This window comes from Sinohyriopsis cumingii, chromosome 8 (assembly GCF_028554795.1).
Source record: "Sinohyriopsis cumingii isolate HCF-2022 chromosome 8, ASM2855479v2, whole genome shotgun sequence".
NCBI lineage: Eukaryota > Metazoa > Mollusca > Bivalvia > Unionida > Unionidae > Sinohyriopsis > Sinohyriopsis cumingii.
The window spans coordinates 29,707,932-29,852,110 of NC_142968.1; the positions used below are offsets into that span (position 1 = coordinate 29,707,932).

Genomic DNA, 144,179 nt, shown 5'->3' on the forward strand with positions numbered 1-144,179 from the left:
AGTACCTTCTCCCAAAATCAAAGTGCAACAGAGATCGGGCATGTTAGAGTTTACTAGATTTGTCCAAGCAAGAACTGGGTCGATTTAGTCCGTTACGTACCCCTGCACGACGTGTTATGCCTGTCCTCAAGTTGATACGACGTAAAGACAATCGGTGGCGACGCGCTCCAGTATAAAAAAGGTCTGTGAAAAAATAGGGGTATCAGAGTTTTGGTGCTCCTGAAGACTCAAAGATGTCACCCTCCAAAAAATATCCCTCTTCTAAACCCCAAGGAAAGAAAAGGAAAGGACTGCCTCCTCGTTTAGTCAAACATAGGGACATGTCTGTCTTGTCCAAAGCTTCTTCACCCCTACGAAAAACTCATTCAAACGACCTCCAAAGAGGTCATCGATACCGTGTGCGAATGTTGTTTGAACCTTTTGAAAGGCACGATCCCTTTGTCCACGTACCATAAACAATGCTTAGGCAAACGCCGTCAATTTCTTCGTCAAATGATTCAAAAGAAAATCCCCATTCGTCAAAAGAATATGTTGGTCCAACGTGGAGGAATTTTACCCCTCTTGTTTAGTCCATTACTGAAAGGAGTTTTGGGAGCCATGTTTATTAGGACTGGTGGGAGCAGGTTAAAAAGGACCTCTGAAGTTCCAAGATCTCATAAGTAACCCTTGACATCCAATGGAAGGACAAAAACTAGATTTAGTGCCTTATAAACGATGGATGGAATACCATCGTTGGCAAGAACAGGGGACCCCGCATTTGCCTCCCAATCCCAATCTGAGCGAGATGTCCCAGGTACAAAACGAACTGCAGCCCTTGACGGATTGCCACGTTTTGTCCGAAACAGAAAAATCGCAAAAGTACGGTCAACTCTTGCAACGACTGCAACTCATTCACCAAAAAGCTTTAGACGAAACAGCTCTACCCACTCTGAAAGATTTCAAGACCTTGATGAAAAGTTCATCCCCAACGCCACCACCACCACTACCACTACCATTCCCAGGGGTCACCAGAGACGCTACTCCACGAAAGTCTGAGGAAGAAGAGATACGAGAAGTTTTTCAAACACCGTCAGCAGCTCCCATTTCTAGTAAGAATGCAGCATCCTTTTTGACCCCTTCCCCCACACCCCAACGGGAAAAAATGAAAGCTTGGGTTAAAAAGATGGTGTCCACTCCTCCTTCGACAGAAGTGAAAAAGAAAGAAGGGAAACCATAAGTGAAAAAAGAAAAGAAGACCACATTATTCCATTACCGCCTCCGTCATTAGTTTCGACTTCTACTCTCGTAGCCCATCGGACACGTAAATCCGTTTCCAAACCACCCTTTCGCCCTATTCTGAGTAGTATCAGCGAAGAGTGGGTGACTTATTTAAAAACAAAATGGAAAAAGTGTTAGCCAGCATTTACTACGATCCATCCCATCCTGCAGGTTACGGAGGAGTTCAAAAATTGTATCGTGCTGCCAAAACTCGACTGAAAAGTCTCCGTTAACTTCATGTACAACGATGGTCACAAGAACAAGCTAGCTACACTTTACACAAAACCCATTCGATGTAAGTTTTACAGAAGTCGCACCCAAGTGGAAGGTATCGATCATCAATGGCAAGCCGATTTAGCCGATGTCTCTCATTTGGCCAGCTACAATCGCGGCTACAAATATTTTATTTTGTGTCATCGACGTCTTTTCCAAATTTGCCTGGGTCGTGCCATTGACTTCCAAATCGAGCCACAAGTTAGTGCGAGCCCTGCAACGGGTGTTCAAACAATGGCAAACGGACAAAGGTACCGAATTTCTGGACCAAGCTTTCCAAAAAGAATTAAAGAAACATGACATTCATTTATTTACCACCGAGAATCCTGAAACCAAAGCCAGCATCGTGGAACGTTTTCAGCGCGCTTTAAAAGAACGCATGTGGAAATATTTTACGCATCACCTCACTATGAAGTACATCGACATCTTACCGCACCTGGTGCAAGCGTGCAACCAATCTTACCATCGAAGCATTGGACGTGCCCCGCAAGAGGTGACTCCCCACAACGAAGTACTGGTGTCTGATCGCCTGTTTGGTACGTCCCCGACGAGGGCTGTCCCCAGGAAAAGTGGAGTGTTGACCGTAGGAGATTGGGTACGCACTGGCAAAACCAAACGCACTTTCGATAAAGGTTACTTACCTAACTGGACGACCGAATTGTTTCGTGTCACTGGACGGGTGCATGGCCGTCATCCTGCCGTATATAAATTGGAAGACATGAACGGAGAAGTGTTAAAAGGAACGTTTTATTTGCCCGAGTTACAACGTGTCATTAAAAAAACAAGACGACGAGTACGACATCGAAAGCATTCTCGAACGCAGAACCCGTAAAGTGGGCAAACGACGTGTCAAAGAAGTCAAAGTACGTTGGAAATGATATCCACCCAGTTTTCATTTTTGGATCGACGCTTCGCAAGTCGTCAACTATAAAAGAAATGACCATCATGCCCTTTCACACAGTCGCAGCTACTGCGACCACTCCTTCACCCAGTTCTTCTCTGCAAGATTTATAGAAACAACCCTTGTGGGTGTGGTGTGGAGAACGTGTGCCTAAAATGCAAATCGTCTTTTTCTGCCAAATCTTTGTGGTGTATTGTGTCATCGGTGCAGCCATCGCCAATTTGAGTTTGAAACAAGGAGACATAAAATTGTGGAGAAATTTATTGAGCAGTTGCATCGGTTACCTTCTTCCCAAAACCCTCTCTGAAATTCTCCTCGAACGGGAACAACGGGAACCTTGTGTCCAGTGCCAGTGCCAGTCACCACTAAAACAACAACAACAATCCTTTTTTGGTTGGAGACACTCCTCTGACTTCCAGTAACCCCTCGGGCAGTCACATAACTCTGAAATTATGAGTCACCATAACCAATTTTACTTAACCTTACATAGTGACAGTTCCGTGGAGGTTTTTCCCAATAACACTTTGTGCTGTTACACGGCCAAATCGCCTCAGGCCATCCAATTAGATGACGAAGCCCATTGGGAAGTGGCTTTGGCAGAAATCATTCACCTGACCCAAGTCCTCAATGTCCTTCCCAATCAAATGTTTTTTTCAGTGGAAGTTCATGACGAACAATTGCAACAGTACTTGGATACCAATGTAAAATATGATAACACAATACATAACTCAGTAACTCAAAAGTCGACCTATCGCTTGATCATTCCCTCAGGCTATTAATTTAGTGGTCAATATTTGGTGAGCATCATTGCCTCCAGGTTTAATGTCGTGTTTCTTAAAGCTTTGGAGAGTGTCATAAAAAGTGTCACCATGGAGTACCATAAAGTAGCTCGTCGCCTCCTGATGAAATTTCCTGAGGGGAACAAAATGTTGTCTTTTTTATTTTGTCCTGAATTGTTTGACATGTTGGGTGGAGACATGGAGATGAGGATGACCATGATCAAGAAAAACGATTTGCCAGTCATTTCCGACAACGATTCTTTTGCGAAGTTCTTTCGTGCCCCGGTAGAATTGAACCAAGGACTGAATTTGATCTTTGTGTACTCCGATGTGGTGGAGTATAACGTGGTGGGACACACCTCCGTACCGTTACTGCTTGTTAGTCCTTTCAAAGTGGATTCTGCCACGGTCGCTGACGAGGAAGGTGGAAACACTTATCACGTTCACCGCGAATGTTACATCCTCACTATTTGCCCGTCAGTCTTTTATTTGGATACTGTCAACATTGCTATAAAAGGAGATCTGGGACAAAATATTTCATTCACCAAAGGGAAAGTCACGGTGAAACTCCATTTTCGAAAAAGGTTCTCTAACGATTCGTAAGTCATGTATCCAATGTACCGAGGTGTTGCTCGACAGCAAGGACACGGTTTAGGAGATGTTAAAATCAGCCTTTCGTTCGGTGGCTCCGGTGTTGAAACCGATGGTGACACGCGGATTGCACGCCTTGAAAGATGCGGCATTGACACACGGTAAAGAATTTCTCCAAAATGTCATCATTGACAAAGAAAACCCTAAAGAAGCCTTCCTGAGAGCAGGCAAAAATGTCTTGTTGCAAACGGGCAAAGACCTTTTGGGTCGACGAGAAACTCCTATAAATGCCCTGAGCGCAAGCGAGTCAGGCATTCCTACTTACCTGACGCCACAGCAAGGACAAGGCAGAAAGAGACGACGAAGAAAACACCCTTTCAACAGACTTCACACTTCTAAAGCTAGAAAGACAAAGAAAAGAAGAACCGTTCGAGACTTAGACGTTTTCGGTTATTAAATTATTGACAGACAGAAAAAAATGATGCACCGAGAGTCTTGCGCCTGTTCCAAGTCGGAACTGGATCTGTTTGCCATGCCACCCCCTATGATGACCATGGAAGAATCCCAATGGGTCGAATTTCATCCCGTCTCCTCTTTGATGGATTCAGCTCCCATCGAGTTTGAAATCAAAGGACAGCCAGAAGATTACATAGATCTGAATAGCAGTTACTTGTACTTGAAAGTGAAAGTGATCGACACGACTACAGATGGTCCCGATATCAAGGACGATGATGCAGTAGCCCCCGTCAATAACTTCATGCATTCCTTGTTCAGTGGAGTGGACTTGTATTTGAATAACAAACTAGTCAGTAGCAGCATGGATACTTACCCTTACCGTGCCTACCTGGAAAATCTCTTGACGTACGGAATATACGCTAAGGACACTCATCTGGATGCCTGCGTGCTATGGAAACCAGACGATGCGAAAGAGTTCGACAGAATAGGGGATGAAAATGATGGTTTTGAATATCGACGAAACAAAATAAAAGGTCCAAACAAACATTTAGAACTGATGGATCGTTTGCATTTGGACATGTGGTTGCAAGAGAAGTATTTGCTGAACGGGGTGGATGTCCGCCTGAGACTGAATCGTAGCAGTGTCGCTTTCCATTTGATGGCTGCAAAAGATGCCACTTACAAAACCAAAACCGAACAAGCCAGACTCTACGTACGACGCGTGGAAGTGTTACCTAAAGTGGGAAACGAAAACAGTCACACGTTGAGCAGAACGACCGCTAGGTATCCAATACGTCGTGTGGAAGTGAAAACCTTCACCATTCCCAAGGTCAGCGATCCATGGTCGAAGATCATCTGTTCCAAGGACAGTTACCCAAACGTTTAGTCCTTGGTATCGTCGAGAATGTAGCCTTCAACGGAGCATTGGAAAAAAATCCTTTCAACTTTCATCACTTTGGCGTATCCAAACTCGAAGTCAGTCGCGATGGCAAGACCTTGTGTACTCGGCCTTCCGAACCTGACTTTGACAAGAAGAATTACTTGAGATCGTACTTGTCCCTGTACGAAGCCACGGGACAGTTAGGAACCAACATCAGTCATGGCATGACGTACGAAGAATATGATGGAGGCTACGCTTTGTGGGCTTTTGATTTCACTCGAGACCAAGGCAGCGACGAGGGTCATTTCCACCTTATAGAATCAGGCCAGATTCGAGTGGAACTTCAGTTTAAAAGCGGGTTGGAGGAGACAATGAACGTCCTCCTGTATGCAGAATTTGACAATACGATAGAAGTCAACAGTTTGAGAGAAGTCATTCTAGACTATTAGAAACCATGGAAGATTGTTATCCCTCTTTACCTAGTGGAGAAACTTTGGACATGGAATGTGAGGGGACCATGAAAGAAGAATCCCAAGACAAAGACGACGAAGTTATCATGATGAAGTCTCGATGCCCAGAACAAGAAGCCCATTTAGTATCCTGTTTTGCTACAGTGCTGGGAGATAAAATGAAGGAATTGATCAAGAAAAATTGCTATGGATTTCAAAACGATCATCCCAGTCAAATTCAGCACGATAAATGTCTGATGCTGAATCAAGAAGAAAAATTGGACGAGTATATGGACTAAGCTTGGGGTCTCATCGAGATAGAATTCGTGTTTGATCAGTGGTATAAAGGCTTGCGTGAATATTCTTCTCCTCATTAACGCCTCTGGAGATCCGTCGCATCGAAACTCTCGTGGATCCGGGTAAGAAGTCGGAGCTAAACGCCTTTTACTTGTCAGACATTTTCCAAGAGAATATCAGGATCGAATTGATCACTTATTATCACCTGTGAAGAAAACAACAACACAAACATGGATACTGGGAACTTTATTATCTTTTGAACCAAAGTTCGTACACTGCTTCTTGGAATCCTGTCGTATGTGCTAAAGATGAACTCCGTCAGCGCAAACCTCAAGACCATCAAGCTTATGTGATCAACACGGACGACAGTCATCTCCCAGGAACCTACTGGGTAGCCGTCTACTTTCCTCAAGAAGGATGTGTGTAATATTTTAATCCCTATGGATTGCCTCCTTTGGAAGACGATATCAATGACTTTATGAGAAGAAATGCTCACACCACACGATTCAATAATGTGAAATTGCAAGGCAAAGATTCCTTGGTGTGTGGACGGTACTGTGTGTATTTTCTGCATCATCGCAGCCTAGGTTATTCTTTAGAACATTTAGTGAATAATTTTGATCGTCATTCTTCTTCTAGAAACGATGTGAAAGTAGATCGATGGTTTTGTGACCATTATACTTATCTTTTGTCTCAAGCTAGGAAACGTAGTGTCCATCAATGGCCTAATGACTTCCAACAGTGGAAATCACAATTTCATTCACAACGTTGTCAGCCCTGTTTAAAATAGAGTGTGAGTTGAACAAATGTTTGTTATTTAAATTGGATAGTTATTGTTAAAAAAAATATTTGTTAGTGTTAAGTGATTCGAATACAAATGTTATGTTTTGAAAAAAATGCCTTTGTGGTTTGTTTTGCTATAGGTATCATGATTCATGCTCTTTGACTTCTTACTATCACTCATATCACACTATTTGAACGTTCCGACTCGAAAACCGTGTAGGGATGTTTTCCTTCACATATCCAGTCTGAACATCCATTGTCGAAGAAGGCAGAATGAAAGAGGAGAAGGAACAGAGAAGGAAGAAAGAAGAGAAAGAAAAAAAGAGAGAGATCATGTGTCACCCTATGATGAACCCTGTGTGCAAGGTGTCACCTGCGGCAAGGACGCCTCCACAGGCAATAGCAGCACCACAGCCTGTAGCTGCACCACAGTCACAACCACAGCAGGAGGTAAGGATGCCAATTCATCCTAGAGTTATAAATAGGAGAAGAGAAAGGGAAGTCTTCACTATCCCAGAAGACAGAAGATTGGAATAGTGAAGCCACTCAACCCGCCTCTGCGCTCCAAGTGACAAGGGTGAATTGGCAAGGAGACTGGAGTAGGAGATGCCAGACCAGGAAGGTGCCAGCATTAGATCGGGGCATCTGGAGTTAAATAAAAACAGCCATTTTCATGGCTAACCAAAACTCTAGAAAAGAGATAGCATTCATTTTGCCATTATTAGAATGTGGAGTAGTGTGAATATAAACACTTACTCCATTCCTGATATGAGTGTGTGTGTGTGTGGTGTGTGTGTGTGTGTGTGTGTGTGTGTGTGTGTGTGTGTGTGTGTGTGTGTGTGTGTTTGTGTGTGTGATTGTAAGCGCTGAAATAGGTTTGAGTGAAGAGTAGATTATTGGATTTTGTAAGTGCTATCGTACGTTTGTGTGAATAGTAGATTTGGGTTTTGTTTTTGCTGTTTAGCGTGTGTGGATAGTAGAGTATGGTTTGGCTTTGCTGTTTAGCGTGTGTGGATATTATATTTTGGTTATGTTTTTGGCTGCTTCACGTGTGTTGATAGTAGATTTTGGTTTTGTTTTTAGCTGCTTCACGTGTGTGGATAGTAGATAATATGAGAAGAGAAAAGTAGGGGATGTTTTCCTTCACGTCCGCGCTTTTTATATAAGGACCCTTAGCGTTTGTCGTTGGCGCCATTCTACGGAATAACCGATACAAAATGGCTCAAGTGTCTTTTTAATTTAATCTATTGAGAGACATCTATTTCTGGATAATGGATGTAGAATATGTTGTAGAAAGAATAGAAAAGGAATGGAGGCATGGAGATACGAAAAACTTGGTAACCAGTCAAGTCAAAGGTCTAAAGGCAGTCAGAGATCTCATAGCAGGGATGATAGAAGAAGAAGTCAATAAGTCGAGAGGATTCATTGACCCACGTTATGTCAGAGTGGGAAAGTTTGAAGGAATCACTGGATCATGTCATCCAAGTCCGGTGATTCCTAGAAAACATATTGTACTGGACGGAGAGGAGGAACGTTAAATGGGGGTTGGACAAGATGAAGAAAGCGGAAGATCTTATGAGAAAAGTGATGGAGGAAGAAGCAATGAAGATCAAAGAGAAATGGAGTAAAGAAAGAAAAGATAAGGAAAACACAAAGTAAAAGGAAGAGTTTGAGAGGTTAAATAATAATTGGATGAAGATACAGGCCAAGTTCATAGCATTGGGCCATCATGACTGTTTACCAGAGTCAGAAATAAAGAAGAAGAAAGGATTATTAGGAAAGATAAGGGGATGGATGAAGAAGTGGAGGAAACAGAAGAAGAAGAAGGAGAAACACAAAGGCCCTTTTCAGGGCCAATCCTATGCCTCGAAAAGCAATTAACTTTCATGCCTCAATTTTTTTATTTTTTTAAAATATATATTATATGTGTTCTATCCATCTTCCATGTTCCATTTCCATTGTCCCTCTATAGTCCCATCCATGTTAAAATTCCTCATGTTAAATTCCCATTGTCCCTAGACAGGCCCAATCCATTGTCCCCATGTTAAATTCCCATTGTCCCTAGGGTACAAACTCTGTGCTCCCATGTTAAATTTACATAGTCCCCAAGGTACAACCCACCTATTAACACTGAAATTCCCCTTGTCCCTAGGGTGCCCCTATTCACTACTAACATAGTATATTTTAAAAACAATTCAGAAAAGTACTTAACATAGATGTCGAACTAAGTCCGTTTGTGCTCAAAAAATGAATACAATAAATATCAGCACCGTAGCTGTCAAAAACAATGTCGGCACTGAAAACAAAGGTGGCTACTAAACTACTGTGAGAGCAAACAATGATGGTTCTGAATTAACTTTTGGTTCCGTCTTATACTGGTCTTGTCAAAGCCACATACAAAAATCTTGCTGCCAAGTATATTGCACTCGTCCCCTAGTATTACTCTGGATGTTTCCAACTCTATTGCAATCTATACATCAGCATCAAAAGTACAAAGAAGTTCATTGACATCTGTTAAATTATTTTGTGAGTTTCTTTGTATGCACTATTGTACATTCTTTTTTATTGTGTCATACAGCTGACATTTTCTGCATTCCAACCAAAGGGAAATTGCAATTAATATTGCATGAACGCTCAAAGCCAGCCTTTATTCTGCATGAGTACAGTGGCCTTTATTTCAGGTACAATCTGTCAAGATTTTGATATGGCGCGTTTGATTGTTTGTTATAACACAATACAATTGTATGTAATCTTAAACATTTTCAAGACAGATAGCAAGTAGTTCTCCCCTGTATACTTCTTAGTGACGTCATCGATTGCAATAGCAACACAGTCTGGTTGATATGGAATGACTGTGATAACAGACTCATATTCGCAGATCGATCATTGGATCTAATTTTATTCCTGCTTTAGAAAGATCACCCAAGTCAGAAGAAGATATTGACCATCGCGATCGGGTCTTTCTCATGTCGGCCATAGTCTTAGTTTTAGTCGTATTCTGGATATATTCTACGTTGGCTTGGCGAGTACATGCAACAAATTGTGTCGGAAAGCAAGTAGTATGATCATATCACTGAGATCTCTAAGCCAGATAATACTTGTGGCACATAGTAAGCAAGCAGTTTGCTGACGTTTCTGATAAAGTTATACTTTAATTTCAGGAACAACATTGTATTGTCTTCACTATTCCCAAGTGTGGATTTCCTTCTGATCAGCCATGAAATTTATGCTTGCTTCTGACCGTAGTTGTAGTAAACAAGTGCATGAACTTATGCTTTTGCATTTGGTACATAATGGATATTTCATCCTTATAAGTTTTGTGAGGAAACAAATTTACTTCAAATGTAGTCAAATATATTGTTTGTGCAAACATTACTTTTTGTCACATTTACATATGTTCCTTTTTTGCTCAGCCCAGCGAAATTGGTGGGAAGTATAAACATGGATTCAGTTTATAACGTTCCCCAAAGGCAAGGCAATGCTAATATGTATGTGTCAAGCTTTTTTATAGCTACATCTTCTGCAGATACAAATGGGCCAGTTCAGAGCAGGCTATTGTGGTTGGCATGATAGAGTAACATTCCGCTGATTTATATTTCATCTCTTTTCATTTCACGAATTTCTCGAAGCTACCGTTCAGATCCAATTTTTTATACAATACGATCTCTTCAGTTAGACGACAATGAGAGAGTTCTCATTATGCTTGAAATCAATATTATCACAACAACCATACTCCTATGGCTTTGCCATCCGTTTATGTGCAATCAATATAAACTACCAAGTCAAGCCTTCAGTTTTATGTGTGAGTTTTATATAACACTGGTCAACAGTGAAATCATTACTGACTTGAAAAGGCCCTAATCTGTAGTATTTTGGTGTGCCGAACACGAATATAACCGTGAAAAATTTGTATTGGCTCTCGTTTTGAAGATATTCATATACCTCATTTTCTATGTTTCACTGTGTAAATTTCTCCAGTAGGACTGCAGCAACATCCGGAATAATGATGTAACATTGCATAATACCATCATGCTCACATCATCCACAGTTGATTGCATCATTTTCTGATGCAATGCAATACTAATGCCATGCGGCTGCTGAAGTAAGTTGACGTCAGCAGTGTACTATACATGTGTAGGCCTATTATACTAATGCCAGGCGGCTGCTGAAGCTGACGTAAGCAGTGTACTATATAAAGCCCAATCAGATAGGTTCAGCATTTAAAATATTTTAGACGTTGTGCGAGACAGTTCAAGCTACTGTTACATAAAACTTATTATTTTATCCATTTACGTACAATAAAGAACAGTAATGCCTCGAAAGTGTGTTAATACCGCGGACAATTTTTGCTATATTTGTGGGGAAGTGACATTTGCCAACCAGAAGAAAAGTATCAATTCTCAAGTGAAGAAGGCATATCATCTTTACTTCGGATGCAAGGTTGGTGACCAAGACAAGCCTTGGGCTCCGCATATATGCTGTGCTACATGTACAACACAGCTTTCACAGTGGTTGAATTGCAAAAGGTCATCAATGCCGTTTGCAGTCCCAATGGTGTGGAGAGAGCCAAGCAACCACCTAAATGACTGTTACTTCTGCTTGGTTCCTCCTCTTTCCGGCGGAATAACGAAGCGAAAGAAGTCGAGAATAGTCTACCCAAACATTCCGTCTGCATTGAGACCAGTTCCACATGGTGAGGGACTTCCTATTCCAGAACCTCCAGCAGAATATTCTCTTGATTCATCTGACGAAGACAAAGGTGAGTCGACCTGTTCTTCTCCTGGTCCATCAGCATGCAGTGATCCAGATTTTCACTGTGGTGCATCATCAACCCCACACAGAATAACACAGGAAGAACTAAATGACCTGATTCGTGATTTGGACTTATCAAAGAACAAGGCAGAATTGCTAGGATCAAGACTCCAACAATGGAATCTTCTAGAAGAAGATGTCACAATTACTGCATATCGAAAGCGCCACCAGCAATTGGAGCCTTTCTTCAGAAAGGAAAGTAATCTGATATTCTGTTCCGATATTGAGGGCCTCATGAATGCTTTAAAAATCACTCATGACCCACAAGAATGGAGACTATTTGTGGACTCTTCGAAACTGAGTCTCAAGGCTGTGCTTTTGCACAATGGAAACATTCTTCCATCTATTCCAGTAGCGTATGCTGTCCACATGAAAGAGACATACGATAACTTAAGGCAGCTACTGAATTCCATTGAGTATAACAAGTACAGCTGGCACCTCTGTGGTGATTTGAAGGTAGTTGCCCTTTTAATGGGACTGCAGCAAGGATATACAAAATACATGTGTTTCTTATGCGAGTGGGATAGCCGAGCAAGGGAAATGCACTACATGAGGAAGGAATGGACTCACAGGCAGAATGTAGCCATTGGAGAGAAGAATATCCAACACCCAGCTCTGGTTGAGGCTCAGAAAATCTTGCTACCACCCCTTCACATCAAACTAGGTTTGATGAAGAACTTCGTGAAAGCCATTGACCGGACTTTGCCAGCATTCCGATACCTGCATGAAAAATTCCCTCGACTCAGCGAAGCAAAGATTAAAGAGGGAGTTTTTGTGGGTCCTCAGATTCCAGAGCTTTTCAAAGATGACCGGTTCAACAACTTGCTGGAAGGTGACGCGAAACAAGCATGGAATGCTTTTCGCCTAGTTTCTACAAACTTCCTCGGAAATGTTAGGGCAGAAAACTATAAGGAACTAGTAGAAGACATGTTGATGAAGTATAAGAAACTTGGCTGCAATATGTCTCTAAAGATTCACTTCCTTCATTCCCATTTGGATTTCTTTCCTAGCAACTGTGGTATTGTTAGTGATGAACACGGCGAACGTTTTCATCAAGATATCGCAACAATGGAACAAAGATACCAGGGAAAATGGTCCACTACAATGCTGGCTGACTACTGCTGGACACTCCTCAGAGATGCTCCCGAACAGCTGTACAAGAGACAGGCGAAGAAATCTAAGATGTAGTCAATGACTTGATTTTTTATAGGTAGGCTATTACAGTTGACCTTTTACTATTGGAATGCATTTCGTTATGTAAACATTAATTTCTTGCAGATTACAAAAAAACTAGAGCCAATTTTGCAATTTGACTGTCATATTCGTGTTCAGCACATAAAAATTGATAAGAATTGACTAATTTTATTTCGGTAACATGACTTTTGTAAAAATTTGTTGTCCAGTGTAATTACAAGCAGGCTTTGTGTTAAAAGAAATCTGATAGAACCACCTGCATGGTGATAATACAATCATAATATGAAGAATAGGTATAATGGTCTTTTTTGAACACTGGTTACGTTACCACAATGATCTTACTGGCATTTCCGATAACAAACTAAAGCAGTCAGAAATAGATTAGCTTTCTTTCAATGTATGCTCATTGTTGTTTCATAATTCTCTCGAGCAATGAGAGTATTGTCTGCAATATCAGATAAGACAGAAACGTGACCTGTGTGAATGTGGAAACAAATCACATGTTTTCATAGCCTTCTTTACGAATACTTCTCCCATTGTCATTGCCTGATGAAATTCGGAAGTATCGCCGAAACTCCGCCCTGAAAAGCAAGGGGTTTTCCCTAATTTTTCGACTAAATGGTTAAGGATATCGTATATACTTACATTTAAGACTTTTCACTCACATACGAATGTATAGAGAGAGGGAGAGAGAGATACTGGCGATATTTTGTGGGCATTATGATAATTTGTTTACAACGATAAATTTTGGTACGCTTCATAAAGCTAGTCGAGTTTGAGAAAGAGTCGATAAAAAGTTCAGTATAAATAATTGCTTTATAAAACAGGTCTTCATTCAATAATGATTTCACATTATCTGTACAAAAATGTTGTCACAGTCAATTAAATGTAATGTTAATAAATATCCACATGTTTCACATCTTGTATGATTACATGGAAAACGGGAATACAGTATTAACTAAATGTATATAGGTTATAGCACCAGGAATTCAACATTAGGCCGCCTTGTTCAAATTTAAAACGACATAAACACAATGTTTAAATTGTCAAAAGTTTTAACAAGATAGAGTCTTATAGGGACTCGATGGTTTAAGACTACGATCAACACAAAAGTAATTAACACTCCAAAATATCTTGGGATTATCGCCTGAAATGGTAACTTAAAAATATAATTTGGTTTCACATTAGAAATTTCTAGCTTACATTGATGACATCCAGTGCACCTTCTATAAATTGTTTTAAATAGTTGACCTGAAATGTGACCATATTGCCTCCAATAGGAAACAACACTACGATGTAGGTTTAAAATTGTGGATCTTTGTGGCCTCTAACGGAAATGAACTGTTTACACAACATTTTAATTTCTAACATGTGGTTTGGAATGGCCAACGTCTACTTATCTGCTGACCACATAGGGTAGAAAGCAAAGTAAGCGGTGCTAAACAGAGAGAGAGAGATAGAAAGAGAGATATAGAGAGACACAAAGAGAGAGTGGGTAAGATAAAGAGAGAGTGAGAGAAAGAGAAAGTAAAAGTATAAGAGTTTAAGAATTATTCAGATGAAAATATGAGTTAACACCATTTATTACAAAACAAATATTTGTTAAGGAAGACTCGCTTGCTCAAACGAAGAGAGAGGATTTGAGCACGTCACTCTTCATGCACAAAAAATAAGGTAAAATATTGGCTTGATCCTATCACCTCATGGCTTTTTTGCAACTGTTATATGAAATCTGAAATTATCTGAAGAAGCAGAAGGATACGGTATATGAAATTGTGTTTAAAACCTGAAAATCTAGCAGTCCTTTATATGTTTGTGTTTATGCATACAGCGCAAACTGTACAGCTTCAGTACCACTTATGCTCTCCGTTATTGTAACCGTGTCAAATTTCATTAATTATGCCATATTTAGTACTGTTTGACCTAACCGAATCAGATAATGTGTGTATATTTTTAAAGGCTTTTTTTCATTTACTTTATGAATTTCACGGTATGTAGTGATTTATTCATCATCTCTGGCAGCTAGACTTAATCTAATTTATATTTAGTTTGTGTAAGAAAAGATGTAATTGATCACCTTACGATGCGTGACTTTCGTGAGGATCGGGCCGCCTGCTCATCGTTCATAGGGCTGTCCAGAGTCTGAATTATATCAGTGCTACAAGTAGCTGTTCACAATAATAATATCCACCAACCCCAGAGGATTTTTATAAACTTGAGCCATGTCGACCTCAGTTTCACCTTTAGCTTCGCGGAAGCTGCGTCACTACCCAAGATATAAGTTTATTGGATCGGCACAGGGTGCGGCGTTAATCGGTCTAGTTAAAAATAAGACCTGATCATACTCGATTGAGTAGCGGCGGGCAGAGCTTTGCCTCATTTTTTCTCCTGCCAGGGTCACTCCAAGGTGGTCGAACCGTTCCGAAAACTGATGCATTGGTTTGAAGTTCCTAATGGTAGCTATACGGCATATTTTATGCATCTTATCTGTAATAGGCTAGGGTTTATATCACACTTCACATTCCACAGCAAAATAATACATCTGAGTCGACCTAGCCTTCATGGACTATGTTGAGCAGTTAGGCAATCACGAGTTTCAACTGCGCACAGGCCTTTGCTCGTGCGCCGTTGCTTGGCCCTCGTATTTTCATTGTCGCATGCCATACAAAGCTAAGTATCCGTAACCAACCCTGTCGTTAACAGCCCTGCACTGACATCGCGTACCAATTTATGAACCTATGTCGGTGTACATTGCATTATTTCATTACGTATGGCGCCTGTCATCACTCTGTTCTACCTAGAAATAACCATTCACACATACGGTGGGTCTTTATCTTGCTGGTGTATGCAGTACAATATATATTTCTCATACATATGTGTTCCGCTACGATTTGGGACAGCTTGTGTAGGGGCCTGCGCCAATTTTCAAGACATATTCTTTTTCTAAGATTCATCCAATTGGATTGGTCCATGCTTCTTATAACTGTTCATTTTTTTTATTTTGATAGTATCTCATTGTCTCTGGTTCTGTCATTCTTTCAGACTCTTCAGTTTTTTATTGTTCGTCTGTCTGTTTGTCTGTCTCTCTCTCTCTATCTATTTAGACTTGAGTGTTTGAGTGTTATACGTGTGTATCTCGTTTCCCTGTAAGTTCTCAGGCAACATGGACATAACCAAAACGCTTGTCTTATAAGTAGAATAGTATAAATGTTGCCATTTTTGAGTATTTCATCAAATAAAGATGACTGTGGCAAAGAAAAAAACATGTATATTTGCATCAAGAGAGGTGCAGCTTTACGTACCTAAACCATTTAAATACGCTCATGCACAACTCATTATATATTTAAGCAAAAGACCATATGTCGACCAGCAATCCCTCATCTGGCTTACACTTTCCTTTGGATAATTTTAACAACAGTACTTGTAATTTTTTATAAATAGAAATCAAACCTTTGTTTCAGATATAATTAATATTTTTGCTGGCCTGATATCACATGTACAGGTTTCTGACACTGTTATATAATAAAGATTTTTTGTCAACATTTGCAAACTTTATAAAACAAGTTAAACATGTAATTAATAACATGCCAATGTCTTATGATCAAAGTAGTTATAGTTGAATGAATTAATGGCAAAACCTTCAGTAAACTAGTATTCGCTAGTTGTATCATATTTTTGTTATTTTATTTCAATAGTAATTCTAATTCAAAATATGAACTCCGACCCTCAGCAGACATTTTGGCAATATGCTGACAGAAAATCAAAAATGCACTTATGCAATATGATTTATTTATTATTTTCTCATTCTTTTCCCCGTTAACTTTACATTGTCAGAATGGTTCAGTATTAGCCGATACTGAACTCGCGCGGCAATGCACATATAGCATGCACCTGCATAAAGGAACTACTTTCTATTGTAAACAAATAATGGACTCAGACGCTAGCACTTTTGATTATTACACAAATCATGTACACTCACGTAACAGGCCCTTTAGGTTGTAGTTGTTTAAATTTGTTTATGAATGAACTAAAACAGATGTTTCGTGGACTGACACATACCAGCTGATTTGGCACATTCCGCGTTGATACAATGTTACGGATTTAGGCTAGCTACATATATAACAGAAGCAAAATAAGGTCCTTACAAATAACACACAAGTGATAAGTCATATACTCTCTTCTTTAGCTGGTGATAAGAATGGCAAAATAAAATATACTTACAGTTTTACATCCTGAATTTCCTTAAAATGTATTTTCTTAATTCTGCAAATCCGAATTACATCAGCCATGTCATAGGTTTTCAATCTGGATTACACATTTCGAAATTGTGCTGTAATTTCGATGATAAGTGGAATTGCATCCTCCTTACTGCACTCAAAATGAAATAAGCATTAAATTCCATAGCGTCTTTTTGATAATTGCAATTGAAAGACTTCATATTTGTCCCACATTATGATTTCAAACATTCAATGACAGAAACAGAAACACATTTGCAGATGTCAACACGCTTCTCCCTAGCTTATTAAATCTCATGTATTTCATGTTTAGTCGTCACATACAAATCCAGTCCATAATCAAGAAATTTCCTAAAATCGAGAAAAATACCAAGATCTATTCATTCCAGACCAAATGGAAAAGTTGCTGCAATGTACATTCATTCACAATATGACTCCAAATTTCAATTTTAACTAGACACGCCATTTTCTTTCGAAAGTTATGTTGAGCGCGCGACTAAGTTCAAATTTATCTGGGCGGAGTTATGTGCGCAGTAATATGTTGATTTGTGTAATGATGAATATGCGCTTGTACATTTATTTTGGAATACGGCATACATTCATTTATGTTGTTTCTTGTAGTGTATTGTGTTTATATAATTAAACCTTAGGTAGAATTGAACAAATGAGAATATAATAAAAAGGTTACTGTATTTGTATGGGAAAATATGAACTCGTTTTGTCGGAAGAATATACTGCACTGCCAAGGTCGTGCAGTATTCCATCCCAAAACTCGTTCATATTTTCCCATACAAATGCAGTAACCTATAATTATTGAGTACATATAAACCTAAAAATGCATTTCTAGTGCAATTCAAATGTCCATAAAAACATATTGCACGCACAGATGGCCTAATGATTTTTCATCAACATTACTTAAACCTAACACCTATTAATTGAGTTTCCTATCGATTTGGTCAGAACAAATGAGTCGCACATTTCACTAATTTGGTCATTCGTCATGTGGTGTATCTTTGCGACTTACGAACCAAGTAATTTCCGTTGATATTGTTAGTATGCAAAAATCAAATTATTATAATCGACATAGAAAATGATGCAAGAATAATGACTTTCTTTTTATGACTGCCACAACAGATTTCTCTGGTGTATTGCTAGAGTCATGAACTTGATGAAAGTGAAACATGGAAACATTCTAATAGATCGAAATATTTAATTATCCTCTGGTGGTGTATCGTACAAACAAATGTTTGATGAAAGTTCATACTGAACTCCACAGAAGGAAGTGATGTTGCATGTTAGGTTTACTCGATATAGGTGACTATTAAAACGGTACATTCGCATGTCAGTTTCGATAAAATAGTATTGCATTTCATAAAGCCTCGAGTGCAATATAGGAATGCCTTTACAACAACAGGTATAACATCATTTTAGAATGGATCAAAAGATGTGGATTTTCCGCACTCCAGAAGGAGAGAATTCAAATATTTGATTGTACTCGGAGTAATGAAACGTGAGCTTGTATCAAACTGTACAATTTCGCATGTGATTGCACACACACTGGTCACAAACCATTTCATTCTGTCAAATCTTTTCACCAGTATACTTACCTACACTATAATTTATTACACAATACCTTCAATTCTTTTCCTTACAGATTTATTTACCCACAATGAACATTATACATGGAAAGGAAATTTAATGGCCATATATATATATATATATATATATATATATATATATATATATATATATATATATATATATATATATATATATGTATATGTATATGTGGAAACAATAAAATCATACTTTTAAGTCTGAATTAAACACAAACGCACCACTCCAATGCATGAGAGAATAACGATACTGATTTAAATCAATTTCGTGTAAGTACAAATGAAGAGATGCACTTTCATAGGCATGCAGATAGCACCTAAAACTATTACTTGTAAACAAATGTTATATAATAAAATTATCAAAGTAAGTATACAATTCTAAGCACATATACACCAGCATTCATCTTTTCTCTTTGTGTTTTATGTTTGTTTTATAAACAAATTATTTATTTAAAGCCTAAATTGAACTGACATCGTTAAAGAGTACATCGAAAACATTGATAATCAAATAAATATGTTTCGTTGTTTTAGCAAGGCAATACATATTTTTGACAAGTTGTTGTTCCATATACATGAATATTGGTTATATTCAAAAATTTTATTTTAATTTAGGCTTTTCTTGAAGCAACTGAAACCATTAAACCACCTGACTTACATTACAAGCACATAAATACAAATATAAGAAAGACTCTACATCTATGCAGTGAACCATAACACACTAATTCTGATTTACACGTTTAATACGAAAGTATTTCATAAACCCTGTATGTTTCTTATTCATGTTTGAACTATAACACTTATCAAACTCATTGTAAATACTTGAAGTGCTTTCAAGACATACTTTAAACATTAACTGTAAGTTGCTGACCAAACGAAATGTAAAAACGTTATACAGTTTGTTATATTTAATTAACTAATGCTAAAGTATTTAGATTCATCATCATGATCTATATGTCCATAGTATTTAAACTTATATTCCTATTCCCCATGTAAATGAAAACTTGTGAAATGTAAACATTCAAAATGTATGCAAAGTCCAAACTTTAAGAAAACATCAAATCAAATATTGCACTTTGTGCAATAAATCGTTTGTGTTGAAATAACTGAATATATTAACCAATTGGACTTCGTATATGTTAGGAGAATTGGATAGCAGTATGTCAACTAATATAATTAAATTAAGGACAACAATGCGAACAATTAGGTGCGAATAATAAACAGTATGTATAACAATACAGATAAATTACACTACAAACAATTTCTTAAAATGTTTACTGTGGAGGAAGATTTATTTAACTTTTTGTAAGATTGTATACAATTTGTAACTGTTTTCCGTCTCTGTAGTGATAAAAATCTATATTGATATTAACCCTACCCCCCACCTTGAGGTTTCTTTAAAATCATTTATTGTACATTCATTGGGTGTTTTGGTTATATTTCTGACAGACATTTTGTGTTCATGTAACTGCTGCGCTGGAAACTGGTTGTTGAAATTAGACGAACTTGTAATTACATTGACTTCATTCATTAAAAGATACTTAAAGTGTGTATACAATGAAGACTGACTCTGATAATATATCACTGGACTGATTGTCATATTTGTTTATTTTTGAAGTAATGTATATATTGCAAACATGTGTAGGAAGCCGCCTATATGAAACATAGATTGGGCTTATAATTACTATTTAGATATTTGGTAGTATGTAATTGTATAATCTTCTGGATACTGACGGAAGAGATTCATAACAAGTATATTGTTTTCTTGTATTAAATTTTATTTGTAAACTATCTGAGATCTTCTCATCTATCTAGTTGCGGACTTATCTTTTTGATAGGGTAACAACACCTAGGTTTGCTAAAAAATCCTTTTCATTAGAGAAGCTTCTAAGACGCTTTCACATCACCGATGGCTATTCTAAGAAACATCAAACCACGTGGCAGGTAAAATTAACGAAAACACAATGGAAGAAAACATAACACGATTGCTTCACACAGACTGAATATATTTATTTTTTGATTAAAGTCGAAAGCTAATTGGAATAATATTTAAGGCTTGCCTAGCAAATATTATTTTATCGTTGTGGATCTCCAATTTCGAAGTGGTTTCAACGCAACAGATGTAAATTCTCAATGCTACATTTAAAAGCCGTTGAACATATTATTTTTTTACACCAGCGCAACCTTGGTCTACGATGATACGTTTTGCACATACGTTTAGAATTCTTAGGTACACAAACTGTCTTGAATGGATCATTTTTGTTCAGAAAAGGTTGGTAAAATGGTCACAGAATACGACAATTATTTATATTGACCAGTGAATACATCGAAAATGGATTTTCTTTGGTCGGCATCAGCTTGAATATGCACCGTGATTTGTGGCGACCTGAAAGAAAGAGAAATCAAAATAGTTTTGGGAACTACTAAGGACTTAAAAATCGTTGTGTCATGATGCGCTGGTTAAATATTATGACTGCAATGAAAATTAAAGAATCTGCACCAAAACAATTGTTTTAAATTGTGCATCATCACTACAGTGGATCAGCAAGATGATGAAACAAAACAACAATCAATAGAGTCCTTGTTCGTTTGATCTGAAATGGTGTAGCTCACAGTGTATCGGGCTAAACGTTTTTGAGTTAAAGACAATGATATTTTAATATTTCGTTGAACCCGCATAAAGTTGGAAATGCACAAATAATTAATGTTCGTAATTTTCACTGACCAAATAACAAAAGTAAATAAGCATAACAGAAAACCTGTTTTCCTTGAAATAATAGATGTAAAATAATCAGGGTTCCCTTCCATACTGCTATATAATTTAATACAAGACTCTGATAAAAGCATAAAATAAAAAATTACTTCATCACATCCACCATTTTCCCATCCACCAAGGCATCGGAGTTACCTGCATAAAAAAAGGAATAGCTGTTTGAACTCTGTACATGCTTGAATATTACAGAAGCATAAAACATCATTAAATAAAGTAATCGATCCCCATATTACAGATTATATCGCAGCTTTAAGCCATGTTAAAACTGTAATAAGAAGATCTTAGAGTCGAACAAGGTACACAAAAGCTACAAGATGATGGCCGATGCAGATAAATGCTCGCCTTTAAAGACAAGTCTGAACTTTTCGGCGTATTATTTTAATTAATGCTTGACAGTAAGCGCTTTATTGTACTGTTTGAAAACATCTATCAGAAAAGTTTGTTATGAGGTGACAATGATGAAAAAGAATTAGTAACGGACGAGTTCAAAAATACGACAAATCAAATTAATTCAATGTTTTAAAAAAGATTTCTGATTACTGCAATCTGTTTGTCCGCAAATATAAGAAAAATGACTGCTCAATCGCAAAAATTATATGAAGCAGTAGTAAACAATACCATAATGTTCTTACAGTCGTCGGTACCCAGCGTTGGTACCTGTTTATTGGTTTTTGTACGTTTTTCATTTGATCATTTGAAGGATTTTATTGACGAATTTAAATATAGAAGAACTTTGCTTATCACACAATAATTTTACTGTATCCAATCGTTATAAATGCCATAATTACTAAAAAAATCTAACTGTATACTATAATATTTGTGCATGTTTCCAATAATAAAAATAATATTAATGGAAATTTCTTTAAAGTACATGTACACAACTAAAAATTGACTCTTGATCAAAAGAACATTTGAAGTGTGTACATTGTCAAGACCAATACTATGGAACTGATAAAGTATGAAATGATAAAGAATTGTAAATAAGTTTCAAAATGTTTAAAGATCACTCAAAGAAAACAGATTCATTAATTAAATTTCAATAACTAATTAGATCACTAGATTACAAGCATACAGATACACATGTACTCCATTGCTTCATGCAGAAAACCAGATAGAATTCACATTTCATGTTATATTCAACGTACGAAAAAAAATGTTTTCAAATATTTTGTAAATTGTTTATCCACATTGCCTTCCATAAAAGTATAAATATATGTAATTCAAGTATGCATCCGATGGGCAAAAAAAAAATTCAATAAATATTTTCTTTACAGTACTAATTAAATCAAGACGTTTGATGATATAGAAGCAGAATAGGTCATTAATTCTGACTCATATGTGGTTAAAACAAAATATATATGAAGCGTTTACCATTTAATAACGGATCCATCTCTACTGGAAAGAGAAGGAAACAGAACCATTACCATTTGTAAACAATAAGTACTTAAACAATTGAACGCCACTGTACGAGTAATAAAAAGGTATATGTACGCTATTATTCCCTTTCTCTAGTTTAGGAACACAACAGAAATGTAAAACGCAGAATGAACTTCACAAACTGGAAATAAATAATTGGCCAGTTCAAAAACCCAAATCACAAAAATGCATATATAATAAACATGATTACTTTTTTCTGCTACAACTAAATTACAAATATCATAGTTTAAGATCGTTTCACATAATTTAGCTAACAAAAACAAATTTTGACGCTAGAAATGACATTGTTTAGATGCTGTAGGAAATAGTATTATACACTATTGACTTGGAAAACGTACATTGAAACCATATGTCTTCAATATGTTGTACAGCTATCAAAGATTAATATATACTATAAACTAGAGATACAGGTTTTTTTGCGATAGTATCTAGTGCAATCAAGGAATTGTATACAGGTCCATTCTTGAAAAACTTTTAATCAAGAATCATTATCACTAACTCATATATATGTATATATTTGTGTGTACGAATCTGAAACATCTTACTTCACAGGTCAAAATACCATGTTTAAATGCTTTGAAAGGAAGGAAGTCAAAATGGTACTCGAAGACTAGATTCGCAGACATGTTCTTTGTATAAATGTAAATATTGATCCCAGTGCTGCAGCTTAGAGAGTTAAAAGAAGATACTTGCAACGTAGGAAACATATTAGTTGCAGTAAATTGTGGAGTTAATAATGGTCGTTAAAGTAAATGATACACGCGTATGACAAATCATCATAAATTGAAAAGGAGAATGTAGAAGTTTTTATTTGCCTTTGGTTATTTAAAGGGAAATTATTTCAGAAGCACTGCACTGTTGCGACGGACCTTATATAATTAAAATGTTTAATATAGGTACTTGAGCTAACAACAATTCTCAGTCGTCTGCTGTATTCCACTAAAGGAGATGTAAGACAGGCGATGTAGTATTTCGGGGTCTGTTACCCAACTTGGTTTAACAATCAAATGCTGCAATTAAGAAGAATCCAGGCAATAATGATATCAATATAAAATGGTTTTTAAATTTTCATATTCTTAATTGATCCTATAATTAATGTTTGTGTGTGTGTTGAACCTGTTTAGAGCATGCTAGGTGTAAGGTAAATCTTCATAGAAGTGAAGCAGAATGGATTTCCGTGAGAATTAATACACAACCAAACAAATAATATTGAGTCATGGGGGAATTGTAAACTATGATGGTAGCATAAGAAAAAGATCGTATTGCCTTTTTGTAACGAAACGACATACTCTTTCCAAAATGGCCATTACAAAATTGAATAAATTGATTTGACAGAATCAGATAACACATATTTGCAGTGTTTCTGAATATAAATAATTCTTTCTTTGAATAGATTTGAAAACAAAACTGTGAAACTCAAAATCTGCCAAGAACATTTGGGTTACAGCACTGTATCTTGTTACAAATGAGCATGTGATGGCTGTGAATCTGGCTTTCCTTTCGTCTCCATCGGATATGAACATTTGTTTTCCCTTATTTGTGACGTTTGTGTCACACATGAACTCGGTCAATGTCCCTCTACAATCGAAGTTTCTATATATATTAAGGTTTGATTAGACCTACCTATGTTCTAATTAATCAGGTATCTAAGTTATGTTTTTTTTTCTGGTCTCTACGTTTATTAATCCATCTCGAAATTGCTAGATAAACAAAAACATGATTAAAAAGGTATGCGTTATTTGCCTCTAACAAATTATATTTTAAAACATTTTAAAATAATTTCCAAAAGCACTTAAATATATATTTTATTATCGCAAACTGAGAGCATTTTTATTTAATGTGAAGATATCGGTGTATTTTGACGGCTTTCTACGGGGATGTGAGGACACAGTATTGTGAATGAATGCAGTGAAGCAGTAATCTGATGTCAAAAATGAGTCCAATCATAAGTATGTAGAAATTATGCTAACTTTTAAACAAAATGAGAAATTTTATCTTTTGCTATCATTTTTTATTACCATTTTGTTCCCTTTGTGTATATATTAGCTTCCAAAATAAAGAACAGCCACAATCTCCGAAGACCAAACAGAATAAATATGCATTCCACCTCAACCAAAGCTATATCTCTAAAAGTATATTTTGATAAACATTAAATTACAATTATAAATAAATAAAACTTAGTAAGTGAGCATATCCTGTGTGACATAATTCCAGATGTAACGTTCCAGAAGATGAAGACATTAGGGATTAGAACAATGCGTAGGATGGATTTATTTGTTTACTTAAAAATATTTCAAGATCTTATGACCGGGGCCTCTATGATTCCAATGCTTTTAATTTTCAATAGCAATCAGTACACACTGTTTAAAATGTGAAAAAGTGAAATTTCTCAGTAGCAGAGTACACGCAGAATGGCAGTGAAAAATGACCACATCGGTTAAACAGATGGTGTAAGGAAGGCAGCAGTTTTGACATTCATTCCCGAACCACTTACGTGCACACTAAAAAACCGTATAAGAAACCTAGGCCACTTTGAACACTGCACAAAAAATTAATTGGCATTACAAGAAATATGGGCCACTTTCCTTCAACATTCTTCAACTTCTTATGAACTTAACGTATGGCTAATTCTTGAATACTTAACTTGTGATAATAGGCAACAAACCTGTAAATTGTTTGTTAAAACATAAAACATTGTGGCTCATACGTGCGAATGGGCCATACCTTGTTTGGGGGTCTGATAAGTAAGCCACTTGTCAGTCATGCTGGCTGGCTTAACTCTTGATCAAGAAACTGTTTTGGATAGGACCTACCATCCAAAGAAAACATGATCACAAATGCCACATAAACTTTGAAGCCTCAGCCGCTAACACTATCGGATGCGTAAAGGTAGTAGATTTGTATTGTAACAGCTCCTATTCTGTTCTACACTATTAAAGTCTCTACCTAGAACAGATGTATTTCACATTGCTATGTATTCATAATTGTGTTACTAGTCCATATAAACAATAAAGAGATAATATATTAGATATCAAAATTATAGATGAAGACTAATAGGTAAAAGGATTTTATGGTAGGCCAATTATGTAAATATATAGAATATCTCAAGTAAATTAATTTGCCGATTCGTATTAAATAAAAGATAATCGACAAAATATAAGAAACCAAATGAAACGTTTTTGTCATGCATTGTGCATGAGAAAAATAAATGCATAAATGCTTTTCAAAGTATACCGTTTGTTTTTGTTTTAACATCTGCTTTTGCATCTTTTGCCAATACTACATCAGGCTGCTCTGAAAAGAACAAAGCATTAAGATTGAGAGAAATATAGTGTATACATACATGAAGACCAGTATGCACAGAATCGAAACGCCTAACTCGTTCCTTTTATGACTGTTTTTTGCCGATGTGTGCAACATAATAACAGAAAACACGATACATGTTAAGAAAATCCTATGTAAACAAGAAACCAGTGGATCTAAAAACATACGTTTTTTTAAGGAAACTGCTATAGAGCTCACTCGATTGACATGAAAAACTTCCATCGCTCACCATGGCACATATCCATGCTTGCCTTTTCATATTCAACTCTCTGGTATACTGACCACTTCCCACACCTCTGAACCGAGATATACGGTCGTAGCACAATGTGCGATAGAAATAATATATATACTCTTGCTACAAAAACGTGTATATAGTTTGTTTAAAATAATATAAAAACCAAACAACAAAATTGTCAAAAATGTCACTACAAATACAGTCTTTATATGTTTGATTTTCGATCTCCATCAATGTACCCCAGTGGAATGCTCATTAATTATAACGCCTAATGCAGATGGTTACCACACGTGGAACTTGAGTATCAGACCTCACTAATGACCCACCACACCCCCACCCGCCCTCTTAGAATGATTACAGTGTCAAGAACAGAGGAACAGACTGGCAAAAATGTTTTAACAATGAAACATAATAACTGTGCATCAATTAGTGTTATATTTCTGTCATAATTACAATTAAAGGTTATACGTTAAATCGATCTTGGTGATAATTTTCAACTTCCGTAAAATCGGGATAAACGTGAGAAAAATTAGCCTTAAATATTTTAAAATCTGCGTGCTAATTTTTTTCATACAGTCATACTGAAACTAATTAATGGAAATTCAGTATTGTTCTCCCAAAATAGTAGTTAAATATCTAATAAAACAAATTAAAAATAATTACAATTTATCTAACATTACTGTTAGCCTATATTCAAGTGATATAGCAGACATTTCAGTTTCCACGTTATATTGTAAGCTGAAGATCTCATACTACAATAAATATTGGCATGAAATTAATGAAAGCAAAACAAACAAATTCTAGCTAGAAAGCAAAGCATAAATACAATGTGTTATAATACAGTTCGTACTGGTATAAATATGTATTTGTTTACGGCAAACAAAGCAATTATAGAGAACATACTGTGAACGCTGTGAAACGTGTATAACTTACATCTAGAAATTTAAGTGTAAATCTCTTTGCTGACTTTACTGAATTTATTTATGAAGTTATTTTCAGGTTTGAAATATTCTCTTTTATAAAGATTTATGATCATAAGTAATGCTTTCACATACTTATTTCCAATACACAAGGCGTTACGAAAGATTAATTATTGATGTTGTACAATACATCTTTAATCTGATGCAGTGTTAAAGAAATGCACAAAAGAATTATATAGTTGTAAATAAAGTGAACACACCTTAAATTTGGTGTTAGTGTATCAGAATGAATGAATAAACAATAAACCGGCCATCTCTAAAACATAATTGTCGGTAGTAAATTGTATTCTATATACTAAAGGAAAGTTGTTGATTTATGCTTTGATATCAGCTCGTGTTTTTAGATATATATTTTCTTATTCGAATTTTGGCTCTTCTCACAGATAGCAAAAAACGTTCAATAGGAGAACATGTCAGATTTACGCTATTTTTAGATATCTATATAAAATACCTCAAGAAATAAAAGCATTTTGTAGCAGACAGCATACAGTCTCGAAACAAACCACTCATTTGCAACGAACAGGAGAATCAACAAGGATAATATTAATAAGTGCTGGGAAAACATAATATCCGGCAAGTGTATTTATAACCAATTTGGCAAGTAATTCAGCTGAAATTAAATGGGATTAGGTCTAGGAATTTTAATAATGATAAGATTTTAATATAAAGGTCGTAAATGTACCTTGTTCTCTTGAGAGATCTTTTCCATAAGTCGATAAACAAGGTAATAAACGTTTTCCTATTGGTATTCCTTGCTTCAACATACTGATTCTATGTTCCATGAATCATTTATTTATTTATTTATTGCTCACACTGCTAAGGAAGCAAAATATTGTCAAATAAGTTTTTTAAAAAAAATAGATTTCAATCACTAGGAATTTAGGTTTGTGTTGTTTTTTCAATTAAGATTAATTCTTGAATGATACATTATTTTCGGTGATTTCCGATATGAATACTGATTCTTTTCCATTTATCTTGAAGCTATGCTCGCTGAACCCTACGGCTGCTCGCTACTGTCACGTCCTTGATTACGTAACTAATGTATATGACCGTATTAGATTTGTTGTACAAATTTGTGCTAGTGTTAAGCAACTCTTACGAGGTTACATATCCAAAAAGCAGGTATTTTGATTGCTAATCTTAGATGGTTCGTACTAAAACACCAAACGCATTTTCGTGATCGGTTCCCCTTTCACTGTAAAATGTTTCTAAGCTATTATACAGGGAAATTTTACGATAATGTATTACTAATTGATTTTGAAATCACTTATAATGTACTAATTCCTGCTCTTGATACAATGTATTTTAAGCCATAATATGGCAGATCAAATATAGCAGAGGATATAACCAGTTTTGAAGCAAGTATACAATGAATGATATGATATAATTTAGGCATTGGCAAGCAAGACAGATATAAGTCACACTTTTCCAGACACTGTGAATTATTGTACCTTATCGTGATGTCATATACATATATTTTATAGGTCTTTAGAAACATAAAATGTCTCACCTTTTATTTGGGAGCGTGTGTGCACAAGCTATGAAAAAGTTATCAATTTTCCATTTGATCTATTATAACGACGAACACTATATCACAATTCCCACTAACTAGGCACTACATATTTCTTTAATATTATGGAATAGTTAGTAATTTCCCTTTTGGTATTCTACGCATTATTTTAGAGCTATCATCTGACACAAATTTTAACTTTTTTGGAAAGGTTCGATTTCCGTTACAAGCAACATTTATACATTTGATTTATACATGAAACGAAATGAACTTACTTTTTCTCCTGAGTTGTAGAGTAATAATAGCAGTTATTGGCACAGCAAATATAATAACCGAGACCAGGGTAACCGTCACAAGGGTAACTGTCTTTATATCCGATATTTCGGGTACTGCTGGTGGACGGTTATCTGTAAAATTCATCAGCAAAGCTTTACATCATACTTATTTAAGTCATGTTTTTAAAACATATTGACAAGAGCGGAATGTTTTATAACCACAACGAGGTAGCTACTGTTTGTTCTAAAAATAACAGAGACAAGGTTCTAGTAATTTTATAATAATTTTATTAATGGAATATAAACTAATATAACAGTGTAATCGCTGACAAATGCAACATTGAAGCATTTGATATGCACAGTTATCCCGAGTTATCGCTGCAACATAATTTTTCGTTGAAGTAAGAATATGTCAATGACACGCCAGTTATATAAGTAGCAACTACCATCTATTGTGCAATGTCTGTAAGGCTTTCTCATATTAAAACTGACAAAACCATCTTCCATCGTTGTCCAGAATCTGTTTTAGAGTTCATTTTACCACGCCCTCGCTATGTCGTTCTCATCCTGCTTGGAGTATGCTCTGTCTTAAGTCTCTGGAAGTTTACACGTGCAATGTGCTAAAATTCCGCATGTGCATTTGACACGTATATTGAACATGCAATACAAATAATTTATCTTAAAGAAGCACCCTCTGCATTATTTTCTTGATAGGTAAATGATTGATATGCATTATACTATATTTTATTTTTAGATTAAGTTATTTATTAAACTATTTAGTATTTTATTTAACTTACCTATAATATGCATCCTATAGGAATCCGTAGACTTTTAACATATTGTGTTGTATACACACGAATCATGCTACATGATTGGAAGCTATGGTATAATTTCTATACATAGTGATATATTGTCATTCTAGTCAAGCGTTTCATAATACACAGTCTCTAATAGGTTATACTGCTAATAGACCAACCGAGGCATGTTTTGTTCAGGTCTAGAGAAGATCGTGAATGTCCCAAGAATACTCGCGTGGCCTACACGCGATAGAAAACCCTCTCACAAATCAAAGCAATACTCGAATAGTTTATACGTAGACCTGCCTCCTTCCCATTCTTCCCAAAGCGTAAAGGAAAACAAAACATCTGTTAAGGGATTGGGGAGTTGTTTCCCCTGAGTATGGTCAGGATCTTATAATTATTGTTGAATCTTGTAACTCGTTCGTCCGTCCGTACCTTTAATGCGTCCTTTTGTCCGCCTGTTGGTAGTATTTATCTTTACGGGAAATCTTGAGACATAGGTCCGTATGGATCTTCGTGATTAAATTTTTGATATTAATATCTTACAGAGTTTAACAAATATTCTCTGGATTTAATTTCTATATTTTTGAGGAATTTCTCTTTGTATTCGAGACTATTATTTTATTTCAGAACCGAAACCTAAAATTTCAGTAAGCGGCATAAGATTATTATACATATTTGGGTACATTGATTTGGTTTCTTGAAAACAAAGCAACACACACACACACACACACAAACACACACAAACACACACACACACACAAGCCTGTCAAACGTGTTATTTGAAAACAAATTTCTAGTACATTAAATCCATTAAAAATTTAGTGTTTTAAAATATATAGTTATTTTATGCTCATTTTTTTCTCCGTTAACTTTACATTGTCAGAGTCGTGCAATAATGCCCGATACTGAACTCGCGTGCAAATACACATAATGCATTTATGTGCACAAAGGAACTACTTTCTATTGTAAACAAACAATGGACGCAGACGCCAGCACTTTTGATTTGTAAACAAATCATGCACACGCGCGTAGTAGGCGCTTTACGTTATGGTTATTTAAATTTATTTTTGAATGAGTAAAGCAGATGTTTCGTGGACTGCCACATACCAGCTGCTTTGGCACATTCCGCGTTAACTTTTTTGATACAATGTTTTGGATTTGGGCTAGCTATGCAACAGACGCAAGAAAGGGTCCTTACAAATAACATACAAGTGACAAGGCATATAGTGTCTTCTTTAGCGGGTGATAAGAATGGCAAAAAAAATGTACTTACAGTCTTACATCCTGAATTTCCTCAAAATGTACTTTCGTAGTTCTGCAAATCCGTATTAAATGAGTCATGTCATGGGTTCTCAATCTTGATTACACATTTCGAAATTGTAATTTCGAATATAAGTGCAATTGCATCCTCCTTACTGCTCTTTAAATGAAATAAGTATGATTTCAGACATTCAATGACAGAAACAGAAACTTAAACATATTTGCAGATGTCAACACGCTTCTCCCTCGCTTCTTCAATCCGATGTATTTCATGTGGAATTGTCAAATATAAATCCAGTTCATAATCACGAAATATCGTAGAATCGTAAACAACACCAAAATCTATTCATTCCAGATCAAATGAAAAAGTTGTTGCAATGTGCATTCATTCACCATACCAATCCAAATTTAATTTTCAACAAGACACGCCATTTTAATTCGAAAGTTATGTCGAACGCGCGACTAAGTTCAAATTTATCTGGGCAGAGTTATGTAAGCAGTAATAATGTTGTTTTTGTGTAATGGTAAATCAGTGCTTGTGTTTAGCTTGGAATACGGCATACATTTACTTACTTTGTTTCTTATAGTGTATTTTCTTAATATCATTAAGCATTAGGTAGAATAAAAATGAGCATATAATAAAAAGGTTACTGCATTTGTATGGAAAAAAATATGAACTCGTTTTTTCGGATGGATATACTGCACTCCCAAGGTCATATTTTCCCGTGCAAGTGCAGTAACCTATAATTCTCTAATTACGATAAAGAGCCATCCTTTGGTGAATAGGGTTGTGTCAAAGCCTAATGTAGATCTGCATAGACAACATGCAAACATATGTTTATAAAGCTGTGTAAAATAATTGACATAATTGTGTCTTGTATTGAAATATAAAATAAAACGCCATTCTAGTTTTGGCAAGACGTTTCTGCACCCTGTACGAAACAATAGTTGTGTCACTTCATTGAAACGCTATTACGCAGTGGTGGGGCGAGGGTTTAATGTGTCGGGGAAAATGTTCTTCGGTGGCGCCCCTACCTTGCTACAGAAAATAGATTTTAGTTCAGTTACTCCAACCCAAAAACCCCACAACAAATTTTGCGAAAAATTGCACCTATTACAATATGATGAGGGTGTAAAACTCTGCAAATTTAAAAAATGCAAGAAATGGTTCAGACTGCTTTGCTCCTCCATTCGTCCCTCTCCATACATATCAATTCTTGGGACTTATTAAATTGTCACCAATGCATGCATTTGTCACACTTTTACATGTCCAAGAATTGACAATTTTACATACCTTGATCCTTTCCAAGTTCATCTTCTGTTCCTTTTCTTGGCACCTCTGCAGTGATACAAACACTTATTAAACTTTAACAAAGTACAAGATTATGCCTCATAAAAGCATGAAAAGATTATATCACAAATTTGAATAATCACTTAATGCCAACCCTGACAGTGTGTATTCTTAGATCAATGGCATTGGACATTTTGCGATTCTAAATGAGATTGCTTTCCAATGATTGAATGACCTTCCATGTTTTAAACACAACATGCTATACTTTCTCGAGCTAGTTAGCATGGTTCCTATAATATCCTAAGTTTGTGAAAAATCATTTGTTTTAAGAATATCGATGACACATATATGAGCGAGTTTTTGGAAAAGTTGTGCATGTTAGTCTACTCTTTCAATATTATTAGATGTCAAACAGGACATATTTGTAAATGTTAACATGATAATTTGTTAATTATTTCACATATACCAACATCATTATTTACATGTTTGTATCTCTTTTTATGAATGAGCTTTTTGGACCCGCAGATGAGTTATTGGAAAATATGAGCTAATGGATTGACCAGGTGTATATGTATTTAGTACACCCAACTAATCTTAATAAGAGATACGTTCGCATATTTTTTTTCTTTTATCTGTTTACAAATTTCCTGTGCTTTCTATATTTATCCGAAACCATTTGTAACCACCCTCTGCTAAACGTTTTTATATGTCTGTAGTTCTCTATTCATAGCATGTACAGATGTTTCCATTGATATGTATGATTTAATGGAGCGCGTTTGTTTATACCATCTATCAAAGCTTTTTTAATGTGTTGATATGAATGACAAATGAGAGAATCTAGTTCATTACCTGTTGAAAAGACTGGCAACGGAGCATTTTCTAAATCAACAACAAATTCATTGACATCTAAATCTTTGAAACTTGTGTAACATTTCTTAAAATTTAGATGCAAACTTCACACTGGCTACTAATGAAGCAAAATAAATAGTATTAAAATCATTAATTCCAGATAACAGGTTCAATGTATTAATACAACTTCTTTACTTGTAAATAATAAATCAACTTAAGCTGGATTAAAGTCATTCTTAAACATGTGCGGTCTCTGATTATGCATGTAATATACGAATAATAACAAATGTCACGTATGTAATAAGAACGGTCTTGCATATCAAAATTCAAATCACAATAACCCAAAATTAACAAGAACATCACATTGAAGCAGGACTTTATCGCGCATTTTTGCAAACTTATATGATTGTGGCAGCACATATTCTATTTGATGTAGCATATTTGCTTTTTTTTGTTTGATGTTTAACTAATCTACGGCCACCAGCCGTACATATTTCGCATGTTTTGTGACTGTTTATGCTCCGATATTTTGCCATTTTGAAAGACCGACAGAGTAAGTGTAAACGTGTTTCTAATTTCAGGAAGTGTGATCTTTTTAGCTGGATGTTCCACGCAATCTTTGCATCATCTCCAATACAACACGTTACGTCCGGTCAATTTCTCTTTGCAAACAACTTCAAAGGTTTCAAAGTTTAACTTGAGCATGACCAGTTAAGGACTAATACGGAAGCTGTATCGTACGGTAGGCTTCTGAGACCTTAGGGACAACAGAAATAACATTATTAAGCTGGGGACCTTTGGCAATATACACTATCTTCATGAAAACATTAACATTATGACAACATTATATGATAGAAGCAACAATTAGGACGTACTTCCTTGTACTGTGATGGTTGTACAGTAATCTGATGGTTTTAAGTTTTTAACACACTGTAGGGCCGGACTCTCAGCACAGGCGTAATAAGTACCAGCTTCTTTTTCAGGAGGTAATTTTATCACGCCATTTCCCTGCAAAGTAAAACAATTGAGAAGATTATGCTTTGATATATTCGCTTTTAGTGCAAAGTTACTTCTTAAGTTGATTTGACATTTGCATTATAACAATTAAATAAGGTAATTATACGTTTTATACTTTACAAATTATTTCCTGGTAAACTCCAATAATTGCGAAATGTTATTTTTTTCTTTATTGCGTCTCGCTCAGACTTTTGTTTCTTTTAGACTCAGCAATTTATTAACTTATAAGTTCCACAGTCTAACATTCAATCAGTGTATGTGTGCTTGCTTAAATTTAAAATCAAATATAGTTACTTTTACGTAAGACAAGTTATATTTTAGTTCTTCGATCGGTGTTGCTTCAAAACAAAATGTCTTTCAAAATAGACTATATGAGATGGATCTGTCACTTGTGCGCTAAGTAAGTTAACACCCAACAGGTGAATTCCCTCTAAGCATGTATATATGGACTGACTACGTAATAGGTTTTGTTTGAAGTTTTGTTGTTGTGCATTGCAAGTTATAGTGCGCACTAAATCGTGGATCAAGTCTTGTCTGAAAATTTGTTTTCTGCATCGATATCGTCGTGTTAAAGAGTATAGAATATTGCATGTTTATGTTTGGTTTTTTATTTCTCACCAAATGGCAATATTGTTTTTCGAATGGCATTCAGATCACAGCCGGAACAACATGTGTGTAAATAACATGTAATATACTGTTTGCATCACGGGTTGGAAAATGTAATTTTATTCAAGTTTCCTTCTAATTGCTAACAACAATCTGCAGATTAAAGTTCTAAATGTGTACATTAATATAACGAATCAAGCCAGAATAGACCGTGACAGTCTCTATATGAAATAATAATTTCTGTCATCCGATGTTCCAGTGCTCATCAATCAATATATAAATACTCGCTGGCAGTTCCCTGGCAGATTCCCAAAACTATATATTCTCCGTAGCTCCTTAAAGGTAAAACTGAGACCAGCATGTCACTTACCCCTCAGTTATTATATGCTCATTTTTCCCCCGTTAACTTTACATTGTCAGAATCATGCAGAATTACCCGATACTGAACCCGCGCGCCAATACACATATAGCATTCACGTGCATAAAGGAACTACTTTCTATTGTAAACAAACAATGGACGCAGACGCCAGCACTTCTGATTTGTAAACAAATCATGTACACTCGCGAAAGAGGCGCTTTACGTTGTGGTTGTTTAAATTTGTTCCTGAATGAACTAAAACAGATGTTTCGTGGACTGCCACATATCAGCTGCTTTGGCACATTCCGCTTTGATGCAATGTTTCGGATTTAGGCTAGCTACAGTATGTAACAGACGCAAGAACAAGTCCTTACCAATAACATATAAGTGACAAGTCAAACTGCCTTCTTTAGCTGGTGATACGAATGGCAAAACAATATACTTACAGTTTTAAATTCTGAATTTCCTAAAAATGTACTTTCTTAGTTCTGCAAATCCGAATTACACGATCCATGTTATCGGTTCTCAATCTTGATTACACATTTCGAAATTGTACTGTAATTTCAATGATAAGTGCAATTACATCCTCCTTACTGCACTCAAAATGAAATAAGCATTAAATTTCATTGCGTCCTTTATATAATTGCAATTGAGAGACTTCATATTTTTCACACATTATGATTTCAAACATTCAATGACAGAAACAGAACCACATCTGCAGATGTCAACACGCTTCTCCCTAGCTTCTTCAATCCCATGTATTTCATGTGGAATTGTCACATACAAATCCAGACCATAATCACGAAATTTCCTAGAATAAAAAAAACCCCAAAATCTATTCATTCCAAATCAATTGGAAAAGTTGTTACAATATATATTCATTCACAATATGACTCCAAATTTAAATTTTAACTAGATACGCCAATTGCTTTCGAAAGTTATGTCGAGCGCGCGACTAAGTTCAAATTTATCTGGGCGGAGTTATGTGTGCAGTTATAATGTTGTTGGTGTGTAATGACTAATACGCGGTTTTGTATTTTGTTTGGAATACGGCATACATTCATTTACGTTGTTTCTTGTAGTGTATTTTGTCTATATAATTAAGCCTTGGGTAGAATAAAAAAATGAGCATATAATAAAAAGGTTACTGCATTTGTATGGGAAAATATGAACTCGTTTTGTCGGATGGATATACTGCACTCCCAAGGTCGTGAAGTATTCCATCCAAAAGTCTCGTTCATATTTTCCCATACAAATGCAGTGACCTATAATTATTCAGTATCATGCTTTATGCAATATTTTAAAAATTCAACTCGATACGATCAACTGTTAGCGATTCATTTTGGTTTAAAAGTATGTATTATAGCCAATGCCCTATAGAACATATGAAGTTTCCTAGATTCTAGTCCGTATGACATCACAAGAGGAACCCCGCTCTGCGAATCACCATTGCTCTATCGTTGTGCGAAGCTATTAAACATTAGTTTCTGATCTCGAGTGTTGTTGGTGAATGCAGCGGTAGGAGTATATCTTCTTCATAATAACATCACGAAAAATAGAATAGCATCAGCTATCAATTTCTTTATTAGCTAATCATTAAAGTGAAAATGCAATGTATCAAATCATCGAATTCTAGCGAGAGAGAGAGAGAGAGAGAGAGAGAGAGAGGGTAAGGGGGGGGGCAATGACGATGGGGCAACATTAAGCGTGTACTCACGCTTGCTGAATACTTCAAACAAAATCCATAGTCATATTTCCAAAATATGAGCATTTTTTATAAAAAAAAAACAAATTATATAAACAAAACGGTATATTGGTTGTGAAAGTGTTATGTGAATTTTAGAAAGAGAAAAATCGTGATCAAACTGTCTCAGTAAATCATCATTCTCTTCATAGCCTGTCTATGGTCAATCATGACTTTCTTCGCATGAAAGTCTTCATGAAGCAGATGCATTTATATTAAAGTTCCATTGTCAGCGAAGATGTGTTTAGCTGAACATATTTTTATATTTACCAAATGATACCGAGTTACAGCTAAATGTGAATTTCATTTTTTTATTAACCATTATTATGAAAAGATGTAAATTTAAACCACGTCAATACCATAAAACAAGGATGGAACGAATAGCGAAGGACAATGGTTATCGTAAGGGCTAAGAGAGTGAGTGAGTGAGTGACGTTTCAGCATCACAAAAAGAGAATATTAGAAGCTATTAATTTCATTATCAAGTAAACGTTAAGTGAAAATACAATATATTGAATCTTCATATTAATTGGAGAGAGAGAGAGAGAGAGAGAGAGAGAGAGAGACGTATGCAAAATAATCCCCAAAGACAAAACTACACCAACAGATGAATTCAATAGTGTCATACTGGCGGTCTTGTGCCCCCTCAGGAAATCTCAATTTTCCTTGGTATTATTAATATCAGCAATAAATTTAACTGAATATTTACGGACAACTATCGTTAAAAAATGTAAATTCCGCCGTGTTGATTCCTAAGCTAGAACAAGAGCTATTGCAAACTTCACTTTATTTTAGATGACTAAGTGTGGTATTAATGAGTCCGAAATCCATATATAATGAATATGCAAGACCTATTTTCTAGACTCATGGTTTTTGAAGGGGTGAGTTGAAACATAGTGCTGACGTAAAGACGATTTATTCTTCATTTGGTATCCTTTTATTACTATTGTATCACTGTTTTGCGCGTCTTTTTTAAGAAAATGATTCAAAAATAGAAACAGTATCCTTCGTGTGGCGGTTCCTGTAAGATATTGAGACGCAAGTCAATGCTATATATAAAATTAAGTGAAATGTTGGAATGAAAATGAAATTAGTGGTCAGAGATATTCAACCGTATTTAGTTAAAAAGTACACGCTAATTAATAATTTTGCAAAACAAAAGTTTCATTAACTATTACGCATATCGTGCACAATTCATACCCTGTCGTTTCAAGCAGGTAGATGTTTCCAAATGTTAGCTTTACTATTCCGGCTTATTTTGGTAGGAATTAAATAGCTGTATCTCCTTATCCAGCAACTGGTTGTGTATCGAGCCGTCGAAATGCACATGAAATGTTTAACAAATTAAGATTTCTGATTTTATATCTGACATTTAGTTCTACGTTCAATTTTTGCGTTTCAGTTTTCATGTGTTTTAGTCCTCTGCATTAGCCACACGCTGTTGATTCACTGTGGGTATCATCATCATCATCATCATCCTATTATTATTATTATTATTAGTAGTAGTAGTAGTAGTAGAAGTAGTATCAGTTGTAGAATTAGTAACCATCATTCAGTCATTCAGTAACTCTCTAGTCCTTGAAATGGTCAGTTTATCTATTTCTATTCAAAAGTGAAAGTGTATAACGAAATATTCCATATAATTACATATCGAATAAAGAAAAATATTCAATCATTCGTACCTCATGTTTTCTCCAAAATTTTAGCTGACACAAATGGCTTTTACTGAATTATAAATATTGCTAACTTTGTAGCATTGAAAGTAAGAAAGTATGATAACACAGTAATACATATAACGACATTCATGACAACAAACACGGTCATTGCAGCAAGGATGGCACTGACACTTCGGCATGGTGCTTTTTGTACATCAAACACTGTACCGTCTCAACACGTATAAAACTAATGAGTGCATCTTATATTTAAATTATATTGATTTATATATTAATTCATTTTTCGGCGTTAATCAACAAAACTTAATTTCACAAGAAGTCAAAACTTGTATTGTACGCAACGTACTTATGTAGGTTTCTCAATGTGCAATGAATACATTTCATATAAAGTGCTGACAATATGATTCACGTGCGCTATGACAAAAGTATGAATGAATAAAACAACTATTACAATGGGTGTGAACTGAACGATAATAGGACACACAATTAGTAAAGTTGAAGAAGACAGGTCTTACTGAGCAAATAAAAAATGCGAATTTACCGATGCTTAAAAACAATGACGTAAACTAAACAATATTATATCAGTGAGTCACATGTAAAGAAATTGAAACACTAAATAGAATTAATCTATGATCCCGATTATGTGAACCTTTCAGAAGTACTGATCGGAAAAATCACTCGGGTCCAGTCTTGTAGAAAATGCTCTAAAACGTGATCATTCTTTTGCACTTTTGTATTTTGGTATGTGCCACCACCTATCTCATTTTTTCACTTATCTGGTAAGATTTTCACTTTCATTTTCACCGTCCATGTACATTTGGAAAATGTATTCAACATGTTATCATTCTACTTTTATTATTATGATACATTCTTAGACTTATTGGGCCCAAGATACCATTCATTTTTCCACGCAAAGGTTCATCAATCAGAGGAGTTTGGTGGGATGAGAGTTAACATTTTTTTTAAATAATGAATATTAGGTTGAAAAACATCCCATAATCAACAAAATCGTATGATCTCGGAAATTGCTTTTCGTGCTCATTTGCTTCAAACAACAATTGATTCATAAGTAGTTAACGAGCAAATTGTATTGCATTGTTGTACAATCGTTTAGGTACGGTTGAGAGACAAACCATCCATTAGGTGGTATACTCTCCAAACAACTTCTTTCTTTAGGAATATATTAGACTTTTTCAGTGCTTCATATTTTAATATTATTCACCTCCTCCACCTTCATTATGTATCTACGCTTTGCTAGTGTAATGGATTGTAATGAGTTACACATCTATCAGAACTGTATTGTACCTTATCTGTGGATATGGTTGACCTTTCTGATTCCATTGATATATGTTTTTCGCTGCTTTCGTGAACCAAATTCCATCTCAGAGCCATTCGCATTCCTAAATTTATTAATGTTGCTAGATTTATATCGTCACACTCCGTTCCGTTCAAAGTGATTTTGTCCTTTCTTTTAAAATATTGTGTTTCAACTATTAACGCTGCCACGCATACCTTGAAGTGGTACCATAACCCAGGGTGTTGATAATCATTCACCAAACTGCACTTTACAGCGACTCTTTCGAACCAGATATCATTCAGTACAGTTACATCATTTTCTCCCTTAAGCCTCTTTGTTTAACCGATTTATGTCGGTGGCCTCTTCCAACGTCTTCTACCTTACTTTTTTTTTAGTTTTTAGTTGCATTCTCCTACTCGCCCTAATATATTTTTGAACCTTATAGCGTTTCATTCAACTAAACTTAGCCATAAATTAAGACATGCTGAAGTTAATGACAGCTCAAAGCCAACGAAGTAGAAGTTCCCTGGTACAACAGAAAACAAGAAACATCTTATAAACGCAATAGCATAGGCTTAATATAAGCGAAAAACGGTGATTGATTCAAGATGTAAATTTAAGTATCCAGCATAATGTAAAACAATACGGAGAAGTTATACACTAAATATCTAATGACCTTCATATTCAAATGTGCCTTTGATGAGGCCGTGTCCCATCAACGGCATCACATGTGATCTACTGCATCGTCTCATCAACTTGTCACGGAGAGGACAAGTTATTTTTCAGTCAGGTATGTTCCAGTCAAAACCCCAAAAATGACAAGTGGTATACACAAAATTATACGTGTTTTGTTCCGATTTTGCAGAAATAACGCGACTGAGATGGCGTATGGATATGTCGAGGCCGTCAAGCAGAGTCATATTCTTAAACCCTATGTAGCGAGATTTTCCCCCGATTTAGTACAATGCACGAATGTGGTTTTGTATTTATTACATACGCTTTCTAAATAGTGTTAGCTTTACCGTATGAATGAAGTTATAAACTAACTAGAATTTGAACAAGTTCTAATCATTGCGTATTAACGTATCTTCGATAGCATGCCAAAGAAAGCGCTCAAGTAGTTCTAATCTGGATGTGTCATACGCAAATACTAAATGAATCAAGTCTGTAATTTAATTATACATGCTTGATCTGCGTTGAACACAATCTATATTTACGGGTGACAAAACTTGATTCTTTGACGTCCGCGCGAAGATAAATTTAGCCGTAGTGAATCGAACTTCCATTCATCCCAATGCGTTAAATATTTAATTCCTATATTAAAGCAAGAACAATATTTAGAACGTGTAAATTATGTGGTTTGTAATAAGTACAAAACCGATTTTCTGTTTTGTTTTCAGTTAGGAGAAATCAATCGTTTGAGATGGCTTATGAATACGTCAAGGCCTAGCAGCCTCACCGTATCCCTATACCACATCAAACGCGTTTTTCTGCTGATTAAGAAGAAACCACGATGGCAGTTTTGTTTATGTATTTGTCATAAAATTGAGCAATTAAATGCAACTATTCCACTTACCTTGTGACTACAAAGAAAGCAGAATAACACTCAGTAAACATACAATTTTACTAAGTCTATAGATTTTAACGCTCGAGAATATTACTGACAACGATCAAAAATCATCACATGGTCAAATTCACACTCTTATATTTCAATTCATTATCGTAGCAATATTGATGCAAAATATAATTTGCAAATTTTGACCTCAGGACGTTGGATTGAAAATGAAAGATGGTATTGTTTATGTTTGTCTATATAATGTGTTTAACTTTTGTCCATGAGTGTAGATTGGTATGTTCTGTTGTGAAGAACATATTGCATACCTAATCTTTGTGCATGACTGTATATTATTTTTTTAAAGAAAGTGAACATTTGTAAGCAACATGTTTACTTGGATTTGAGTTCAGGGCATTGTTTCTTCCGTCGGAAGAAGCCAAGTTCTACCTGATGTTTGTCGGGTTGATTGGATAAAACGCAAAGAAACAGACCTGAACTTGCTTACAGTTTCAGTAATTGTCCTTTGAGATGGTGCTGTTCTTTTGTAGCAAATGTTACAGCAATATCGGTTTACATCAACATTATTCATTCCAGTCGTACATCAGTCTTGGGGGAACCAAATGTAGTTACATTCAGTAATAATTTTTACAGAATTGAAATATTAAAATGATTCATTGGAATTACAAAGTACCTATTGACTTTTGGACTAAATCGCTATTTTGGTATTATTGTGAATTAATTCAAGGACATCCAGGATTATAACATTGTGATACATTAAAACTGTTAGCACGCTCCTCATCTAAGACTACTGGCACTTTATACTATCCATTACTGGAATTCGTTCGAAACACTCTAGACTAGCACACTTGGGATATAAGTTTTATGATTATTTGAGATTTAAAGGTAATTCACAATCTGTAAGTTCCTTTTAAATTTTTAATTTTACTAATCTTGAAGGTTTTGCTATTTTGTTGGTTAGTTTAAGACCAATGTGTCGAAACAATATCTTGTGTTCCTCTCTCGGAGTCCACGTTATGATCCATGCTCACAAACAATGACTGGTGTTTGTAGTTTTATAAAATTGTGAATTTCTTGTCATATTTCTTTGTCCATCAAGAATGCTCAAAGTCTATAGGAACATAAGTTCGCAAACAAATGTTCTTTTCAGGTCACTTGTTGTCGCCAAATATTATTGAGACGAGTTTCTTCATAAATGTGTGTAATTCTCGTTTTCACAATCCCAGATTTAGAATAATTTCACTTTAAGTAGTTATGTGATCCTGTTTCCCTCTATATCAGTCTACTGCAACAGTATATCATTGAAACCCTACATGCTAATAAACCTTTCTTCCATATAGGTAACTATTTAACTTAGTACATCCTATGTCATTTGTAGAAAGAAATGGTACAAAGTTATAAACTTCCTTTTGATCAAACGAATATTCGTGGACAGTAAAACAGTAAAACGTACTCCGCAGTTCAGTGCAGCAAACGAATCAATTCAACATGGATAGCCTTGGAACGTCAGTCCAGTATTTAATGAACATGAAAAAGCGTGCTTTTGGAAAATGAAATGCTGTAGCGTCTAACATTTTTATAAATGCATTAGCAAAACCGGCATAAAAATTAAATGATACTTTATTTGCACAATTAAACAGGAAAAAGAATATAGTGCTAATAGGTGTCGAATGTGCGGTTGTACGCAGTATAAATCAGCATATAACACACAGTAGATTTGAATGAAATAAAAAATATTCTTAACATAAATCACAGTAATTACAACTTCAAAGATATGTTTCTAACTAGGAATGTCTAGAATGCACTGGCTTTTTTACAGGCATTGAAAACAATGCTAGGAAATTAAATTACTGAAAGACCCAATGTGAAATGAAAGACAGCAGTCATGTGGAGCCTTGCAGAAATTTTTTATGTAAACTTGAATCTTCTTTTGTGGGTTACAGTTCAAGATGATAGTAGTGCAAGGTTTATGCCTCTCGCAGGCGTTAACGCTGGAAAGTATGAGTCTCAAGGAAGCGACTGTATAACCACGTCATTTGGATCTTCCAGTGAACCAGATTATGTACGGATAATTCAATGCAATAATTAGCAAAAGTTCTTCAGGTACATCGTATGAAAACAAATTATTCCTGGTTTGTCAAGCTATTCTTGGTTCCTGTTCATTTAATGACCGTCTAAATGTGTTTCCATACAACCAAAAACAAAAGAACTTGTTTTTATGAAATTTCATAAAATTCCTGTTGTTATTAAACTGTCACTAAATTAATTGCAAAGTATAAGTAAAGTGGTAGCACTCGCATATTTGTACTGCAACAGCAATAATAATAATAATGATAATAATAATAATAAAAGAAGAAGAAGAAGAAGAAGAAGAAGAAGAAGAATTGCGAAAAGAAAGAAAGGGAGAATGGAGAAGAGGAAGCTAAGAATTCCTGCTGATTTTATCTTTGACGTACAAAGCATACATTATTATGATAATACTATTCTAGTTTGGTTTCATGAATCTTTTCATTGCTTTCAAGAGTAACTTATTTACATAAATTTAGTGAAATAAATATTTAGTTCATCTTGTGCTGATATGTAAAGAATACCCATTGCCTCTAGGAACGGATATGTCGAATTCAAGTCACGTCAGGTTGATGCATAAAGTTCGAATTGAAGATGTGTTAATATTGTGTTGTTTATATTTGCAAAGTAATTCAGCTCGATTGTGATTTCGTTGAAAGTGTTCAAAGCTATTTGCATCCAAATACATGTTCATGCAAGAAAATGTACACTCCCTCAGAATTAATAGCACCAGATGAACTGTTCACCAAATGACATAAAATTCGACTTTAGCTTCCGACATAGCGCATTCCAACAGCAAACCTGTCAACACGGGAATTTTCTTGCATTCTATATTTTTACCTCCCTTTGGCTGCTCCATGTTAACTGAAACGTTATATACCTCAAGAGTGTAAAGATCGAGATTTGGGTGCAAACAAAGAGCTTTAATGGATCTGCATCTTATGTAGTCAGGACATGTTTTGTGGGGAATCAGTCATTTTTGTTTGGGCCTGAGAACAAAATGAATGACAATTGCTTCACGATCCATCCGATGACTCTTACTGATGCTGAACATGTGACCAAGTTTCTAACATTTTAGAAAGCTAACAAATACTTCGTATAGTACGAAACGTGTGCGTTGCGGCCCTTGTGATAAGTGTCACTAAATTTCGGAAGGCGGCGCTGGTCGATCAGCAACACATTGCAACGAATTTCTTTTTTTAAATGCATTAAAGATGCAAATAGATTTAGTCAAATAGACATATCAACCAAACTAAAATGCTTTATGGAATGGATATAAGAACAGATTGAATATTGTATAAGATTACATACAACGATAGAAATCTCAGGATAGTCCAACCAGTGAACAGACGCTGGAGGCCTGCCACAGTCTTCGGCTTCCAAGGATGCGCTCAAAAGGCTGTCCGTTACCTTTATCTTCGGTCTGCAGTGCCTGTTTGGTGCAACTGAAATAAGTTATTAAAAGATCTTTTAATTGCACAAGCTTAAGCTTGGTACATTTAGGTTTTCATTGCAATAACATTTTTAAACTTTAAAGCAGGATATTGCATTTCGTTTTCATGAGGTAGTTTCACTGTTCAACGCTTTCTGTCATTATGACGAATGTCTATCGTTCCTATTTTTAATATACTGTCTTGAAAACATTTATAAAGTCATATAAGTATTCATAACGTTATGTCATTTATTAACCATCCAACACGTTTAATAAAATGCTTTCACAATTGTATAACTAGAGTAAGACGCGTGAGTAAACATTCGTAAATAATCCAAGAAAACGGATAGACTAGTAAACTTATGAAAATTAAAAAGGTACAGTCTTCCGTCATGCACAATATATGATCACAATTATGCACTTTTAATCTGACTGTCTGATAGTCACTCAGTCTGTCTTTATGTCTCTCTCTCTCTCTCTCTCTCTCTCTCTCTCTATATATATATATATATATATATATATATATATATATATATATATATATATATATATATATATATGATTATAATAATAATAATAATAATACAAATAAAACTATCATACAGGTTAGATAAATTTTAATTAGTACTTTGAGAAATTCGAACACAGGTCCACGGGTAAACAGCACCCATCGTCTTGCCTGCACACGCCAGCTCATATTCCATTACCACTAAGCACACATCACCAAACAATGATGCAATTGAATCAATGTTATGTGCACCCGTGTGTAGCAGACACATTCGCTTGACGACATAGCAATTAATTTTCCTCTATCTACACAGTGTTTACCCACGGATTTGGGTTCGAATCTCTGTAGAGTACGAATTCAAAATCTCTAAACGGTATGATAGTATAATATATATTAAAATAGTAATTCTGCCTACTATCTATCTATCTATCTATCTATCTATCTATCTATCTATATATATATATATATATATATATATATATATATATATATATATGAATATATATACACATGGGGGATCTTGGGTTCGGAATTAGGATCCTATTTTAAATTGAACGAATAATGAAACCTCCTGAAAATACACTTCGACAAATCATATTTGTTTTGGACTGGATATCGATTCTTTGAGCATGCAGTTGTGTCACCATTGCTTTATGTGTTTCGAAACAAATGTTTAATGTGATATGCGAATGAGGCCTTAAAGTAACTGATGTGCTGGCAAAGTAAACTATCGTAACACTTCATTGAGACTCTCTTGCAATTGTTCATTTTTCCTGACTAATGGTATACAATACACGAACCAATTTGGCAGGACGATGGGATTGAAAATATATGTTGAATGCTGTTTGAAAGGAGGTGACGCCAATGGGGAGGTGTAAACTGTAATATATCCCATAGCTGGGAACTGTAGGTTTAATATCAAGTGTGGGTGAAGTTTTTGAGTTTCCATTCAATTGGTGAACGCAGTTTTCAGACACGGTGCTCCAAATTGTTTGTGCAACACTTGCAAATGACATTCAGATTTTGGACGTTTGAAAAATACAACATAATGTGCATTGATATTGACAGTGTGCTGTGGGTTATTTTGCTGAAATAAACCTTTAGCAATGTCAATGGTATTGGTATTCTGATCATATATTTTTCTTGTATACCATGAATATAATTTCTTCATTCTCTCATAGCATGTAATCGAACATGAAAACCTGTTTAACTAAATTCAGACACGTCTTCGCGAGCAATGCCTTCAACAAAGAAAATGGATTCTAATTATCTTTCTTGGAGTATTTTGTAAGCGGGAAAATGTGTAAGGTATTCATGAGTTAGTGCATCAACAAAGTACAAATTTAAAATCACTTCAGCTTCATATAAATAAGTGTACAACAATCTCGATCTATCTGCGTCTCATATAATCTGCATATAAGCTGTTTTGTGCTACTAGTCTCTGTGAACTTCATTGTTTCTACTCTCAGTGAATATTATTTCCTTCTTATTTTCTCTTTGTACACTACTACCACATCTAATTCTACTACTACTACTACTACTACAACTACTACTCGAATGGACTTATACAAGTTGTTTCTGTTATTGCGTTTGTCGTCTTCTACCACTGTTCCAAAAATTATCCATAAACCCATTTCACTTGTGGATTGACTTTCACTGGCTATGTCAACTGCATTTCTTGGATCAGGTACATAATATATTTTTTCAACATTAGCCGCCAATTGTTTTATGCGTCGAATTCAAGACTAGCCAAGTCACGTAACCAGTTATATATAACCAGTTTTTTGTTAAGTGTGAAGTGTGGATAGAGTGCAAAGGATGTCTTGTTCGCATGGAGGTACAACATCTGCTTTCATCAGTTTGAACACATTGTTTCTTTCGTGCAGAGATAGGTAATATTGGCTATATCTTTGCTGCACATACTTTTAATAAATTGTCCACGATGAATATGCTGGCAAACAAAATCCGACAAAAGTAGCAACCAACAAGCACACCACACGTGGTGCAAAGCTTAATGCAATGATATGTGGAAACACTTTTGATAATCCTCTAAGCACTAAACACTGTCATTGACTTCTTCCGTAGATTTTTCGCATCATCCAGGACAAAAGTCGTGGGATAATAAGCTTTAATATTAGACATTTATATGAATGTCTTTCTGATTGAGTAAATAATCATATGTTTGTCAAACAATATCTGGTGGTAAACTATATTGAACTTCATCAATGACTCTCATACTACACGCTGTTAAGACGTTTCTTCCTGAGGCAATACTCCTTGTAACCTTTTTTGTTGTTGTTGTTGTTGTTGTTGTTGTTGTTGTAGGGTTTAAAGCCATTTTTCAGCACACGATAGGCTATACATGGTGGCCAGTATTAATGGTGGAGGAAGAACCCGGAAAAAACCGGAAAGAACCACCGAACCACGAGAAGCTACTGGCAAGCTTTCTCACATACCCACATTAGCCGAATCCGAGACTCGAACCCACGCAGACAGAGGTGAGATGGCAGTGATCCGTAACGGAGAGCGCTTTAGACCACTCGGCCACTCGGGGCCCCCACCTTTTTTGTAATCCTCTAAGTGTTTGTCCTCTGGAATTATTTATACCACTGCCACATTGTAAATAGAAGTCGTGACATCGAAATTATTTTGAGTCGTGGGTAATTGATAAATATCTGACCATTTAAACACTTTCAAAATATCCACCCCTCTTTTATTATTCAGGTACCACTGGTGAAAACGTCTTGATCGTAACGGATTAAATTGATCGTTGCGTATCACTTGAATCTGTACGAGGTCCCTGTAAATGCTTTCTCGTAGCTGAGCAGGTACACTATGGTTTTTCTCTTCTTAAATATCAATGTCGATATCGTCATGCCCTATCAAAAGAAGGTGGTAACAGCGCAATGTCCTTATGGCATGTACCCGGAAAAGTGAAACGTGTATACTCCCATTTATGGTTCTTCACATCGTTAATGAAATATAGCATTTGGTCTACTTCTCCCGAGAGGATAAATCCTGTCTTGCTAAGGTTTTGGTAATGAGTACTCTTTGTTTAAACGTCTGAATTAGGCCTTCAAGGTCACAATAGCCAGGCAAGTAACATAAACTGTATATTCTTCTTCGATTTGTACATCTTGACGAGCCTTTGATGTCCAAATTGGACTTATAATTCATGAATGAAATGCAATTTTAGGTACACACACGGTGTCACTTTTGCGAGTATTGCCTCGCTTTCTCTAGTATGGCTGCATGGCACACAGTCGGCAACGATTTTAATAGTAGAAGGGCAGCAAGATCATTCTTCATTAATGATGACGCAGCGTACGACACCATCTCGTCGCAAGAAAAAACATCATGCTCGAGTAGAGTATTAAACTTGAAATAGTATTGAATCCATCATTGTCGAGTTTAGTATCGATGAAAGTGCTTTTTAATTCAAATTGAACTTGGAATCCATAGTGGGTCTCTGACTCTTTTCCTGTTTTGAATTATTCGTCTATGTCGGTATTTATATTGGCAATGAATTGTTTGTCTTGGAACTTTCCCATTTTACAATAGAACTCCGCCTATCCTAGTGATAAAGTGTTCTGGTTTGGAAGTTTAATTCGCTTCTGGTGCATAGTCTGGTGAAAATTTTCTAAATGTCGACTGACAATATGGAGGCTTTTTAATCGTACTATTTTGTTTGGATACAATGCTTTTTCACGAAATTCTTGATCTTTTCATGACTGTAAAGCTTCTTGTAAAGCGTCAAATTGTAATGCATTATTCCTATGATAATTTGCACTCATTCCCTCGACTTCAGTCTTGGTCAAGTCATACCCCTCTTCGTCAAGATGTTGCTGCTATGGTGGTGATTATCGTGGTAACTGCTCCTGCTTCTGTGGCAATGAGAGCTGGTGTATTCATCGAAAATATATGTCTTGAATTGTGAAGGTCTCGTTCTCTAGTGTCCACATAACAAAGTCTGTCAGGTACTTACACTCTGCCAAAATGTCCAACGACAAACTGATTGTTATGTTCTTACTCTCTGCCTTCTGTTGACTGTTTAAGGTTTTCTATTCTTCTTTTTGCTTTCTTTAATCATCTTGTTTTTGTTGTTTTTAATGTATGCCTGTACTTAATTCTTAAACTGAGTAAAACTCTCAAACAATTAATTATGTTTTTCTGATATCATCAATCACTGGTAATGATGGACAAGAAGATAAAGATAGTACAACCCTCGTAGGCAAACATTCTTGTGTAGACGACATGAAACCACCCAAAGCTCAGCTGAAGTTAATCATGGCTAACGGCGCAGTAGTAGTCGTAGTCAATCTTAAATCACTCTGAGTATATGATGCATTCTCAAATTTACCGGCAATAGGTAATGTAATTTACCAGATCCACACTGATAAATGGTAATAGCGCGCTTACACACACACACACAAGCACACACACACACAAGCACACACGCACATACAAATATATATATATATATATATATATATATATATATATATATATATATATATATATATATATATATATATATATATATATATATATATATATATATATATATATATATATATATGTTGAAAAGGACGTCATGTGACCACTCTCTTTTGATTGGAATTGCATATACTCCTTTGGCTTCTCACATTCTCAAGACAAGTAGCCGAGATATGGACAAGCTTGAAGCCGTCCACGATTATTTCATGCATACTCTTCAACCCCGACTAACCCATGAATGTATAGGTATCCTGAGTCATTAGAACAAATACAGACACAACGATATGGAAAAGAAGAATGCTTGTCAAGTACAATGGTGTTTCATCCGGGTCCGAACACGTCCTTAGACCATTCTTGTAAAGAAGACCATTGAAGCGATGACACTTATGTTAAACGCCTTTCGCTAACAAACTCGGACTGACCTTTGAGCGTTGTCCCCAACTCTAGAAAAGACAGATGTTTGCAGGTTTGTATTTGTGTTTGATTCTGTGTTTGTCCATTAGTTACAACTAAAACTTCAGACACCTGACCCGTTCGCTTTTATGTGTGAAATTATGTGTGAGGGTAAAGTAGTACTTCCTAACCATGTGCGATATTATGCTATGTTAGTGTGTCTGAGTGTGTCTATTTTATCCTATTTCTACTGCCTCATATGGTGTGTTAGTACTTTTGTATGCATATAATTATACGCGTGTATACACATTCCTACCCTTTACCTAATTGCTAATGATGTTATTCCAGTATAAATCCCCATTACTTAATTGCTAACAAGAGATTAGTGCGCATTTGATTTTGATGGACGTTTAAACACGGTTTGTTACAAATTAACATACTAGTGAAGCAAAATATCTCATTTGTCGATTTTAAATATCAAACTTGTTATCATGCAATGCTCCAGAAAAGATGGGCCTATTGATAGTTAACAAGCGCGCTCTAGCATTTGTTTTGGTACAATGAAAATTAAAGGTTAGAATATGTATGTTTGCCTATCATGACGACCAAAACTATTATGAATGAATAATGCGATTCAAATTATTATAGAAAGTATTATAAATCAGAGACCGTTTAATTCAAATACAACTAGACACGATCTAATGACCATATGCACCATTTGTCTTATTCTTTTGCAGTTATTCTAGTGTTTGTAATAGTGATTTATGATTACATAATCGATGGATATAGCAAAGTGGAGAATCATTCAATCATATAGTCATTGCTTTGGAATTATGAGATTGTATTCAATGACGTGACTATCTAGCTAATTACAACGGATTATTTGGAAACTTCAAGGACCTCAGTGATATTTTTCGTTTACGAGGTTACATTGAAATAAAAAATAATCGGATTAATAATTTTGTTAAATTCAGTGTTGTTATCACGGTAAAACACGCAGTTTAGAAGCTTAGCTCTGAATACCTTGGAACATGTTAAAGATTAAAGAGAAATTGATAGCACAATTAGGATCGTTAGGGTTACATTCTAAGACTTCATACAACGTAATTTATTTTTAATTATTTCACTTTGTTTCAATAATACAATTAATTAAAACAAATTTATATTTTCAAAATTGTAATGATTGTTTTTTTTTATTTTACATTATGATGTTACTTAGGTATAAAACCCCAGATTGACACTGTTAAGGTGAGGTGAGAGAACATAATATGACTGCCATGTTGCTTACATGCATATCAATCAATTGTACGAATAAACAAAACGGAACAAAAATAAAATTAAAACACCACGAAACTGAAATAATTGTTTACTGAACACTTTATCTATCAAGTTATAAAGAGATCTCCATACAAAATGTGTATCTTATTCATTTATACGATCTGTACCAGACATAAAGTGCACATTCAAAAATATGAAAAGTATAACAACTGATATAAAGGATACAACTCATTAGAATTTAGTAAGTAATGTATGGCATCTGACTGGGACCGGTCATATGTTTTTCCCTGGTAATACATTGCTGGGGTCTTTCAACCCCCTTCTGTATTTGAAGTTATACTGTGGTAAGTAGTAAAATGCCTGTGTTAAACGAATATAATTGAATACTCACCCATTACATATAGTTGCACTTCGTATTTCGTATTATCTGCATCGTAACTAAGGACATATTTTGCTTCATCCGAAAGTTGAATGTTTCGTATTGATATAGTTCCAGAATCGTCAAGAAACACCTTTTCCTTGTATTCTGGCAGAATGGAAGGATTTTGCAAAGAATGCCACGTGGCAATCAGTGTTCTTCTGAAACCATTGATGTAAAGGTTCACTGAGTTGCCTTTAAGGAATGTAATGTTTTGAAAGAGCAGAACATAGTCCCCTTGACAACAATACCTAGAACTAGTTTCTGCACCTGAAATTGAATAGATTATTTTTATATTCATTCCCATATTAATAATTATTCTTGAAAATACCATCGCCAGAAATAATAATAATAATAATAATAATAATAATAATAATAATAATAATTCCATTTCTGAACATAGAATATAATGAAGAGTTCAAATAATCTCAATAGAATTGACAACTCGAATATCACTGATTTTATTATGGAATATTAATCTGTTCATATAATTTAAGGTTCCATTTTAATCTTGTGCAGAACATAGTCCCCTTGGCAACAATATTTAGAACTAGTTTCTGCACCTGGGACTATGCCATCTTTACATTGTCGTTTCAATTGAATGACCGTTTTACACAAATTTTGCCCATTTTTTGGCGTGAGAACACGGGATTTGATCTGCTCAACATTCATAATACACGCCCCTAGTCAAATGTAGATTAAAACCATGTCATTAAAATCATTAAAGAGTCATCTTTACTAATTTTAACGAGAACATGATTTCTACTATATCTTGCAGTAAACCGTGACATAAAAGTGAATTCGTTTTCGCGTCAAATACTTGGAATAAAGATGATTTTGATGAAAGTTTACAAAATACGATTGATCTAACCTTTACACTTTAAATTGCATTTGCTAATTGTACTGAAACAATTTTCAGGTCTCTGCACGAGGTGCATTTTACTATTTTTTGCAAAAGAAAGCACACAAATAAGATACTTTTAATACGATGGTGACTCTATCCGTTTATCAACAAACGCCAACTTTAATATCCTCTGAATATTCCCTTTCCAAAATATATGAATTTATTCACCTCCGGTTTCAGCTTTAGATATAAAATGTTTCTAGATATTACCACATTGTTTTTAAATTATTCAACATTCTCGAAACATGAATAAATGTTTAGGAAAAAGCAGCCAAACGTGCAAACTATTGAGGACATTATAATGTAACAAAGCTAGTTTCGTTAGAAATGTGGTCGTTAAGTCATTTAAGGATAATATTAATGAAAGAGATAATGCAATACAACCTTTCCTTTTCTCGCCTTGTACGCATGCTTTGACAGTGACATAGATGGATTTCAATATCTAGGTATGTTATTGCTTATATTTTTACATACAGATTTATGTCAAATAAGGCTAGGATTGATAAGATCAATTCATTTTTTATTACCTCTACCTGATTTGTTTCTTACATACCAACGTACGTAGAGGAAATATAGTATCCCCAGTAGAGCACCAATGTCAAAACCCATCGTTTGCTTTGACCACATTAATTAATAACTAACTTAAACTAGAAGTAAATATTCTGCTGAAGACTGGTAGGTGGCATATATCTGAACAGTTTTGAGTGGTGGGCCTCATTTTTTTATCTATCTATCTATCTGTCTATCTATCTATCTATCTATCTATCCATCCAACCACCCATCCATCTATCCATCAATCTCTCTCTCTCTCTCTCTCTCTCTCTCTCTCTCTCTCTCTCTATATATATATATATATATATATATATATATATATATATATATATATATATATATATATATGTATATATATATATATATATATATATATATATATATATATATATATATATATATATATATATATATATATATATATATATATATATATATATATATACAGTATATGTATGTGTGTGTGTGTGTGTGTGTGTACTTGTGTTCTTCGTCGGCTGAACCCCAATTACTTCCGTTAATAATTTCTTTTTATATACATCTTCTTCTGCTCTCATTTACACGTACTCTTCAAAACATAATTTAATATATCATCGAGTTCAGTATGCTTTTACATGATCACGATTTGGACATTAACATTTCACCATTTTTTTTTATATGGCAAGAGTAAGTTAATCATCTAGATCCAAATGAAATATTTTTGGCTCGTGAATGAATTCAATCATATTATCAATGATGAAGGTGCTTAGACATGCAGGTAATGCTTGATATAAAATTTAATAAAACTATGTAATTGAGTTGCACTGAATTCAAGTACGATTTCCAATGCCTTTGTCATCTCCGCATCCACAATTTCAGTCCTCATTCGCGGTATCTGGTAAAATTTCGCAACAATGTCACCATAGTAATTTAACTCGTTCATGTCCTCATCGGACCTTTCACTGGATATTTTTTCAAATTTGAAATATTCCCTACAAACAAATTGCTTTCAATAGCATTATGTTCTTCCGGTGTCACATGCTAACGTTTGCCCTGACCAGATCCCAACATGTAATTTATGCTTATACTAGTTTGCAACGCCTCATTTGATTCATATGTATATATAGTAATGCTGTTGTATTTCGATAGAGCTGCGTTACCATACCAGACCGTCTAAACCATGAAACGATAACAATATTTCGTTTCGTTAAGGACAATCTTCAGAAACACTGATATGTAGCTCATGTTATTATTTGTCAGCTCCTTCTCCTTCTCATTCGTTCTCCTGTGCTATTTCTTGAGCAGTATTTATCCTTTCGCGTTACTTTATCAACCTGTTTTTTTAATATTTAAATCTAGATCCACTTTTACCGTGCGTAATGATTTCGTTCGGTTTCAATGTTTTGATTCGTTCGAATGCAAAGTGTGTCATACTAATTCTCCTTCAGCGTTTTATATGGTACTCCACTATTCATGCTTTATCCATAGCATAACAGTCATGAGTATGAAGATGGCCAAGCAAGTCAGCATTTCAACGGAGGCTTAGTCCGAAACGGGCAATCCTAGCCCGGAGTAGTCGATATTGGAGAAAGCCACTACGCGATCGGCCTTCAATTTCTAAAGAGAGGTCGAAAAGGATGTGATATATCCCAAAGAATATTGCTGCAATGCATAAGAGGGGTATGCTATCAGCGTCTTAACAACATAACTAACTGGTTGCTGAAATTTAACATAAGAGCAAGAATAAGTTGTTTATCTAACAGCACGAAGATTGGCCTGCAGCATGAAACCGCCATATTAAAATGAACCTAGCGCAACACCTAATGGAGACTGAATCAAAACCAAGCAAGATACAGACAAGGAACAGTGATCGTAGCAGTAAATTTGAAATCGTTGTAGAAAACACTCATGACTGTCATATTAAAGGTGCACCAGGCAAAACAAATAATTCATACAGACGGCGTCAGCGAATGAGCAACTTAATATTTTGTAGTCGATGTGATAGAAATTCACACCCTGATCTAAAACGCAGCAATGAGGAGACCAGACTCACAGTGGAAATATTTTCAAGAAACATAAAAGTGAAAAGATATGATCTATAAGTAGTATGAAAGTCAATAAGGAGATGTGAAACTGGTGATTAGTTTAGTACCAAACGTTAATTAAAAGTATTATATAAACATAAATCCACTAGGTGAAGTAATAAGAATAAGAATTGGCGCAAATATCCAAACCATGATGTAAATTACTGCGTATGAAGACAGGTTAAGACAGTGCAAATAAAAAAACAATTGAAAATCAACCAACATTAACTAAACTTGAGGCGCACTAGTGGAAAAAATTCTGTACTGAAGAGAGGATCTTAACAATTATGGCGCAACTCATCGGCAAATTAACCAGAAACAAAGTCGATGAATAGTGGAAGCATTGATAAATTGAGGGATTTTAATTAGCAGCATGGTAATGCTATATGATGGATGACAAATGCGGTACTGCTCGGTTTAAAGATTATCAACTACAGTTTAATAACCAGCGTAGCAACAGTATGAAAAATTGTAACTGAAATGATCGTTGCTATATGGTCACCCAAAAGAAAAGGCCTAGTCTCAAAGGATTAGGAGGCTTGCTGATCAAAAGTCCAGAACCAACTGCCATCCAATAACATTCTGATACGAAATATCAGAGAAAGCAATCACACCACGTAGTTGGCCTGGATTGGTAACGGAAATCCAGTAACACGCAACCATTCAGAGGGTCACAGCAAACAATTTACTATTTTGGAACATATACTTAGTCTTTTCAGGACTACAAGAGTATTATTATTAACAGAGTATTCTTGGGAGAATCATTGTCGCTATGCTGTTGGTAATTGCACTGATTTCCTAGATGAGATTCATTATACCGCAGAGGACAGAACATCAACAAGGAAAGGTCGAAAACAAACAGTTACTCCTGGTGGACGAATTGAAGCTTTCTTGACAAATTAGTCTGGAATAAACTTAATGCTCCTTAACGTAAGGAGTAAGACTAATGGCAGTTAGAAAATAAATCTGCAATTGATAAGTATATCTACGGCAACAGTTGCTTCTAAACTACAATATAAAAGCAAGAATGCACTTTTGAGGAGTGTAATAATCTTCTAACTGAACTGATGTAACCCCGCCTCAGCAATACCTGTGTAGCCACAACTACAGAAAACACAGCCGGCATTGTAGATTTTACTCAAACAATAAATATCTATAGCGTATAGCTCAGCTAGTGGAGGATAATGTCGAAGGCAAAGAACAAGATTGATCAACTCAGCACAAAAGAATTTGCAGTTCAGAACGAAACTAGAAACTGTGCGACAAAACTGACCACTCAAGGTCGATCTACTGCAGAAAGCGGTCATCACTGGGGCCAGTAGTACTATATTATGCTAGTGATAGTGGACACTATTTATATGATATGTATTCATAATAGTGATCCCAAGTAACAACGTCAACCAGAAATAATTATAAATGTTATGACAGTGTCATTTGTAGACCATTACAACTTTTCTTTCTTTACATGTATTGCTAAGAAAATATTTTTGAGACTTCTATATAAGGTAATAAGTGTTTTTGCATGCTCAACTCGGTAAATGTTTCATGTGAACGTCATTGCTTTGTTGTGTCATCACCATTATTAATAAAGGAAGGAATTATTACAACCTAATTCCTTAACGAAGTACACTGTAAAATACACGAGCCTTGGTTAGAGAGGATTCTTAAATTTATTCGTAATTATCTCAGTGTTTATGACTCCATTGGACTACTTCTTTTCCAGGCGATTCAAGATAGGATAAACACGTTATGGACATACACGCACACTTATATATATATATATATATATATATATATATATATATATATATATATATATATATATATACTACTTAAAAATAAAATATCGAAGATTAAATTTGAATGGGAGATTAGATCATAAATATTAAATTCGAAACAAATCCATCTATAAAAAGATGCACATAATTGGATTACCAACCTGCAGACAATCCGGACAAGAATGCTACCACTAATGTCAAACAGAAGCGTAGGAATTCGGACATCTTCTTATTACCTGTAATGTAAACAATAGTAGAGATTGCATGGTTGACGATAGACCACGCTGTTGCAATAATGTGCAGTTTACAGGCAAATACAATTTATTTTCATGATTAAGTTAACCATGACAGGTGTGTTATCGAATGTATGGTTCAAATCGGTCACTATCCTTTCTAGTTACTGCATTTAAATGATATTACATTATCATTTAATTATGAAAAACAAGTACACAGATGATCTTTTGATAGACCATGTCATACCAAACTCGTTAACATTCCTACAGCATCACATTTGACAATCCTTTATTGAATAAATATGTGTTCAGAGCATCATATCATGTCATATCATGTCAAAATAAAGTAAATAATACAATACAATTATATTCATCAAGCACGACCGCCGAAAAAGTCTTATGTAATCACAGCTTATTTAATAATAAATATATCTCATCTTCATTCGATTCCAATTTTCATTTTATGAATAAAACTATTGACAATTTTGTGATCAGATTAATTCCGTTCCTTATCCAAAAGAATTATTTCACCAGCAGTTTTCGATTTACCAATTTATTACAATTTCCATAGACATTCCAAGCTTACACATTTGTGTACATAGTCCCCCATGTCACAAGCAAGTTGAGCCTAGCTGCTATTTTCGTGCGTTTTCTGATCAAATATAGAAATCTCGAAGCATTCTGTCTTGCCTACTACCAACATACTGTTGAGGCAAGCAACACTGAAAACATAAATAGCTCTTTCATGATGTACCAGTCTCAATGGCATAAGACTTATTCGACAACTTGACTTTCTGTTAAAGGCCAAAAGAGGATTTAGTTTAAAGACACGTATTACTTAAGATGTTATTACTATATATATATATATATATATATATATATATATATATATATATATATATATATATATATATATATATATATATATATATATATATATATATATATATATATATATATATATATATATATTTGATTTAATTATAGGAGATTTAATATATACATTTATCAATTTAATTGTTTGTTATTTTTTAAAAATATATTACATGATATTGTGATGTAAATTTATTCAATAGAGATGATAATTCTTTTAGAAAATAGTTTGACCTTGACTGTTAGTTTGTAAACACCAGGTGTTGATCTAAATCCTGACTTTGATTCAGAATTTCTAGCAACTTTCGTAAACATGTCCTATTTTATTTTAAAATAATTGGTTCTTTTCAAGGTCATGATGGGACCTTGTCTTTAACATGTAAACAATTATTCCTTTTAATTCTTAGAGTAAAAACGATTGGTTTTTGTCACGGTCACTTTGGGTAAACGTGAGCTGTAACAGGTACTTGCTCCTACAAATATCTAGAAGATGGTCACGTGACACTTGTTTATGTTTTAGAAAGCCCATATAGCCCATGCTTTGGAGAATTGATCAGTAGAAGTTGGGCTGTTAAACCGTTGAATGTTGTGCTGTTTGGAGTTATTTCAAATTACTTGGCTTGGAGTTATTTCAACTAACTTTGATTCAAAAAGAATTAATTCTGTTATTGTTTTGGAAAATACGTGTGCTTATGCAATGTTGTGAAACAATGACAGTTTTTTTTAATAAATTTATTTAACTATCTGAAACCCGAGTGATAATTTTTATTTCTACAAGAAACTGTAAACTTAAACACTACAGACTGCATCATACATTATCGTCTTCCATCTTGGATTCTTCGTCGGGAATCGAAGGTGAAATCAGATGAACATTTTGGTACTAAATTACTTTGGATCATTTTTGGATTTGATTCCATAAAACCCGTAAGTTCATATTTTTTTTCATTTTTACAGAATTTTTTCAGGAAAATAAATTTTTGTATTTTTCAAAGCTTGTTGTGTTCACTCTTTCTTGTGTTACTGTTTATTCGAGCCAAAACAAGTGATATATATATATATATATATATATATATATATATATATATATATATATATATATATATATATATATATATACATATGTGTGTGTATGTGTGTAAGTATATATTTCACTAATGTTCCAAAAACTGCATTTTCAATCTGACCTATAAAAAAAAGCAGAAAGGCACATATTCGGCAGAGGAAGGGGTTTAGATAGCCTGACGATCTTTCCTAGAGGCCACGTATATTAACGAGTAGTTGACGCAAATGTAAACCTATACACAGCACAATCTTGATTTGATAAAGATACGTATCATGAATTGGAGAAAAAGAAGAAAAGGAATAGTATTAAGTGTTAGCAGTCGAAATTGTTCAGGTCAAAGCCTTAGACCAAACAATCAACATATTTAGCAGTTGTAGTAGAAGTTGCAGTATTAATAGTGGCATTATCAACAACAACAAATTTTAGTTTTCAAAACTATTCACTTCAAATCAAACTGCATGCTCCTTTCCAGCATTTTGACAAAGAAAACCGTCATCATTTAGCTCGCTTCCGTACGATCATTTGGGTTTTGGTAGCACAGGCATATCGCGTATACGAGAAACAAATATTCCCTCAAAAGTGTACTCAGGGGAAATTAGAAATGCTTACTCTTTCAGTAGCACGAATGATTATTGGTGATGTCCAAAACAGCTATAGAGTGATTTAGGGGGCACCCAGGTGAGTTGTTTTACATAAGTTACATGTCTTCAACAAAATAGTAGCATATATCATCGCATGACAAAGTCATTAGCAAGTAACAATGGTCTCTGGAGATTGCCTTGTGGGGTTGTTGAACGTTTTTGATCTGGACAGATATAAATTATACAAGTGACGTTCCATCGTGTATATAGTTCGTAGCGTCACCTTTACTTTATTTTTAAAAAGACATATCATTTAAAAGCACAATATTATAGTGTTAATATCCTTACTCAATAATGTGTGACACAGATTTCAGAAGAATGTTGTATACTTTTAGATTCCCTGGTCACCTCTTGGAATACGTATATCGTTATTATATTACCCTGAAACTAGTATGATGATATGTGTGCTGATCACAAAAGATTTAGGCGCCTATAGGAAATAGTTCTCAAGAAATGGTCATTTCGCCTCTCGTGTAGCCAGTGTATGTCAAGTGTATTTGATATGAAAGAGAAAAAAATCTTAAAAAGTACGTTGTCCATGAAACCATATGACAATTAGAAAACAGCATTTTTTATGAATTCATTCAGGAACATGAAACATTTTTTTCCGGTTCTGTTGAGTGGAGTAGAAGTAATGAAAGTAGGGTTAAATTGTTATCAACAGAATATGAAGCAGAACATTTTGTTGCAGGTGACATTGCTGCTGCAATTAAAGTAGTAGTAGCTGATGTTGTTGAAGTTATTGCAGTGGTGGAGCTTTTGGTTGTTGCAGAAAATTTATACAAATTTCTATTAGGTATTTTGGTAGTAAACAGCTATATAACCCGTCTATTTAAATACAGAATAGGTTACTAAATATTTTGACATGCACAAATTAATTGGTAAATGGATCTAGGTTTTATATAAATTTCATAGCTTTATCATATGTACAATAGGTGACAGGTAAATATTTGGTTTTAATTGTATGTCCTATATTTAAGATCCTACTGACAAAAAAAAAAAAAAAAAAACGAAAGCTCGGTGTAACGGTATGCTACTAGTTGTAGACCATGGAATCCTCTCTACGAAAACAAGAAAAAATGTATGATTTGAAACAAATCCGCGTCTTCTATAAAGGTCATCTCCTCTCCTATCGAGAAGTAGGTAACATTTCAAAGCTCATTATGCATCTCGAAACAAATCCTAATAATTTTCCATACTATAAAGTCCATGCCTGTAAATATGTTGCTTGAAATCTGATATACTATTAACGTACGTGATGATGAGCACTTTTATATATCATGTGTTTTCTACTGCTTACGTCGCATCATCATTTATTGACATTTAGTGTCAAAGAATCCTGGAATATGACTCAAGGTTTATCTGTATGTTCGTAGTAACTGCAAAATACTTGTCCCATCTTTTAAAAAAAATCAACAATGTTGTCTTTTTAAAAAATATTAAAACATCGCAAACCCGAAAGAAAATGGCTACGATACAGGAATTTGTTTTATTCTCATATCGGATGAAATTTATGTGTGTGTGTGTGTGTGTGTGTGTGAAGTTTCACTTGACCCTAAAACAGTAACTAAATGTCCAAGCCGCGCACAGTTGAGGATTTGTTTCCTTGCTTTGGACACTATACAAAGGTCATTAAGAAAAACACTTCCCTAAGTTTTAATGCTTTGGAATATCAATTCATTTTGCTAGCATGGTCATTAGTCCACCATCTCAAATGGGAGGTGATTAAAATAGAGGTGCACGGAAGGGCAGAAGTATATAAATATGGAAAAATAAATAATGCAAAATATGTGAAGAAATGATGACAAGCAGATCTTTTGAAGTGCATAGCATGCACCAGAGCATATAGGTTTCTGCTCTCTGTCTGTCTGTCTGTCTGTCTGTCTCTCTCTGGAAAATCGACTATTACATGTGGATTTCTTTTCAACGTAACATAAACCAATTTGAGAATAACACATAAAACCTCAATAGAGTATGTGTGTTGTTAATAGATTTTCACTAATACAATATAAAATAATTGTCAACTTCATTCTCGTACATGCAATGCTTATTATTATCAGATCTTACAGCCACCCAATAAATAAATATCTATTCAAAAGAATAGGTTATATATTTTTTCAGGAACCATGATGGTGGCATTGAAAGCGAATTTATGTGTAATTTAAACATGTTTCTGTATTCAAAACGTACCGGCGCAATTCATAAGATAGTTATTATTATACTATCAGGAAGCTTAAATACATATATACATGATGAAGGAAGTGTTCCAAACGGCCTCAATTAAAGGGTTTTTATTTACTAACATATTTCCCCAGTAAAGAGGATTGCTTTCCTGTGGTTCTACAAACATCAGCTGAAGCTTAGATTCAATTCCCTCTGCTTATATCGGGATTTTAAATAAACACTAAATCGGATAAGTTACAAATTACCCTTCATCAGATATATTTCTTTACAGAATCGACGATCGGTTTCTTTTATTTATATAATAATACACATTAACCAAAATAGTGTATTACGATGTAGTAGGTGCTTTGAAAAGGCGATAGGAAATATTAAAATAAATGCTAACCATATGCAACCGTAGTACAGAGGGAATGAGTAATAGTCGCATCTATTTAGACTGGGCCTATTTTGAATGTTTTGGGTTTTGAAGATTTTAAAATAGCTCGTGAGAAGGACAAATGAACAAAATTGTGGATTATGTGATTACATAATGGATTATAGATCTCATTAATTCTTACTGTAGTGTGTAAAACAATTGATGAAAATAAATGTGAGAGGAACGTATGCTTAAAAGATGGTAGCAGTCATCTTCAACTCTCATAAATAACATTGCTTTTCCTCTGGTTAAAGGACAAATGTTAGGTCTAATATCATGTAAGAAATTTAAGTATATGAGTCAAAATATTGATGCTTCTATTTTGCAAGAAATAGTTAAGTGTAATCTAATAAAACAAACATACATTATTAATAGTGTGATTACCAATTAACACTACTAAGTAAAGCTTAGTTTATACATATAATTACTCAGGAGAAAGCGTTCCTAATTGTTTGCAGTGAGTTCGTATTAGTGTGTAAAGTTCTTATAAATGACCAAAGCTTGAAAATGTAATGTTTATATACGTCTAAAATTACCTCTTGCTTTCAAATGCACCTATTAAATCATCTTTTGACAATCATTTATGAGATTTTATTGCCAATAATATTAACAATTGTTCTGAGCAGGATTGCTTTGATATTTCATTACGTGCTTCGCCGTTGATTATTTGGCCTCATATGTTGACATGTTGTCTATATGACGCAGATAGTACTTTTTTTTTAACATTATACTTTCTTTCCTCTTTCCTAATATTGTGGTCAGACATGGATTACAAATTGTCGGTTGGTGTCTGCTTTCTACTTGGAAAAGTGTCATCGTTTCATTTTGATCACAAAGTTTAATTTGACTATGTTTCGTACGCTACTTGAACTCTTTACACCTCAAGGTGTAGGTGTAAGCCTTCGTTCTCATTTTTCTTGAAGTGCGTTATTACAAATGTAAATATAATTTGAGGGGATATACGACATTTTTGGGGGCTGAATCAGGGCTCCCAAGGTCTTATGACAGATGTGGAGGACATTGCTTGAGGCTCACTCGTCTAGGCATCGAAATCGCTTGCAAGGATTTGAGCTAACACTTCAGCTCGTGTGCGTCAGGAAATACGGTACGATGTTGCCTCGAACATTCTTCTAAGTTCTCACCTGAACCGTTTCATCGTGAGTGCCAACATTTCGTTTGACTAGATTTCAAACTCAGCAGATCCCTGTATTGATGGTTATGGTCTTAGAGTCAAAGTGTTCACTCAGCTCTAAAACGATCAAGAAGATGGAAAGGTCAACACGGGTCGACCTGCTAGCCAAAGATTTGCTAAGAGTCATACGAAAACATAATTCACAGACGAAAGTGTCAATAAAACTTAGATTCTGATGGACGATTTGACGAGAATCATATAAAACTGATAAGTACTGATGAATTTTGCTATGTTTGTCAGAAGAAAGGATATTGGTCTCCAACATGCCAACTTCGTCCACGAAAGAGACAAAATTCAAGATACCTGTTATCATTGTCAGGAGAAAGTACACTGAGCTTCAGAGTGCCCTAAGAAATGTAGAGGGGTTCAGAAGAAGAAAAAGAAAGTGATGATGAGGAAGAATCTGTGCCAGTGAAGAGATGGAAATGGAAAAAAAATGTACAATTTGAGTCGATGTGTTGACCTAGATGTAATGTAAAATTGCATTGTTACTTATAAATGAATATAACATAAATGCCACTTAAGTGTTTCTTGGTCTTGATTTTTTATAAAAAGGATGGTGTGTTTTGTTTTTATTGACACTGTATGGATAAGTGCTCTTTCACCTCTGTCTTCCCCTTTGTTATATTTTAGTTAGAATTGAAATGGAAGGGATGTCCCTTTACGTACGCACTTGAGGTATGGAAGTGAACACAAATATTATCAGTATGTTCATCCAATATTGATGTGTCTTGAATTTTTAAACTTTAGATAAATACTCATACATGCCGGCACTGACACCGTACAAATGATGGATATAGGAGCTTTGAATAGTGTGTGTATGAGGTGCTGGATAGCATTGGGATGTTGGATGGCATAGTGGTATGATGGACAGTATTTTTTGTGGTGTAAGGGAAAGTAAATTTTGTTTGTTTTCTGCTCCTTGTCTTGCACTCTAAACTAACACGGAAAGTTTTTTTTAATAATATGGTGGGTGAAGGATAATAAAGTTGGTGTGATGGATAGTAGTTTGAATGGAATAATAAATATTATATTTTGTGAGATTTCATCTGCTTCTCTTACACTCTAAGCTAACACAGGACGTGTTTTGAATAATGTGCTTAAGGGATGTTGAATGATATAGTTGATATGATGAATAGTATTTTGTGATGAAAGGGATTGTATTCTTTGTGACATTTCATCTCCTTCTCTAAAATTCTGAGCAAGTACAGGGTATTTTGGATAGTGAATATGATATGCTGGATGGTAGAGTTGATGTGATGGATACTATTTTTTGTGGTTTAAGGGACTGATATTTTGCGAGATTTCATATGATACTCTTCCATCTAAGCTAACACACGCGCTGAGATGGTATGTGGGTTATGGATGGTTTAGATGGTGTAATGGATTGTATTTTATGGGATGTCGGATGGTATAGTGATGTGATGGATAATATTTGTTGTGGGGTAAGGGATAGTATATTTTGTTTGCTTTCATCTCCTTCTATTACACTCAAGCTAACACATGGCGTTTTGGGGATTGTGTGTGGTGGGTAATGGATTGTATAGATGGTGTAATGGATAGTCGTTTTATGGGGTGTTGGACCGTAGAGAAGATGTGTGAGAGTATGTTTGGTTTGCCTTCAGCTCCTTCTCTTAAACTCTAAGTGATCACAAGCCAAGTAATATAAGTGTGTGTATTGTATGTGTGTGTGTGATTTTATAGGTGATGTGATAACATCATTTTTTGTGGTGTAATAAATAGAATATTTTCTTTGCTTTCATCTCCTTCTTTTACTCTCTAAGTTAACACACGACGTTTTTTAGGATAGTGTATTGGGGCGATTCAATGCATCGATGTTGTAATGGATAGCATTTTTATGGGGTGTTGAATGGTATATAAAATGTGTGAGAGTACGTTTTGTTTGCTTTCATCTTCTTTTAGATTCTAAGCTAACGAGGTCTTGTGTGTGTGTGTGTGTGTGTGTGTGTGTCTTTTCTAGATAATACCCTCCCCATATACCTATTATCATGTGTCTTTGTGTGAGAGGGTTTAATAGGGTGTATACAAACACTTGCTAAGTTTGCTTGTGTGATAGTGTGTGTTTAGTGATTGAATGTCATTGTTAGTATGTTTTTAAAAAAGGCGTCCCTGCTGGGATATGTGATTGTATGGAGTATTTTGTTTCTTGTTTGTAATAGTGTATTTCTTTGTAGCAAATATCTTCAACAGTTTATCTTAGAACTCGCATCACTATCTCTTTAGGTTGTTTTGTATATGATGTGTAGCTTTTGCGAGGGGATCTTTCCTTCACGTCGGTGCTTGAGGAATATAAAGTGGAGCATTCGTAAGTCTGGCTTCCCATCGTTGACATGTCAACGCCAAAAACATGAACTGTTAAGATGATTTTAAAGATACTTAGGAATGCATAGTGGTGGTGAAGTATGTGATAGAGAATATAAAGTATTGGGCATATCCAGCTACTCAACAGTGTGTAAGAAGACTGGAGCCAGGGAGTTATTAACAAGAGGTATGGTGGATGGCATAAACGAAGATGAAAAGATTAATAGCCTATGAACATTGCAAAATGGGTCTGTTGGAGAAAGCTTTGGACTTAATGGTGGTGACTTATGATTTTTTAAGAGATAGCGGCGTGCGTGTATTGGCCTTACCCACCTTTAAGTTGCTTAAATAAAATATCCACTGCCTTAACACATTCTGAAAATCTTGTCAGGAATGAAATGGAAGGAGAAGAGAACAAGATAAAAGCTACCCGTGCCAAGGAGAGGAAGGAAAAAGAAACTAAGAAGAGAAAGGAAGACTTTTATAGACTTAATGAAAACTGGATCAAAAGTCCAAGAAAAGTTTGCAAATGTCCAGACTGGATCCCGGAAGAAGAAATGAAGAATGAGAAGAAGATGAATTTTATAGAAAGAGTAAGACATTGGTGGAAGACTTGGGGGAAATAGAAGAAATAAGAAACCCCAAAAGCCATTTTTAGGGCCACTCCATTGCCTCAAAACGATTTACTCCATTGGTAAAAAGAAAAATGTTTTTATGTTGCATTGGTATTTGTTTGTGTATTTGCATGTGTATTATATATATATATATATATATATATATATATATATATATATATATATATATATATATATATATATATATATATATATATATATATATATATATATCTGTGTATGTGTGTGTGTTTTATTTGTCCCTATCTACAGTAGCGCCTATTCAGGTCAGCCACTTGAAGAATTGTTATTTAGTAGCCGCCAGATTGAGCTCTTCCACTTGCAACATTGTTGCCAATTTTCTTCAATGTCCAGTACCGTGACGTTATCTATGTCAAATTCTCACTGACCCTGTAGTGGCCCACCATGATAAAGTCCCCTTGACCCTATACATTTTTCGGTCATTTTCCCTAATTCAAGTCATTAGACCCTAGAGTACCATACATTACTGCTCTGGTTTAATTATAGAGAAATATATATATCGATGTGTATTAAGTATTATTTTTTCTAATTTGCTTGTACGATATTTAGAAGAGACTTCTCAGTGTGCGTACTGATTTCAAAGACGTCACAATATTTTGGATGCATTAATTAGATTGAACAAAGGTTATTGCTACATGAGTTTGTTGAAGTGTATGTCTTTTCCAGTTCAATTAGTTTATATATCAATGTTGAAGTGTGAGAAAATTCAAATATTTAAACTAAAGGTCTAAGGATATGTCCAAATAATCATATTTCAAGGTGTAAAATAAGAAGCAAATGCTAAATTTATTTCAAACTTATCGAAACATTATTATCTGCAGCAATGTACATATGAATCCAGATTTTTCACATTTATTTTTAAATAAAACTAATGTCTAGATATTGGCTATTTCATAGCAACGTTTATGGCTCATGTCAAATAAAAACATATAGAAAATATACCATAGATAGTATGTTGTTACCAAAGTGATGCTCTTGTATTTCATACAAAGAAGATACTGTGACGAAGACGCAATCTGTGGGTGTTCATACAATCTGAACATTCTTCACTTTCTTTCCCGTGTGTATTTCTGTATCTGCTTCATGATATAAAATAACTGAAATATAGTCATAATATTTTGTAATCTTTTAGACCAAATATGCTGACCTCTCTAAGTCTCTCTTTCTAACACACACACACACACACACACGCGCGCGCGCGCGCGCGCAACTCCGCGTACTCAAATCGCATCAATATACTTCATACTGTTTAAGTTATCACTGTTCATGGAACTCGTGGTCGCGGTTGGCGATAGTCAATCTTCAGGACAAAAATGTAAACAATCGTGTATTTTTGTATTCATTGCACAATAACGCGGGGGGGGGGGGAAGCAGGTCTATCCTTTTATTTCGATCTGTTTATCGGCCAATCAGTTGAGTGCACTTCAAAGTGCTAGAAGGTATCGCTTTACGAGTACATGCATGCACACGCTTTTGTAAAAGGCCAAATTAACAAAACAAAACGCATAAGACGTTTTACATACAAAATGAGTACATCGTCATATTATAATACTATAGACAAATATATGTTTAAGAAAACAAACTGGTTTTTATATATGTGATCAACAGTAATTAATTCAGATACAAGACTCTGATACACACACACACACACACAATATATATATATATATATATATATATATATATATATATATATATATATATATATATATATATATATATATATATATATATATATATATATATACTAGATCAGATACTCAAATAAGAGCAAGGGAATATTCTTATTTAAGCATGGTTATATTTTGCAAATACCAGTGTTTATATGCTGCCCTGACATGATACATTCACTATACAACAAAACCAATTACAATTATATAACGAGTGGATGTTATCACACCAGTTAAAAATAAGAATTAGGTCGGTACTGAGAATCGAACCCGGGTCTACGAGGTTGCGTACCCTTTGCATTCCCGCTCATATATCTCCACGTAGCGCACATGCCCGTAACATGAAGGGCCTGAGTAGCAATAAAAAGATTTGTGCATAACATACACATTATCCATGCAAAGCACCAATTCAATCTCCTCTAAACACGGTCACTCTGGAGTTTTCGTACCTAAATTAAGACATATGGTAAGTAGTCAATATACACCAAAAGGAGCAGACAGTATTATCCATTGAGCTTACAAAATATGTTTGACTCCCATTTGTAATTTGCAATTATAATTTCCATATTTGATTAACGTTAGAGGAATTCAGAGTGACCTGCCAAAATCATGACTAAGATATTTCCATTTTTGGCTATATGCCTTAGTTGAGGCCGTATGGCTTTTGTGCAATAATACAAGGTGACGGGTACTATATATAATTCGCGGATCCATCTATGAATTCTGCGTAGGAGGAGAATAACAGTTTTTATGCATTAGGTTAGAGCAGTCAACCTGTGTAAGCAATGTCAGAGATGTGTATATAAGGGCTAGATTCAACATAAATGACCTCTGATGTGGGTATTAAAGTCTCCATTTTGTATGAATGATATCCAGTGTGTATTCTGAATGATCCATTTATATATGTGTGACATTAAATGAGTATTAATGACCCCATTCTGTATAAACGAAGTCAAATATATGCATATAAAGTTCCCGTTCCTTAAAATTAGCACCAAATATGTGCATATCCCATTTCTGTATGAATGTTCCCAAACTTTATGGATGATGCCCAAAGTATGTTACTTCCGTGTTCTGTGTGAATAATGCCAATTGATCACGCAAAGTCCATATGTTGTAGTAATTAAGTCATATGTGTATACATGTAATGCTTCCAATGGGTGTGACTGTGCTTGTGTTCGTACCCCAGTCTGTATGCATGCAAGCAAAAAGTCTCTGAATGTACGGTCCATAATGTGTATCAATCAAATGCACTCACGTGTACGATTTCTGCTCTCTATGAATTATATCGGTATGTTTGGAATGTACATATTTTATGCGAATGACATCAACAGTTTTTTGTATGTACAATCCATGTTCTGGATAAATCATATATGATGTCTGAAGTGTCTGTAAGGTCCTCGGTCCAAAGGAATAGTATCAGAAATAGAAATGTTGTCAGAAGTGTCTGTAAGGTCTTCGGTCCAGTATCAGAAATGGAAATGTTCCCCTTATAAATATCAAACATGCGCAAGAAAGTCCTTATTAAAAGTATGCAAATACCACACTACGCGTGATAATGTCATACCCTGTGAGTACCATGTCAAAAGACGCCACATGTCGCGATAATTATGGGTCAACCTACCTAGATATTTTATTCGCTTTTCAGCTATCCGTACTTGTGTCTTCGCATGTCCGTCCGTTCCAGGAAAGAGGAGGTACAAGTGGAACGCGTTACGAATAGGTAGCTAATATCTTATTATTGGGTGGTTGTAAAACAAAAGATGTCTGTCCAAAGCTATTTTATAAAGATAAGCGGAAGTACAGTATGAGTGGAATTCGCATTTATCATGGACGCTTTGTATACAATTTTGTTCAAGTGCAAATACCATATTTCAGAAAGCATTTGTACAGCTGTAATATAAGAGAACATGAGACGTTTTTCAAGACTGGTGTGATCTCTACATGTGAAATTTCATGCTAAATATTAGGTACTAGTCTTTATGACGAAAGTACTTTTTGCGGAAATATCTTTTTGTACGTGTTTGTTAATTTACATAAATGTACACAATACAGAGAAGAAACTATGCTATATCCACTGCAAACATAAATGTTGCCGATAAGCGAGCGGAATTATATACCTAAGTTCTATTACTTAGTTTTCATAACTTGATATGGCTGACTATTTAAATGAAGAACGTTTTGGTTGTCGGTGTCTGAGGCGGTCACTTCACACACACACACACACACACACACACACACACACACACACACATATATATATATATATATATATATATATATATATATATATATATATATATATATATATATATATATATACCTGTTTGTAATAAGTGCTCATTGCACGTATATATTAATATATTGTTTTATAGTTGCTAATACAATATTATTAATCCGCATTTTCAATGAAAGCAAAATCATCATAGTTGTTGACATATAAATATAGTGATGTTAAAATTCTGTGAGTCTAACTTGGGTTAATGATTGGTCCATATATAACCTAGGACTGTAATTAAACATTCCAAACAGCCTGTTCAGCATTAAATGAGGTTTGCGACAAAAAGTAGAGTGTACTCGTCAAACTGAGCAATTATATTAATTTCACAACAATTAAGATAATTATATAATGAAAGATTTTAAAAGCACGTTTATTGGGGTTCTTTGACTTTTTGATCCGTCCGTCTTGTTCTTTCCGTTCCAAACATTTTTATTAAGGAGCTGGTAACCTTTCATGTAATTGTCATATTTCCATTTTGTGATAAGCGAATTAAAGTTGAGGTAAGTGGGACATAAATCTAACCGCATTAAATATGTTTTTATTGGCAATGAAAGTTTTCTACTTGCCAAAATACTTCCACTGTGGCAAATAATTATTCTCCAATGTAGCATCAAATACAGTAAATTGCAAAATCAAAACTAAGAAAATTTACTTCAAATGGAATCTGGCCGATGTGTTAAAATGGGTAAGCAAGTGGCTGTATATATGCATCTGTGTACTCAAGCAACATCCTCACTAGGAATATGGTGTCAACGGGTAATTTCGTAAATTAATTCTTGTCAAATTGTCGACACTAATGCTATGATGCTACTTCTTTAGCTATTATTGTTTGTTTAATAACTAAATATATGGATATATTGATGTTTCAGGCTTGTGTATTTCTTGAAAATGATGTATTGCATGTGCACCGTCAATAGTTAATTCACCGTTGCCATAAAATGAAACACCAAAACTGGTTAGGGAGCTGAACTACCCACCACCTCTAGGTGCAGAGACGTTGTGTTCACGGTAAGTATATCTCTAAAATGGTATAGATATAAACTATTTGAATTGCATCAAGCTGTTTTGAACAGAAAGTTTTTTCTCAGAACTGTCATATAGGTAAATGGTCAGCATTTGCACTTCATTCAGTGTCGTAAATGACCTTCGAACATGACCATCGCATGTGTGATTAGGGGGCTTAATGCTTCTGTGCATACACTTCTTTTTTCCATGAGCTTCTATTGACTTGTCGGAGTAAATAAATAGCATTCATATTATTAATGTATTACACCTATACAAATATATGGAACTTTATGATATCAAGAATGTACTCTGTTTTATTATCATTTTATATTTTATAATTGGATGTGGCATCACATTTGTGCATAAAACTGCCCCTTGCAAAATATGCAATTGGCATAGCCACAGAAGAGTGTAATATGACAGGATACCATTGTACTAATAGCTAACGGTTATAAATTTACCATCACATATCAAGCATTAGAAAATAACACTGTGGAAAATTGCAGATGAACAATCCGTTTTCGGATTTTCCACGTTGTTGCTGTGAGACTGGATAAACTGACCGATGCGTGGCATGCACAGTTTCCACTCGGCTCACAAATTAATGAGGACGATTGTGTATAATGTTAAAACAATGCATACTGTATTTTGTAAAAGACATTAATAAAGATGTGTATCGTATGGCCTGAAATAGCAGCTAGAGAAAGATGTAGCATGATAATTTATGTTTTGCTCATCAAAATGTTGGACCACCAATAGCTACGGTAACATCTCAGGAAATAAAGTATATGTCTGGAGCACAGCGTTGATCTTCAAATGATATCAAATAGCTTTGTACTAACCGTACAGTTTTATAAAGTGAAAAATGTATACATACCAAATTGCTGATAACATTTCATTTTAACGTTTCTACCTGTTAACTTTGTTGTCACAACGTATTAAAGCTCATATGGTAAACATGTATACAAATACCTTCTTCCGAGAATCAGTACACATACAGAGGACTCAGATTATTTGGAAATATAACATGGGACACAAATACGCAGTGTAACACATTCTCATTCGATTGAAATTAGTTTGACAGATTAAATTCTTGTTAGCCTTCTTACTGTATTTATCTTGTTCTTTACAAGTATTTGACTCGACTACTTATGAATTCAGTCTGAAAAGACAGCGCGCATACTAAAACTACCAAGGTATAAAATCAATATCTTACATCTTAACATGTATATTTTTATGTATTCACTGTTTTTGTATTTTTGTCTCAAGTTTATTACTACACGTAGAGTAATATTCATGGATAGGAAAATAACTTTATTAGAAAAACAAATAACATCTAGCAAGAATATTTTATAATTGACGTAGGTTTCTTTCTACCAAATAAATAATATGGTCTTCAAACTATAAATTCTATAAATAAATTAGTTATAAGCTCTTGATAATGTACATATTGAGGCCATAAAAAGCGTTTAAAGCTCTGCATTCAAACACATGAAATAAAGGGTTTAATATAAGATATCTATCTATCTATCTATCTATCTATCTATATATCTATGTGTGAGTTATTTCTTGTTTTATTGGGTTCATTTACCTGACATATACCCATTTCGAAAGCAATATTCATGTCCATTGAAACGCATTCATCGTAGTAAAGTATTGAAGTTAACACCTAACTATACTGAGATTAAGAAATGACAACCGAAGAACAAGCTTCCGGGTACGGGTTAACGCTTGATGAATTAGCTGATAGCAGGTTTGTGGCATGTAATCGTAACACCTCATAGACTGCCTTACATAATCTGTCAGCTTGACTGAAAAGTTGCCGACCTCTATACTGTACTACTGAATATACGTTGAATACATTTCCTACGAAATATTCCAATCATCGTCATCGTCATTATCATCATCATCATCATCATTATTACTGTTTTGAAGTATGATATTTTATGTAATGACAAATATACGTTTAATGCGATGCTGTATTCATCATCCATTTTGAAAAGGATCTAGCATTTAATACTTTTGTACAATATTTAACAATTATGTCCGTGCATAGGACTGTTTAAATCTATAGACATATATAATCTCTCTTTTTTTTAAAAAAAAAAAAAAATAAATTTTTTTTTTTTTTTTTTTTTAAAAAAAAAAAAAAAAAGCTTTGGATTCTTTTACTCACTGTACTTGGAAGAATATACTTAATACAACTTATTACTCTCTTCATTAATGCGATTCAATTGTGCTTGCTCTGGATTTTCAAGAAAACGTCTAGTATATATCATGAGAAAAAAAAAATATTATAAACTCTTGCAACAGAGATTTATTATCATTATCTCATAGATATTTGTGTTGTCTGTTCGCTGATTTGGAATATATGACTAGCAAGCACATATTCTCCAAGATTTAACTGCCGTTAAGTGTATTCGACATTTTGGTAAATTACATTTGGATAGGTAAGTGTCTTTGCAGCCTAGCTGTGAAAAGGTATGACGCCTGAGAATTTTAATTATCTCAGATATTAAACAAATGACTGGTAGTGTGAAATTATGGTAAAACGATCCCTGGTATCATTTAGTTTAAATATCTGTAGAATAATTAAGAACTAAAGAACAACGCTCCACCATATAAATAACATAATATTCTCTATAGTTTTCATTTACGCTTTCACACGCGTGAAACGTATTTTCTTTTATATTTAAAAATAAAAATTATTAACTTTTCCATCATGCATTTGGACGCCAGAACATATTTCCCTATATGTTTTATTCTTTCATCAGGAAAAATACAATGATTTTTGCTTTACAAAAATTGAAATATTGAGCCAAGATTTAACGAGACCTACAAAATAATGATATAGTCATCAATTCACGCTTGATTTAGTATTAATTTCATAAATACCAATGAGAAGATTACGTTTAAAATAACAGTAATAACAACGGCCTTTTGGACTTTAGAATATGTACGTGTAGCTGGCTCAATCAGTGCAGAATGTCCTATTTGTGAGGAATTAGTGCAAACGATGGAATTTCTAGGATGTAAATTAATGATGATTTCGATTATTGTAAATGAAGTCATAAGTGATGGTATAACTCAAGAAGATTTTTCTTCTAGATTATGTGTATTAGGATCGTTCTATAAGGTCATGTGATGAAATATTGAGATACTCCATGTCATTGATTTTGAAAACACTACCTTAAATAAAATAACTGTATAAATTCTATGACAATTATCCGGATAATTTAATCATTGTATGATTGAAAACAAAGGAACAATTTTGTACGAAACAAATTAGTTCGTAGAGTCACTGAACGGGTCACCAGCTGCATATTTGTTTACGTCTGATAACACTGAATTTTTAGATTCGATATCTGTATAGTCCCAAGCTTTGTTTCTATTGACATAACACGATATTATTAACTCAAAATCTCTGTCTTTCCAAGCAACACCATCAATCCAACCATAAACATTCCTTGTTTGCTTTAATCTTCTCTTTTTCTTTATAAATTTATTGATTCCTTCTAACATTATGTCCTGCAGAGATATGGCAGATTATTTTGTTAATATTATACATTTTGAGATGACGTTTGAACGGAATGTGAGCTGCAGCTATACCGGATCATGGATATAACATAATTCCTCTCTCTCTCTCTCTCTCTCTCTCTCTCTCTCTCTCTCTTATACACACACACACACACACTTTGCCTCTACTCCTTGGGAGTGCAAATAAGTTCGTGGAAGTCCCAGCCACTCTTGTACTTCTGTTGCACTCTCTAATACTAGTGCATGTAATCAAATGTTATAAACCAGTGTTTTCACCATGCAAACGCTGAGAACGTGGACAGGAAACTTATAAATAAAAGTACATCTAAACCTGCATAGAAGCCGTCATAAAAAGCATATAAACTATGTACAGATATACTCGTAAAGAAGAAATTGGTTCTGTCAGAGCAAATGTTTACATTATATTTCCATCGGTAACCGTGTCATGGCTGTTTCGTATATATCTGTATATAAGCATGGGATCAGTATAAATTATATCAGTCTCTGCATTCTCGATATGTTAACATGACATCATTACAAACTCATATATTCAGTAATGTCTCTTCTCTTGTTACAGTATTGCGTTCTAAATCACGTCATTTAGAAACAAGATTCCTTTAATATTTGTTCTTTTAATAGTGATGAATAGCACCAAACTAGGTTTGTTATGCATGTGTTTTGTTGTGTCCCAAGACCAGATCAAAACAATTTAATTTAGAAAAGTCAAATTTGCCTCATTTTCCAGCTATTCTGGGAGCATTTAGATCAATTTTCAACACTAATTCGTTGAAGACAGACTCCTTCAAAACAAAATGTTCAGGCCCCTTATACACATGCACATTCTGGGTGACGAATCCAATAATCGCTCTGAGTGCAAATGTTTTTAAGGACGCTAGAATGAATTTGATCAAGAAATATCGTTACGTTCGTCTGAATATTTTACAAAGTCAAGATTTAAAGACCACAACAGTTTGTGAAAATCATACGGATATGTGAGCAAAATTTTGAGCAAATTAGAAACTGAATATAGGTCTGGATAGCTACAGATGGTCATTTGATATTTCAACCGAGAGCGAGACAGTTTCATATTAAGTGGAATACATAGAATAATATTTCGTTTAGATTATTGATATTAGTTTTTGCACAGATATGACACTGAGCATTTGAAAGGTGAAATTCATTTTCTGTAGATAATTGTTGATCATAAAATATTTTAATACTACTCTCTCTTTCTCTTTCTCTCTCTCTCTCTCTCTCTCTCTCTCTCTTGTATTACACTATGAAGACGGTGTATATAATATAATTTTGATTGTGGATATTTACAAATAGAATAAAAAATGATTTGATTCTGCTCGACTCTTATGCTATACGCAGCGGGAATAACGTATATGGTCTTATTAAGATTTTTTAACTGAAGTTTTGTTCTGTTAACTTTATCATACAATAGCTATGTCTCAATTGCCTCAAAGTGAAAAATCTGCATTTATTAAAAATCATGAAAGTACATAGGATAATTGTTTATATACTCTGATATTTATTTTGAATCAAGATTCGCAATGTCTCGTCTGCGTCAGTCTTGAGGAAGTTCTAAATCCGATATCAGCAATCAATGAACACATATTTTTCTCTTAAATATCTAAGTTCAGTTTCTGTTACATAAATCAGGACAATCTACATTAAGGAATATGTCACGTATTTGAGAGTGTTTAGAGCGAAACAGTCTTCACTGCCAGTCTCTACATTCGCATTATTATATAAGGAAGTTTAATACACTCTCCATGTATCGATTTTTCAGCCTAGGGTTGTATTGTAGATATGCTACTCACCTATGCGGATGCTATTTGTTAGATTGTGGTGTTAAGTGACAAGATCGTACAGGGTGGGTTGATAAGATAACTGTTCTCTCAATATTCTTGATAACTGTGCGACATTTGAGACTAAGTCTGCGTTTTCCAAGCCCATGCTATTCAAAATGAAATCATGTAGTTATAAAGCCGAAATATAAACGAGACCTTTATGTTTTTATATTTAAGATATAATTGTAATCTTTAAGTCTCATTTCTAAAAAGTAAACAAAAATAAAATAAAAGACAATTCAACCAATGTCATGAAAATGAAAGAAGTGAGTTGAGAGATAAGTCGGCTGCTATTTACACGCACGTTATTATAGTGTTATTGTTTGCACAGCAATGACTGTTCACTGTCCTTGCCGACTACGTCCCTTGCTAGAGGTATTTGAGATTAATAAAATACATTAATAGTTAGATGTTATTATAAAAATAACATGAATAGGAGAATAAACATAACTGAATAACCAAAGTTATCTGCGATTATGTGTTGTCGAAATACAAATATCACACAGATACGTTCTCTGACAAATTATCATGTCAATAAAAGTGTTCGAAAATGTTATTATATCCAGAGCATGTTGTGGCGTATTACACTTTTCTATTATGTTTGTATCGTTTTATTATTGTAGTGAATAGTTCGAGAGCGGGGTATGGGTAGTTACTTGCAAGTAAAAAAGAAACCTGAAAATTAACACCGCACGTAAATTCTTTTAGACTTTTCTTAACAAATTTGTATCGTTATAGACACGAAACTAAAAACGTTCATTGTGACAGCTGAATGACTGTATTATCGTTAATTCTGATAGTCATATAGAAAAGCGAGAAAATAATATCAGGTGCCATTTATGAATCGGTGTATTAGTTTTGCTTCCTGACTCTTTGTGTATATCTGTCTATAAATGTATGTCCGTTAAAACACTTATTGTAAAGTTTAATGATACATATCCACCAAACTGGTAAATGTTTTCATTTGTGGTGCAGATTTACCGAAAATTCATCTGTGAATCCCTGGTTAAGAAATAATCAAAATTATTTTTAATAATCATTTTGGTAATTATGGTTCTTAAGAAATTTCAGCAAACGTAGTATGAAACATATAATTCATGGCTGACTTCATACTCCCGAGACCAGGGGTACAACGGGCCAGGTAATTGTTTCTAAAGTAGGACATCACCGCATTGCGTTATCATGGGTTTTATTTAAAAGCGATAGAGCGCACTTAAAGATTTCAGTTCCGGTTTTCTATTGTGGGGTTAACGCTATTGTTCAGCACATATTTTGTGGACGAAGAGCCCTAGAAAATCCTGGGAAGAACCATTGAGCCGCTGGAGGCTACTGGCAAGCTTTATCACATATCCACTTTGGCTTAGCCGAGAATCGAAAGCACGTGAAGAGAGGCTTAATGTCAGTGACATGCAAATACGAGCGCCTTCCACAACTCGGCTTTTCGGACTTAAGAATTTAAATGAATTTGAAAAATTACACCAACCTCTAGGACCAGTTTTTGATCTGCACTACATATTCCGAAACACACAACAGGACCAAGCTTCTCCTTTGCTGTATGTTTTGAACATCAATAACACTGTACTTGGGAACAGTACAATGTCTTGCCTTCTGCATACACACACACACACATGCACACATATATATATATATATATATATATATATATATATATATATATATATATATATATGTATGTGTGTGTGTGTGTGTGTAAGGAGTGCACAAGTCATCTTCAAACAATTTGCGAGATATAGTCGCAATAGGCTCGATGTGAACAACTAACGGATACTTGTACTTTTATGTATCATTTGGAGTCGCATAACAAATTTGAAATTGTTATTTAATTTTGAGGACCAATAGAATATATATGTGATATATTTCTCCCTGGTCGTCAAATCTTTCTGTAAGCCAAGAAAAGGCCGTTCCAGACCAATTGAATAATGAGCAACTAAGTACTTATTAAGTTGTACCATACACTCGTTTTCGGTTTGCTGGATAAGGTAGTAAACTTATATTGTTAGAATAGCATGTTTGTTATTATCATGGTGATTCAGAACGTGTATTTACAACCATCTTATCTTGACCACTAAGACAGTAAAATTTAACACCATGTCATTAATATTAAAAATTATTTAGTCTCATAAATACAAAAAAGTGGTTTTCTATTACATACCATGCCAAAGTCACTTGTATTATTACGCAGAAAGATCACCTCTCCACCAGACCATGTACATCAAGAGAAACTGTCCGAATTAGTTTACTTTGTGACAGCTGAACCAATATCTTACTATCTTCTCGAGGTATGATATAACTGCTCTAATGTATTTACTAAAATCTTTTAGAGGTATGAATAAGCAGACCTGTACTCAGTCTGTGCATATTACGTCACTGGAAAAAGGTATTTATATCATGTCTATTTAAATGTCAATATGCAAGTTGGCAAGAATTCAAACATGAAATGAATAGCGTTGTAATGCTAAGTCGTATTAGATAAGAGATATGCGGTACACATATATACATGTACATGCTGATGTCAATTTCGGTGGAGTAGATTTGGGTTTGCTTCGTTGGCGCATTTAGTAAAGACGTCGCATGTGATAACGCTATCAATCTGTGACATAGGTATATGTGTTACTATCGAACTCCAGCAATATATATATATATATATATATATATATATATATATATATATATATATATATATATATATACATAACTGTAACTACAGTTGTTATCTTTATAGAGTGAAATCAACTTTACAAAATTTGGCATATCGCCAAACTGGAAAAGGGCCAGGATTACTTGAATATTTTAGTATATCTAATATGAATATTCCTTTTTGCACTGCTTGTTTAAAATAATCGTTTCATAAGTGTTCTAAATAAGTGGGACGTTATAAAACCACTGCATGGAGAAATTCTTGATTGATATCAAAACATTTATCATAACCGGGAACATTTATAACATGAGATAATTGCATGTTTTATAATATTATCAAGAATTATTATATTGACTAGTTCTGTATTCACATGAGAAAACTATAATATTCGTTATTTAAAGTTGGTACTGACTTCTTCTGCTTTTGCTATACACAATTTAGCATATTTTAACAGCCGAATACAGTTGAATCCCCTCACGATGTCCTGCGTCTCGGCATCCACACAGTGCCAACCGCGTGACATACAACAGTTTGGACCACTTTAGCGGTCTACGATTTTAGATGCGTGCCAAAACGTCGGTGACATGGTAAGGCTTTTTGGTGGTCAAGGGCTCGGCGTCATTTTAACAGATGAAAACGTCATCCACTGACAGCACATTCTTGTATGACGCTCGTGGAGGCTCAACCTTGTCGCACGGCAGGAAAGAGGGGTCCGTTTGGTGCACCTCGTTAGGGGTTGGACATCAAATTGCGACTAGTGTATTCTGCGTATGCCATATGCCCTGCTTTTCGAGCCATAGTCTGGCAACATCTACCAGCTTTTTGATCTCAGTTAAGTCTCACGAGTTGCAGTATATGAGTATTATACCTTGCTTTGCAAATCGAAAGCTATTTTAAAGGACAACAATTACACAGGAAACAAGAGAAAATAGGGGTTATGCACTTGTGTAATCACAAATATCCACGCAAGTCCCCACCCACCACTAGATTGGGTTTCTCGCCAGTGTCCGAGGAAGCAGCAGAGGGGGCGAATCCTAAAACTTTTCAGGCAAAAAAAAAGGGCGAAATAAACCCTTTATAAACCCGCGATGACGCTTGTAAACGTAATTGTCGCCGTTGTTGCTGCATTTTGTTGTCGTCTCCCCCAGCAGAGGGGGCTAATCCCACAACTTTTAGAAGCCTCAAAAGCGAAATAAAGCCTTAAAAAAATCTACAGACAACTTTTAGAAAGCCTCCAAACGCCGAAATGACGCTTCATTGTAAACGTAATTGTCGCCGTCGTTGCTGCGTTTTGTTGTCGTCGCCCCCTCTGCTGCTGTAAATTAAAAATTTAAGTTAACAAATAATGGCCAACATTGGAGAAGTACATTCCGCTAAATTAGCCCGAGAGCGACTAGCCGCAATTGAGAAATTTCTTTCTGTGAGAAATTCTGTAAGACAAAAATTGAAAGAACGTCAGCAAGCACAAGTTGAATTTGCAACAGGTGCAGAACAATTATTTAAACGTCACAACAGCTACTGAGAAAGCTGCGGCGATCACAGAAAGAGCTTTATTGGGAGATGAAATAGGTATTCTTCCAGTGCTAAAACAAACCGCCGAGCAGACTGAAAAAATTGCTAGAAGAACTAAAAAAAACAAAAACACTTTTACAAGGTCTTCCAACTGCTGCAGCTCAACCTCCACCCACTGCCGAAGAAGGCACTGAATTCGCTGAAGCTGCTGCACCCAAAGCAGCAAACGAAAGTGTTGAACTGACTGCAAAATTTAATCCGGCTTTTATTAAACCCCTTAAGAGCACAGCAGAAGTATCTAATACATCTGAAACATAACAAAATGAAATCCATTCTTCATTCTTCTGTGAAGATGCTGATTTGGTTATTTTATCTGCTACATATTGAACCAAGCGCGAGTTAATGCCGAAATACTTGACAGCTGCTTACATTGACTGAAATATTATTTCTTTACCGATCTCAGTCTTTACGGATTTAACTGCCTTCCTTGCAACTGCAACTGATTTACATCTCCCAGAACTCCGACGTGCAGAATTCTCGCTCTGTGTGATGGCTTGCAGGTTATTCAAACCGCTATTGAGTTTTCGTCTGACAATATGATCGATCACAAGACCGTTTTTGATCACCCCGTGAAAAGTCTCGTATATAAACTTATGACAGTACTACCTCTTCCTCCCAACGTTGAATATAAGATAACCAGTATTATCAACAGCATCAACTGTTTTTTCCGCTGACAGTGTCTGATTACACCATCACGAGATGCTTCATGATTCGTAAGGATAGGATGTCTGACAAATTCATTTTGGTCCATTTATATATAATACTATTTGTCTAAATTATAATTTGTTTTCACAAATCTAGCTATATAATCTTCAGGGTTTCTTATAACCTATATATCAAGGGCAGAGTCTTTGACAACGTCAGGGTTGTTATGTTTTTTCACATAATATCGTTTTAGTACTCTACAATTTTTACCACCAAAAAGCACACATAACTACATTTCCCACTAACTGCAACACCACACCGTAAGCACGGTTTTGGACCAAGACTTTCTCGACGCACGCTTTGCAAATATTGTCGGCAGAATTCATTTACACAAGATTTAATACAAGGAGTTGCATACGCTATCGGCAGCCAATTTGTTAGTTCTTTGTTTCAGTCATTGCATATATATTATTTTTTATTTAAATATTTGTCTAAAATATAATATGGAAGAGTTTGAGAGATTATGTACAATCTAGCCTTGGAAAACTTCGTTTCCTGTATCCAGATTCGATCTTGAGAGAATAACTCCTGACTTGCGCAGGCGAACTCTGGCTGATCCGACGATTAATCTGATTAATAATATTCGAGATGCTAAACAAGAATTTCGTGACGATGGGACACCTTACGTATTGTCAACATTCAAAATTATACGCGACGTCGAAGTCATTGTTGACGCTACAATGAACGATGAGCGGGCGAAAATGATTATCGATTATCTCAACGATCAAAAATATTTTTTTCAGAATAAAATTTGTTGTATTATCAGAAACAGACAATCCCAGCGCTGAGTCGATTATCCGTGACAAACATGACCCTGTCCTTGTTAATAGGAAAACTGCTGTGCTAAGTAAACTTACCAAACCAGGAATGTTGACCGGTATTGATAAGCCATATTACGAACGAGGGTATCATATAACAGCGGCTATTTATGGAATCTATTCGCTAAATGATAACCCCAACACTAATGATCTTACGTAAATGAGATTGTCAAGACTAAATTGTGTAGCCGAACGAGTAATCGGAAATTTTACAAACGCCATACGTGGAAATGGGTTAACGGATCAGCGACGTGAAAAAAATAAACAAATGGGCTGAATCGGTCAAGGATACCGGAACTACAATAAATTATGTCGCTAAGTTGGAAAAAAATGCTAAAATTCCCAATAAGGTAGCAAAGATAACAGAAGATATTTTACACGATTCGAAACATTATAAAAAGTGGGGAGTTGCAATAAATATCGTTGGTCATTATGAGCATGCGAGGACTAGTGCAGTGATAATATTTCCACGAGATCGAACCGTAAGAATTTATCCTCAAGACTCTGGGGGAAACATGTTTCATTTTATTCACGAAAAAAGCAAAAATGATCCTGTATCAATATGGCTATTTGAAAGTTCCGATGATGAAATATATGATCAATTTGTACGGCCTAACGGCGAAATATATCATAAAGAATATCTCCACGAAGAAATGAAAAGTCTTGCGCAGAAATTTTCAACAGAGAATACTGAAAAATTGTTGAATAATTGTTTTGCAGTTCCATCTGTTGAAGCTCACTTTGCGAGAGAAAAAATTTCGTGGAAGCAAACACGATTTGAATACCGAGTATGACCACAACGATGTTGTCTCGGTTGATATCGTCGCGTGTTATCCGGGGAGTTTTCTTGGTTACGGAAAGTGTTCTGGATATTTTAAAAGATTTGGACACCCCACACACGAGATGACTAGAGTATCAATAAACAGACCCTACCTGCTTTTGATCTAACTGGATTCGAATCATTCGAGTTTGCTGAAGGTCTTCATCCGATCTGTCATATTTGGTTTGGTAGGCACTTTTCAGAGAAACTTTGGGCACCAATAGTGCTGTTACGATATATGCTTGATTGCAAAATAATAATATTGTTGATTGTAAGTGAAGCAATTATATCATACCGTCCTCAGAAAGAAGTTTGGTTACCACCACCTGATGAAAATAAAATCGCAAAAGATCTTGGCAGAAGAATAATTGGTAAATTTACTCAAAACGGAGCATATGATCATAAAAGACAATGTTGAACTCGATTTTATAATTGCTGTAGCAACGAAGAGAAATATATGTGCAAGTCGCGAAACTGCTTACATGTCTAACGGAACATGATTAGGTACAATTGTTGATCATATTGATGGCGAGTCACCTCATTTTACTCGTTTTAGATCTTCAATGCTTGCTTATGTTTCGATAAATTTATTATCGATGATAAACAGATTCCCTACCAATGCAGTCAAAGTTGCAACGGATTAGTTTTATATTGAAAGAAAATATTCAGAATTACTGATTCAATGTGTGACTCATGATGCATCGTGGGAGAATAAAAAACAAGAAACTTTATATAATTATTCCGAATCCGCAGATGTTGCGGTTAAAGATATTTATCATAAAAATAATCAGATATCAAAATTATCGTCTGCGGCATCCGTACATCATCCAGTATCCCGACACAAGACTGTTTATCTATACGGACCCGGTAGTTCTGGTACAACAACGCGAGCTATTGAATTATATCGCATATTTCAGATGATATGGTTGTTTTAAAACATACACACAGACTCGCAAGAGAAATTAAACAAAGAGGAGTGCGATCATGTACTTATTATAGCTTTTTCCAATGGAAGGGTGACACATGGACTAATGACCGAATGGGCGAGAAGTACATTCCAAGGATCATCAATTGGGATGAAGTATGCGCAGTATCTAAAGATACATTAAAAATGTTTCTCTATTGGCTGTTATTGAAAAATACAGATGTGATCATGTGCGGCGATCATGGACAACCACCGCCGTTTGTTGGGTTATCCCCGCCCAAATGGTTAAATAATTTTGCAGATTATTATGAAGAAGTTACTGATGAACATAGATCTCTTGATCCAGAATTAAGGGAGATTAAAAAATTAATCAGACTACAACCGAATAAAATTCAGTGTGAAATAATGCGTAAAATAATTTCAGAAACGTCTATGAAAGATATTCTGCAGGTGTGGAGACCAAATGATTTGATAGTGGCAAGAAGAAAGATAGTTCGTGATACTCTTCAACAACGGTTATTTCAGTTGCATAAAGAAAAAATTTCAGATCTACGTGTACCAACGTATTATAGACCAGTTGATACACGACAACATAATATCGACGTTGATATACAAAGACGGACTGAGAAACAGAATCTCGTATTAAATGATGTTGTCGCAGTTGATGCTAGTGTTGTTGAGGATGCGCTGAGCGCGAACAAGACTCCATGGACGCTGGGATACGCATTGACAATTCATTCATCTGAGAGGTTAACTATCTTTGATACAGTTGTTTGGATCGTCGATGATCGTGTCGAATGGGCAAACCTAGTTTATCCTGCAGTGTTTCGAGCCAGAAGAATATCTAAACTGCGGAGAATTGTCATAGACACTACATAAACCATTGATAATGTTATTAATAGTGATATAGTAAAAAAAATAGCTGGTTATAAACAATGTGACAAAAACAAAGAACGAGACATTGATCTTGATATTGAATTTGTCATAGCACTGAGACAACAGCAGAATAATCATTGTGCAAGTTGCAATACAGTAATGCTGTGGAAATATTCAAATAATTATCCAAGACAATTTACCGTAAATTGAAAAGTAAGTAGTCTTGGTCATACACGCGAAAATGTGATGCTAACCGGTATTGAGTGCAATCGACGTAGGGGTGCTAGTTAAGTGATCGCGGTGGTAATTGTGTGTCTTCAGGAATTACTTGTAATTGTTCACGTGTAAATCCACATTGAGGAGCAGTTGAATCTAATCTGTAGATTGCGGATCTACCGTGGATCATACCATGCTGGAAATTGTATGTGTCGTAATACTCTAGATACGATGAGTTGCTCTTTTTTACCACCTTCAAGTTCAACGGGTTCATATAAATATCTCACAGTCATATTACATAATATTGGTTGTTTTGAAAAAATCATGTCTTTGTACGGGTATATTTTTTTTTGGTAATTGCATTAATGGGTTTCATAGAAGTTGTTCGAGTAATTTCATTATTTAATGCAGATATAACACTTGGTAATCTTGCAACCCATTCGCGAGATCTCATATCTTGAATTATTTCCTTCGCATACTGATATCCAAATAACCGCTCAGCAAGTATTCGATTAAATCGTTCAACAATTGCCTGTTCACGATGAATTGCAGTATGTCCTCGTCGTATTTCAACGTTATGCTTTTTCATCAACGATGATATTGGACCCTGAAATTCTTTGCCAGGATCAACTTGTAATAAATGTGGCCATCGTAGACCAGCACGTTGATAAATTCGTTCAAACGCTATAGCTACTTCAGTTGCTGTTTTAGTTAATAGCGGCTCTGATTCTTTATACCTACTTGCAACGTCCACAACAGTTAACGCGTACCTGAATGTTACTCGACTCTTCTAATTTTAATAGTATCATGTGGTAAAAATAAAATATCCACCTAATGAACTTCATTTGGAACGCTGACATCAAAGTGTGCATTCTAAATAATTTTAGGTGGTGGTAGAAATTTGCCATATTGCTAACCATTTTTCAGCAGAAACACGTATAACATTTGCTGCTTCGGCGAGTTTACTAATCGCTGCTCTACCTTTCCAATATCTCCTTGGACTATAATAAATCGATTCCATTATAATAATAATTGATTAATTACCGGCTCCTAATGCTAGTTTATCTTTCATGGCAGATCTTACTAACCAATTAGCTAATGATTCTTTGAAAGGTTTCTTTTTTAAGAACTTTATTGGCACATGAATTAAATTTACATCTGTGATATGTCGCTGCTGAAGATCTTTACTTTTATAAGCTACAGCATGAGCGTGACACGCTTTATCAATAGCGTTTACTGGATACTCACCAGGCCTTGGCTGATCTTGGTTATCGAGTCTGATACCAAGTCTGGTACCAGGATCGCAGTAATTATGTCCTGGAAGGTCTTTTTCTCCTGGGTATTTTTCTCCTGGGTATTTTCCCCATGGTGTTCCTGGTAACTTTGTTAACTGCGCGGCAATATCACCTCCCTTTTTTTTAGTCTTGCCCGTTGGTTTGTCAGCGGAAATAAACTTAAATTTTTTGTACCACATCGTTCACACTTACCCGTAAGTACTTGTCGTTTATTTTTCGTAGTTGTAGGTGTTAGTCCACTTGTGGAGGGGGGGGGGGCTTACGCGCCCTGCATTTCACACAATATATATATCAATATTATTTATTATATTTCTACATCATGGATGTAACTGATTTTACAGCGACACGAAAGCAATTGTTACTTAGTTTAATAATGAAGTGGATCAAATGGGATAAATTGTATTGAGTTGCTCCGTCAGTTGATGATCAGACATGTTACGAAATACATAAGGATTTTAATGAAAATGCAAAGTTGTTAAACAAAGACGTTATTGAATTTATTACTGATATTAATGAAGCGCCATCCGTAGATGGCATTGATGGATTTATTAACAATTTAGTTGCATATGTCCATGCAATGCTAGAAAAACAGTCAAATCCAGCTCGGATATTTTCTCGAGGCAGGCATAAAAACACGGAAGTGATTTATGTTACTCAGCGGTATACCCATATTCCTAAAGTGATCAGAGACAACTGTAATATTTTACTTGTATTTAACGGAGTTGACACATACTCTGCGAAATATCCACCAGGCTTGGTTCAGGGGAGATATGGACATAATTAAGTGTAGAAATTTATTTAGTCAGGCTCAGTCAACCCCGCATGGATTTATAACAATAAACTTACATGTCGCACGATCGCGTTATCGTATAGGTCTTGATAAAAAATTTTGGATAACAGCAGCAATGAGGGTGCGACCTCTCCGTTAAGGAATCTCGTATATACTTTTTTGCCTGGCCCTTCCAATGAAGCCTTCCTTCTTGAAAGTTTTATTTTTCAAAATGGATCCTTCCCCCGTTAAGGTAAGCCGTATATACTTCTTTGCTCGAATTTATTGAGGTGGGTTCGCCTCTTCTGCTGGTAGGTGACAGTACCAATGGTGCACCATTTTGTTTTCAAATAAAAATAGCACCCTGTCTGTATGACAACCATTGTAAGGCCTCTGAGAGTTTGAGTCCAACCCTGGAAGGAGTGGAAGAGCTGAAGTTTTCATTTACAACTGGGGATTATTTCAAAACACCCTTTTTACAACTTGTGATTATCTCAAAACACCCCTTTACGCTTATTATACAGAAGCAGTCAAGTTAAAGATTTGAGGTTGCAAGGACAAATGAGGATCGGCTTGGAATAACTGGAGCAAGAATAAAAGTATCCGTCTTAGCTAAATCGATATAGATATAGTCGTTCCAAAATATTTCTTTGGATCAAGCAGGTAGTATGGTTGCTAATTTCGTATGAAAACAGTCATATGAAACACAATGCATCATAATATCATTCAAGCCACTCAATGCGGTCATTATTTGTAAATGAAGAGTTAAAAGGAAACAAAATGATCAGGAATTGCTTGATGAAACTAGAGTTTTTGAGCAATGAAGATACCTAGATATGTCATCCTTGTGATACAAGGTCAAATACGCACGTTTCTGTGTATCTGCATATATAGCTTCCTCAAGTTGGATTAAGGCCAAAGGTAAATGATCAAGAGTGGCATGTGTGTAACAAGAAAAGAATCAGTCCCCAATTTGAAATAAAGTTACCGCATCTGCATGCAAAATAACCGAATGGAATAAATATTGGTATTATTTTAAAACTTACAATGATTGCATGTTTCAGCATATTATATAATAAACTTATTGGTCTCAATTATGTCTTTCTCCATAACGTCGTTTTATAACTGTCCTACTATATTTCTCATGTAGCGAGCATTTGCAAGAAGTCAATGCAAAAGAGAATATTTCATAATATATGTATATAGTTCAACTGTAAATACTGGCCTTTATCCAGTTTGAAGAGTTTACTAAGCTTTGTAAAGTTTTGCATTTTGTAGAAAAATAATAGCTAAAGTTACATTAAATTGTAACTCTAATTCTAGTCATTCCTGTCTATCCCTATTGCCCGAGTTAGAGTCTAGACCATACATCTAGGCCTACGTCAACGTCGCCATAACACTGTGATATCCAGCAACTAAACCGACTGCGCCAAAGAAGTAAGCCCAAAATGTTGCTATAATGGTACTAATATCAACAAACAGATGTACATGTGTGTACTCGGCTATCTGTGATATATTACGGCTTGTCATCGGAAAGATATTCAGTTTATGTTTGAACAGTTGAAAAGTTGGCAATTGACAATCGAAGAATCATGTGTAGATGCATACATTCTAAATCTATCTGTTTATTCGTACCTTGAAAATAGTTTAAATATTAGAGAAGTTATAATATACCCACAGAAATGAGGTAAGCTTTCACACCGTAACTAATTCTGATTTGTACCTGTCGTGTACATATTAAAGTGTATGCCTATCGTCTGAGTGAAGAATGAATTTGCCATGACATGTAGAACATATTTGCTTGTTCGTACTACATACACTATACTAAACATTTGAGAAAATGAATGGCACCATGTCAAACTGTAGTGTCTTAGTGGTGTTTACAATTTGGTACTAAATACACTTATGAATCACGGTTCTAATATTTTTTTAAATGCATGTATAATGTATTACAGTTTTCCAGCAACAGAATACTGAGTGCATGGTACAAATAAATAAGGAATAATTTAAAGTTTGATCTGAGAATATTTTTCTACTTCAATGCCTCAGCACAATTAGAGTTTCAAACTCTCTGTTAAATATCGGTTCTGTTTCTTTTCCACATTACGTTACCTATTGCGAATATGTATCATAGACTGTTTGGAGGTGACCTCTTCACACTTCATTATACAGCTATGAATACAGTAGAATTTTTTCTACTCTAAAGAACGGTGTTATCAAAGATCAATATAGAATGCCAAGTAGCAGAAGCTTAATGCTGGTGTGTCTTAATTAATTTTACAGAAAATCAAAAAGTGGTCCTTCTGGTAGGTTAGATATTTCAAATTCATGTAGATCCTTAAGTGAACTAAATGACTTTTAATTAAACGTATGATGACACATTGCGGCGATAATAACACATTGGGATGCATGTACTAATATTTCTGAATCAAATTCATTTTAGACCCCCTCAGAATATTTACACTCAAAGAGGCAGCTGAATTCGTCAACCAAAATGTTCATGTCGATAAATATCTTCAAACTTAATGATGGTAAGCAAAAATAAATCTGGTACATTGGTTTTCATATCGTTAAAATTACAACGAATCATTCTTGAGAGTTTGTAAAAATACCTCCTGAACAGCTGGAAAATGCAATAAATTTGACTTTGTTTTTTGAAAATAAGTGGTTTGGTCTGGCCGCCCAGGACCACTCAGGTGGCCTAGTGGTAGAGCGTTCGCCTTAGATGCTGGAGGTCGCGGGTTCGGACAACGGCCGAGTCATACAAAAGACTTTAAAAATGGTATATTTTTGTTGTTGTTGTTGTAGGGTTTAACGCCATTTTTCAGAACAATAAAGGCTATACATGGCGGCCAGTTGACAGGACATAGAACACAATTAATATTACTATATGTTCTCTGCATTTGTTTCTCAGTACTACCTTCAAAGATGACTTCACGGTGAAGTTCTTGTCAAAGGTTGACCTGCTCATTTTTGAGATGCTGGACTGTCAACATAGCAGCATGTAAACAAAACACAGATTTCACTTCCGGTACATCACCAAGGCCTTATAACCCATTTCATACCGAATTTAACCGAGTTGCTCCGTAATTATCCGAATAACCTCCCGAGTTACTTTATACTCCAGCCAATCACATGGGCACATGCGAATAACAAAATGACGTCCATTGTTGTTTAGAAATATTTCAGAAATAAAATTAATTAAATGATTGAAATTTATATGTAAATTATCTACAGACTTTCAAAAACAAATCTGATAAACTCATATGAAACGCATTTTATTATAGTGACGTTTCGGATGCACATAAATAGTTTGAACAAATTGCTCTTTGATTTTCAGGATTAAATTTACTTCGACACCGTTTCCTAACTTACATGTACATGTCCAGATGTAAACAGCTCAAAGCTACTCTCTCGTATGGGTTTAAAATCCGCCCTAGTTTCCAGAAAATAAGACAGGATGGTTCCAATATTACATTTCGTCAATATCTGCGGCACCATCGCTGTTGAATATGTATTTTTCAACTCGATAAACGATGTTGAAGTAGTTACAGAACTTGATGCTGGCGCTGAAGCGTTAGCCATATTTTGCCCACCTCCTATTACGGTCAGCTGACCACCCGCCACGTGATCAAAATTCCGAGCAAATTACGAAGTTCACCGAAGTTTGCATGAAATGGGCTATTACTCACTGTGCACTGTCGCCGAAATACACACAGACAACAACACCCTGAGCTCATATTATCAAGAATAAACAGTTACCTTTAAATCCCTACCAAAAATGCATAAATAAAACTCGTCTATCACCACCAAAATGAGAGAGGAAAAAAATGTTCTTAAAATAGACTAGAACTACATTGGTGGGTACTGAACTGGAAGTATTAATTGTAACCCGATTCCATAAGTGGTGGAGGAAGAACCATGGAAAATCCCGGAAATAACCATCTACCCACAAGAAACTTCTGGCAAGCTTTCTCACATACCTACTTTGGCCGAACCCGAGACTAGAACCCACGCAGAGAGAGAGGTGAGATGGCAATGATCCGTAACGGCCAGGGCATTAGACCATTTGGCCACTCGAGGCCCCCAAAAATGGTATTATCTGCTGCCTCGCTAGACGCTCAACATTAGGAGGTTAGTGTTATGACTGGTTGTCCTGGTGTTAGGATAATGCGACTGGGTGGGACATGATGCAACATGTCTGCGGCGTGATGTTTCAGTGCTACACATCAATATAAACTGCCACACTGCAGACATCGTAGCGATATGACTGAAAGATTGCTAAAGCTACGTTAAAATGTCCAAAACACACACACACACAAATCTGGCCGCCCGACGCAGCAAAACACATTCATAAATCTAGTTAGAACCTCCATAATTACCTTATTGTATGTGTATTTCGTTTTATCCCCATTGAATGAATAGCTATTAAAGTCGTGTTGTTTGTAACATATAATAGGTTGTAAAAATGTGAAAAGAAAAGAGATATTACTAAACATTTGGTTTTGAAATGGCGAGTTGTAAAGTAATGGGACGGCCGAGTTTGATATGATTTATATTGATCCAAAACCATCATATCTTTATATACCAAAGAGCATTACAAAGTTACCATGACAAATATAATGTAAACTCCTCTGAAAGAGGCACAGTGGTGTTATCGAGTATATATGTGCATAGCTATATTACCTGTTGGAGAGGTTTTAATACAAGTTATGCTGTACATGTATAAGTAGGCATCCGATTCACGGTCAAATGTTTTGCAGACGGTTAAAAACATTTGATTACGTGCACTTGTATTTGAAAGTGCAACGGGCGTACCTATTAAGTTATAGCAAATCTTATAAAGTCTTCCTGTAACTACAGTTAAAATCACTTTCAAATGTCAAACCAAATATTGAATATGTATATTAGTACAGGTTGTTAGAATGAACAGTATCAATGAAGTAAAAGAGAAGAACAAACAAAAGAAGGGGCATGTATGATCGGATTGATATAGTTGGAAGGATAGAATATAAGATCTAAGTTACAAAGACCTTGTTATCTCGACTCAAGAGAAACAAATTGTGGGACCATGAATGTCTCTAACACTAAAACTCATTTGTATGAATTGTAAAGAATATAGCTGCTAGTATTTTATGCAAATTTGTAACTTAATGCAGACCAGATTTCAGGCAAAGAATAAACTTAGACAGGTTTTAGTATTACTTGCTCGAGGATTGCACACACTGATGAACTCGTAGGGATTCATCCTGTAAACCATAGTATTTAGACTTACATTATTGTGGTACGAGGTACATAGACCAATTTCAAATTAGGCCGCCCCCATAAATAAATAAATAAATAAATGAAAAGTAATATAAAAGAAGTTTGTAAAAAAATAATGATAATAATAATAATAATAATCGCCATCATCATCATCATCATCAATATCATTTCTCTGTGTTGCGGGGCCCTGGAGCAACTCCTCCACTTGCCCCTCCTGTAATCCAGCTTTTCCCAGAAACCCCTTAACTATGCAATCATATTGCGGTCTTTAACGGAGAGTGTGAAATATTCAGTTGTAAGACGATATCATAAAATCCAATCCATGCAGCATTATACATTTATATAGGACTCGACATAATACATATACAGTCTATATTAGTGTAGATACCGAGACGAGGAGATCCCATTAAGAGGTTACATTATTTGTCTTGTCTACGCATTGGTGACGCTGAGAATAGAATTCCCTTGAGTCGGTGCCAAACGGCACATCAATTATATTTGTCAAGCAACTATCTTGTCGCTTTCGCTCGCGCGCGTGCGTGTGTGCGTGCGTGTGTGTGTGTGTGTGTCTGTGTGTGTGAAAGAGTCATATGATTTCATTTTATTTATATGGTTATGAACTTTGGCTTGGCTTGGTTTTGTGTGTTTAACGCCATTTTTTCAGCACATAATAGATTAATCATGGCCGCCAGTATATTTGGTGGAGGAAGTCTCTTGGAAAATCCACCGACTCACAGAAGCTATTTTCAAGCCTTCTCACATACCCGCGTTGGCAGACTCCAGACTCGAACTCACGCTGATTGAGATGAAATTTGTGAGTGATCTGAAAGGGCAAGCGCATTACACCACTCAGTCACCTGGGACCATGATGTTGGCTTTGGATTTTTTCCACCAGAATATATATTTTTTATTCGTTGGCTTCATGATAATTAAATTATTTCGTCAAAGAATATCTTTGGTATAATGTGTTCTTATTTTCTAAAGATCGGACAAAGATACTTCTTAAATCTATTTGTAGGCCGGACGTGTAAAAAATACACAAAAAAGCCCCAAAGAATAAAAAAGACACCAATACCACCCTGAAAACTAAATGGCCATTCCCTTAATGCTTCTTATTGCTGACATGTAAATCGGCATCATTTTTCATGAAACTGACATGTCAGACTCTTATGCTGTGGTTTGTCAATTGCATAACATAGCTGATAGCTGAGATTTAGCACGTGCTGCTCACGTGAAGACTGAGACAAGCTACAGATCCAAGAGAAGACAAAGTAGTGTGCAATTTCGCGGGGTTTGTTCAGATTTTTGGATGATACAAGGAATACCCATTCTCAGAGGTACATTAATATGTGGGGGAGGGGTGGGGTTGTTTTGTTTTGCTTGGCAGAAACACGCAAAAGATTCGACTGCGATTACATTATTAGTGTGGGATAGAAAATATTTTCATCACTCGTTTTGGAAGACTCTATAGAATTTAAGCTTAATTTGTGCTATCAACTGTTCGTATGAATCGATGTAAAATTGTTTCGTGAAATTGAAATTATCAAGTTATTAAAGCAGAGATTGTCTATTACATCTTTCGTCGGTTGCTGAAACTCGTTAGCATGTGCCTATCATGATGAGGTCGATACAATAGACATGAGATAGACGACACGACATACCCAGTGCTCCCCAAACACACACACACACACCCAAACATCAATATAAAAAGCATTCAAAAACAAAGAAACAGACCTCTTCAAGCACAGTCATTGTTATTCTAAAGACAAGATAGTAGAATGACACCTTAATCCTAAACATAGATTTTAATCCGGTTAGGAAACCCATTTGTTGGCGTTCACAGAAGCTATTTATCTCCCGTATAGAGCCTTATTGACGATGATAAATATATTCGTGTATCTCCTTTCATAAATGTTACACAGTGGTATTATCTTTCATCTTCTTTCGTGAATGATATGTAAACCAAGGACAACTGCATGACAAAATACGTTTAGAGATTTTGAATTTTGCTTCTGGAAAAATCCGTACAGCGGTCAGATAACACAGAATAATACCTTATTTTCAGACTTAATATCCATTCTCTGGTACAATGTTGCATTGTTGTTAACGTTAAAACCATTTACATGCTCGTCATTCTTTTCTTACTATTAAGAAAACAGTAATATCAACAAGCTAGAACAATAACAAGAACAGCAACTACTACCACAACTACAATATCAGCAGCATCAAGTAAAATCAATGTACTGTATTATATATTAGTACTACCTCCAAAATAACCACCCCTGCAGTGTCAGCGCCAGGGGTGTGTTAGGAGGTGCACATATCATCCCTCATCCATGCGAAGACGGAGATGTGGCGAGCTTTATCTTTTCACTCTTTCTTGCAGCTGATATTTCCTTAGCATTTTACATTAACCTAAGTGTAATGGCAATTCTTCTCAAAAATTATAATTAGGAGAGGGATGGATGGTAGCAAATGACATAAAATATGCTCTCTGTTGCAAGGTAGGGTCTAAACTTTTGAACACTGCCACCTGGGTCATCGTACCTTCGCGTAGCTACTGTTACCACTGCTACTACTGTTTCTCTGTCTTCATTCAACGAACATTCATGAACAGTGCTCAGTCATGAATTTATCTAATTACCATTTAGCATTGTTTAAAAGTTACACATTGTCCTTGCAATATGATCAAATTATTGTTTGAATTGTTGCCAGCTCTCTTGTGTATTTTTGAAGGTTAGGTATAGTATTTCTCTACTACAGTTAGTGGCAAAACTTGGGCATAAGTTGATCTCATTCTTTTCACAAACAAATTTGTGAACTGCAATCACACACACACACACACACACACACACGTGTGTGTGTGTGTGTGTGTGTGTGTGTGTATGTGTCTGATGACATGAAAAACCTGAACGGGGAGGGTTGCTTCTGATTGTTGGGTTAACAACAATAAAAAGCTTCTATTTATCAATGAATTTGACAATGTTTGTGCAGTCAGGACGTAAATGATGAAATCATTTTTTTTTAGATGAACAGTTACATAAATGTTATGATGAGAATGAACAGTGAAAAAACATCGTTTCTGAGAAAGTAATAAATTGTTCAAAATATCTGCAGTTATTAATAGATAGGGACTTTTGTTACATAATTACAGTGCTTCCAGCGGGTAATTGTAAACACAGGTAATACAGCAAGATATAAAAATATTTGTTATGAAGTAAGCTTATTGTGTCATCTATTTAATGTTAATATAAAAAAATGAAATAATTTATTTTTAGTTTGTCCTCCATGTGGAGGATAATGAGGAAAATATTTAGCCTCCATTTAATGAAAAATGTAACATTAGAAAAATTAAAACTGTTACACAAAAGATTATATAAAAATTATGATGATACTCCAATATTGTTTACTATAATGGCCTAAGAGATTAGAGAAACTGTCCAGATATCTTAATATTGATATCACAAAACGTATGTTCGCTCTCTGCAGGTATCAGGGTTCTGTTTAATCTATATTGCGTGATTACTGCGTAGTATATACACGCACACACTCACATACACCATTTGCTTTATACGAGTGAATAACGGCTATATTTTATCGAGTTGGTGAAAAACTCGTCATTTCACAAGTACCCCCTCCCAGCACACACAAGAAAAGTACTCTAGTTTTGCACACACCAGTATTGAAGCCACGAGTGAGAACAAAAAAATGTGTATTACCCACGAGATGACCGTTATCCGTTGTTCACTCAGAGAGAGCAATATGAAACGCCAGAGCTGTCTTATAATGTAAATTTGCATTATATGATGTACAATTCTCTTTATATGATGTGATTTTCTTCTTATATGATGGTACAAACATCTTTATATGCGGTGTTTTTGTCTTTATAAGATGTTTAAACTTTTCTATATGTGGCACTTTCATCCTTATATGATGTGCGAACTTCTTTATATGATGTACTTTCGTCCTTAAGTTATATGCAAAATTTCTTTATATATTGCGCTATTATCCTTATATCATGTAGTAAAACGGAAAACTTTATATTCGGTCGAAACGTCCTTATATTGCGTGCAAACATCCTTATGATGATGAGCAAAGAGGTATATTTCGCAGACGAGCGAAGGGGCCTAAAGGGGACCTACACTAGTATACCACGCGCTGGAGCAAGACGCAATAACTGAAATTCTGACAAAAATTCTAGACGTTCATTCGATAAGTTCTTTAATGCAAAATTGTTTAAATGATAAAAGTCGAAAGAATAGAATGGTTTCGAAAGCTAGGATGGAGAAGCAAATAATTGTCACATATTTTTAAAAAAAGAAAAAGAAAACGTTTTCAACGTGTGACAAATGCGTCAGTGGAAAATGCGAGGAGTATTGTGCCATTAACATAAAATAATGTTATTATGTAGTTCCTACTTGTTCTACAGACGGTTCAAGTAAATGAGACCCTAACTCTAAATGAAATGGCCAGTCCCGAATGTGATGTATAATTTCTTTTTTTCAACCATATCTCGTGAGGTGAAACGGCACCAGATTCAGTTTTGAAATGCCAACATTATGGTAGGCAAGAACAAATCTGTTCAGACCAAGATTTACTCCAAGAATCGAGCAGGGAAGATGGAACAACACTACCATCCAGTCCCTAACAAGTGTAAAGACGAACAAGAAAGATGAACACAAATGATCTTTGCATTGCCTTCAAACTCCCTACTGCACTATTGAGTGCAGCAAAAGCTGCATCTAATTAAGACTATCTTCTGCCATCCAATGGAATTTAAAGAATACACTTGTTGTATTTGTTATTTAAAGCCAATGTGGTTGGTATTGTTCTAGTGCTTGCACGTATGTGTACTGATGTTATTTGACACTTCTGAGTCAACCACATAATCTTGGTCTTTAGTGTAATAAATCAGTATAAAAACAGATAAATTATTGTATTGTATTCATATTATAAATGCCAATCATTTTCCACGGGATGATATGTAAAGATTTTCAACAGGACTGAGTTTATTGGTGGTAACCCCCCCCCCCTTCCCCAAATGTTTGGGAAAATGACATGTATGCGAACATAGACTGTACAAATGAATAATTCGGATCATCTGCATTTGGATAATCTAAGTTTTACGCTATGTATGTATGTATGTATGTATGTAGGTATGCATGTAGGTATGTACGTACATATACACATATATACATATACACACATATACATATATATATATATATATATATATATATATATATATATATATATATATATATATATATATATATATATTGTCCTGGGGACAAAAAGCATTAATTAACATGAATTATCATGACAAATCACAAATCGGTGATATGATCGAAGTTATGAAATAGTGTAGCACGAAATGAATCCCCTCCCGGCTCAAGCAATACTTAATTAGCCCCTCCCACTCCCCCGCCATGAAAAGAAGTAGTAAGATTGGAATTTTGTGCCCCAGTTAGGCCGTAGAATTAGTTGAATGGGTAATTGCTACGACAGTAATATCATAGTTGGCATTGTGACAAGGAAAAGGACATCGCAATTCAATATTTATCTTTAACGTGCTTCTGTCGTGCAAAATATAATTAATCTAACTCCGAGACTGGTATTTCCTTGTGTTAACCATATGACACATTCGCCCCTCGTTATTGCGGCATTTTAACATTTTCTTGGTTTGGATTGGTAGCATGTCTCAGTCTCCGCATGAGAAACACGTGCTGCTAAGTCTCAGCTGTTGGCTATATTATTTAATTGACAATCAACAGTGTGACGGCCCGCCATTGTCAATTTCACGACAAAATTATGCCGAAGACATAGGTCAAAAATAAGTGGCACCACGGAATTTACATTTTATCATGGGGGGGGGGAGATGGGGCGTTGTGCTTTTTGTGAGGAAAACCTTCCGGCTTCCAAATAGCTTCAAAATAATTTTCTTGCCCTGTTGTTTAGAAAACAAGAACTTATATATCAGATATAGTTGTTGAAGAAATTAATAGCTTTTCTTGAAGCCAATAAAGCAAAATATATTTTGATCCAAATAAAATCCGAAACTGTCTTCGTTAAATAGTCGGTCCTTAACGCTAGAAATAAACTGAATTCATATGATGTTCCATGTATGAAAAAACAAAAGACAAATATAATCATTGTCTGATCTGGTACCGACTCAAGGGAATCCTATTCTTAGCGGTACGCTCTGTCTGTTCCTCAGCGGAGTAATACCAAATAAAAAATGTGTAATCCCTCGACTGGTATTTGTTTGCATCGGCGCCAAAAGTGGTATATGTTATACCCGTCTCATGTCGAGTCCTATTAAAATATATAATTATGTATGGATTAGATTGCCATATTTCCAACAATTGAATATTCTCTACTGTCCGTTAAAGAGCACCAGAGCAGTAAAATGACTACAAATAGAGAGGGTTGTATGCAATACCGGATTAAAGGAAAAATAAATAGAACAGTTGTTCCAGGGTCCCCGCAACGTAGTTGATTATTATATTTTTTAATTCTTTATTTCTTTATTTCTGTATTTTGTTTATTTCCTTCGGGGTGTGACGCCTGTTTGAAATTGCCGTAGGGGTTCCTTCCTGGTTATATTCAAGGCTAAATATAATCGATTACGGGTAAATCCCTCTTACATATAATTTCTGCACTCTGCAGGCAAAATAATATGACATACGTCCCTTGTATTCTTTCCCAGTAATAAGAAACTTGCTGAAGAAATTTGTATTATTTACACTTTTAAATAATAATAATAATAATAATGATAATAACAATAACAATGTCACATATATATTTTTCTTAAATGATCGACGTTCAGTTTATTTCATTTAAATCAGGAAAATGTCCGTTAATGACATTGTCCTGTATTTGAATGTGTTCAAAGTGATTTAGTTTTCATTACCTCTCTTACTCTACTCTCTATATTCGAATTAGCATAAAAGAAGTTTCATACTCGATCGTTTTGTCGATTTTTCGGCCATAGGGTATTATTGCAACTGTTTAAATCACACAAGTGGGTCCAGTTGGATATTATGTGATATAAAGTGTCAGCTGCATGCAAGCATGTTCATGGCGTGTTGGTATCATAGGTGCGCTGTCAATATTCTTAATAACTATGTGAGACAGAGGTGTGCGGTATTACCGGTATACCAGTTTAACGCGGTATATTTTCTTTCTAACAACTGTAGGTACCACAATACGTTTTTACTGTAGTGGAACCTCTGTCGTTTCCGTCAATAAGAAATGTGCAGAAATTCGTGAGTAATCTTACTACGAATTACATTATATTCAAAGCATGTTTTCATTTCTCAGGACAAAATAATTCCAAAAATATTAAAACATTTTTACAAAACAGTTGCATTTGCCTCACATTAATTTTGAATATGACAAATATAATTATAGTTATGAACCTTTAATGACATGTTTGACACGAATCATGTGTGACAACATGGCTGCCGCAAGTGATGTTTCAAAAGATATTCGGACCACATCCTTATTTTGGAAATATTTCGGACCTTACAAATAGGAATTATTAGCTTATGTGTGAAGTACATGCATTCCTTTCAAAGACCTATAATCATCCATTGATTTCATAAGATCACTTGCTTTCTGTCTGAAGTTTAAGAATTTCTCTAGTACACTAAATATTTTCTCATTTGTTGTGACAGTGTGTTTTATGTTTACTGGTCTTCTTTGATAAATATCTTGCCCGGGTGTTGGCATCACATTTCAAGTTTCCCAACCTACTATATCAATAGAATAGCTAGTAAATTATAGGCGTCCGTATAGACAATTTATATTTTTATCAAAAAGCTCTATAGTCAGCACAATTATGGTGTAAACTTAATCGTCCCTATTTTGTTAAACTTTTTAGGTGACAACTTATACACAATTAACATACAAGTAGCAAGGTCATTTACATAAAGATATCGACAATTTAATTTTCCGGATGTGGGTGGGTGGGCTGCGATGATTTTTAGAGCCGAGATATTTTGTCTTGTTTTATCTCAAGATAATTTGTTTTTTTTTTAAACAATATAATGGATATAATATGGTGTTAATTGGGCTAGAAATCAGAGCAAGATAAGAGTTTCAATTATTTGAGAGCAGTAAATCCCAAACAAATCCTTGGATCCTGACCCATAATATAATATTGTTGGCCCTAAATATGATTGTGGTATTCTGTTGTACGTTTCACCGTATGTTAAGAAATAGCTCGGTACAAAAGATTTTGTGGTGCCCATCTCTAGTGTGAGATTTGATATGTTAATGGGTATTTTCAAAGCTCGTATTTTTCAAAATGAAATCTTGTAATTATAATTCTCAAATATAAACTAGACTTTAATGCATTCATAATATGGTGTGATTATACTCTGTAGGCATTAAACAAGAGAAGAAAGAGAGAATAATTTAAACACAGAACACTCAAAGACGTATAAACCAAGGCTAAGAAAAATTAAAGACAAGGGATATAATGCAGTTTACAGACATGGTGCAGGGAGTTCAAAATTGCAACATCATAATGGAATACGTTCATCGTTTACACAGCAAAGCATATTCACTGCCTTTGCCAATCAAGGATCTAATTTGATGTACTAGAGAATTATGTAGACTTAATAGTCTGAAGTAATGATAATAGTACGATTAATTGCAGATCAAAATAAATGCATAACAAATCAAAGCAGTATATTCTCTGCATAATTCTCATGCAAATTAATTTGTTCCATCATGTTTTCATATCCTGATAAAAAATATGGTTTATTATTTTATTCTATCTTATTATTATTATTATTATTATTATTATTATTATTATTAATAGTATTATTGTTATTAAAGTTTCAAATGGTTCCTCTGCAAACTTTTATTTTATGTTTTTAAATTTATATTTATTTATGATTTTAAATTGGGTATGTATATGTAAGTATATGTAAGTAAACGAAACTGGAAATGAACGCTATACTAATATTATATGTTTTTTATTCACAAAAATGAAGTTTGTCATTTTGTTAGTTGGTTAACCTACCGTTAATTCTGAATGCCATAAAAAAGCTGAAAACAAAACATATAAGATGACTTTTTTGAGCGGGTATATAGGAGTTGTATATCCGAGTACCGTTTTACGTACATGTGTATGTATTTACATTCGCTGCTTTCATAGTAGATACCGACAAATTTATAAAAAAAAAAAAAAAAAAAAAAAAAAAAAAAACTTTCAAGTAAGGATTTAAATGGATTTTAAAACTCTATCCAACCCCTAGGACCACTTTTTCATTTGCTGTACATATTAATTGGCCCACATTAAAATTAATTTTCTGTTACTTGACATTCCATTTTGTACCTAAATAACGCTGTACTTAAGAGCAGAAAGAGCATCGTACTGTAAACTCATCTTTATGACAAGAAGTGCAGCGGTCATCTTCAAATATGTCTATGAGATATTGTAATAAATTTAGAGTATGAGTATTTCATTATAGCGCCCGGTTTTAAGGAATTAAGATTTGTGTGATTTCTTATGTGGTTATTGGAATTCGGCGCAATGGAAATATCCCTAGCCCGAAATAATTAGCCAGTTATTAGGAGCAAACGTCACGGTGTGAAGTGTTAGTGAGTTTCCATGATGCCATGGTTCACTAGTAGTGAATTCAAGCCAAAACCGAATGAATGTCCCTGTCGTAAGATAGTCCACATTAAAATCTAGTGATGTACATTGGTGATGTGACTGCAGTGGCAGTAGGAAACCTGTAAATTGCACAAGTGAATAGATAAGAGACTTGGCAGATACCGTTTATGTCGCCATGGGGGCAAATGTGGTGCAGTTATACTGGCGAAATGTGCCTGGAAAGCATACATTGCCTTGCCTAAGGTGGCGGAGTTAAAATAGTTCCCAGTGTTAGGGGATACTCGTATATCTTCTAAGGCGTGAACGGTTGGCGGTACGGAAACATGATCAAGATAAACCACGCAGATGTGCGGTTAGTAGATATTTGGCAATTTGTTTTATCTGTGGTCTTGCATTAATTAGAGTAAAATTTAGGTATGTAATGGACACGTCGGGCTTTCTAATTTACAACTGAAGTTGTATGGAAGTCTTTGGAAAGTTGGGTTAAACTTATGACTTCTAGCGAGAATCGCGCCAGGGCTTGACAACCGCTCGGTCAAGTAAAGATCCTTGGCTTGTAGCAATATATTCGCAATATTTGTCTCCATGTGCACACGACAGAAACGAAACTTACTGGGAAGTTTCAAACTGTAGCTTCATATAATATATGTAGATAAAATGTCAAAATATTATCATAATAAGGTTGAAATCATTCCGTATTCAGAAGAAAATGTGTAATCTTTATGCACTTTGTTGACTTGTTTTCTGGAAGGGAGGAGATAGTGGTCCGGACTGCGCACTTATTCCAAACCAAGAAAAGATCATACCGGACTCATTGAATCCAGTGCAAAGAAATAAAATATCCGTTGTATTATAGACGCTGTTTGCTGTTTACTGGAAGAAGAAGGAAACTAATATATTATAAATGTGTTTAGTACCACTTATGTATACACCATTAAAACATTGCAATTTAATAATATGCCATTCATTTTCGTAAATATTTAGTGTAATATGAACAACAACAATAACAAATAATCAACGGTTATGTACTACATACCATGAGGAACTCACCCTTCAATTAGAAAAAAAATATGCCCTTCGCTTGAATATATACACTACAGAACGATATTCATCTTAACGGAAATTTATATCGAACTGTAAACAAAATTCGTTTCTGGAATATTCTATGGTTGTAACCAAAGCTGGATCTAGAACCCAGAACCAAGTAAAACTATTTTACTTACAGGTAATACTAATCTTCATATATAATCTATAATCGTGTACAAAGATTAGCCATGTAATAAGTTGGTTTTTTTAACTAAAAAAAAACGACACTAATCAGGTAGGCCCAAATACTACCCTCAATTTCGGGCAAAGGTCAGTCACACAATACAAATTAAATATACATAACCGTTCGAGGTTTGTTTCGTTGGCGCAGTCGTAATAGACATCATAAGGCTGGCGAAATTGACGTAGATACAAATGTTAAAATCGAACTCCAGCAATAGAAATAGATGTATAGACCGGAATCACTAAAACTAGAGTTACAATTTATTGCAACTTCAGCTGTTATAGTTCTACAATAACATAAACTATACAAAATTTGACAAATCTAGACACTGGACAACTGCCAGAATATCGTATAGAACTAAGTATAATTTATTTCTTTTTTAAGCCTGCATTTAAAAAAAAAAAAAAAAAAAAAAAAACCACATAAACGACCTTGATGATTAAGTATATTGGATGGTCATGTGATGCACTGAGTTTCTACGATAGTGTCGAAACATCAATGGCAACCGTGTAACCCATGAATCTAAACAAAGGTTTGGAACTGACTTATCCTATTTAGCTTTGACAGGTACTTTTATTCTTCAGTAATTCCATAACTATCATTATTTGTCCTTGCAAGCACCAGGTCTCTAAATCCACCACTGAAGACAAAATGTTGCATTTCCTGCCAGTATATATTAGACATACAAGGGGTGTTTTAAAATAATATCAAGGAGAAAATGGGATATTCGAAATAATCGACAGTTGTAACTGAAGATCTCAGCTTAACCCCTCCGTCAGGGATTAAAATTCTAATTGGCCTTTTAATTACTGCTGACATACAGACGCCCTGGAGCCAAAGTGCAGTTTTATTTGAAATAATTGTTTCGTCACAGGAGTATCAAATACACAAAATCAAAGGTTTAAATTGGAGCCGATGGCTGACGGTAGTGAAGACGGTTGGATGCCAAAACTTGTATGTTAAAATGTTCCAAGAGGCACCTCCAAAGAAAACGAAGGAGAAGACTTCCATGCCGATTATGAGGGAAGGGTACTCGATCACATTCGTGGTTATCCCGAAAAGAGAACTGGAAGGATGTTCAAAACGGTTCTGCAGAATTGAGGGAGGTCCGAAACCCCATTTTGAGATTGTCTCCTCAAGAGTAGGCCAGTAGGGGAGGGTGAGGCAGTAGATGAGGGGTGAACTGTACATTTAATTAAAGCAATATTACCCCAGGATTAATTATTTAAGACTTATTCTGCATGATTAGACTCTGATGCCTTTTATCTTCAAATGTTCGACGAATGCACAGACTGATGTAGTTACAGGGATTTAACCGTAAGAGATGTTCTCTGGACTTGCATTAAAGTTCCAATGTCGCCGTTTTTCATAAATTTTACAATTCTTCTAATCTAAGGTTTGAAAGCAAACAAAAGTTTTGTTAAAAATAACTATCAGATTTTAACCGTTACGTGAAACAACCAATATCTTAGCTTTAAGCGACGTTCAAATATTTAGTTTAGAATTAAGAGGCGCGCCTCTTAATTAAGTTGCCGAAGTCGGTCGTAGGTACATTCCTTTTCGGGAGTGTTCCAAAATTAGTGACGTCATGCATTCGACAAATTCCTCTAGTGTCTAATCGAATAAAAACAACATTTGCACATGGCGGACAAGCTGATTCCAGAGGGAAGGAAGAAACGTAGGTCCGTTTTTAAGCCGATCTAAAACGTTTGAATTTAAATAAGTTTGTACACATATCATGTACAAGATGCTTGTTATTTTTCTTTCACTTAATTTACAATTTATTTAATTATGGAACAAAGTAATCTAGAATAATATTGCATAAGGATCACGTACCGCATCCAACGTTGCGTAGTGCTGGCTTTTGTGTTTATATTTTAAAGTTATACATGTATATTTGGATATAATTATTGGCCATGGGCATATTCTTGACTGTTTACTGGTATTCCAAGGTGTGCCTGCCCCCATAGATGAGAGGACATTGTGCAATTGACACCTCATTGAATGCAGAGTGTTTGGGTTCCAAGTAGGGGATACTGTCTTTATTTGTCAGAACCATTGATCAGTGTGTCTGACTATGAAGCGTGTATTTAAATCAAAGGACTTTGTTATTAGTTAATTGGCTTTAGTAAAACATGTATAATTATGAATGACAGACAATTAAGATACTGATCTTTGCTGTATGAGGGAATAGGTTGAATGTGGCGTAAGATCAGATAGATTACAAGTCTGCTCATGTGCATTGACGGGTAAAGATCAGGTAAAGTGAGTCAAACATCTGTGTTCCAATGCTAATAACAACTTGAGTTAGTTGTTGTGAATATAATCTCTTGACATCGTTTGTTGAATATAAAATTACTAAAATTTGTGCCATTATATATCTATAATTTCAGAATACATTTGGAAATTGAATTCACCTGGACTTGTATATTCTAAGATGACCGCTCCGAGGGCCTAGTGGTTAGAGCGTCCACCTCGGATGCGGGAGGTCGCGGGTTATATCCCCAGCCGAGTCATACCAAAGACTTAAAACAAAATGGTACTAGCAGCAGCCTCACTTAGTGCTCAGCATTAAGAGGTTAGTGTTAGGACTGATCAGCCTGGTGTCAGGATAATGTGACTGGGTGGGACATGATACCACATGTCTGCGGCATGATGTCACGGTGCTATACATCACTATAAAGTGCTACACTGCAGACATCGTAGTGAGATCACTCAAATTTGTAAACTATGTTTAAAATACACACACACTCATTTTAAGACCTCTTGCATTCCTCAGAGACTGTAAGCTTAATTTTTACATTGAAATATATCAGAATTTTAAGTAAAAAATAGTAATATCATATTTTACAAATGTGTGTCCAGAGGCTTTAATTTAGAATGAATTTGTATTGGTGTACTTTAGATTACATATTCTCAAAGCTTAAACACTGAATTTTACAAGTTTCTAATTTGAATATATATTTGAAAGCACAGCAAGAGTTCCTGGTCTAGTTGAAAAATATAGGATGGTGTTTTGCACATAGTGATGTATATAATTTAATATGGCAATTGTACTTCACTCGTTCATACAGTAATGGATTATTAGTGAGTAACCACCCAAGTAAGAATAGTCAATTTTCTACTCACCTTTGACCAGTTACTGTAGCAATATTTAAGGTGAAAACTATGAAGGGCGGACTCGTGCATAGCAAAATGGAAGCATGGTGATTTTGTGTGACATAAATGTATAACAGTGCTGAAGGACATTGGAGAAGCTACTTACATGAGCTGGGCTATTGAGACGTTGACAAATTTTTATTAAAGTTCTGGATCATGAAGGCAAGGTCACATTTTAGCTAAAGTTCTGGACCTTTATGCCTAAGCTAAAGTCTGGCTAAAGTTCTTGACTATTGCGTTTTAGCCAAATTTTAGGTACGGTTCTGGGCTAGAAATACTTAGCCATGTTTAAAATGTTCTTAACTTTAATTTCTCAAAGTAAGTAGCCAACATTTGGCTAAGCCAAATTAGCCCACTGCAGATGTTTGATTGAAATGATATCGAATCTGTTAAAGGTTGAGCTGACACAATATATATGTAACAGTAAACTGCCCGTAACATGCTCAAATACAAAATCACTATCCCCATTCTTTGAAACTTAATTTGGAAAGGTTTGTCAAAAAATAGATGAAAATGTAATTTTCATTTCGTGGCATCACCATAGCATGTTACTGATATAACCATATCCAACAATATACAAATTTATTACTGGTGACTTTTGACCAACCAGAATGCACATTACATTTCTGGGTGTGATCAAATGTGAAATAAATACCCCAGAAAGGTATGATATTTGTTCTGAATAGAGAAATAGTTTGGTTCTATCTCAAAAATATATATCTAGCAAATACAGTGATCTTCAAACCAATAACACTTACATGGATTACCAAACCATACATATAATACTCGCAAATACTGTTTAGTCTTTTATACACGATTTTCCTTTGCTAAGGTCTAAAACAGACCATCAAACCAACTTGGATGTAGAATACCAAGAACATAGACTATATTAGTCAATTTACTTTATTTGACTAGAATAAGATGGTTTGCACAAAATAAAGACAAAATGAGAGAAATAAATACTTGACAATAATTACAAAAAGAAATAATATGGATAATAATTATGACTATCACAACATGAATTACTTTAATCGGTAACAAATATTATCAACTCAGCACAAACATCTTAACCTGAAATATTCGATTTAACGCTAACTAATAAGGTTAATCTGGATAATGTGTATCTCTTACTCTCAGTGTTAAACTGTATAATGTTTCTGCCACATGTTCTGTATGTCTTGTAAATAAGGGGTTCAGTCATATTGAAACTCCACTCATCTTTTCCTTCTTCTGTGTATCATTGCTACTTTCCTCACAACAGGGAGGTTTTCCCACACTAGATCATCAATCGGTGCGTTTTTGTCATGACAAATTTAATCTAATGCTGAAGACTTCTACCTCCTCCTACTTCACTGGCATATTCATTTTTTGTAATATGTTATATATTTTTGTATGTTAAAATTTGTTAATGAAATTTGGATTATGAGAGTAATGATGATATTCAGTTTAGCCTAATACATTTTATGAGATTTGAGGCCGGTTTTTTAAATAGTGATATTCAAAATTACTATATAATTCAAGTGAAACATGGTCCGTTTAAGTGTCAAAGTGTAATTAATTCGATTTTATCAGCAATCACTGGTGATCTGATAGATCAGTTCTTAAATGGAAGGAATAACGTTGGTGTCAATTATACCATATCCTGAAGCATTTTTGTCAGTTGGCATCATGTTTCGATCGTTCGCATGTGCGTGCATTTACAAAGATATTCTACTGTCACAATTAGCAGAAAATGGACAATTCTTACTTAGCCAGCACATTAGAGGATCATACGATATTCCAGGATGCTATGCAAACTGAAATTACAGACCCTGGACTGCCTATGAATAAGTCACCTGTTACAAGCCATTAACAACGTTACTATGAACGTCTCTGTCAGTTAAAATTGATTTTGATCCCAGACCTGTTGTTAGGGAGGAAATGGGTTCTGTCATCAGTGAATGGGGGCAGTGTGGTCAAAGATAAAGCTCAAGAACAATTGTCACATTTTTAGATTATCTATATATGACAAAGGTATAAGGCGGATGCATAAAAATCAACACAATAGAAAGACACTCAGAACATAAAATGAGCTTGCTATGCATTTTCTGCCTGAAGATGTGCATGTGTGCTGTATTTACTCAGAATGGATGTAAACAGTCTAAATGGTTATAGAGGTTCATTACTGTAGCTCATAAGCAAGACGGGACAGAATACACTTCAAAATCTAAGTACTACCCGAAATTCCAACGTTTGCGACATATCTATCACCATGAATTTTATAACCCAGATTCTTAAGCACGATTGACTGCAGAGTTACTAATTTCCATGTGTTTCTTTACAACAGAATTTGAGAGCTTCGCAGTAAAGAACTTGATACATAAATAAGACGGGCTGATACGATTTCTGTAGATGATGAAGAAAAGTTTAGGTCTCTATGAAAATAAGAAATACCATCCACTGAATCTTTCCAATATACAATATTTTGTATGGTTGTGGTGCAGATAATATGCTTTAGTGTAACCAGTTTGTGGTTCAGGAGTGGGAATGAAACAGATTTAACTGCTTTGTGGGCCAGAAATGAGAAGAAATCAATGGACACATGGGACATTACTGAGTAAGCAATAAAGACATCATTGAGTAATAAAAACACGTTAGTAAAGAAGATTAAAATCTCATTCACATATTTATATTTAAGTGCCAATTTGTTTTAGATATAATATTGAATATAATTGAATATAATTGCTAAAGATTGTCATAACTGAAAACTACAGTTGCTCTTTGATGCAACTTTTGTTACAATATAAAAGTATGATATATAGAGTGAATACAAAAAGTAAAATTTTGTAATTTAGTTTTAATCCAACCAGGGTGGATGATTATTTTTCTTCTTCTTATTTTTGTGGTTGTCGGTTATTTGCTATTATTATGAGTACCTAAGACCTCTAAGAGACTAGGAATTTTTAGTAATGATGATTGCCACCTGGCAGCTCAGTTAATTTTGGTGAGACTGTTCTCGTTGCCAGCAAAGTAAAGACTTTAATGACATCTAGATGGGACAATTGGAACTAATGGGAAATCACCCCAGAATAAGACTTTGCATAATTAAACGTGCAACACAGTTAATTTCCAAAAAGACTAAAATATCTCACGTTGTTGATATAACCTACAAAGAGAAGTATAAATAAAAATCATTATAAAATAACAATTAAAGAAAACAAGGTTATTCAACCCACAATCTAATTTTAAGTTTACACAAGAGTAATATGACCTCTCTGGTGGCCTAGTGGTTAGAGCGTCCGCATCGGATGCGGAAGGTTGCGGGTTCGAATCCCGGCCAAATCATACCAAAGACTTAAGAAAATGGTACTAAAAGCTGCCTCACTAGGCGCCCAGCATTTAGAGGTTAGTATTAGGACTGGTCGGCCTGTGTCAGGATAACGTGACTCTGTGTTGAATGATAGTATATGTCTGCGGCATGATGCCTCAGTGCTAGACATCACTATAAAGTACCACACTATAGACGCCGTAGCGATATGACTCCAAAACCGTTAAAGCTAAGTTAATCATCCAAATCGCACATACACACACACATAAGGGAAAAATGTCACTTACTTCCATGGATATTCTCACCATTACATTTTATGTAAAATGCACAAAAAAAAAAATCCTGGAATTTGCTTTCTTTAAATTGATATTTGCATGTTTGAAGGGGGGATATATATTTGTGTGCATACTTGGTACTGAAACAACTCTTAGTAAACCAAATAATTATAAATTATAACATAACATCAATTAAACAGGCAATTTATCAATGAATAACATCAATACACAATTGCCTTATACAGTACAATGTTGTTTTTCACACCAAAACTGACTTTGAGTAAATCAACTGACATTTAAAAACAATTCTTGAAAAATAATTAAGCACCTAAATATCTCACAGAAAGAATACAACTCTTAAAAAATGTTTCCACAACAAAACGATGTGTGGTAGTCCATTACTTATGAATGATTATGCGTACATCCACATCATTCTATATATAGTGAGGTTTGTAAATTCATAATTCGTGTCAGTAGGCCAAGAGAAAACATTTGCCGCAGGAAATAATAATGAAGACTAGGGTTAAATACAAACAGATGATGCTCTATTTACAAATATAGCAATCCAGATTATTTATAATTTATTTTCATATTCAGAGATACCTACAAGGTTGGATTGTGAACTTCCCAATGTAGAAAGACTAATTTAATTCTTAAAAGACTTTTGTTTGTAAGAAATTGCAGAATATGATTAAATATATATTTATTCAAAGTGTCAAACTTGGAGAAAAGGAAACAAAAAATAAAGATACAGAACTATAGAATCTCAACAAGAACATTCTTAGGGAAGTGTAAGGCAGTATAAATACTAATTGCGAAAACAAAATAATATAACAGGTTAGGTAAAACATTTATTCAAATTTTAGATGCATAAGGTGTTTAAAATACCCATCTGAGTGTCATATGATTCAAATCTGGCTATGATACACACAGTATTTTGTTTGTAATATAACAAAACCCCTACTTCCCTCTGTTCTGTGCAAAGAAATTTAGCAAACCATATATTTTCACATTCATCAAAATAATGTAAAACTCATAATGTTTGATAGTGGACCCCATATGATCCGACGGTGGGATTTTAAGCCACACCAATTTGGTTTTAAGTACAGCTTTATAACCACTGAGCCCAGACGGTTCCTATACTACATTAAGTCTTTTACAGGTGTAGACATAAGAGGTTGTATATTTGATGTGAAACTGATGCAAAACGTTTTTAAAAAGAGACAGTGGACCAGCATGTGCACATCTTTTATTTTCTAAACTGCAGCCCCTTGGCTCTGTCCTTTATGACTCGACCTAGGGAATCGACTATACATGATTTATATAATTCAATTTGTTTTTACTATGCTAATGTTTCGACCTATTTTAAAATGAGGTAACAACTGCATGATTTGTTCAAGATTACTATTTTACCGAATCTGGCAACGTTTTCACGGAACATAGATGCCCCAATATGGTCATAGAAAAGTGACCAAAATATGCAAACAATATTAAAACGTCAAGGCATCACAAGTACACCCGACTTAACATCTATATCACTAATTGTATCAATCTAACCTAACAAATCATACCAATGAGCATATAATCATGGTCTTTACAGGCCACATTGCGAACTTTGCAGCAAGTACTATTAAATAATAAAACAAGGACGAGGTCAGATGGTAAATGTCCTAAAGGAGTAACAGACGATTAATGATTTATGAAAATTCCTTTTAGAAATAATAATGAACTAGGTTTCCATTTTAAAGTATATATGGCATTTAACATCACTTTATCTCAGTCACACTAGGGACAAATTAATCAGTTTAGATACACGGAAATGTCTTTTTAATTGTTTATAGCAAAACATGGTAACAATGGAATACTTCAATACAAGCTCAAGTTTGTATACAGCTTTGAAGAGAAAAACGGCGCATAAATAAAGTAGGAATATTTACCACATACATTAGTTTATTAGTCCAGTCCAACCGCAAATACCTAGACCCATATCTGCCTTGCAATCGTGCACAGACATATCCTGGTCTATGCAGTTTGTTCAGAGTTATCAGTACAACAAACAACAAATAAACGGATCTGACAGCACATTAGGTGATTGCAGATTAGGGTCTTTGTTGTCTGCAGTTGTACTCGACATAAAGTGTTTTCTGAATTACTAGGTGACACATTTTTAATTATATTATCAATTTTGTAAAAGGTACATCAACCAAGATACAAAATCTTACAAATATATGCATCAAGGTTTAGAAAAATAAATACTGCTAGATGAAGTATTGATAAATAGAACTGAGATCTTTATAGTTAAGAAAATCAATGAGTCTTCATATTTATCCAATGGCCAACTTCCCCACTTTAATACAACACCATCACGAAAAACAATGGACCATGAACCTTTGTATTAGCCATCAACAAAATCTGATTGCCTAAATATCTACTTTGCTCTTAAGCAAAACAAGTGTCCTATCTCATATAACCATACTTGGGGCTAATTTAAAGCGAATTCTGTCTGAGAGTATATTTTGCATTTTTTTTTTTGCAGCTCAATACCAGCCAATCCCAGAAATATGCATGAATGGGTCATATCATATTATCAAGTTTATAAATAAAAGAGTATGGCTAGTTCCGGTAGCCATTTGCTTGCCAAAGAAGAAAAATCTTTACTTATTTGCATTTCAACAAAAATATGTGTAGAGCTATCTTGCACTTCTCCCAAAATATATTCAACAAATGCAGTTAACACAAATAAATCAGTTTCATAAATCATATGAAATCAGTGAAATGGTATGTTTACAACAAATGGACCAAAGTTTGTTTTGAGTAGGATCACCTTACATCTTATCCACAAAATCTCTAACACAGGTATTCAAGAAAGTGCAGGACAGTTCCATATGCAACGTCATTATTTTTACACAAAAGGGAAGGATCAAAAACACGTTTCAAAGGTGTAACATACTGACAGTTATGTATGTGACTCATCAATCAAAACCTTCATATAGCGTACCTGAATTAGTCACTGTGTTACTATTACTGGAAATTACCTTCATTTTCTCCATAAAGCCATTGACTCTGAGTATGCCAACAATATTTTCTTACTCTCAGTGAAATAATGTAGTAAGGAGAATTCTTTTTTTTTAAGTTATAACAACCATTTGTCACAATAGAGATAACAATCCTGTCGTTTGTATTTAAGTGTCACAGTCATATATCTGTTTCATATACAGCTCAAATTTCAATCAGCAAACAGGTACATCTGCAAAGGCACACCTGGGCACTACTTTAAATGTCTGATTTTCGTTCAACCTTTTGTATGTATATTGTAAAATGTAAACAATTTTTTTAAAGACAATATTACATTTTTTTGATTTAGATCATTTTTGATTGACAACCCCGAGTGTTTACCGTATATACTCGCCTACATGTAAAGACCAATAGGAGAATGCAAACACGCAGATCCGCCGACACATAATGCAGTGGAAGATTTGGATCTATGCAGTTTCTTAAGCGCAATCAGTAAAACAAACAACACAGACTCTGATCTGCCTACACGGTATGCGAGGGAAGATCAGGGTTTATTTTGTTTGCAGTTGAACCCATCTTACATACATGTGCTACGTATGAACTAAGCTCGTTAACAAGAAGAACTTAATAAAGTATTATGATGATATGACTGTAAAATTGTAGATAACTGATTTTTCTGAAAGTGATTAACCCTCCAAATGTACTTACACATTTGCATAGCTTTCAGTTGTCAAAGAATTGCAATTCTAACTCAAAATTCTCATACAAAATGAAATGATGTGGCAATAATAAAGTAATTTTAATTACACGACACATTCAACGTGTTAATACATGTGACGACTTAAAGGTGAAATGAAGAGAGAATTCCCAATCTGCAAATATTTATTGACTTTTGTAGAACAACATTTGCAAATTAAAAAATTATTTTATAGTTAAAAAGGTATTATTTTCAGGAATAGATTCTGAAGATAGCTTCTTATCTCTGTGCAAAACATGTCATTTACCCTGATCAACATGAACATGAACAGCATAATTAAATGATTTAATCCAAGGAATGACTACATGTACTCATTGTATGTCAAGGATTTCTGAATCTAATATAGATCAAGAAGTATGCATACAACCGCAGATAAGCTGAATAAATTTCAGATATAAGCAGACGAAAACAGGTTCAAATAGTTTAAGTCAAAAACCGTTGGTATGCACTTTTGCTGATTATGTCGAATTCATGAAATCAGAGTCCCTATTTTGAATGTTGTCTTTTTTCTATTTTGGAGGAGGCCAAATCAAACTTTCAGGGATTTTCGACCATAAACTAACTTTTCTTGCATATATTAGATATGTCAGGGACAAATGAAACAAAACAGGAAAAACAAACAAACAAAACTTTATTTAATATTGGATGTGGCAAACACCGATTATGAAACAGGTCGCAAGGTCGTAGTAAGATCTAAATTCCACTGCCTTTATTCTGTGCAGACTAGCTTTTTAATCTTGCTTACAGATATTTGATCTTATTAAGTTCTGCCTTGCTTAGAATGATAGCTTCCCCATCAGAAAATCTGTATGTTGAGGCAAATGACCCATCACTTTATCTCAGACCAAAACACTGACTATTTAGTATACTACCAAATTATCTTCTCATATATCTAATCCCTGATACAATATAGGAATAAAATATCAAAACAATTCTTTTCAGAAACAAAATTTCATTCCACTCTTTGACATACAAATTCGTCCTCCCTTAGAAACAACAGAAGCTGTTGTTGGAAATACTGCCTAATTTATGTTCAAAAATCACCGCTACAGTTATAAATCCGCCCCCCTCCCATAATATTCGGTCTTTGCCTGTTCAACACCTCGTCAACAAATCCTCCCATTTTTGCAGAGCAAATTATTTGAAATCAGAGCCACTTAGTATAATCAGATGTCTCAATATTTAATTTATTCAATATGACGAAAAAGGTTCGAATTTTCATTTCAACAGTTCTGGTTTCAAGGAATAGGGTTTAACTTTTAGTTACAGCAGTTAGATGTAGGGTCGAGCTTCCGGTTTCTGTACCAAGATGTGAATAATTTTAAAAATGTTCATAATGTGCACGTGGGCTTTCCTTCAACTTCGACGCACCTAACTACCTTTAATAAGATTCAAGTAGTAGCATCGACAATCATGTATTATATATTCTAACATTGCCATACACATATTACCGGTAGCATTACAATGTTTGAATTTTGGATTGCTTTCAGTAATTTTGATCAATAATGTGAACGTATGACCATGAGCGTGAGTTTTGAAGCTTGCAAAAACAATATCATCATTATTATTGCTTATCGATCTATAATACTGAAGGGACTTCTGAGTATTAATTTCGCATATGCCATGGAAAATAGAATTTCTCATGAGGCTTTTATGCTATTTTTCTGGTTAGTTAGGCATCATCATTATTCAGACTCCTTCATATATTGTCTTCCACATAACAGATGGAATAGGAAATCCATGAGACTTTACAGATGTTCTAGTTTCTCTTTCAAAACCATAACATCCCCAGGTGACTTTATACCCCATGGATAGAATAATACCACCGCCAAACCACAGTAACTTTAGGGGCAAAATGTCACTAGGAGAACACCATATTCTTTTATAACAGTAACGCACTTTATATGGATTACATCTGTTGCGATCATATTTATTATAACGGCTTTTGTTCAGAATGGAAATATACTTTGGTAGATAAGTCGGGAATTCTTTAATTGTACTGAGGGAACACAAGGATGACGAAGGTACACGGTGGCACACATCTGATATCACAGTACATCTGTGACACCAAAGTATATTTATTAAACAATTTTACCCCTATGACATTGGATGTTATATCTTTTACATCATTTTTATCTTTTATTCACATAAGTTTTACAGACTTTCAAACAGTGTTACCTTTATATATTATCTTGTAATTTATGCTAAACTTTATTTAGAAGGGTTTATCTTCCTAAAGATTTCATGATATTCGTCGTCTCTACATTGTTAGAACCTTAATTTTAATTAGCACCACAAAGCCATTATTGCATACAGGTATTGTTAAACATTATTACGTACATGAGTTGACCGAATCCCATTATAACTTGCTGAAATTAGCAGATTAAGGCTGGCAGATAGTCATATTGATTTGCTGACGATAGCTCTAATTCTGTCATCGTATTTCGCTGACATTGGTGTGTTCTAATTCTTAATGTTGGTCCATCTTAACCGTGCATTAGTACACCTGCATGCTGACTAGAATCTACCCCACGTCTCTTATTACAGGTTGAAGTAAAATTAGAAACAACAGGAAAAGAAACAGACTTGGCACCGCTCAGCAACCACCAGTTCAAGCTCACCCTGTTGTCAGTCCAAAGGCTGTAGCTAGCCACTTATTACAAGTGTCAAAAGAACCCCTGCATAAACAGCACCGCAGCAGCAGGCAAAGCAGCAGGTTATGACAACATCCTGCCTGAGTTCAGGAAGCACCTTGACCCGAAGGCAAAGGAATGGCTTTTTACACTCGGATTGTTAAGGAAAAGTGCATGCAAACTTTGTGGCTCCAGGTTATTTTTGCGATCCCAAAGCCTGGCAAACATCCCCACAATGCGACGAGTTATCGGCCGGTCTCCTCGCTTTCAGTCTGTTTTAAGGTAATGGAGCACCTCTTTCTCCAAAGAATTGGTCCAGACTTGGAGAATATCATAATTGTTGAGCAGGTAGGATTCAGGAATGGAAGAAGCACTTGCAATCAAGTCCTTGCCTGACTACATTTGTTGAAAACGAGTTTCAGAGGACCTTAAAACTGGAGTTATTTTTTTGGATCTTACAGGGGCATATGACACGGTCTGTCATGCAGGTTAAAAATTTCCAGAGTATTTCCGCGCTGGATAGTTGAAACTCTTACTCATAGGGTTTAAACCAGATAATGCCTGTGCCCAGTTCTCTATATGGCTTGTAAATAAGGAGCTTCAGTCATATTCAAACACTACCCATCTGCTCCTGCTTATGTCTATCAGTGCCACTTTCCTCATTACTGGGAGTCATTCCCACACTATATCATCAATCTGTTCTTTTTGATGTGACAAATTTAGCCTAATGCAGAAAACCTCTAACTCCTCCTACTTCACTGGCAAATTTATTTTTTATTTCAAAATTTTTTGAAATTTCAATTATGAGAATTACTGATAACATTCAGTTTGACCAAAAAATTAGTACCAAATTTGGGCCTTACTGTATTTTTTTTTCTCCAAAGGTTGTGTAAATTCAAAATAGCTATAATTCAACTGAAGCATGGTAAGTTGCTTAAGTGCCTAAGGCTTCTTAGTTAATTCATTTTATCAGCAATTAGTTCTTAGATGGAAGGAGTGACAATATGGTCATCTAACCAAGTACTGAAGAATGTTTGCATGTGTTGTCAGCTGACATGTTTTGATCAATATGAAATATTGATCAGGTCTGCTCATAATGCCAGAACAGCTGTTTGAGCCCATAAACATGCATCATAGACTGCAATGTAATGCATGTCTGCTATTATGGAGTAACACTGCTGTTAAAAATTCATTCACTTGGGGGAAATGAAGTGAATTCATGCTACAAAAGACTGTGTGGGAAGTTCTCAAAAATATGTGCAATTTTGGTTAAGTTTCCACAACTGTACATTCAGCTTTAACTGACTTCTGTTCTGCATTTGTTGGTGCGGGGGATTTTGGATTTTAGCGATCAAAAGTAATAATGGGAATTTATTTATATTTTAAAGGATTTACGGCTTGTTCTATAGTTCATAGATTTAAGGATTTGTTTATTGAATATTTCAGAGCATACATAATCTTTCTCACCAGAATGGGTCCATATTTAACTAATTGTTCACATGAGAGGGACAACTTTTTGTACATCAAAGAAATATTAAACAATATGTAATATAACTCGTAGTTTACTAACTTATCTTTAAGTCCTAACTTCAATGTTTTAACAATGTATTTGACATATTCTTGCTACGTTTGATTGACAAAGTAAACTATTTTTCTTACAATGATTGTTCTATTTTTCATTTGTTTAAGAGAGAGGAGCAAACCTGTACTTCCAAAGTCAAGGATTCAGATTACAACTCACAAGCTCTGCTAAAAATCTATTCTGAAGTATGAAATTTAACATTATACTATCATCAAAGCCACCTTCAATGTTTCATATTACAAACTTGATGATCTTTTGCATGAGGTTTCAAGTATGTTAAAACTCAACAACCACCAAAACAAGAATGGTCTCAATACATATGACTATGCTGCAATGAGTTCACTAACCAAATTGTATTCATACTGACTATTAATTAAATAGATTAAATCTGGCATTCTGACAGAAGTTTAAAATATTTACTTTTTCTTAACAATGTTTCAAGAAATGTTCATTGCCTCAGTTGGGAATATGTTCCACCACAATCCAAATAATGTTCATTATTAGAACGTTCTTTGACACCAGTTCAAATCAGTGAATCAATTTTATTAGTTCAAGCTAGTATCAATGAAAAATGTCACTGGTAAGGTTGTTATACAAATAGTGAATATCCTTATTTGCTTTTCAAGTGTATAAATGAAACTGCAACATGGTTACTGATAAACAAAGTCGGAAAAAAGATCACATAGTTCATATGAATCTGAGAACCTGATAACAATTCATATTAAACTTATAGTATCAGGTCTTGATATTACACATTATGCTAACTTTAACATAGTCTTACTGGAAAAGAAACCGATTTTATTTTATATAAAAATTAATGAAAATGTGCCAAAGATATGCATGTTACTTGCTTTTTATACTTTTAAGTGGAATAAGTTCTTCAATTCATTTCCAAATTCAATGCCGTTTCTAATGCAGGATGTTGCCAAAGTTGTAAGCTTTTTATCTAAGAAAGCAATAATTCTCCATAGCTGGATGCTATGACATTGTTTAGTCCATTCCGTTTTTGCAACAATATGACAGTTAAAAGTGACTCAGAGTTTTGACAATTATTAGCAACTTTGGATTTAAAAAGGATATACTTTGAGAAGGTGCTTTTGTTAGCAGTATCTCAAATTTTCTTGATTAAGTTGTCAGTACATGACAATTTATTTATTGACTTGTTGCTGCAGTGAATAAATATATGTTCTTGGAACAAACTGTACAAATCTGACAGCCTTAAACCAATTCTCATTTATCACCAAAATCTGAATTCACCTTATTATTAACTATATAATTTAACAAGATCATTCTGAGTTTTTTTACAGTTCCAAAATGTATGTTATGGCAACAGCAAATTCCTAAATAAATATATTATAGACTCAATGGCATTAAAACTATATCCATCATGGCAACATTTGTATTCCATTCACATGAATGTCTGATTTTAATTGGCTGCATCTTTTAAAGATTGTACACAGGATTTAATAATATTTTAGTATACGTTTCCATTCACTTGGCACTTTCATTCAAGACAAATATGAAAATAAGAGTATGCTTTCCTTCAAGTAAAATTATCTCTCATGTGATTAATCAAGGATTTGGCATCACCCAGGTCTCAGTCTGAGTGTAACAAATTTGAATGCAATTTTGGGGTCAAAAACATTTTTTGCATTTTCAATTCATGCAGGAAATATTCAAACACTGATATTACTGCAAATACATACACATAAACATCAAAAAACTATCCCTACACTTACTTGTGTCAAAAGTACTAAAATGTCACACTGCCAACTCGATGCATATAAATTTGTACAATAAAAGACAACTTTAAGTTATCAGAAATGTTACTTAGTTACACATGAAAAGTGTATACAAACTTCACAATTTTAATGATTGTCAGTACATGGTAAGACAAAATGGACATTACTTGTCCAATTGTATTGTGAAAATATGTCAAGTTTAAATGAATCGGTCTTGTTTTTTTTTAAAATGTTAACCTTAGCACTTTAACTGGCCTAAACAACACACCATTGATAAAAAGCAATGTACACGTAATGATCTGAATAGTTTGAAATTGTGCCACAAAATGACTTGAAAGTTTATATAAAAAAATATTTTACAAGTTGGCAAAATATGCTGAAAAAGTCATAAAATAATCTCTCAAAGAGAGAAATACACAGCAAAAAAAGAAAAATAATTGATGGCAGGATGATCTACCCTGTAGTGTTACATGTACAACACAATTTCTTTCATAATTAGAATAAAATATCTTACTTGGTTGATATAATCTGCCAAGTACAAATAAAATCATTAAAAACTAACAACTAACGACAACATAGTTGCTTCTGCCCACAATCTAATTGTATCAGTTTCCATAAGAGAAATATCTCCCTTATTTGCATGGATGCACTCCTCATTACCCTTGAAGAAAAATGCACATAACATCATGGAATTTGCTTTCTTAAGGTGATATTTCCATATTTGTGAAGTGGGGGAAACTCCACATTTGTGTGTTTGCTGTGGAACTGAAACAACCATTTAGAAATCAATTTTAAGTTATACCACATCTCGTCAAAAACAAATCTGTGCAGGCAATTTATTTTGAAGAATTTTTCACATCAGTAAAAATTGTGTTTTGCAATACCATGTTATGTTTTTCACATCAAAAATGTATTTTGGTAACAATTACTAACTTTAAAAATTTCCCTTGAAAATTACATTAAGAAAAGAACTTTATCGCATAATAAATAAAAGTTTTTAAAGATGACTCAACGTGGAAAAGATGTGTGGTATTCGCTTACGAATGAATGATTCTGCATACATCCACATCATTCTATTGAAAGTATGTTTGTTAATTCAAAATGTTTAATGTATATTCATGTCACTGGACCAAGAGAAACATTTGCTTCAGGAAATGGCTAATAACAGGGCTAAATACAAAAGATACTAATCAGTTAAAACATATTGCAGTCCAGGGTATTTATAATTCATCTTCAGATCACGAGATACCTAGAAGGTTGAATTGTGAGCTCCACTACGTAAAAATACTAATTTAATTCATAAAAGTATCTTGTTTGTAATAAATTGCAGAATATAATTTAAATATATGTTTCTTCAAATAATTAAACTTGGAGAAAAGGACTAGCTGAGAAGGTAATTGTCTAAAAGCAAAAAGTGTGCCTTAAACAAGTGTAATCTTAGGAAAATAACTAGACATATCTCACAGGTACACAACCAATACAGTTAAATTTGAAAATAAATATACATAGGAAGACAAAAAACTCCAAACCAAAAAAACAGCTACAGAACTATATAATCTCAACAAGAAAAGTCTCATGGCAGTGTAAATTAGTATAAATAGTAACTGTGAAAACAAAATAGCAGAACAGGTTAGCTAAAGAGTCACTCAAATGATGGATGCCCAATGTTGTTTGAAAAATACCTATCTGATTGTCATATGATGCAAACCTGCAATGTCAAGTAGAAAAAAACTTTCACCCACTTGCCAACTCCTATGTTGCTTATATTTGTGCATGGTTTCACTATCTGGGAAATAAATTTAACCAAATGTGAGCTTACGTACAGACAAACACAGATGACAGTCCTAAACCTTGTATTCAAAACCCCTCTGATTGTCATCATACATGTATTATACAAATGTGACAGTGGTCCATATTATACCACAATGTTTTGGTTTTATAGTCACAATAAAAAAAAGATATTTTCAAGAATCAAGCAAGACTGCTTTATGTGTACAAGAATTTGCAAATCCATACCAATTTCAGGTATATCCAAATAATGTACATCTCACAAGAGATGCTAGAAGACTCAACATGATCCGATGGAGGGATTGTAATCCACATCATTTTACCTACAGCTCACTAACCACTGCCCCAAAATGGCTCCTACGCTGGATTACGTCTTGTACAAGCTTTAGGTAGAAAAGGTTGTATATTGTATATTTGGTATAAAATTTATGCAAATCTTCTAAGAAACAGACAGTGGACCTGCGTATGCACACCTTTTATTTTCTAAACTGCAACCACATGGCTGTCTTTTGAGACTGTATGATAACAAAGGAATATACAAGATCCATATAACTCAAATTTACAATCTCAAGTTTTTTTTTTCTACTATGCTGATTTTTGGACATTTTATAAATGTGATGACAACTACAACATTTCCGCAAGGTAAATGTTTTATCTAATTTGGCAAGATGTTCATGGAACACAGGTGAGTCTTTACAGTCCCAGAAAAGTAACCTAACTACAAAACTGAGACAGACCAATGGATGAACAGATGGACACATGTAACACTATGTCCACCAACACTATTGAAAGGAATGGTACATAGATGCACCGATATTAAAAACATTCTGATATAACTAGTACAACTAGCTAAACAACTACATGTATGTCACTACCTGTATCTATCCAATCTTACTAAAGAATCGTACCAATGAACACGTTATCAGGGTCTTTACAGACCACATTGTGACCATTCCAGCAATTACTATTAAATAACAAAATAAGGATGAGGTCATCGGGTAAACGACTGGGTCTACTTTAACCATGCTCTGATCATTACTACATTTCCTAAATGAGTGACTGAGACTTAATGATTGATTTCTGACAATTCCTTTAAGTAATAATAATGAAGTAGATTTCCATTTTAGAGTAATCATGGTCTTGTACATGCTTTTTCCCTTAGTCAAATTTGGGAAAAGTTAATCAGTTCAGTTACATGGAAATCTAAGTTAAAGGAACAATGGGACACTTCAATACAAGCTTAAGTTTTTATGCATCTTCGAAGAGAATAACATAACACAAATAACTAAGCAATTTACCACATATACTCATTAATCCAATACAGTCATGTCTAATGGTATATTTCTCTGCTTTAAAACACCGCTTTTACAAGAAACAATGAGCCATCCAAAACTTTGTAGGGGCCATGAACAAAATTTGATTGCCAAGGCTTGATCTTTAACAAAACAAGTACCTTACCTGAAAATGGTCATACATGGGATTTATATGACAGTGAATTATGTCTGACAGTGTACGTTGTTTATTTCTTGCTGACTGACATAAGCCAATCCCAGAAACATTCCTGAATGGGTAAAATCATATTATCATTTACATGAATGAAAGAGTATGTATGTCATATACATGGCAAAAAGCACAATCTGTACTCATTTGCACTTCAAAAACAATCTATATAGAGATTTCTTGCACTTCTCCCAAAAGATATTCAACAAATACAGTCAAAAAAATGAGCATATCACATGAAATCTATCCCATAAATCATATCAAACCTATCTCATAGTGACAAAATGAGAAAGTATATTTTCAACCTATGAGTCAAAGTAAGATCACCTTACATCTTATGCGTTAAAACTTGAACACTAATATTCAAGTAAATACCAGTCAACTCATTACAGCAACTCATTCTTTACACAAAACAGAAGTATGAAAGGCACCCTGCAAGGTGCATTACACTATTATCTTTCAGACTAATCCATCAAAACCTTCAAGCAGTATAGCTGAATCTGTCACCATCTTGCTGTTACTGGACGTTACCTTCAGTCGACTTATAATAACTTTCTGACACTAAAAGAAATGATGTAATACAGAGAACTATATTTTTCAAAAGTTATTTAAACTTTGTAACCTGTGTTACAAACATAAAACAATCCTGTATGTTATTATTAGAGTAGTCTGAGAAAGCTACATTACTGCACTGAAATATATATATATATATATATATATATATATATATATATATATATATATATATATATATATATATATATATATATATATATATGTGTATATATATATATATATATATATATATATATATATATATATATATATATATATATATATATATATATATCTGTTTCATCTACAGCTCCATCCGGCAAAACTGCCATAGCACATCTGGGCTCAACTACTTCAAATATCTGCATTTCAAACCACCTTTTGTATGAATATTGTAGGCATTGAAGTTGTTCAGAAGCAGTTGAAATTCAGTTGATTTAGAGCACTTGTGATTGACAAATTACTTTCAAGACCCTCGTGCTACCATATATACACATTTACTCATGAAGTGAAACAGCGAACTGCAAAGAACCAGATCTGCCATCATATAATGCAGTAGAAGATCTAGGTCCATGCAGTTGGTTATGAGTAATCAGTAAAACAAACAACACAGACCCTGATCTGCCTACACATAATGCAATGGCCGATCTGGATAAATGTTTGCAGTTGAAGTCATCTTATGAACAAGTATGTGGTGTGTATGAACTGAGATTATTAACAAGAACATTTTTATCATTCATTAATATGATATGACTGTAAAATTGTAGATAACTGATTTTTCTGAAAGTAATTAACCTTCCAAGTGTACCTGTTACAGTTTTGAAAGAATTGTAATTCAAACTCAACATTTTCCTAAAAATGGAATTCTGCGGTGATAATAATAAACTCTTAATTACATGACATCTTTGTGATTATACATGCCATTACTTAAAGGTCAAATATGGCGACAAAAATTTGCAAACTAGTATTGCCTTTTGTAGAACAATGTAAACATTACAAATTTGTTGCTCTAGTACAAATGACTCCAATAAATTTATAAAAATAAGAAGCATTCAAATTAGTGAGGACATATATGGTGCAAGAATTATTACAGACTGTTTTACATACCTTGACTTGAGCTCATGGTTGGGTGGGTTGGGATGGTGGTGTTACATCATTTTAATATGTTAATAACATTAACAAGATGAATAAGAAGGTTGCTGTGGCAGCTATGTTAGACATATTTTCATTTAGAACCAACTAGACATCATAAGAAGTCTTCTGGTGAAATACGTGTGTCAGTATGACTTTTTGTTGAGAAGAAAAGATGATTTTTGTTCTGGTGAAAACCCCTTATCAACAAGATTATGTTCAGGATTAGTAGCGATAGAATTTTACAGATGGCTGCAATGACGGCCATTCTGGACATCAGATCTTCAACAATTTCGTTTGATTTTGATCTGATTTTGTGGGGTTAGCACAATTTTTCAGCACATGATATGCTATACATAGTGGCCAGTATATAAAGAGCATGGGAAGACCCCGGGAAGAACCACTGGCAAGCTTTCTTGCATACCCATGCTGGTCAAGAGATGCGCTTGAATCCATGCTGACAGAGGCCAGATGTATGATTGATTTGTAAGGGCAAGCACTTTAGACAACTCAGCCAACTGTACCCCCTGTGTCATCTAGAACCAAATAGACATCATAATAAGTATTTTATTGAAAAGTGCAGTGCAGTGCCCTCCCCAATTTACATGACCATTTAAATTAACCCTATTGTATTCTCACACAATTGCTGGAAATAATATTAACTAAAATATTTGATATACTTGCTTTCTATTTGTGACTTACATAATACAAATATAAGAAAATATATGTAAATACTTAACAAACACAGATTATTATGATGCAATGGAATGAACATCTTTTAAAATTCCTCCCAAGAAATTCATTTTTCAAAATTTTCCCATTAAGAGCTATTCAGACTGTAGGTGAGTATTGATTCATTTCAACAGGATCAATGTTCATTCCATAGCCTTTCGTGAATCTTTTATACTATAGGTATTCCCTGATAAATCTCTTCTATGACTGCTCCAATTTTAATGGTGATAATACTTATAAATGCAACAGTTTATAAACTATGCCATAATTTTAAATGAATAAATAATGTTGGATTTTAAGGTGTAAAGGATATAAAAACAAGTGCAAACAAAATCCTCCTGATCTGACCTTTAAAGTCTGTAATTTTTTTTTCTTTAACTGATTCCCATGCACACTGATTTATAACTTATCTCAATTTCAACATGTCAACTCAAAATTTTATCCCAGTACATAATTTTCATACAGCCCGATTCGTAAACATTTTCCTAATGTCATTACATCAAATGACTAGCTTGATACAGATGATAAGTTAAATTCCATGTTCCTTCTGTTACTTTTTAAAAATCAGAATCATGTCCATGTGTATTAGCCAAGGACGAATGTTTTCATCAAACAGAAGATTTAATAACGACAAGATTAGCATTGGCCATTACATTTATAATTATTCACAAACAAGATGATCATCCCTTAATTTTTAAAACTCACTGTTAGAAAATGAATTAAATGACAGTTGAGTGGTAATGACCATTTATACATCAGACTTGAAACATTTATCTAGACAGTGTGGATAATGTGGATACATCTGATCCGGAATTAAAGGCTGGTGATGAGGTATTAAGTATTCTCTCCTAATCCACTGACAAGGTACAGTTATTATTTGCTGAAACTTCATGCGGGTCTTTCTCCGTTGGAGAATAATCTCTCTCTGTGACGGAGGTACTGAAGACATGGAATCTGCTGTACTGACTAAAACTGGATGAAGCCGGATTTCTTCAGTGAGGTGGTTAGCTGATCTCTGTATCTACTCGAAGCAAGCATGGACTGCACTAGAGAGGGTATAATCATGGCTTTGCATATCTGAACACATCCAGACACTATGTTCATGAATGGACCTGCAATGATATATATATATATATATATATATATATATATATATATATATATATATATATATATATATATATATATATATATATATATATATATATATTTACTTACTCCAATCACATTATATTGGCACAAAATTGTTTGAAGCATTAAAAATGTGTCATTATTACCACATTTGCTTACATTAACAAGGTTATTCCAACTCCAACTGCTTTTAGATGATATATAGCTGAAACTGGTTACGCATAACTTGGTGTATTTTCCATTCAATCTATTAAACTCCGGTCACTGTAATGAAACAAATTTGGGATCAATGCGAGTGTGATAAACAAACAATGCTTGAGACAGATATCACGCAAGAAAACTAGACTGGGTATCATCCTGCAAACAAAACTAAACTGTGACCGAATCTGCCAATGAAAGACTGGGATTTATATCTGCAAACAAAACAAGACTGAGATTGAATCTGGAAACAAAATCAGTATGGGACTGATATCTGCAAACAAAACTAGACTGTGACTGAATCTGCAAACAAAACTACACCGGGATTGAATCTGCAAACAAAGTTAGTATGGGATTGATATATGTAAACAAAACTAGACTGAGACTGACAACTGGAAACAAAACTAGACTGGGTCTGATATCTATAAATAAAATCAGACTGGTATTGATATATGCAACAAAACTAGACTTGCACTGAAATCTGCTAATAAAACTAGAAAATCTTCAAAGGCAAATCCCCATGCTATTTTGTTACATATCCCCCACCTGCAAACATATCCTGAAACCATCCCCCATGTATCCCTTCCACTTCGACCATGACCCAAATTTGGCTTGGTGTGGTTTGGTGTTTTATGACAGTAACACAGGCAGGTTATTTAACGCTGCGGCAATAGAAGTAACCTGCCATCCACAAGGACACACCAAAGTAGTTGCCATTATCTAATCCAATAGGGAGATTTAAAACCACGCCTCTTCTACTGCGTGTCCACCAATGCTTACCACTGAGCCACCATGTTTCCTTAAAACCCAAAATCAATGATTAGTATTATATGTACTACCACAATAACTGATTGCAGAAAGGTTTTAATAAATAAACAATGTCATGGTGTTTGCAACTTTGTATATCTGACTTTTGACCTCAATAAAGGAAGCAGGGGCTAGGCTCAAAATGCAATACACTTCTCAAAAATAATTACCATAAAGGCCACCTGTTTACCAAATTTAGTGAACCTTCACTCTACAGCTTAGGAAATAGATCAGTGTAGATACTGCAGTATCCACCCACCAAAATTATGAGGATACTTTGTTTAGTCAGGTGTTTTACAGCACAGTAACACATTAAATCTATTCAGTGTTGATGATCCATAAAAGTACCAGGAGGAAAAAAAAACATGTTTAATTTACAAATTTCAAATACATCTTTTGATTAAGACAAATCTGTACTCCATCTACACAAAAATGACAATAAAGTGACACTAAGCACTGAACTTTGCACCTAACATCAGCAAGGAGATATGATGTGGAGGCATTCCCTTGCATATGCTGGGGAGCCTAGTCAACCCAGGTCATTCACTAGTTTTGTTATCTGTGAAACTCATCAGGGGGAATTGGTCTTGCTGAATCATTGTTTCAACTGATCTTGACAGTGCAAAGTATATATACTCCTATCCACCGGACATCTGCTTTCTCACATTTTAGGGGGTTTGTATTATCACAACCCATTGTTGCAGCCAGTGTGCTGTTTATTGACATCAGTGTTTAATGCAGCAATTTCAAATGTCATTATTGTTTCATGCAGCAAGGATTTAAATAAATAGCATTAACGTAAAAACCAAATTAAGTTTTTTTGTAAATATAAGGGTACAAATATTTTGGCTAGAAAACGCTTTTGAAATAATTATTTTATAATTACAAGTACTGGTCATTCTATATTATGTGTGAAAAAACATACAGAACTGCCATGGAATTGTATATTTGTGGTTACTTCTGTGTCTGCCAGGGTATCAGACTGTTTGTCTAATATCAATACTGGTGTAATCAAGAGTCTGTCCACGTGATTTATAAATGGACAAATGGTCAGTTTCCCAAAACTGTTTGGCGGATACACAGTTCAAATTTGGTAAAATTGTCTCGACTTGCATTAAATTATTGTAGGGCTCGTTATGTTCTCAAAAGAGAATCTTTCTTCAAAGCTGATTTGCAAAGTGTCTGTAATATCAGACACAGTAGGATGCAATTATACCGGTATCCAAATCAGTTTAATTTTGGGGTACAAGAGTAGAGGCATTCACTGAACTGTGATGTTTATTCTCATGTTTTATGAGATCTTCCTTACCTTTACATGTTTTCTTGCACTGTTGGCAGGACACCTTTAATCCTATATTTATATTATTAATGTGTCACTTTAGAGACTGACAATTATTTATATCTTGTTTTACATATGGCACATCAATGTTTCATTTTTACTGCCTATGGATCATATAGACAAATGGAAGTCACTCATCCTGATTACCTTCCATGTTCCGATTAGGTGATCATCTGTATACCATATATAACCAATTGAAGATTAAGCAAAGCATATAACAAAAAAAAACCACCTCGCATCTGCAGGAAATGGTGAAAGAGAATGACAATAATGTGATCAGTTAAGTATTTTCTGAGCCACATAATTTACTAAAACAATTCCTTTCTCTGTCCAATACATTACCTGATGACATCAACATTATGATAATTGAGAAGAGAAGGAAAGACGTGAGCATATAACCTTTTCCCATGTCCCCCTGTAGGAGCATGGAGACGTTTATACTGAAGGAGCAATCTTGCTCTAACAAAAGGTTAGCATGCCTGAAGATTATGCCTTTAAACACATGCATGTGTGATCCCTATGGGATCCCCCACCTGATTACAGCCTGGCAGACAAAGTTTCTCTGGCTAATCTAGCAAAAAAAAAGTAATGTCATGCTTATGGCCGAGGGTGTGCTCTCATGAACAGGATATGGTAACTGCCAGGGCAGCTATTGGTAAATAACAAGATTCAGATCTCTTTTCCAAGGCCATATCATGCAAATAGAAAGTGCAGAAGATAACTGTGTGTGTCCAACCAATTGATTCCAATATCTCTTGATAAAATATTACATTCAAAGGACAGGTTAGTGGAAATCACTTTTATTTCGTGAGCCAAAATCTTCATGTGACACACTTCATCCTGTAAAATTTTAGAGCATACCAATCTAATAACCTCTTTTAGACAAGTGGCCAGTGTTTAGATTTCTTAGATATGTCTGCTGCCCACCATCACATTAAGCAGGACAAGTTGAAGAACTCCTGCCAAAATGATGTAATGCTTCTGCAACTCATTACCAATAAGGTTGATGTAGTTTAGAGGCTAAACCAAACTTGTTGAGTTAGAACCTCCACAGCCACATAAATAAAACTTGGAAATAGGACAAAATATGACTTCTCCACATGGATTGTTCACCCTAAACTTTGAATGTGGTAGAAGATTGTTCGTATCACGAACCTAAATTGAACTTACTGAATGGTTTTGCAGTATATCGTCCAAGTATGCCACCATTACTGTGGAGGACATCCTAAATTGATATATTATGCATCCAGCATCTCACTGACGGCCCAAGGACTGAGACTGAGGCAGAATGGAAGGTCATGGAAATGTACACTATCCAGCATTAGCCAAGGCAAAGGTATTTGCATGATGCCGTGTGAATAGGTACATGTAAATACACATCAGATAAGCTTAGAGTAATCGTGTATTCATCATACTATAAGAGCATGATGACTTATACTAACAGAACAAAACTTGCTTTAATGTGATATTAGCGTGACTGAAGATTATGCATTTATACACGTGCATGGGAGATCCGTCTGAAATCAAACACCTGGTTATTGCCTTACAGTCAAACGGTTCTTTGGCTAATCCAGCGAAAGTTGCAATGTCATGCTTATGGCAGATATTGGTCTCTCCTGAAAGGGACATGGTAACTGGCAGGGCAGCTACATGTAGCCTAGTCCGATAAATCATCTCCCCTCACGAATATGTATTGTTGCTGATGAAACGATATGTGGGCCTGATGTCACCTGCTCATTAAAATGTGCAGTTTTGCTGCTTGCAAATCTTAAGGGAACACACCTGAGTAAAATTTAGACACTTTCCAGTATTTGGTAACACCCGTATCTAGCGCGAAATTTAAAATGGCCACAGGACACAGGGTTGTACTATTCCACGTGGATTTACAAGTCACCAAATATAGATTTTGCTCCGGAATTAAAATGTACATGTCACCATAGGAACCCTTTAGCCGACGGTAGCTGCACAGGCTCTTGATATACCGGTTAGTGTTTAAAATGTAAACCGATGTATGCATACAAAATTGACTGCCGAATTTTGCAGATTTTAATAAATAGACATATCTTCCCCTAAACCGCCAGTCAGTATCACCATGGAAGAAGGTCTGATTTATCGGCCTACATGTAGCCGACAGGACTCATCTCTCTTCTTTGTGAGGCCATTTCATGCAAATTGAAGCTGGAGAAGGTAGTCTGGGAGTTTCCAACCAACTCGCTCCATTATGTCTTGAACTGAAATATTAGGTTCAAAGGCCAGGTTAGTGGAAATCACTTGCATTTCATGAGACGAAATCTTCACGAGTCCTGATCCTGCACAATTTTAGAATATGCTAGTCTAATAGCCTCCTTTATCCAAGTGTCCAGTGTTTGAGGGGTTATGTCTTGTTTTCCAGCCATAAGTGGTAGGTCGAGAGTCTGATGGTTGTCATGGACATTCTCCATATGCCTCAATATATCATCCGACGGTATGTAACGGGTCTTACAGTTTTGCTTCAGGGCGGATTGATCCAGAAAAAGACTGAATACTTACTACTTGGTTGCCTATAAAGAGCAACCTGTTTTTAGAATTGCAACTAATGTCTTTGTTTGTAAATAAGGCCACAAACCACACACTGTAGAACTATTGCTGCTGAAGCAATTCGTCCGCTGACACAAAATCTCCAAAGGTCCAGTGTTATACAGCGACGGGGATACGGTTGCCACTTTCATCAGGCACCTTGAAGATGAGTTGTAAGATATCTTAGACACTCATGCATTCGACACATTCCGCTGGTGTCTAATCGAATAACGACATTTGCACAAGGCGGACAAATTGATTCGAGAGGGAAGGAAGAGAGGTAGGCACGCACTTTAAGAGGATCTGAAAAGTTTGAAATTAAATAAGTTTGTACACATATCGTGAACAAAATGCTTTTTCTTTCATTTCATTTACAATTTATTTACATGTGCAATAAAGTAATCTATACTAATATCACATAAAGGAACATTTACCGTATCCAACGTGGTGTAGTGCTAGCTTTTGTGCTTATATTTTAAAGTTATACATGTATATTTGGATATAAATATTTTTGGCCATGGGCATATTCTTTACTGTTTACTGGTATTCCAAGGTATGGCTGACCCTAGAGCTGAGAGGTCATTGTGCAATTGACACTTCTTTGAATGCAGTATATTTGGGATCCTAATAGGGAGTGATGTCTTTATTTGTCAGAATCATTAATCATTGTGTCTGACAATGAAGCGTGCATCTAAATCAAAGGGACTTTGTTGTTAGTTAGTTGGTTTTAGTAAAGCATGCATAATTACGAGTGGCAGACAATTGAGATACTCGTCTTGGTTGTGTAAGGGAACCGATTGGATGTGGTACATGGGCATGTAGATTACATGTCTGCTCATGGGTTTTGAATGGTGAAGATCAAGTAAGGTTAGTGTCAATCATCTGTGTTACAATACTAATAACAGCCTGAGTTAGCTGTTGTCAATATAATCTCTTGACAGTGTTTGTTGTGAATATAAAATTACTAAAAATGGTATCATGATATATTTTTAATTTCTGAATAAATTTGTAAATTTAATTCACCTGGACTTGTATACATTCAAATGACTGCATCGCTGGCCTACGTGGTTAGACCGTCCACCTCGGATGCGGAAGGTTGCGCTTGACGCTCAGCATTAAGAGGTTAGTGTTACGTCTGGTCAGCCTGGTGTCAGGATATTGTGACTGTTTGTGACTACATGTCTAATGCATGATGCCCGAGTACTAGACATCACTACAAACTGGCACACTGTAGACATCGTAGCGATATGACTGCAAAACTGTTAAAGTTATGTTAAAAAGTCAAATAACACACACACACACACACACACATAAGAGAAATATGTCATTTACTTGCATGGGTATTCTCCGATATTACATTTTATGTAAACCGTACAAAAAAACCTCCTCGAATTTGCTATCTTTAAATCGATATTTGCATGTTTTAGAAGTGGAGTAAATATACATTTGCATTTATACTGTGGTACTGAAACAACTATCTTTTAAACCAAATAATTTAAATTATAGCACGTCTTTGTGAAAAATCTGTTCAACAGACAATTTATTAGTGCATAACATCTATACAATATTGCAATATACAGCACAATGCTGTTTTTCACACCAAAAATGATTTTGAGTACATTAACTAACATTTAAAAACAATTCTTGAAAAAATAAATTAAGCACCAAATTATCGCACAGAATCAATGCAACTTTTTATAAATGCTTCAACATCAAAAAAATGTGTGGTAGTCCATTACTTATGAATGATTATGCATACATCCACATCATTGTATATATGGTGAGATTTGTAAATTCATAATTTGTGTCAGTAGGCCAAGATAAAACATTTGTGGCAGGAAATGACCATTACTAGGGTTAAATAACAAATAATGCGATATTTACAAATATAGTGATCCAGATTATTCACAATTTATCTTCATATTCAAAGATACCTACAAGGTTGAATTGTGCACTTCCAAATGTACAAAGGCTAATTTACTTCTTAAAAGTATCTTGTTAAGAAATTGCAGGATATAATTTAAATATATATTTCTTCAAATTGTCAAACTTGGAGAAAAAGATTAGCTGACATGGTAATTGTGCAAAAGCAACAAGTGTACCTGAAACAAGTCTAATCGTTGGAAAATAACTGGACACCGTCATTGGTGCACAGCCAATACTGTTTAAGCTTGAAAATCAATGTACACTGGAAAATGCAAATATCTCCAGACAACAAAATAAAGATACAGAACTATGTAATCTCAAGAAGAACATTCTCATGGAAGTGTAAGTCGGTATAAATACTAATTGCGAAAACAAAATAATCTTACAGTTTAGCTAAAACATTTATTCCAATGACAGGTGCCTAAGGTATGTAAACATACCCATCTGATTCTCATATGATACGAATCTGGCTATGATCCACACAATATTTTGTCTGTAATATATCAAAACCGCTACTTCCCTCTGTTATATGCCAATAAATTTAGCAAAGTATATATTTTCAGATTCATCCAAATAATGTAAATCTCACAATGTATGATAGTGGACTCCATCTGACCCGACTGTGACATTTTAAGCCGCACCAATTTGATTGTAAGTAGTCACTGAGTCCTGATGACTCCTATGCTACATTCAGTCTTTTACAACTTGTAGACATAAAACATTGTATTTGTGTTGTGAAACTGATGCAAAGCTTCTATAAAAAAGACAGGGGACCAGCATGTGCACACCTTTCATTTTCTAAACTGCATGCCCTTGGTTCTGTCCTGTGTAATCCGATCATGAAAATGGACTATACAGGATATACATAATTCACTTTTCTTTTACTAATCTAATTGTTCGACCCATTTAAACAATGTGATGAAAACTACATGATTTTCTCGAGATTAATATTTTACCGAATCTGGCAACGTGTTCATGGAACATAGATGCCCCAATACGGTCATATGAATGTGACCTAAATATAAACCTTCAGTGGACTTAGCAGTTGAATAGAAGGACATGTTTAACAATCTGTCCACCACTAATATTATGGTGGGGGAGAGAAATGATCAAAAGATGCAAAAAAATGTTAACACATCAAGACATAACTAGTGCATATGATTTAACTACTATATCATTAACTGTCTGACGATCATCGTGACTTGCCAAGACAATCCTGCAAGGCACTGTATAAGGAAGAAGAAAGAGAGACAGGCAAAGAAAGAGGTGGGAAGATAACATTCGAGAGTGGACAGGCTTGACATTGAACGACTCACTGACTCACGGAAAATCGGGAGGAATGGAGGAAGCTGGTTGTTCGGTCTTGAGCGGTGCCAAAACGGTCTACCAGACTACGGGACTGGTGATGATGACGATAATGATCACTAACTGTATCAATCTAACCTAACAAATCGTACCAATGAGCACATTAATCACCGTCTTTGCAGATCTCATTGCGAACATTCCAACGAGTACTATTTAAAAAAAAAGTAAGAATGAGGCCAGAGGGTAATTTTCTAACAGAGTGACAGGGTATTGACGATTTCTGAAAATCCCTTTTAGAAATAATAATGAACTCTGTTTCCATTTTACTTTCTCTCAGTCAGAGTAGGGACAAATTAATCAGTTTAGTTACACGGAAATATATGTTTCATTCCCTATAGCAAAACAAAGGAACAATGGGATACTTCAATAAAAGCTCAAGTTTGTATGCATCTTTGAAGAAAAAAACGTAACACAAATAAAGAATAACATTTACCACATATACCAGCTCATTAGTCCAGTCCAACTGCTAATTACCAAGACCCATATCTGCCTTTCAATCATACACACATATATCCTGGTCTATGCAGTTTGTTGAGAGTAATCAGTGCAACAAACAACAAATAAAGTGATCTGACAGCACATTAAGTGATTGCAGATCAGGGTCTTTGTTGTCTGTAGTGTACTCGACATATAGTGTTTTCTGAATTACTAAGTGACAAATTAATCAAATATTATAAATTGTGTAACAGGTACAAGAACCAAGATACAGAACCTTACAAATAACCACATCAAGGTTAAGACAAACAAATACTTCTAGATGAAGTATTGATAAATAGAAATTGAGATCGTTATAGTTAAGAAAATCAATGAGTCTTCATAACTGTCCAATTGCCCACTTCCCCACTTTAATACAACACAATTACGATAAACAATGGACCATGCAAAACTTTGTATGAGCCATAAAAAATTCTGATTGCCTAAATATCTCTTTTGCTCTTAAGAAAACCAAGTGACATATCTGATATAACCATATGTGTGGCTAATTTATAGCGATTTCAGTCTGAGAGTATATTTTGCATTTTTCTTGCAGCTCAATACCAGCCAATCCCAGAAATATGCCTGAATGGGTAAAATCATATTATCAAGTTTATAAATAAAAGTGTATGGCTAGTTTTGGTAACAATTTGCTTGCCAAAAATGCAAAATCTTTACAAAATCTGCACTTCAACAAAAAATACGTGTAGTGGTTTCTTGCACTTCTCCCAAATGATATTCAACAAATACAGTTAATACAAATAAATCAGTTTCATAAATCATATGAAATCAGTGAAATGGTATGTTTACAACAAATGGAGCAAATTTTGTTTTAAGTAGGATCACCTTACATCTTATCCACAAAATCTATAACACTGGTATTCAAGAGAACGCCGGTCAATTCCATATGCAAAGTCATTATTTATACAAAATGGAATGATTAAAGGCACGTTTCAAAGGAGCAATATGCTATCAGTTCTTTATGTGACTCATCAATCAAAACCGTCATACAGTCTACCTGAATTTGTCACCGTGTTACTATTACTGGAAGATACCTTCATTCCCACAGACGCAGTAAGACGTAACTGAAATGGATCACAAATTGTACATGTATCCGCAACAATTCGATCTCGGGATCCAAGATATCAGGCATCCACTGAACTATGATGTTTAATCTCATGTTTTATGAGATCTTCCTTCCTTTTGTAGTTTTCTGGCCCTGTTAGCAAGATACCTTTAGACTTATGTTTTTAAACTTTATCTATCATAATTTGATATAAACTTAAGTTGTTTTGGTGGGGATGGCAGGGAAAGCGTCAGCAGAGAAAGTAATACCACAACTATTGTCTCATTTCTATGATATATTTATTCTCTCTCTCTCTCTCTTTGCTTATTTGGGGCACAGAATATGTGACTACGCCAGGCGTCTAACAATAAAACAATACAATTAAACAAAAGAGTAGAGTTATCAAGACATAATTATGCTGAAACTCTAAAGGGAGATATAGCCAATTGAGTATTTAGTTGTAGAAACTCAATTCATTTTAACCATTTGACTAAAGAATCTCGCAAAATTGCTACCTCTTACTTAATCTTGCGTCGGTTTTCTGTTTTTCATCTTTTCTTTTTATCTCGATTCAAGTCATTTGTTTCGTTCTCCTTGTATCAGGTACGTCCTGACAAGTTTATCCAATAGCCATTACTTTAATGGCAGAACTCATCTTGATAGCATGATAATTTATATATATATATATATATATATATATATATATATATATATATATATATATATATATATATATATATATATATATATATATATATATAATGCTAGGAACTAATATCACCAATTAACATTAATTATCATGCTAAATCAGAAGTGGGTCATATGATCTAAGTTGTGAAATAGTGTAGCTAGAAATGAATCCCCTCCCCGCGCACGCAACACTCAACTAACCCCTCACCCCGCCATGAAAAGAAGTAGTTAGATTGGAATTTTGTGCCCCAGTTAGGCCATACAGTTACGGAGGTTGTAGAGGTAATTGCTACGACAGTAATGTCATTGTTGGCATTGTGACAAGGAAAAGGACATAGCAATTCAATATTTATCTTTAACGTGCTTCTGTCGATCAAACGATAATTAATATAACTCCGAGACTGGGATTTCGAGCAAAAGATACTTAATCTAACTCTGAGACTGGGATTTCCTTGTGTCAACCATAGGACACATTTGTCTCTCGTTATTGCGACATTTTTACCTTTTTCTTGTCTTGGATTGGTAGCTTATCTCAGTCTCTGCAAGAGAAACACTTGCTGCTAAGTCTCAACTGTCGGCAATAGTATTTAACTGACAATCAGCAGCCTGATTTCCTGACAATGTAAGTTTCACAACAAATTATGCCGATTACATAGGTCAAGAATTGAAGTCCTAATAACAAACTGTTCTACTGATTTCACGTTCAAATCCTGACGAAGAATCCAGGATGAAAGACGATGATGTATGCCGCAGTCTGTAGTGTTGAAGTCTACAGTTCCATGTAGAAACAAGAATTATCACTCTGGTTACTGATAGCTGAATAAATGCTTATAAAAAATCTGTTCTTGTTCCACAATAGTGCATGATCACAGGTATTTTCCAGAAATATAACGGAATTAATCCTTTTGAGTCCAAGTAATTTTAACTAACTCCAGACAGCTTAACATACAACTAACAGTTGAACAGCCCAGTTTCTACCGATATTAATTCTCCAAAACATGGGTTATATGGTCTTTCTAAAAACGTAAACAAGGGTCACGTGATCATCTTCTAGAAGTTTACAGAAGCATGTACTTGTTACAGATCACATTTACCCAGTGTGACCCTGACGAAAACCAATCATTTTTACTCTAAGAAATAAAAAATAAAAACAATTGTTTATATCTTTAAGACAACGTCCCATCATGACCTTGAAAACAATCAATCGTTTTAAAATAAAATACAACTTGTTTACGAAGGTTGCTACAATTCTAAAACAAGGTCAGGATTTAGATCAACATCTGGTATTTATAAAATTAACAGTCAAGGTCAAACTCTTTTCTAAAAACAGTATCATCTCTAGTGAATAAACTTACATTACAGCATCATGTAATGAAAAATAAAACAATTAAAATTGACAAACAATTAAATTGAAATAGATATATATTAAATGAGATATAATTAAATCAAATATAAATAACAATTGTTTATCAAGTGGAACTAACATACACATACAATTGTGACAGTTCCTTTTATTATATATTCTTTTATTTTATTATATATTCTTACAAATATTTAGGACATTTAATATCAATGTATTGTTGTACCTCCTGTAACTACCCCCAATGGATCAGAACGCCACACATTGTAGGTGGAAACAGGTCTCATAACTGCTACAGATCCATTTATTGTACCAGTTTAAACATATTAAACCACCTTACTTCACATACCATACTGGTAGAGATTATCACTAACTAGTGACATTTTTCTATTGTTAGTTATACCATTTGTTAGTGTTCATACATTAAATATCTAAACATGTACATCTTCAGTAGCATGCTGATATGCATGCAACAATGAATTGATTGTAGATTTGTTATGTAAATAACTCAACATTATAAACATTTGTCACTTCTTAAGGATGTGACTACACTACTTGTCAAATATTATTGAATGTTGTTACAGCCCATATGAATATCAATATTTTTCTCCAGAGTTTGCATTTTGTTTTGCTGCCAGGTAACGAATGCCACACTTTTTCAACTAACATCAGCAGTAGATAATGGCTAAGTAAACATAAAACCGGGATTCCATGTTAAATAGGTCGCACAATTTAAAGGGCATCCTTGGAATTTAACATTGGTGCCCTCGTGAAAAGCATGTTTTGTATTTGTGTTGCATATGGTGCATCTATGCACCCGAATGAAAATACTGTATGATGTCATAGGCTTCAACATGCAGCATCTGTCTATCGCTCAAGGCGTCACAGAGGAGTGTTTGAGTGTGTGTTTGTGTTTGTGAACCAGCAAGAGAGAGACAGAGAGACCCTAAGCATATTTTGAAAAAGTGTCAACACCATGTCTCAATGTCAATATTTTATATTAAGCCACTCTAAATCAAAACGTAGAAGAATGGTCAGGGCTTGCCCCATCCTGTTTAATTTACAAAAGATTAAACATCAACATAGTCAGGCTGACAACGTTGTAAAGTCAGACCATATTTGCAATCATCATTGAGGACAGCATACATTTGTCAATGAGGCACAATTCGTTTCTGGGCTAGAGAGAGATAACCATAATGTTCACAAAGCAACACAAGTCACTAAATATTTTAAAGGTAAGCCACCACTACGTTGACGAAGGAAATATACACATTATCTATGCGCCAGTAAATCGAATAAAAGTAATAGTGCATTAATAAACAGAGTAGAAACTGTATTTATTGTCATAAAGACAACGTTTTCGTCCTCCAGAAGATGTAATCCATAATGATCAAAATAGTCTACACGGTGGCGGTTGGAAAGGTCTATGGCTATCCAGTGGGCTTCTTTACGATGACTGTCGTATGATTTGATAACATAGGTTTGAACGTCTTTACGTTTATAATGTGAAAGGTCATCTTATGCAAACGCAACAGGAATCAACGAAACATTGTATCAACTGTGAGTTAGCAGATGATAATGTTTTCAGGTGTCCATTTATTTCTTTTTGGTTTTATTCAAATCTGTTCACAGTTGACTTATGGTTATAAGTCAGTTGTTCACACTTGACACTTTTCTTGACATTATCGGTCAAATATGTTGATAAACAGGCAGTCTCCATATTCTGGAACAATATATATTCGATGCGTTTTGTTGCCTGTGTCGTCAATGGAAGTCAAGGATGATTCCACAATTCCTTGTACCAGTCTTGCACAATCTTTTCTTTTGTGAAATGGCTCCAGACATCTTCAAGATACTCGCCCAACTTGTCTTCGGAACCAATCATCAAACATTAGTTGTGTTTCAGTTGAGTAAGATGATCTTTCTTACAACCATGACACTGCTCTCTGGCTATATCTGTGATTCCTTCAGTTGAGTGATTAACAAAATAGGAGGCTTAGTGTTCTTCTTGTTCATGCCACTGTATATTTTCGTCATGGGTACTTTTTGACTATAACTGCTATTCTTGATGCAAAACATCACACTCGTTGTTCTACCTCTATGACGTTGTTTTCCATTTAATTCTTTAATTCGTCGTCACCGAGGGTACGTGTCTGATACTGTTATAAATATAACAATAAACATTCACTTCACTTATTTCCACGTGTTCTTATTCAATCACTTTTTTTAATAGTTATGATCATTTTCTCAAAGTGTTCATTTCTGGATCATTGCGAAATTCAACATACAAGATGAAGTTTACAGTGATCACCAGTGCTAGTTCAAACTTAAGTTCAACACTATGCTAGCCGGCTTCAAAATAGCTGAAAATTTCCTTCGTCACTGCTTTTGTCTGGAATGAAATCAAATCCTTAAAAAGCGTATCCTTTTCCATAATCGTCATAAGAAAGGCTGTACCAATTGTGTTTTCCTAATTGTGGCTGCTAATAGACTATATAAACTAATTTTTCTTAGGCTCAAAATGTATAATACAAAATGTATGGCCATCTCGGTGGACAAGATGAAATGTTTGACGTCGAATTAATTTTGCTCGCTAGCTGACAATTCCAATCAGTATATGTGTCGATAGTTTGCATTGGGAAACATGATTTTCGATTTTGGACCGGAGTTCTTTCGTCGAAGAGGATTCTTGGCCGTTGTTCTGCTTATTGTTTGACTGATGTCATTTCCGTTCTTCGACATGTAAAGTAAGGCTTCTTCAGTGTTTATTCAATATCTTGCCAAAGAGTGTCTTTTGAACCGATGTAACCAATAATCCCTAATTAGTCGTAGAAAAGACTATGTTTATGGGTAGAGTGAAATAGATAAACTGATACGGTAATCGAATTGAATCACTATCTATATTGGCATTGACCTACATGTATGGATAAACATTTTCTTAAGTGAAATAAGTGTACATATCATTCACTGTCTGTCCATTGCTTTCTGATGTTGTGCCTGTGACGAAAGGACAAGAAGTCATGGACTTAATGAAGATATTTGTTAGTTAATCTTGATGCAGTTACTCATTATTACCCTATTTAATTATATGTAATGGTTATATAGTCAGTTTATTATATTTATTTTTAAACATATTTGCACTTTGTTCTTAACAAATACGAATGAATATTGCCTAGGCATGTATTAACTTTTATATTTTATGTATTTATGTATGCATGTATGTATGCATGTGTATGTATGTATGTATGTACGTATGTACATCGGTAAGTATGTATGTATGTATGTATGTATGTATGTATGTAAGTTGTTATTGTTGTTGTTGTTCTAGGGTTTAACGCCATTTTTCAGCACAAGATAGCCTATACATGGCGGCCAGTATAACTGGTGGAGGAAGAACCCTGGAAAACCCAGGGAAGAACCACTGACCCACGAGAAACTACTGGCAGGCATTCCCGCGTACCCACGCTAGCCGAGCCTTGGACTTGAACCCACGCAGACAGAGGTGAATCTATGTATGTATGTATGTATGTATGTATGTATGTATGTATGTATGTCCATTAGTTTGGTCTCTTTATATTTTACCTGTCCATCTAGCTCGTGAATTTATTATTCGATGGCTGCAGCATATAAACTATATTGTGTCAATGACTTATTCGGAAACCAGTGAAACGCAAAAGTCAATAGTTCTTCCACGCAGCGTGATTTCATTTTTTTACACAGTAATCTATACTTATTTTGAGGAGACTATTACAACCAATCGCCATATCATTGCTGATTTGATTGAAAGATGAACTGCATAATTTTCTCACCACACAATGACACTTTTCCAACCAGCTGATTGAGGTGAAATGGCTGCAGTATTGATTTTGTCAAGACGCAAGATATATGTTGGCTGCCTACTAAAACGGTTTTGCCAATCAATGTCGGCTCGATTATCAAAGGTGACATGCAAACGTTTCCTAGCATACCAACATAGAGCTGTCATCTATCTGTGATTCTCCTATATCACCATCATGAGTAGACCATCAATTTTTCCTGCATCCGACAACGTTGATGCGGCATTATGAAACTTGGATCTATGCCCGTCCCAAAGGGTCCAGCCTCTGTGATAGTTCAGGCTTCCGTAACAAGTATCAAATTTGTAAAATGAAGAAAAAAGTTAAAAATAAAAAAAGTTTTTACCTAAAGTTGATCTACATATATTAGAGAATTCAATGAATTAAATATGCTATTTTCGCAGTAGGCAATATCTCAAAATGTATATTGCTACGTTAAGTTTGGCTCTAAAGGTGGCACAGTGTTGCTAATTGAAACGTCGTCTTGAACCCAATTATTATTCATTTAGTTTAGTTCAGTGAATGGTAGATCCAGACGAACATCAATTCTCCACCAGAACGTGCTATGCAAATAAATTAATGTTTATTTGTCTCTTCGGCAGTGGCATATATTATATTTAAACACGTGAACAAACTTTACGCTTTGCTTTAATTTATCATGAACTTGAATGAATGAATGCTCGAGTCACTAAATACGATATTACGATCCAAATATCTGACTTAACGTATTATTAATTCTGCACACAAGGTAACTACTTCTGTTTGATATTTAAATGTTACCATTTAATGCCATAGATTCTGACTCTCGACAGATGTTTGAGAATCTCCCACTGAAATTTGAAACTAAAACTAAAGCAGAACAATTAAGTACATTGTGAAGATTACCTTTTAGACACAGGACTTAAGTTGAACTTAGTACGAAATGTTCTACCAGATGCCCAAACATATAGAGTGCTCCAAAGTGAAGTTGTGCATGTACATTAAAAAGGTATTTCATAGAGACCAAGTTCGTTTATTTACGAAATATTCTTAACCTAATAATGGACGGAAAACTACCGTCACTGTTTCTCCACAACTAAAAGTAGGTCTTA

The 144,179-nt window shown here is 34.8% G+C and overlaps 1 protein-coding gene across 2 annotated transcripts; it reads right to left on the reverse strand.

Moving 5' to 3' along the window:
- Nucleotides 1–20,509: 20,509 nt before the first annotated feature.
- Nucleotides 20,510–79,717, reverse strand: LOC149793216 (uncharacterized). Of its 2 annotated transcripts, none has more exons than XM_089967179.1 (11): nucleotides 79,517–79,717; nucleotides 57,577–57,651; nucleotides 52,092–52,388; nucleotides 44,904–45,037; nucleotides 34,133–34,265; nucleotides 32,412–32,456; nucleotides 29,055–29,186; nucleotides 25,965–26,024; nucleotides 22,665–22,685; nucleotides 21,383–21,428; nucleotides 20,510–20,906 (listed from the first exon to the last, which is right to left on the reverse strand). In XM_089967179.1, exons 2-11 carry the CDS (start codon nucleotides 57,638–57,640, stop codon nucleotides 20,822–20,824), a joined length of 1,017 nt encoding a protein of 338 aa, XP_089823305.1. In that variant the 5' UTR covers nucleotides 57,641–57,651; nucleotides 79,517–79,717; the 3' UTR covers nucleotides 20,510–20,821. The 2 variants fall into 2 exon arrangements, with proteins under 2 accessions (XP_089823305.1, XP_089823304.1); XM_089967178.1 differs by having other exon boundaries at nucleotides 22,665–22,688.
- Between the last annotated feature and the right edge of the window lie 64,462 nt (nucleotides 79,718–144,179).

Excerpts from the sequence above, each read along its gene's own strand:
- LOC149793216 (XM_089967178.1), bottom strand. The coding sequence starts at position 57,640 with ATGTCCGAATTCCTACGCTTCTGTTTGACATTAGTGGTAGCATTCTTG. Across the intron at positions 26,025-29,054 it reads TCTACAACTCAGGAGAAAAA|AGCAGCCTGATGTAGTATTG; the intron begins GTAAGTTCATTT and ends TGTTCTTTTCAG. Across the intron at positions 20,907-21,382 it reads AAAATGGTGGATGTGATGAA|GTCGCCACAAATCACGGTGC; the intron begins GTAATTTTTTAT and ends TCTTTCTTTCAG.